The sequence below is a fragment of the Ranitomeya imitator genome, chromosome 1, assembly GCF_032444005.1.
Source record: "Ranitomeya imitator isolate aRanImi1 chromosome 1, aRanImi1.pri, whole genome shotgun sequence".
Classification (NCBI taxonomy): domain Eukaryota; kingdom Metazoa; phylum Chordata; class Amphibia; order Anura; family Dendrobatidae; genus Ranitomeya; species Ranitomeya imitator.
In genome coordinates, this window is record NC_091282.1 from 726,483,801 (window position 1) to 726,605,696 (window position 121,896).

At 44.5% G+C, this 121,896-nt stretch overlaps 2 protein-coding genes and 1 long non-coding RNA gene across 3 annotated transcripts; 2 read left to right on the plus strand and 1 right to left on the minus strand.

Moving 5' to 3' along the window:
* The first annotated feature begins 58,426 nt into the window (after positions 1 to 58,426).
* Positions 58,427 to 82,071, plus strand: LOC138644375 (galectin-3-like). Its single transcript, XM_069732685.1, has 7 exons — positions 58,427 to 58,591; positions 73,015 to 73,067; positions 76,674 to 76,694; positions 78,683 to 78,838; positions 79,000 to 79,082; positions 80,114 to 80,279; positions 81,769 to 82,071. The coding sequence occupies exons 3-7, from the start codon at positions 76,677 to 76,679 to the stop codon at positions 81,922 to 81,924; spliced, it is 579 nt and encodes a 192-aa protein (XP_069588786.1). The 5' UTR covers positions 58,427 to 58,591; positions 73,015 to 73,067; positions 76,674 to 76,676; the 3' UTR covers positions 81,925 to 82,071.
* Positions 82,072 to 83,253: 1,182 nt separating this feature from the next.
* Positions 83,254 to 91,653, minus strand: LOC138644383 (uncharacterized). The gene is made up of 3 exons (XR_011314610.1): positions 91,613 to 91,653; positions 85,478 to 85,533; positions 83,254 to 83,930 (listed from the first exon to the last, which is right to left on the minus strand). It is a non-coding gene; the product is annotated as an uncharacterized lncRNA (long non-coding RNA).
* Positions 91,654 to 100,731: 9,078 nt separating this feature from the next.
* Positions 100,732 to 110,349, plus strand: LOC138643061 (acyl-coenzyme A thioesterase 6-like; the record flags this gene model as incomplete). Its single annotated transcript, XM_069731822.1, has 2 exons — positions 100,732 to 100,995; positions 109,639 to 110,349. Coding segments are annotated over 2 exons (975 nt in total), but the record flags the coding sequence as incomplete, so codon positions are not given.
* Positions 110,350 to 121,896: the final 11,547 nt, after the last annotated feature.

Sequence of the window (121,896 nt, forward strand, 5' to 3'; positions counted from 1 at the left end):
AAGAGAAGATAGTATTCTGCTACAGATGGATCTGGATAAGTTGGAAACTTGGGCTGAAAGGTGGCAGATGAGGTTTAACAATGATAAATGTAAGGTTATACACATGGGAAGAAGGAATCAATGTCACCATTACACACTGAATGGGAAACCACTGGGTAAATCTGACAGGGAGAAGGACTTGGGGATCCTAGTTAATGATAAACTTACCTGGAGCAGCCAGTGCCAGGCAGCAGCTGCCAAGGCAAACAGGATCATGGGGTGCATTAAAAGAGGTCTGGATACACATGATGAGAGCATTATACTGCCTCTGTACAAATCCCTAGTTAGACCGCACATGGAGTACTGTGTCCAGTTTTGGGCACCGGTGCTCAGGAAGGATATAATGGAACTAGAGAGAGTACAAAGGAGGGCAACAAAATTAATAAAGGGGATGGGAGAACTACAATACCCAGATAGATTAGCGAAATTAGGATTATTTAGTCTAGAAAAAAGACGACTGAGGGGCGATCTAATAACCATGTATAAGTATATAAGGGGACAATACAAATATCTCGCTGAGGATCTGTTTATACCAAGGAAGGTGACGGGCACAAGGGGGCATTCTTTGCGTCTGGAGGAGAGAAGGTTTTTCCACCAACATAGAAGAGGATTCTTTACTGTTAGGGCAGTGAGAATCTGGAATTGCTTGCCTGAGGAGGTGGTGATGGCGAACTCAGTCGAGGGGTTCAAGAGAGGCCTGGATGTCTTCCTGGAGCAGAACAATATTGTATCATACAATTATTAGGTTCTGTAGAAGGACGTAGATCTGGGTATTTATTATGATGGAATATAGGCTGAACTGGATGGACAAATGTCTTTTTTCGGCCTTACTAACTATGTTACTATGTTACCAGGAATCAAATTGATAGCACAATCACAATCCCTATGCGGAGGTACGGCATCGGACTTGGGCTCATCAAATACATCCCGGTAATCAGACAAGAACTCTGGAACCTCAGAAGGGGTGGATGACGAAATTGACAGAAATGGAACATCACCATGTACCCCCTGACAACCCCAGCTGGACACCGACATGGATTTCCAATCTAATACTGGATTATGGGCTTGTAGCTATGGCAACCCCAACACGACCACATCATGCAGATTATGCAACACCAGAAAGCGAATAACCTCCTGATGTGCAGGAGCCATGCACATGGTCAGCTGGGTCCAGTATTGAGGCTTATTCTTGGCCAAAGGCGTGGCATCAATTCCTCTCAATGGAATAGGACACTGCAAGGGCTCTAAGAGAAACCCACAACGCTTAGCATACTCCAAGTCCATCAAATTCAGGGCAGCGCCTGAATCCACAAATGCCATGACAGAATACGATGACAAAGAGCAGATCAAGGTAACGGACAGAAGAAATTTTGACTGTACTGTACCAATGGTGGCAGACCTAGCGAACCGCTTAGTGCGCTTAGGACAATCAGAGATAGCATGAGTGGAATCACCACAGTAGAAACACAGTCCATTCAGACGTCTGTGTTCTTGCCGTTTAACTCTGGTCAAAGTCCTATCGCACTGCATAGGCTCAGGTTTAAGCTCAGGTAATACCGCCAAATGGTGCACAGATTTACGCTCACGCAAGCGTCGACCGATCTGAATGGCCAAAGACATAGACTCATTCAAACCAGCAGGCATAGGAAATCCCACCATGACATCCTTAAGGGCTTCAGAGAGACCCTTTCTAAACATAGCTGCCAGCGCAGATTCATTCCATTGAGTGAGCACGGACCACTTTCTAAATTTCTGACAATATACCTCTATCTCATCCTGACCCTGACAAAGAGCCAGCAAATTCTTCTCTGCCTGATCCACTGAATTAGGTTCATCGTACAGCAATCTGAGCGCCAGGAAAAACGCATCGATATTACTCAATGCAGGATCTCCTGGCGCAAGAGAAAATGCCCAGTCCTGAGGGTCGCCGCGCAAAAAAGAAATAACAATCAAAACCTGTTGAACTGGATCACCAGAGGAGCGAGGTTTCAAGGCCAGAAATAATTTACAATTATTTTTGAAACTCAGAAACTTAGTTCTATCTCCAAAAAACAAATCAGGAATAGGAATTCTTGGTTCCAACATAGCTTTCTGATCAATCGTGTCTTGAATCTTTTGTACTCTTGCCAAGAGCTGATCCACAAATGAAGACAGACTTCTAATGTCCATCGCTACACCTGTGTACTGAACCACCCAAATGTCTAGGGGAAAAAAAAAGGCAAAACACAGTGCAAAGAAAAAAAAATGTTCTCAGAACTTCTTTTTTCCCTCTATTGAGAATCATTAGTACTTTTGGCTTCCTGTACTGTTATGAAAGGCAATTCAGTACTACAATGGACATAGCGGTCAGAGCACATACAGTGATCTGACAATAACCCAAAATCATAGAACGAGCTCTGAGACGTGGGAACTCTGCAGACCGCAATCCCTAATCCTCTCCAAACAACACTAGAGGCAGCCGTGGATTGCGCCTAACTCTGCCTATGCAACTCGGCACAGCCTGAGAAACTAACTAGCCTGAAGATAGAAAATAAGCCTACCTTGCCTCAGAGAAATACCCCAAAGGAAAAGGCAGCCCCCCACATATAATGACTGTGAGTTAAGATGAAAAGACAAACGTAGAGATGAAATAGATTCAGCAAAGTGAGGCCCGACTTTCTTAACAGATCGAGGATAGAAAAGGTAACTTTGCGGTCTACACAAAACCCTAAAGAACACCACGCAAAGGGGGCAAAAAGACCCTCCGTACCGAACTAACGGCACGGAGGTACACCCTTTGCGTCCCAGAGCTTCCAGCAACAAATTAGACAAGCTGGACAGAAAAAATAGCAAACAAATAGCAAAGAAGAACTTAGCTATGCAGAGCAGCAGGCCACAGGAATGATCCAGGGAAAAGCAAGTCCAACACTGGAACATTGACAGGAAGCCAGGATCAAAGCATTAGGTGGAGTTAAGTAGAGAAGCACCTAATGACCTCACCAGATCACCTGAGGGAGGAAACTCAGAAGCCGCAGTACCACTTCCCTCCACCAACAGAAGCTCACAGAGAGAATCAGCCGAAGTACCACTTGTGACCACAGGAGGGAGCTCTGCCACAGAATTCACAACAGTCAAGCTGCTCCCACAACAGCTCAATGGGGTTGAGATCTGGTGACTGCGCTGGCCACTCCATTACAGATAGAATACCAGCAGCCTGCTTCTTCCCTAAATAGTTCTTGCACAATTTGGAGGTGTGCTTTGGGTCATTGTCCTGTTGCAGGATGAAATTGGCTCCAATCAAGCGCTGTCCACAGGGTATAGCATGGCGTTACAAAATGGAGTGATAGCCTTCCTTATTCAAAATCCTTTACCTTGTACAAATCTCCCACTTTACCAGCACCAAAGCAACCCCAGACCATCACATTACCTCCACCATGCTTGACAGATGGCATCATGGACTCTTCCAGCATCTTTTCAGTTGTTCTGCGTCTCACAAATGTTCTTCTGTGTGATCCAAACACCTCAAACTTGGATTCGTCTGTCCATAACACTTTTTTCCAATCTTCCTCTGTCCAATGTCTGTGTTCTTTTGCCCATATTAATCTTTTCCTTTTATTAGCCAGTCTCAGATATGGCTTTTTTTTTGCCACTCTGCCCTGAAGGCCAGCATCTCAGAGTCGCCTCTTCACTGTAAACGTTGACACTGGCGTTTTGCATGTACTATTTAATGAAGCTGCCAGTTGAGGACTTGTGAGGCATCGATTTCTCAAACTACAGACTCTAATGTACTTGTCTTGTTGCTCAGTTGTGCAGCGCGGCCTCCCACTTCTCTTTCTACACTGGTTAGAGCCTGTTTGTGCTCTCCTCTGAAGGGAGTAGTACCCACCGTTGTAGGAAATCTTCAGTTTCTTGCCAATTTCTCGCATGGAATAGCCTTCATTTCTAAGAACAAGAATAGTCTGTCGAGTTTTACATGAAAGTTCTTTTTTTCTGGTCATTTTGAGAGTTTATTAATGGAACCAACAAATGTAATGCTCCAGATTCTCAGCTACCTCAAAGGAATGTCAGGTTTATAGGTTCTCTAATCAGCCAAACTGTTTTCAGCTGTGCTAACATACTTCCACAAGACTTTTCAAGGATATTCTAACCATCCATTAGCCTTCTTACACAGTTAGCAAACACAAAGTACCATAAGAACACTGGAGTGATGGTTGTTGGAAATGGGCCTCTATACTCCTATGAAGATATTGCATTACAAACCAGACGTCTGCAGCTAGAATTGTCATTTACCACATTAGCAATGTATAGAGTGTATTTCTGAATCATTTAATATTAGCTTCACTGGAACAAACTGTGCTTTTCTTTCAAAAGTAAGTAAAATTCTAAGTGACCCTAAACTTTTGAACGGTAATGTATAAGGCTGCTTTCACACATCAGGTTTTTCGCCGGATGCCGGTTCCGGCATCGCGCCGCATCACCGGATCTGTTTTTTTTTTTAGGAAACCGGATGGCAACCGGATGAGATGGATCCGTTTTTCAGCCGGATCAGGTGTCCAGATCCGGCGAAAAGCCAGATCCGTCTCATCCGGTTGCCATCCGGTTCGTCCGGTTTTCTTTAGGTTTTTTTACGGATCTGGCTTTTAAAAACGCCCCCTGAAAGGCTAAAACGGTGATTGGCCGGCTGAAAACTATACAGTGTTCCTAACATCTGTGACGGGTTGGAGAGGAGCAAGATACAGAGCAAGATGGACGGCATTATTGCAAAGATTCTGCAGAACAACGTGGATTTCATCGCAGAGGCGAATCGATTGAAAGCAATTGTTATTAAGAAGGAGCGAGAGAGACAGCATGTCTTGCGTCTGCGACAACGCCGTTTGTGGATCCACCCCATCACGGCACAGAAAATGACCCGAGGAGTCTTTTCCACTTTGTATATGGAGCTACGAGGTGACCCTGACAAGTTTTTCAGCTATGTGCGGATGAAAGCGGAGAACTTTGATATATTGGTGGAGCGGGTTGAACATCTGATAAGAAGGAGTGATACCTATTGCCGATTCTCCATTACCCCGGCTAAGCGTCTGATGGTCACTCTTCGGTAAGCATTCTTTTTGAATAAACTCTTGTAGGGCACTTTCGTTGATATTTTGAATTCGCAGTAATTTCAGCCTTGCTTTTGTCCACAGATTCCTAGCAACTGGTGAATCCCTGTCTTCACTACATTTTCAGTTCAGACTGGGCATTTCAACCATATCAGGAATAGTGAGGCACACTTGCCGTGCACTGTGGGACTCTCTGCATGAAGAATACATTCCACATCCCACAATGCAGGTTGGAAGTAACTGACAGATTCCTGGAAGTGTGCCAGTTTCCCAATTGCTTGGGTGCGGTGGACGGGAAACACATCCGTATTGTGAAACCGGCTGGTTCTGGATCTCAGTATTTCAACTACAAGAAGTAATTTTCCATAGTGCTGATGGCCATTGCTGATGCGGATTACAAATTTGTAGCGGTGTACATTGGGGGGTATGGCCGTTGTAATGATTCGCAAGTTTTCAAACTGTCTTCTATGGGGCGGCATTTATATGGACAAAACTTTCAATTTCCCCTCCCCCTAAGACCACTGCCTCAAACCTCTGAGCCACCAATGCCATTTGTATGTGTTGGGGATGAAGCTTTTCAGCTTTCCGAGCATCTTTTGAAACCCTACTCCAGTCGTGGTTTAACCAATACTAAAAGAATTTTCAACTACAGACTCACACGTGCACGGAGAATGGTGGAGTGTGCGTTTGGGATCCTAACCGCCAAATGGAGAGTTCTCCTGACATCCATTAACTTGAAGACAGACACTGTGGATGAGGTAGTGAAAGTGTGTGTTGTCCTACACAATTATGTTATGTCCAAGGAACAGCTTTCCATTGAGGACCACTCTTCCGAAACCACCTTGACGGATTATAGCAACCAGACCTACAGAAGTTCTGCCACAGTTTCCAGAATACGGAATCACTTTGCAGAATATTTTATTTCACCCCAAGGAAGAATACACTGGCAGGATGAGAGAGTTTAAACACTTTGTATGTACCTAGTAATAACTGTAACCTTTACCCATGTTGTGTACCTGTTGTTTTTACCTTTTACCCATGTTGTGTACCAGTTTGTTTTTTACCTTTTACCCATATTGTGTACCTGTTTGGTTTTTATCTTTTACCCATGTTGTGTACCAGTTTGGTTTTTACCTTTTACCCATATTGTGTACCTGTTTGGTTTTTACCTTTTACCCATATTGTGTACCTGTTTGGTTTTTACCTTTTACCCATGTTGTGTACCTGTTTGGGTTCACCTTTTAGTCATGTTGTGGACCTGTTTGGTTTTAACTTTTAACCAAGATGTGCATCTGTTTGGGTTGTACCCAAAGTACTTTAGCTGTTACCAATAAACCTTGTTTAACAAAAATGTTATTCGTCCCTAATGAATAAATACAAGAGAGTTTTCAACCAAAAAGTTTTATTAACATTTTTAAACAACCAAAAAAACATACAGGTAAGTAACTAAAGGTTTTCATACGTCGGGGTGGAGATACTGTCGGAGGGACTGTCGGATAGGGACACTTCGACAGTGGGTGTGTGGAGAGAGGAATGTGGTGGTGGTGAGGAATGTTCTATAGGTAGGGGTGAAGGAGTGGAGAAAGTTATTGAGCGGGTGGACAAGAAAGTGGGATTGGAGTTAGGAATTTGGTAGGATGGAGGGGTGTAGGTAATGTTTTGGGAGGATTGGGAGGCAGAAGGGGTGATGTGTGGAGAAGATGTTTGGGAAGAGGGTGATAGAGGCTGCTGGAAGTGGGCAGGGAGAGGAGGCGAGGATGAAGTAGATGGGAAGTTGTATGGGTCGGGATCATCATATGGGTGGGAAGAGGCACGGGCGGGAGGCTGGTAGTGTGGCTGGTGGGAAGGGTCACGTGCGGGAGGCTGGTAGTGTGGATGGTGGGAAGGGGCACGGGCTGGTAGTGTGGCTGGTGGGAAGGGGCACGGGAATGCTGAAAGTGTTGTGGCTGTTGGGACGGGGCACGATGTGGATGATGGTGAGGTGGGCGGGATGGGGCACGGTCAGTTTGGCGGTACGGGTCAGGAGGATGGTACTGGCTGTAGTGATGGACAGTGGAGGAAGGGGGGGCAGTTGGAGGATGGTTGGAAAGACTATCTGCTCTAGAGGCAATGAGCGCTAGAGTAGACTGGCAGGATTCCATTACTTGCATCTGCTGAGAAGTAGATAGCGTCTCCATTTGCTCAAGCACTGACTGAAAAAAAGTGTTGTTCTGTGACTGTCTTGCCTCTGAACACATCGTTACCAGAAGTGTATGCATCTCGAGCATACTTTTATTTATGAAATTGAAACCTGCAGCCATTTGCTCGGACAAAACTTTCAGACAGTTCTGGAACGATGCGTTCAGGTGCAAGAACTCGGGAGCATAACTATGTACCTGACCCCTCTGCCGAAACCGCCCCGATGCTACAGGTGTACTAGAGGTGGCTGCAGCAGAGGGGTGGGGTACAGGAAACGCTATGTCCTCACCAGCAGCTACATGCAATGGAACCGGCCAGGATGCTCCAGCGCTCGTGGATGGGAAAGGGGGATCAGTAGAGTGGGAAGGTGCAGAGTGGGAAGGTGCAGAGTGGGAAGGTGCAGAGTGGGAAGGTGCAGAGGTTTCCTCACTGTCAAAGTGTCCCTCGGTGGCGGCCTCCTGAGGGATCACCCCAGAAGGGTTCAACTGTGCTGTAGACTCCCGAGTGCTCCTGACGGTACTGTGGAAAAAAAGAGAAAAACAAACAATTAATATACTGTCATTGCATGTCCCTGGCTGAAAGAGCAAAAGAGGTTTAGACATGTAAAACATTAGTGCATGTGGTGGGTAATATTTACCTTCGGGTGACCATCGTTGACCTGAGTAACGACAGGGCCCTTGCATATTTGTACATGCTCCTGCGTCCTCCTGATTCACTCGGGGCCCGCATCTCTTTGTTGAACTCCTTCTTAAAGCGATCCCTGATCGACCGCCACCTTTTCACAATCCGCTCACCTGTTAAAAAAGGAGAAAGACAACTTGGTTAGAAACAGCATTTTAGAATGCATCACCAAAACTGAACTGAGGATACTTACGTTCTTGAATCTGGGCCTGAACATCAAGGTCCTCCCACCTCGGTATCAGTTCGCGGCAGATTTGCTCCCAGAGTCGACGGGTCACTGAGAGATCAGCATGGCGGCGGTCACCCATATTCCACAACGGCTTCCTGTCTCTGACAAGATCGATGAGGAGGTCAATATCAAGGCCGACCTCCTCACCGTCCGAATCTGGAGCACGCTGTGAAACCTGTTTGAAAAGGGGAAAAAAAAATTAACACCAAATTTGAAACATTGCTAACCTCCCCTCAAAAAATAAAAAGAAAACCTACACGACAACGGCCACCACGAGATTCACGCCGATGACCCTGGGAGCCACTAGAAGGACCTCTTGCTTGGGCACCAGATTCCGAACTCTAGAAGAAAAATTAAAAAAATTATGTGCTTGTTGGTAGCCATTCTATGTGTTGTGTGCCATGTGATATATATAAGTTTTGTATGTGTTGTGTGAGGTTTGAAAGTATCAGTTTCTATGTGTTGTGTTGTGTTGTAAGTATCTCGTGTTATGTTTTGTGTGTAGTGTAGGGTGTGTTTCCGCAATACATGACAGACACATACCAATTGTGAGCCCTCTCCGTGTGTTTCTCCACCCCTTCCCTCTTTTTCGGGGAGCACCTCTTCTACTGGGGAATCAGCTTAATCAGCTTCCTACGGTGAAAGATAAAAAAATAGATTATAGATACACTCACACACTCACACACACTGGACAACAATGGAGCAAGAGAACTTATGTTCATATTTACCTCTGTGCGTTGACGAGGAGGAGGAGGGGGGCTCCCCGAAGACATGGCTGCAGGCCTCAGGCTCTGTGGCAGGCTCTCGGCTCTGTGGCAGGCTCTCGGCTCTGTGGCAGGCTCTCGGCTCTGTGGCAGGATTCAGGCTCTGTGGCAGGCTCTCGGCTCTGTGGCAGGCTCTCGGCTCTGTGGCAGGCTCTCAGGCTCTGTGGCAGGATTCAAGCTCTGGCAGGCTCTCGGCTCTGTGGCAGGCTCTCGGCTCTGTGGCAGGCTCTCGGCTCTGTGGCAGGATTCAGGCTCTCTGGCAGGCTCTCAGGCTCTGTGGCAGGATTCAGGCTCGGTGGCAGGCTCTCGGCTTTGTGGCAGGCTCTCGGCTCTCTGGCAGGCTCTCGGCTCTCGGGCAGGCTCTCGGCTCTCTGGCAGGCTCTTGGCTCTCTGGCAGGCTCTCGGCTCTCTGGCAGGATTCAGGCTCTCTGGCAGGCTCTCGGCTCTCGGCTCTCTGGCAGGCTCTCGGCTCTCGGGCAGGCTCTCGGCTCTCTGGCAGGCTCTCGGCTCTGTGGCAGGATTCAGGCTCTCTGGCAGGCTCTGTGGCAGGCTCTCGGCTCTCTGTCAGGCTCTCGGCTCTCTGGCAGGCTCTCGGCTCTGTGGCAGGCTCTCGGCTCTGTGGCAGGATTCAGGCTCTATGGCACGCTCTCGGCTCTGTGGCAGGCTCTCGGCTCTGTGGCAGGCTCTCAGGCTCTGTGGCAGGATTCAGGCTCTGTGGCAGGCTCTCGGCTCTGTGGCAGGCTCTCGGCTCTGTGGCAGGCTCTCAGGCTCTGTGGCAGGATTCAGGCTCTGTGGCAGGCTCTCGGCTCTGTGGCAGGCTCTCGGCTCTGGGGCAGGATTCAGGCTCTCTGGCAGGCTCTCAGGCTCTGTGGCAGGATTCAGGCTCGGTGGCAGGCTCTCGGCTCTGTGGCAGGCTCTCGGCTCTCTGGCAGGCTCTTGGCTCTCTGGCAGGCTCTCGGCTCTGTGGCAGGCTCTCAGCTCTGTGGCAGGAATCAGGCTCTGTGGCAGGCTCTCGGCTCTCTGGCAGGCTCTCAGCTCTGTGGCAGGCTCTCGGCTCTCTGGCAGGCTCTCGGCTCTGTGGCAGGCTCTCGGCTCTGTGACAGGATTCAGGCTCTGTGGCACACTCTCGGCTCTGTGGCAGGCTCTCGGCTCTGTGGCAGGATTCAGGCTCTGTGGCAGGCTCTCGGCTCTCTGGCAGGCTCTTGGCTCTGTGGCAGGCTCTCGGCTCTCTGGCAGGCTCTCGGCTCTGTGGCAGGCTCTCGGCTCTGAGGCAAGCTCTCAGCTCTGTGGCAGGATTCAGGCTCTCTGGCAGGCTCTCGGCTCTCTGCTAGGCTCTCGGCTCTGTGGCAGGATTCAGGCTCTCTGGCAGGATTCAGGCTCTCTGGCAGGCTCTCGGCTCTGTAGCAGGATTCAGGCTCTCTGGCAGGCTCTCTGGCAGGTTTCTGGCCCCTTCCGTCTTGGCAGGGTGTGGCAGGGTGTTGGCTCTTCTGCTTTTTGGCTGGAAATGGATGAAGGCCTCATGGCCCTACTTTATATATAGTCCAGGGGGCTGCCCATAGGTTTTTGAGCATGCTCAGTGTAAAAAGCCGGATACGGCCGCCGTATCCGACTTTTTCCGGATCCGGTGCTTTCCGGCGTCCATAGACATGCATTGTTGCGAAAAGCCGGAAAGGCCGGATCCGGCGTTTCCAGCTTTTTCGCCGGAGACAAAAAACGTTACAGTAGATGTTTTTTCCAGACGCCGGAATCGAGTCGACGCTGGATCTGGCTTCACACCGGAAGGAACGCTGGGCCATCCGGCGCCAATAATATTCAACGGGGGAAAAGCCAGATCCGGTTTCTCCAGTTTTCAATTCCGTTTTTGGCAGAAGAGCGGGAATTCGCCTGAAACAAAAAACCTGATGTGTGAAAGCAGCCTAACTTGTTCAAATGTAAAATATAACAAACATATATATTACAAATCTGGGAAATATCAAAACATATAAGAGGACTTGAAGGGTGAAAGGTGAAGGGTATAGCAAATTATTTTGTATAATATCTAAAATCAATGGATGGAAACATAATTCAGGAAAGCATGTAACATCCAGGTGGATATACTGTAATGAAATTGTCGGGGTCGTCACGACAATATCCTTCCTTCACCAGTCATTCCAAATTAGATTGAGCATTGGTACCGGATAAGAATGAGTCAGACAAAGTGCTGGTTCAATCTCAGTGCATGCTCGTGCTTCCACACGTAGTGGCAACGTCACAGCAACTAACTTTATTTCCTGATACACAACATTATATGGTCCATTGGGGGAAGGTGTGCAATGGGCGGGGTTAGGCGGGGTTAAGCAATATGTGTCTAGTATTCAGTCTTTCTGGTTGGTTCTGACATCATCTGGTGGATCCTCCTCTCTTCACGTCACTCAGGTTTCCATTTCAGCAAAAGTGATACTTAGCTTCTCAAAAACGAAACTAGCTTCTCAACAGAAACAAAACTAGAGCAAAGGTGAATACTGGCAGCCATCTTAAATACAGTTACATTTGCATCAGCAAGCAAAAGGGAAAACGTATTGTTTCACAGCATAAGAATATAAAGTACAAAAAGTTTATGAAAATATATCTTTTCACCTTGACAATCCCCCCTAAACACTAAGTTTTCCCTAAAAAGAAAAATCCTTCGAGACTGTCCATGTGATGGGGAAAGGGGAGGTGGATTTCTTCATCCAGACACCTCAGAAGCTCTCCCCTTGCGAGAGGCCTCCAGGCAGCTGAACCTTTCACTAGCTTCACATGGAGTTCTCCCGCTGTCCATAGACTAAATCTCTTAGCTTCATCTGAGAGTAGGGGGTGTTGTCTAACTTCTTGAGGGGGACGTACTTAGGGATCTCCCCTGGATCAGTGCCATCATACTCTAGTGGGTCCAATAACCTGACACATACCACCCTGTGCTGCTGTTAAGTAGTCCAGTACTACAGTGTTTTGATTAGTGACTATGATAAGTTCGTTTTGGACAGCGACAGTAGTATTAAGTATATCCGATATATCCCAAATTTGATCATCTGGATAATCTGTGGCCCTAACCAATTTATCCCACATTTGTGTAACTGACAATTTTATTGGCTATACCCATCTGTACTACTAATCTTTCATGATATTGTACAAACTTATTATTCAAGGATATTGGAGAATTTAGGCTGTCCCATGCGGTTACCAATATTATTAAATGGAAATACGAAAAACTAAAACATTGTGTCCCCTTATTTGCTACTAGTCTGTTTGACCAGCTTGCAGTGCGATGCGTGGATCCACGTCGGCCTTCCTTCCAGCTTTACTGACATAGGAGTAATGAGGACTTGGTAGGGACGGTCATACAAGGGTTCTAGTCCGTGTTTTCTGACATGCCTTTTCACGACCATAAAACCACCAGACTTCAAATTGTGACAAGTATCGGTTTCTGCTGAATCTGGAAGGAAAGAAGAAACTAAAACATGGGTGTTAGCAACATTTTTTACTAAGCTGAATAACATATTGAACAGCACGGTCAGTTTCTTCTGATAACTACTGAGACTGGAAATTTGCAACTGAGGGCCTAACACAAAACAATATTTCATATGGGGACAGGCCATATTTTGCAATAGGGGTAGTACGAATGTGTAAGAGCCCTGGCCATGGAGCCGTAGTCTCCTGCATCAGTTTGGTCAATTGTCCCTTCAGTGTGCCGTTCAGCCTCTTAACTTTCCCACTGGATTGTGGAGAGTATGGAGGGCTACAGTGGATCCAAGCATTGTCAGAACCTACTGATACACATGAGAAGAAAAGGCCGGGCCTTGGTCACTTTCAACAACTTCTGGAACCCCATATCTGCATATAACTTCCATCACCAGTTTCTTTGCTGTGGTTTTTGCAGTCATGTTGGTAACAGGGAATGCTTCTGGCCAACTGGAGAACATGTCGACAACCACCAGACAATATTCATACCTTCCAGACTTAGGCAACATGATGTGGTCCACCTGGAGCCTTTGGAAAGCTGCGGTTCCTGCTTCTGCTCCTTGAAGCTGCGGTGGGGGCTAGAGAGTGAGTAAAAAGTCACTGCAGCTGCTGATTTAACCTCTAATTTCACTGCTGATACAGAATGGGTTAAATTCTTCTGGAAACTTTGTACTACTTTTTTTAATGCATCGTCAAGAATGGAAATCTCAATATCGGATCTGACTGCCATTATTGCCTCTTTCAATTCAGATTTAAGGCTCGGACATCAAAGCTGCCACAAAAAGGTGTGAATGGGCTTTATTATACAGTGAAAACCCCAGATCTTTAGCTACTACCATAGGACGCCCATAGAACTTCTCGGCAGTCCAGGATATATTGGTGCCTTGGGGTTAAGGGGCACAGAGCTTACAGTCGGGAGAAGAGACTTAATTTCTTGGGGAGGGACCATATTACCTAATAGGGAGCCCCCCTGTTTCAGATTATTATTTTTAATTATTTGTCTTTCTAACACATTACCCTCAATCACTTTCTCAGTTCCTTCTTGCACCACAAATATCCAGTTTTTGTCATAGTAATAGACAACTTTCCTTTTTCAACGTAACAAAAACAAATCCGAATTCACGTCCTCTGTTAATCCTTAATTTGCTATATATATCAACCATTCAACTTGAAACAGATGAATCTTTTACCAATCTTTCAATTACACTGATAACCAAACTATCACTTACAAGTTTCCTTCTAAAACAAGGTGCCATTTTTTACTTTAAACTTACAATATTTTTTTTTCCTAATTCAATACAATATTGTACTATTGCTTCAAACAAAACACAGATCTCCCAGCACATACTACACAAGGATAGAAAATTCAGAGAGGACACAGCATTGTGCCCCCTCCATACCAGAGACATGGAACAGATAAGAACATCACAGCATTCCTCAACACAGAAAGAAGAAAAACAATAGCGCAGCTGTTTGACTCCCCCCTCCCATCGGGTGTCTTGGAAATCTACACACAGTAACGGAATACAGCAGTTCTCAGACTTAATTAATTTCTACAAAACCTTCACACAATTCATATGCCAGAACACCTTAGAAAAACCAATGATTGAGGCATTTTATAACCAAACACGGGCTCTGCATCCTCTGATCCTCCCTCTCCATCAACCTCTTTCCATCCCTCGTTCTTTAAGCCTCGCGCAACTCGCAGATGAGCTTGCGCTTGTTCTAACAATCCTTTATGTTACAACATGCCCCTTTTGTTCTCTATGAGATTGTGCCGTGTAGACAGCTGCAATCTCCCTGACGAGGGCAATCCTACATGCTTGTTCAACCTCTCAACATTCTTGACTGCCTTCTTGCCCTCCCGTGACTCTACTATTGTCTTAACTTCCACAGCATCCTCATCTAACTTGTGGGGCACGGACTTCTGCTTTAAGAGATGCAACATGACTCACAGAATACTACGCCCTTCTGCAGCAGGCCGCTGACAACGACAACAACACTGTGTCCTAAAACACGGAACCTCTCGTTCAACGTGAATAAAGAGCCTCGCGCTCGATATTTCTTGTCCCTAACCTGAACACCAGTGATTACAGTCTGTCCTGTCACAATATTCTAAACCGTTGGGAGGCAGTCTCCTAGTGAGAGCCCTCCACAGAAATGTAGGTGGTCCACTCTTGGGACATCTTAATTACCTATCTGGACAATATCACAGAGGCTGCGTCTCCTATCCCTTTCTCTAAGCCGCCCCCCAAACTACAACTTTCTCAATCTTTCACTCTATTTCGCTACCAGATAATAGTCACGGGTGGGGTGGTTGAATTGAGTACGATGACCGATGGAGGAGGTGTGGTGTACACAAAGACGCGCAGAATGCGACGTCTCTCAGTTGCTGGTTCGAAGCGTGGCACGGGATCGCGCTCGGTCTCACCACTCGACCGGTCACCCATCGGACCCAAGGAGACCACAGACAAACCAATAATGGCTGAAACACTAGCAAGTGTGACACATGCATAGTATGTGATCTCCACTTACCGTGTTTAGAGGGTGATCAGTCCTCGAGGTCAGCCACTACGGGTGTCGTCCACGGACGTCCAGGCATGGGTCCAGGGGGTCTCGGATCGCCGGTCACGCCCCACGTTGTTTGCGCCAAATTGTCGGGGTCGTCACGACAATATTCTTCCTTCACCAGTCATTCCAAATTAGATTATGAGCATTGGTACCGGATAAGAATGAGTCAAAGTGCTGGTTCAATCTCAGTGCATGCTCGTGCTTCCACACGTAGTGGCAACGTCACAGCAACTGACTTTATTTCCTGATACACAACATTATATGGTCCATTGGGGGAAGGTGTGCAATGGGCGGGGTTAAGCAATATGTGTCTAGTATTCAGTCTTTCTGGTTGGTTCTGACGTCATCTGGTGGATCCTCCTCTCTTCACGTCACTCAGGTTTCCATTTCAACAGAAGTGATACTTAGCTTCTCAAAAACGAAACTAGCTTCTCAACAGAAACAAAACTAGAGCAAAGGTGAATACTAGCAGCCATCTTAAATACAGTTACATTTGCATCAGCAAGCAAAAGGGAAAACTTATTGTTTCACAGCATAAGAATATAAAGTACAAAAAGTATATGAAAATATATCTTTTCACCTTGACAAATTCAATAAATTAATTCGCAAAAAGTTGCATATAAATAGATATTAGAAATGACAAGTGTGACGAAACGTGAAGGAGCCACACCTCGCCACCCCGCCTGACATCAATATTACATCAGCGGGATCATGTGGTAAGGTCTCCCCATTTGTACCAAAGTGACATTCCGCACCCCCTGGGGACACGTATGGTCAGCTTGTCACAGTTATACATAGACTCCCCCGTCCACATGGACCCAGAGATATATGGGGAGTGGTGAGAGAAGGTGGCACACGCAGTCACTGAAATGGGACCACACTCGTCCACATCCCTGACAGGCTGAGAGGCCCCTTTCCCTACCCTCAGTGTAACAGGACCTTATCAGCCCGGTAGCACTGTTACCAGTTCCTCGTGCAATATACGTCTGGTCCGTTAACAGGGTTATATCGGGTCAGTGACCCGCCCCAGTTGCATGTGAGATCATCACCATGGGATCAGACTGGGACTGTGGTACTCATAGAGACTAAACAAGATTTTGCTACCTAGTTGCTAGTGGCTGTGCTATGTATCTCACTTCCTGTGCATGTTAGAATGACTTGAGACTCTGACAAGCGCCTGTTTTGGTCTGGGGATCTCAGAAATGTATACGATGTTCAGCTAGGACGTATAGTATTTCCATAACTCCTTTATGAAATCCTAGCTGGCTGAACAAAAGACTCAGGCTGTATGGCTTGGATCTACCCCCTGTCTTCTTGTAGAAGGTTGCATACCAGCTAGCTAGTTGGGGGTGTGAATCCTTTGTCTGAGCTGGCCGGGTACCATGTTACCAAAGCATTTTATACCCAATAGTATACAGATGACTGGCATGGAATTAGGTCTTTAATATTATTCACAATAAGTATAAACATATAGTCCACAGCATGATCAAGGTATAATACCTAAATGTAACCCAAATCGGCACTTACAATATCCATGCCCAGCAGCGTGTTTCACATCAGACAGGGGTGCGGATATCATAAGAATGAAACATTATAACTGCGAAAATAAAAAAAAATTGCTATGGAAAGAACTATGAGATTTTTTTAAATACTAAACATAATACTCATATTCAGCATGCAGAGATCTTGAAATTGTGAGGAACATTTACTAACACAAGGTTCACTGCTTTCTATACATTAACTGTCCTTTAACAACAACACTGTAAAAACCACATTAATCCTGGAATCCCATTAATCCGGAATGTCATAAAAAGTCCCATCCCACATGTCTATGAGTAGAACATCTGACAGTCTGGAAATTCTAGTTATTGAAATTAACTATTTTTGCTTTACTCAACAGTACTTTGTTAGTTTTCCTGTTACTCCGGGGTCACACTAGACCGTAATACGGATGAGTGCAATGCGATAAAAAAAATCGCATTGCGCTCGTCCCAATGTTAATCTATGGGGCAGCTCCCATCATCTGATATTCCGTATTCCAGATCCGAGTGAAATCGCAGCATGCTGCGATTGTCAGCGTATCTCGGCCGAGAATCGCCAATGCAAGTCTATGGGTGCGAGAAAAAATTGGATTACACACGGACCATGCGTGTGCATTGCGAGAAATACGGAAGACTTCTCCAGGTGACAGGAAATTGAATCATCCATTATCAGGAAGCTTTGGCATGCTAATTTCTGGCCCACGCTGGATTGAAAAGCAGGAAGCACACCTCCACGGAGTGTACTGTGTAGCAGCATGGCCAGGCATATAAATGTTGAGATGCTGATTGCCCTGGTCCACGATAGACCAGAATTATGGGACCAATGCGACGCACATTATGCGGACTGTGCACGTAAAGACGCAGCATGGAGGGCAATCTGTCGCCACATGTTCCCCGATTTTGATGAGCGACCTCAAGAGGTTCAGCAAGAAATTTGTAAGTACCATCCTTTACCAAAAAATTGGGTTTTATATTGGGTTCCTGATAAAAATAAGCATGTACACATCATATGTGGTGTGTTTATGAGTGATGTAAATGTTCAAAGCTCTTTGTTGAGGATGCAAAAACATTAACAAGACACACAAATATGGTTGAAATGTAGTAGCTATAGTCCTTTAATATAGGACCAAGGGAGTTTTATGTCCCCCTAGGCTCCAGGGCCCGTGTGTGATTGCAAACCCTGTACCTGTTGGAGTTATGTGCTTGATATTAAAAAAAAATATTGTGTTTCTTTGCAGTGAATGATGTCACTAGACGCTGGCAGAGTTGCCGGGACCAATACCGGCGTGAACGTCAAGTTTCTGGGCGGAGTGGTGATGCAGCAACCAAATAAAGAAAATATCTTTATTTTGATCGGCTTAATTTTCTTGCACCGGTGATGGAGCTCAGACCGCAAGTGCATGCATGTCACAAAATATTTAACACATCTTATAACGTCAATATCTTTCAATTTTTTTTTTTAAAAACTCATTTTTGAAATCCAGAACAGAGTCAAATCTGACAGAAAGGGAGACTGCATCTGACTCTGAGTTGGTGATTGACCCCGTTGGTGAAGGTGCCGAAATGGCTGGACCATCTGGCCAACCAACAAGCAGCAACCAACCACCCCCATCACGACCAGCAGCAGCGTCTTCTGCCACACAGGAGGCCAATCCAAAGGTGGAGGAAGGAGCCCAGAGCAGCAGTCCAACCTTGGCTCTGGATACATCACCACAGCCTACTACAAGACTAAACCGTGGTTGGCGCAGAAGGGTGGCTTCTAACACTGGCACCAGGAGGCAAGTGGATACAGGGGTGTTGGACTATTTGGCCAGGGCTGCCCATGACGATGGGGAGGAAGCGTACTTCCGCAGTCTTGCCCGCTATTTACGCCCCATTCCACGCTTGCTCAGGCTGCGAACCAGAGGTTGTATCCAAATTGTGATAGATGCGGCAACACCCCCAAACAACCCGACTCATGTGTTTAACTACCTCGAACGGTGGCAAATGTCAGCTACAAACCTTCTGGCAGTGCAAGACCTTCCACAGGAACAAACCCAAACAGTCGCAGCACCACCCCGCCACGTATAGCTCCACAACAACAGCCTGGCCAAAGCACCCAACAACCCCAAAACAGGCCAATTTATGAATATCCAGCAACTGACCAATCTGACCACTTGAACAGACACATGTTTGGAGGCTGGTCCCAACATGTGTCTGCTCGACATGGCAGTATTGGGGGTATGACCAAATGGGACAATCCAGTACACAGGACTTGATGCCCTTCTACCCTCAACATCAAGTTTTACCTCAGACACAGGATAGAAACTAGCAACAACACCCTCCATATATATCTGCCATACCACAGGTTGACAGTCTGGTTGGTCAACCACCTAGGCCAAGTTCCGCACATGCTGGACACCCGCTATCACCATCACCACCCCAACCTACCAGAACCTGTAATTTCTCCAAACCAGTTTTTGGCCTGTCATTTAGGCTTTTTTATGTGCTAAGTTATTTGCGCCCTTGGCATGTTCTGCTTTCTGGTTTCCTCAGGTTAATATGCCTACAATTACATATGATGTGAATATGTTTTTGGCTACTATATGTATGCTTTGAGCAGTAAAAATGGTTTAAAAAATATGAGTGTTATGTATTGTTCTGACTACATACCTGATGTGACAACTTAACAAATTTAGAGAATTTTGAAGGAGAAACATACTACACAATTCAAACAGGAACATTATGCTATTTATTAACTTACAATATAACTAAACTTTAAAGCAAAACAGCATTGTCTTGCCAAACAGTCGATCCCTCTGGTGACACAAAATAATTTGTTAAGTAAATAGGGCAGCACACTGCAGCGCCAAAACATGCAAACTTGAAAACACGAAATTTGAACTGCATTACTGCACTAGAAATATGAAAAACGAGAGCTTTTAGCGCATAAAAATGGCCAATTTTATGTGTACCTCGTAGCCACTTTACGGCATCTCTCTTATACGAGGTCCTACGCTTGACCTACCTCGCTGAGAATAAACGTCTCCATCTGAATGGTTACATGTGAAACCTCTTCTTGGACTCAAATTCTCTCTCTCTGTGGAGGGGTATTGGACCTACTATAATTAAAACACCTGAAGCTAGGAGGCGGGGAGTGCACGATCAGAAGGCTAGAGAATACATTTCAAAAACCTGACCTGCACATCCAAACATAGACTAAGTGTGAACAGGTGCTGAACCCAGAGTCGCCAACTCGTATATAGTTAAGTAAATAGGGCAGCACACTGCAGCGCCAAAACATGCAAACTTGAAAACACGAAATTTGAACTGCATTACTGCACTAGAAATATGAAAAACGAGAGCTTTTAGCGCATAAAAATGGCCAATTTTATGTGTACCTCGTAGCCACTTTACGGCATCTCTCTTATACGAGGTCCTACGCTTGACCTACCTCGCTGAGAATAAACGTCTCCATCTGAATGGGTACATGTGAAACCTCTTCTTGGACTCAAATTCTCTCTCTCTGTGGAGAGAAAAAAAAATTGGCCATTTTTATGCGCTAAAAGCTCTCGTTTTTCATATTTCTAGTGCAGTAATGCAGTTCAAATTTCGTGTTTTCAAGTTTGCATGTTTTGGCGCTGCAGTGTGCTGCCCTATTTACTTAACTATATACGAGTTGGCGACTCTGGGTTCAGCACCTGTTCACACTTAGTCTATGTTTGGATGTGCAGGTCAGGTTTTTGAAAAACAAAATAATTTGTTAACACATCACGAACTTTTAGGCCTGAGGGCTGACGACGTGAAGGAAGAACAAATGTAGTAGACAAGACAGTATTTGCATAATCAATTTCATCAGCAGCAGATGATGGGCAATCATGATATCTTTTAAAGTTGTGAAGAACAACACATGCTTGGATCACACCATTGACATTGCCTTCACTCAGTTGTATTGCAGACTGAAGTACCCGCCATTTTGCAGTGAGAATGCCGAATGAACACTCTACCAGATGGCGGGCACGGGAAAGACGTAAATTAAAAATTCTACGCCGGTAGTCCAGCCCTCTCCGTGGATAGGGCCTCATGACGTTCCTTGATAATTGAAACGCCTCATCTGCTACCATCATGTAAGGCACCGCATCCAAATTAGCCCCGGTAGGTGACTTGGGGGTGGGAGATCCAAATCATTGTTGCGCAGCCGCCGACCATGAATGAAGAATTGAAGACTCTAGAGTCTCCAGTTCTCCCATAGGCCCCAATATCTACAATTATAAACCTGTAGTTGCTGTCGACTAGGGCCAACAGCACTACAGAGAAAAACTGTTTATAATTATAGAATTGGGTCCCTGATCCCGGCGGCTTACGCACACGGATGTGCTTTCTGTCCAGAGCCCCAATAAAGTGCGGAAACTGGCACGTGTCCTGAAATCCTTGTGCAATACGTAACCAGTCTGCCATTTTGGGCTCAGGCATCACCTCTTGATGGAGTCGTCTCCAGATTTCCATGCATGTATCCCGCACAATTCCAGAAATTGTTGATTTGCCCAGTAAAAACTCTAAATGCAGTGCCGCATATGATAGGCCAGTGGCAAGGAAGCTAAAAGAAAACAGAGTATTTTTAAAAAATACAAAATGAACACATTACAGTGTTATATGGACAAAAACTAAAATTAGATAACTAAGATGCCATGATTAATAAAACATTAAAGACATGCAATGGCTTTGATGTTCTATAAACTTAAATATTATAATTGAAGCCCAAATGATGTGGAAGTTACATAACTATTTAATTAGCTAATTTTAAAAAGGGGTAAGACCATTAAAGTCAAAACATTCTTTGTAAAAAGAGGATTTATACATACCGTAACGTAAGGATAATGCGCTCCTCTGCAGAAATAGATTTGCGCATCCTGGTGTCCTTCTTGGTGGTCGCAAAATCTCCAACAAAATATCAAACGTTTGTATCCTCATCCGACAACAGTTGAAGAACTTGTCTGGATTTGTCCTCAGAGCAGCATACAGACGGCTGAAATGGCCTTTATTGATGAGTTGCTTCATAAGTGGATGTACCCACATCCGTCTCCGCCTCCTCGGATCTACAATAACTGGTATGGCTGGCCAAAATGTTGGGAAAGTACCCAGTTGTAAAGCACACGCTCTGTGGTGTTAGAAGTCAGTAGATCAGACATGTTGCTCATCAAGCAGAAGTGCACCAACACAAGCAGGGACTCTACTGCATAGATTGGTGGCTGGCACCTGTTTTAGGGCCATTAAATAATGTTCTTGTTGATGATTTAAATTTTTTCAGGTGAAAAAAAACGTTATGTCCATTTTGCAAGCCTGCGTGAAAATCTCGCCATACGGATGTCACACGGATGTCAAACGGATCATTTGATGCAAGAAAAACGCATCCTTGCACTGCACACGGATCACTGTTTTGTTAACATTTGTGCGATTCTCGTCCGTGAAAAACGGACCTATTTTTTATAAGTTGTGTGTGTTCCCGGCTTTAGTGCTGGTTCTGCGCCCATTCGACCATTGAGAACCAGGTTTTTTTTTTCTAGCTACTAACAATGTATTATGTGAAGCCTGGTTTATCTAATGCCCTCTAAATAGATACCAGCACTGGTGTCGCACCTTTAGATTAGTCATCCATAGACATCTGCAAAATCTTACCTCTGGGCTACTGGGGTAAACAACCCCAAAGGTGTATTCATGCTAAGGGTTTTTTCAAGAGTCTTTGGAGCAGAAAATGAAAAAAGACATGAGTTTTGATTGGAGAGAGGGCAATGAGCACATACCATCTTTTAGATGATAACGAGCCATTGCGTTTTACCAGGTGAACCACTACAGGCAAACACCAGCACTCATTTTCATGAAGTGGCTTAGCCAGTGGTGTTGTTGTGCTTTTTCAGCTAGGTTATGGAGAAAACAGCGCCATGTGCACATCTCTTTGGAAAGTAAGGACACGTGCACATGTTCAGTATTTGGTGAGTTTTTTAACTCAGTATTTGTAAGCCAAAACCAGGAGTGGGACAATCAGAGGAAAAGTATAATAGAAACACGTCACCACTTCTGTATTTATCACCCACTCTTGGTTTTGTCTTATAATTACTGAGGTAAAATATGAACACACGCTAAGGATATGGGCACATGGCGTCTTTTAGACGTTGGCGTACACGCCGGCGTCTTTTTCTCTGTAGTTTCCTATGTGGTTTCCATTGATGATTTTTATTTGGACATATTGATGTAAAATAATGGCTGCTTCAACAAGAATGGCCGGGTCACTTTTTTTACCTTTCCAAGCCTGAAGCTGTTTAAAGACTTTCATAAAGACTGAATATATATGTGGCGCCCCTGGGGTCCAGTCACCACAGAGGTATAGAGAGTATAGAAGGCTAGCACTCGACAGTTACGGAAGTGACGGTGCAAGTGAACGGAACCAGTGGTCGTCTCAGTCATAAAAATATAAAATCACTGCACTCGTACTATGAAGATACTTGATACAGGTCAATAATTTTATTAAGTAAATGTTCAGGTGAAGCGATAGGCAAAAAACATTTCGGCCAACCCGTGGCCTTGATCACAATATCGCTGAAACAAATGAGACAAAACACAGTAAATAACTATGTACATGATATAAACAAACATAAAAAATATTTACATATATACAGTACAGAAAACATGTCAAGACCATTACTGAGATGAAAATCTGTTGTAAAGTTTGTCAAAATGTGTTAGTATCAGAGCATCCTATATCAGATAGTATCAGAGCATCCTATTTACTAGCAGCGGGGTTTATTGCTCCCCTATTCCCTGTGCTAATTTTACTATCTGGTGTCTCCTCAAAATGTTTCACCCCCCCACAACACACATTACTGGCCACGATAAGAGCGGCACGGACGTCAGACATTTATAGATAAAACCCTGCCTCCATATCTTGATGTGTGCTCCATCCAACCAATCATGCAGTCCTTATCTAAGAACCAATTGCGTGTGGCCACGTCAGGAACGTGTGCACTTGCGTCATCTGTGATGGAGCAGTCTCCATGGTAAAGAGATGCCAGAAAATCTATGTGGAACGCTATTGCCAGCACCCCTGCATGGTTCCACTTCCCTCTCCATGCAGGGATGCCGGCATACTCACCACCCCTGCTGCAAGGCAAGTTCCCTTGGCGTGCTCCCTGCTTCCTTCCTGTTCTGAATCCCAGAGGCATGCCTAGGTTGTGCGCGCTGTGAGGCAGGGAGGGGATCATATGCAAGAGTCGATATGTATCCCCTCAGGATGCGGACAGAGTCCTATTAGACCCACTGGAGTGCCTTGTGGTCACAGCAGGATGCCTTTGAGTCACAGGGCAAAATAAAAGTAAGCGTGGACCTGGGGGGGCGTGTCTAGCAGCCAGAGAAGAAGGACGCATGATAGAGAGCTCCTCCAGCAAAAAGGAGGAAAAAGGTCTTCCCCCAGACCCTAATCAAACATAGACCACCAAAGTTTTCCGGATAATACATCTGGACTAAGGGAGACCCTTAGCTGGTGACCCCCTTCCTCGAGGAGACGCCGCACCGGTCCCGCAGGCTCAGAGCGGCCTTACAGCTCAGCACACCGGGCACAGACCGATACAGCAGGCGGCGCAGGGCGAGGTGAGCGGCGATGGTAAGAAGCCCGCGGACCCCCGCCGAGCTGAGGAGGCAGTAAAGGAGAGACCCTCCCGCCCTTGGATTCCCCGCGGCGCCCGCCGAGAGAGCACCGCAGGCGTGCACAGCTGAACCCCTACGGGTGAATCCCCGAGGAGTGCGCGGACTGCGCTCCACCAGCTCCCTCAGGCTCTGCAGATGACACAGGGAGGCTCGGCAGACAGCGCATGGTGAGCACCCACGGGGAGAACGCCGCGGGCGTGCTCAGTCGGAACCCCTGAGGAGTGCGCGGACCGCGCTCCACTGATCCCCTCAGGCTCTGCAGACGGCGCAGGGAGGCTCGGCAGGCGGCGCGTGGTGAGCACCCACAGAGAGAACGCCGCGGGCATCCTGGAATCCCTGCTGGGGGAACCCTGAAGAGTGCGCATCACTAAAGAGGAAGGCAAGGAAGGTAGGACCGTTATAGGTGGGATAGGAGAACCCCCGGGGCACCCACCATTGTGCCGTGAGCGTGGACTGTTTTCCCGCCACTGAGAGGGTGGACGCCATTTTGGGGACGGGGCTCCTTATAGAGAAGCACCATTTCAGGGTGGGCGTACCCAAGATACCCGGCACCCCTGCATATTGCTTTGCCTGTCATCCTTGCTGCAGAAGCGGTGCAGCCACCCTACCATTGCCCTTTACTGGGCTGTCATTGTGCCTTATCTACATTATTATCAGAAAAAAGAACTTCAGCACACCAGGTAACAAGCCTACAACTTACAAGCCCAGACCTCTGGTGACACCTAGTGCTGGAACTGTTTATAACATCTAGAGGCTCCCTTTTCCTGGACCAGGACATTGTATATGCCCCACTAACTCCAAGATCATAATTAATGCACCTCGGAGGGGGCTTGCTGATGGGGGGCTCTGTCTGATGTGGTGACCGCTGCGCCCCCATGTTCCCCTGAACACTACCACGGGCAATTAATAGCAGCAGACATATATGGGTAAAACTAAGAAAACTCCTGGGCAACCCATAAGCTTACACAAGGAGTCTCCTATAGAGGACATGGAACGGTTCTTAAACCAGCCACTTCAAACAAGGAACACCAGATCAGCAATGTCGCAAACATCGCACAAAAATAGTTCCTCCTCAAAAGAGCCACAGATCTCACATATCTCCCCTAAAAAAACAACAGACAACAGTGGGGGAGATGGAGACATGCCGGAGGACATGAATATAGCTGAACTGAGTAAATACATTAATTAAAGCTCTTCCAACTAAAACAGACCTGGAAAGTTATGCGTGCAGGCTTGAGAACTCGTACAAAAAGGAGATACATAATTTACAGACAGAATTCACATCGCGTATAGAAGATGTGGAAAAGGCGCAAGAGGATATCTCACAGGAACTCCAGGCGCACAGAGAAATTTTAATGGTCCACACCATGAAACTGGAGGAAATGTCATCTGGCCTTGAGGACCTGGAGAATCGCAATAGGCGTAACAATATTCGTATTCGTGGCCTTCCAGAATCTGTCAGTCCTAGGGACCTAGACCGTACAGTTCAGAGAATATTTCTGGACATTCTCGGCGATCAGGAGGACAACACCATCGAGTTCGACAGGATTCATAGATCCCTTGGTCCTAAACCCACGTCTGAGGCGCGCCCTAGAGACGTCATCTGCAGGGTGCATCATTTCAGAATTAAGGAGGCCATCCTCTAGGAAAAAGGGATCCCTCCAGTTTGAAGGTCATCCAATCCTACTCCTGTCAGATCTATCCAGGCGCACTCTATTCTTACGCAAAGCTCTGAAACCCTTGCTGGAGGTTCTCAAGGAAAGAGATATCCCCTACAGGTGGGGGTTCCCATTCCAACTAACAGCATTCAAAGATGGCAAAAGCGCATACTTTCGCCGGATTGGGGACCTGGCTAACTTCCTGGGCACGTTTGAACTTCCACTAATAGATCTTCCGGATTGGCCTCTGGCTCCGACACTTCCAGATGCTCCTCCAAGGTGGCTCAAGGTTCCCCGTTCCAAGAATTGTCATACCAACGAAGGCTCCTCAGATCCTCCATGAAGTTTTTCTTTCTTCTCTTGTTTCATTTTCTTCTTAGTTTCAATTAGTTTCTATTCATTGCTGCAATATACTCAGATACTCTGCTGCAGTTGAGTGGTCTCAAGAACACTTATTGTTAATCGGCTGAGTCTCCTGGCGGGGCGGTCTGTCCCACCATGGGCTTGCCTTGAAAGTTTGATCCTATTCTTTGAGCACCCGGGCGCGTGGTGTCCTGCCTGTCATCGGTTAATTTGTCCTCCTTCCCTCTCCCCTAAATTCCCCCCTTTCTCCCCCCCCCCCTTTTTTTTTTTTTTTTTCCCTCCTGTCCTGTGTTCTCTGATGGCATGCGGGACGCCTCACTGGTGCAAGGGCTATTATTTTGTTTAACTAGACGTTACATGTTTGCAAGTTCTCGTTTATGGGACTTACCAAGTTCGGGGGGGCTGGGGGGATCAGTGTATCCCTTGGCTTCCCTTATCCACCTAACTACACAGATGTATAGTCTGACCTGGTGCGTCAATCCTAACGCACCTTCTTTTATGCTTTCCATGTTCTATTATTTCTTCTCTACCCCGCCTTTTTCCCTTCCCTCCTATTGTCTCTTCCCTACTACCCCTGGCTGTCGCGTGTTCTGGCGGATGGGGCGCATGGTACTGCGGAATGGCATAAAGGTATTTGATAATGGATGAAATTAAATTTTGCTCCTTCAACGTTAAGGGGCTAAATATACCAGAAAAAAGACGGCGGGTCCTGTTTGATGGCCACAAACAGAGGGTCTCTGTGCTACTGCTCCAAGAGACACATTTCAAAACTGGTGTGGTGCCACACTGTATCACGAAAAATTATCCTAAATGGTATCACTGCCCAAATCCATTTTCAAAGTCAAAAGGTGTCTCAATAGCCTTCCACAAATCCTAGACTCAAAAATTGACAAAAACGGCAGGTATATCTTCCTACTCATCACATGGGCAGCTCATAAACTTGTAATTGCTAACGTATATTTTCCAAACCAAGGGCAACAGAAGTTTGGAGCCGAATGCAAAAGACGTCTCGAGGAGTTTGCTGGTTCCTCTCCTGTGATACTTGGGGGCGACTTTCATATTCCTATGAACCCTGCGGTGGATGTCTCTTCGGGTAAGTCTTCATATCCTGCATCTTCTATTAAAAAAATAAGATCCCAGCTACGCAGCATGAGACTAGTAGATGTTTGGAGGGTTCTCAACCCAACAACTAAGGACTATAGCTTCTTCTCAAAAATACATAACACCTACAGTAGAATAGACTATTTTTTCGTTTCACATAAGTTGCTTGATATGCAGGTGAAGGCGGACGTGGGGTCGATACTATGGTCAGATCACGCTCCTATTTACCTAACAATCTCACTTCATTCTGCCTCGAGACCAGGCTTCTCCTGGCGCCTGAATGAAAACCTGTTACAGGATCCCATATGTAATTCCAAGATTGATCAAACAATCACAGATTTCCTGATTGACCACGAGGAAGACACCACGTCCCCCACTTTAAAATGGGAGGCTTTGAAAAGTGTAATAAGAGGCATCCTCATTTCTCATGGCGCTAGGCTAAAAAAAGAAAGAGCGGCGGAAATACTTAGCTTAACAGAACAAATCCACCAATTAGAAAACAAACATAAGCGAGACCTTGAGGCCAGCACATTTGCTAGGCTCTCCTCGGCCAGACAAAAACTGCTATCTATAATAGACCAAAAATCCAAATGCCTCAGAGAAAGACTCAAGAGTCGCTTCTACCAGCTCGGCAATAAAAGTGGTAGACTCTTGGCCAGAGCCCTTAATCAACGTAATCCCAATACCTACATTCCTTTTATTAAAAACAAAGAGGGGAAGAAAGTGTTTAAAGGGACACTGTCACCTGAATTTGGAGGGAATAATCTTCAGCCATGGAGGCGGGGTTTTTGATTCACCCTTTCCTTACCCACTGGCTGCATGCTGGCTACAATATTGGATTGAAGTTCATTCTCTGTCCTCCGTAGTACACGCCTGCACAAGGCAATCTTGCCTTGCGCAGGCGTGTACTATGGAGGACAGAGAATGAACTTCAATCCAATATTGCAGCCAGCATGCAGCCAGCGGGTAAGGAAAGGGTGAATCAAAAACCCCAAAACCCCGCCTCCATGGCTGAAGATTGTTCCCTCCAAATCCAGTTGACAGTGTCCCTTTAACACCAGAGATATTCTTTCCAACTTCAGCGAATACTACAAATCTCTATATAATATAGCGGGTCACTATAAAGAGGCCCCACTACACTCTCTCCGTAATAAAATCAAATCATATTTACAGGAACATAAATTACCCACTCTGCCTGAAGGTGACCTACTTGATCTCGAAAAGGAATTCTCAGTGGAGGAGGTTTCTGAAACCATCGGCGCCCTGAAACAGGGCAAGAGCCCGGGCCCTGATGGGTTCTCAGCAGGCTTCTACAAGTCATTCAACACACTGCTTAGCCCAATACTTTTGAAGGCTTGTAATTTTGTCTCTCTTGGGGGCTCGTTCCCTACACAGGCACTCATCGCTCACATAACAGTTCTCCCTAAGCCGGGCAAGGACCCTTCTACATGCGATAATTACCGCCCGATCTCTTTAATAAACCTAGATATTAAAATATATGCAAAAATGTTAGCCAATAGATTATGTCCCCTTTTACCAAAACTAATAAACCAGGACCAGGTGGGCTTCGTTCCAGGGTGAGAGGCGAGGGACAACACAATCCGAACTATCTCTCTAATTGACAGAGCGGGCAGAGAGGGGGACCCCCTGTGTATCATGTCAATTGATGCTGAAAAGGCCTTTGACCGGGTCCATTGGGAATTTATTTCTCAGACCCTAGAGGAAATTGGCCTAAAAGAAAACATGCTGCGAAGGATCTCTGCCCTGTATTCTTCTCCTAGTGCTCAGGTCAAGGTAAACGGCACCTTATCGGATATGTTCCCGATCAGAAATGGTACAAGGCAGGGGTGCCCACTCTCTCCCCTCTTATATATCCTAACAATGGAGCATTTAGCTGTGGCCTTGAGAAACAACCCATCAATTAAGGGTATAAAACTACGTTCTGAAGAACATAAGCTAGCACTTTTTGCAGATGACATCCTGCTATACATTACGTCCCCCTCTACGAACCTACCAAACATCATTTCGGAGCTACATAAATTCGGTCACCTAAGTAACTTCAAAATGAATTCCCATAAATCCGAAATCCTAAACATTTCACTCCAACTCCCTTTAGTAGATCAATTAAGGAAGACCTTCCCATTGAAATGGTGCTTTGATTCCCTTACTTATTTAGGTATTAAAATTACAAGCAAAACATCTAAACTGTTTGAAACCAACCTTGCGCCAATCCTGCAGAAAACAAACACAGACCTGGAGAAATGGCACAAGCTCCAATTGTCCTGGCTGGGTAAGATCAATGCAGTTAAGATGGAACTCCTGCCTCGCCTCTTATATTTTTTTCAAACAATCCCCCTATACCTACCAGCTTCCTTCTTTTCCCACCTCAAACAAATAATTACTCGTTTTATTTGGTCTCATAATCGGGCACGTATTTCATATACAACATTAAGTAGATCTAAACTGACAGGTGGACTGGGTCTCTCGGATCTCGCGATTTATAGTTATGCATCAATGGGAACCTGTATCCTAGACCTTTATCACAGTAAAAACAACAAAAAGTGGGTAAACCTAGAAAACGATCTTAACGGATGCGACTCCCAAGTTGTTCTTTGGACAGGAGGCAGGGGGCTAGGACCAGGCACTTACATACCCTTCCTCACGCGAAACATACTGCTTCTTATTAAAAACCGAAACAAAGACCTTCAGATCACAACTCTCCCGGGCCCCTTAATTCCAATTTATGACAATTCTGCTTTTCCAGCGGGGCTGAATAGAGAGACATTTCTAAATAAGAGAAAAGATTCCAAACCCATCATCCACGACTACTTAAAAGAAACTGGGATGAAGTCCCTTCGGGAATTATTCCCAGAGGAGGAATCTCACTCTATTGATTGGTTCTTCTATGAACAACTAAAAAGTTATATCCACTCAATCTCTAAACAAACCAATATCAGCAGGCCGCTAACTCCCTTTGAGATGCTTTGTATATCAGCAAATCCCCCGGATCATACTGTCTCGCTGCTATATAAAATCTTCCAAGAGGGGAGGGCTCCACTGCAGGGTTGGCCATTGTTTTTCTCGAAATGGGAGGGCGATCTGGGAAGGCCCTTGTCATCTGAAGACAGGGGAAAAATTCTTCTCTTCTCGTCCAGATCGTCATTATGCGCGGTATCACAGGAGAGGAGCTATAAGATTCTAGCAAGATGGTACAGATGCCCCTCCATGGTGCATGCGGTGTTCCCCATGACCCCTGCTGGAGATGTATAAAGGAGATAGGCTCTTACATGCATATCTGGTGGGACTGCCCCCCCATAAAGGATTTGTGGTTGGCTGTCTTTGAACTTCATAATAAGCTGTCTATCACACATATCCAGCCTTCACCAAGTATAGCATTGTTGTCTCTATGCGACTTGTCAATATCTAGGTTCAAGAGGGGAATCCTCAGACACTTTCTTACCGCAGTCAGAAATCTAATCCCTCGGTTTTGGAAACAAGAAAAATTTCCTTCCCGTACAGAATTTGTGGCAGAACTTAATAACATATATAGAATGGAGCAGTTGATAAACCAGTCACCAGGTAACGTAGAAAAAATCTACAACATATGGGCCCCGTGGATCGCTTTTAGGGAAACTCCTGAACTAGATCTCTGGGTTTCCAGAACCCGACACACTATGTAGCTTATTTTCGTGTACCTCCGGGCCGTTCCTTGGCGTGCGTCTTGTCCGCTGGGGTACGGGGGCAGCCACACTCCCTCCCTGAATTCCCCACACCCTCATCCATCCTTCTCTTCTTCTTCCTACCCTCTTTTCTATTCCCTTTCTTACCTTCTATGTTTGTCCTCCTCATATCCAGTTTGATTATTCATATTGTATTTTAAATATCCACAAAGGAATCTAACAATTGTTACCAACTATCCCGGCTGTTCTTTATTGTTATCAACTCATAATCTCGGGATAGCCAAGAGCATTATTAATCAGAAAGTTAAGTCATAAGACATAAATGCTGTGTCTATGCTCCTCTTGTTTGACTTAAAACTATTGCCTATCATTGCACAGATTTACCAGTTTGTACTGTTTACCTTTTTTCTTTATTGCTGTGACCAATAAAAATGATTTATACAAAAAAAGAAAAAAAAAAAAAAGTAAGCGGGGACCTGATCAAGTTATTTGGCCTGCGCATTGTTCAGGAAAAGCCTGTATGGGCTTTTATTTTTTAAACGGACTGCATGAAGGAAGTGGGGTCCGGTACGTTTCCTCCAGGCCAGGTCTTACAGGTGTCATATGGCCACAGATTCCAGTTTGAGTGAAAAACCCTGCAGGAAGGGTTTGGGTGTGTCAGTTTTGGTCTTGGAGGCAGAGCAGTAGGCTTCGCAGAGCTCAACGGTGACACCCCCAGCGTACAAGGCGGCGTGAGTCGCCCCTACCAGGGCCTGGGGTACTCTGCACTGAGTCCGGTCGGCTATTAAATGGGATGTCACAGTGGCTGCGACCCGGTCCGTGGCCCTGAGACTCAATTAATGGGATTTGGTGTGATGTAGTCTATTTGTGACACCACCTGTGTTTTTCGGTCAGTAGTGGGACCAACGCTGCATTGTAGGGGTCCCCTGAGGGATGTTGAGGCAGCATGGGTGTTACGCTTCCCACAGATGAAGCGGGGTCCCCAGGGGTCCTATTGTGTGTGGCCAAGACGATGGTATGTGCCGATGAATATATAGAAGAGACAAGTAGTAAAGTCTTTACGTGGTTTACTGTAGTTAGCAGGTCACAGTCCAGGGAACCAGGTCGGATGATGGTATGGCCCAGCCGGCTCAGAGGCAATGGAGGGTTTCCTTGTTCCAGTGAGGTCCGTGAGCCTTTCCAACTAGCGCTTGCTGTAAATGAGGTCCCTGCTGCCTGAAGCTTCCTGCAGAGTCCTCTATTCCTCCTGTCCTGAGACAGGTACCTGCATGACGGGCAGCTTGAGCCTTTTTACAGGGACTCTATCATGCCCCGGGCTCCTTAGGTGCTGCTGCGTCTCAGATGTGGTGTGGGCCAATCACATAAAGCTCTGAGTCCTCTGGTTCTGCCAAGTGTCGTACAGTTGCACTAAGGCCTCGGGCTCCCGGTACCTGGCTACTGCGCTCTGGTTCTGAGGGTGTCCCTCCGCTGCTCCCTTCTGAGCCCTGTTCCTCTCCTTTGCTACTTACCTTCCGGCTCCTCCACATTCAACCCCTCACGTCTTCCTCCTTCCTGAGGCTGCAGCTCCCTCGTGGCTGCCAGGCCTCTCACGTCTGCTCCAGACGTCCTTCCACTTCAGTGTCTCACTAACTACTCACTAAGGCTTCCGTCACACTAGCAGTATTTGGTCAGTATTTTACATCAGTATTTGTAAGCCAAAAGCAGGAGTGGAACAAATAGAGGAAAAGTATAATAGAAACATATGCACCACTTCTGCATTTATCACCCACTACTGGTTTTGGCTTACAAATACTGATGTAAAATACTGACCAAATACTGCTAGTGTGACAGCAGCCTAACTCCTCCTCCAGAACAGGACATATATCCATATTTGAGGGAAGCTCCCCTGAATCCGGATCCTGAGCTCCCCCTCCTGGCCTGGATTCAGAATGTGTTGCATGTGTGTGCTTTACCTGGTGAAGAGAACCCCATTGCCTCTGAGCATGACATTACCTTCCCCGAAGGAAAAGCAACATCACTGCAGCAACCGGTTACCTGGGGTGCTGCAGGTGCAGTCGCCACGGCAACAAGTCACGGACTGTGTGTTTCCCGGTTGCAATCCGGAGGATCTGATTTACTTCTTTTGTTTGTGAGTATGCTGTTTTATTAAAAGAGACTTTACTTTGAACTTTTCCTGGGTCACTTCCTCATCCCTGCACAGTGTGGATACCGCTGCACTACAGCGCATATAGAAAAATGCCCCAAGCCTATAGCTGGCAGGCAGTGTAAGAGTTCACCTGCAAGATGGCTCCAGCCAATAACTGGGAGGCACCTTGTTTAAAAGGCACCCTCCTCAAGAGGTAGGTGCCAAGCAACACATTAAATCATTAGGTATTATGTTAGCCTACAAATGAGTTGTGAGGTCCCCTGGTCCTTGTGTGACCAGTGTGCTGAACCCAATGTCCCAGTCCCTAACTCAAAATCCATGGTCCTTGTGTGGCTAGTCATGCTCCTGAACCTGAACCCCCTGTCTTTGTGTGGCCAGTGCCTGTGCGAGTATTCCATGTCTCCGGACTGCTACAGCTAGTCTCTGAACACTGAAGCTGCATCGACTAATAGAATTGCATTTTACAGGGAGAAATGTAAGATTCTATATCTGGATAAGAAAAACAAAAATTATATTTACAGAATGGAAGGAATAGAACTAAGGCCTCTTTCACACTTCCGTTTTTTACAATCAGTCACAATCCGTCAAAATGTTGAAAAGACGGATCCTGTGCAGATTGTAAAAAACAGGTGCATTGGTTCCGTTTCTTTACGGATCCGTCGAGGCAATGTGCACACGTTGTGTATGCGTCTTTACCGATTTTTTTCGCTGTGAAAACGCATACACAACACAACCCAGTTTAAAAATAATTTTAAAAAATAAAAAATCGTGATATTCTTACCTTCCGGCATCCTCGGATGCGAGACCGCTACGTCATCACAGGTCATTGTCTCGCAAGGCATTACTGGGAACGGGAGCTGCCCGCAGCATCGCGAGCATTGGGAAGGCTGCGGGGGATGCCGGAAGGTAAGAATATCCCGATATTGTATTATTTTTATTATTTTTAACATTATATCTTTTTACTATTGATGCTGCATAGGCAGCTTCAATAGTAAAAAGAGAGAGAGGGAGAGCGAGAGAGAATTTCCCTGACGTGAAATTCTTCCTCACATGCTCAGTTTCAAAAGACAGCATCCATCGCTGGATTCCTGCTTTTGACAGTCAGCAATGGATCCTGCGTCCATAGGCTTCCATTATAGCCAACAACGGACAGCGCAGGATCCGTCGCTGAGTGATTTTCCGACGTACAGAAAAAACGTTCCTCTGTGCGTTGTCTCCACCCGACGGACAGCAATTTTACGACGAATCCAGTGCACGACGGATGAGATGGAAGGCTGTTGTGAATTCCGTTCTTGGGCTCCCTCCGGTGGTTGTAAATGGCACTTTTGTGAATTCTGCCCTTGGGCTCCCTCTGGTGGTTTTGAGTGGAACTGCTGCTCCTTGGGTTTAGCTTTGCAGCTGCTTTCACTAATCGTCTCTCCTGGCTCTGCTATTTAACCTGGCTCTAGTCTTCAGCCTATGCCATTTGTCAATGTTCTCTGGCTGGATTCACATCTCTGCTTGGATTCTCCTGGTTTCCTGACCAGTTCTGCAAAGATAAGTTCTGGCTTTGCTCATTTCAGTCCACATGTTGTGGACTTATTGTTCTGTGCATTCTATTTTTGTCCAGCTTGTCATTATGGATTTTTTCTGTTAGCTGGAAGCTCTGGGAAGCAGATTTACACTCCACACCTTTAGTCAGGTGTGGAGATTTTGTAAACTCTGTGTGGATTGTTTTGTAGTTTTTATACTGACCGCACAGTATCCTTTCCTGTCCTATCTATCAAGCTAGACTGGCCTCCTATGCTAAATCTGATTTCATCTCTGCGTATGTTATTTTCCCCTCCTCTCACCATCAATATTTGTGGGGGGCTATCTTTCCTTTGGGGATTTTCTCTGAGGCAAGATAGGTTTCCTGTTTCCATCTTTAGGGGAAGTTAGATCTTAGGCTGTGCCGAGGGGTCTAGGGAGTGTCAGGTACCCCCCACGGCTATTTCTAGTTGCGCTGCTAGGTTCAGGGTCTGCGGTCAGTACATATACCACCTCCTTCAGAGCTTGTCTCATGTTGTTCCTAAACCACCAGATCATAACAGTACAAGTGGCCAAAAATGAATTAAATGTATCTCAAAACAAGGAAAAAAAAAAGTTCTGAACCATTTTTTTTTCTGTGCTCTGGTTTGTCTTTTTTTTTTTTCCTCTTGATATCTGGGTGGTTCAGGATATATGTTTTGGCATGGATGCTCAGGGTTTGTTTTCTCGTGTGGATCAACTTCCTGCAAGAGTACAGAATATCCAGGACTATGTTGTCCAGACTCCGGCTTTAGAGCCCAGAATTCCTACTCCGGATTTGTTCTTTGGGGACAGATCCAAGTTTTTGAACTTTAAAAATAACTGCAAATTGTTTTTTTCTTTGAAACCCCGTTCTTCAGGTGATCCCATTCAGCAGGTGAAAATCATCATATCCTTGCTGCGTGGTGATCCGCAAGACTGGGCTTTTTCTCTTGAAACAGGGGATCCAGCATTATTGAATGTAGATGCATTGTTTTGAAGCGGTCGAATTATTGTATGACGAACCTAACTCTGTAGAGCATGCTGAGAAAACACTGTTGGCCCTGTGTCAAGGTCAGGAAGCGGCAGAGTTATACTGCCAGAAATTTAGAAAATGGTCTGTGCTCACTAAATGGAATGAAGAGGCTCTGGCTGCTATTTTCAGAAAAGGTCTTTCTGAAACCCTTAAAGATGTTATGGTGGGCTTTCCTACGCCTGCCGGTTTGAACGAATCTATGTCTCTAGCCATTCAGATTGATCGGCGTCTGCACGAGCGCAAAGCTGTGCACCATATGGCAGTATCTTCTGAGCATAGTCCTGAACCTATGCAATGTGATAGGATTTTGACTAGAATAGAACGGCAGGAATTCAGACGTCAGAATAGGCTGTGTTTTTACTGTGGTGATTCGGCTCATGTTATCTCTGATTGCCCTAAGCGTACTAAGAGAGTCGCTAGGTCTGTTACCATTAGTACTATACAGCCTAAATTTCTCTTATCTGTGACCCTGATTTGCTCATTGTCGTCCTTTTCTGTCATGGCATTTGTGGATTCAGGCGCTGCCCTGAACTTAATGGACTTAGAATTCGCCAGGCGCTGTGGTTTTTCCTTGCAGCCTTTGCAGAGCCCTATTCCTTTGAGGGGCATTGATGCTACACCCTTGGCCAAGGATAAACCTCAGTACTGGACACAGATGACTATGTACATGGCTCCTGCACATCAGGAAGATTGACGTTTTCTGGTGTTGCATAACCTGCATGATGTTGTTGTGCTGGGATTTCCATGGTTACAGGAACATAATCCGGTGCTGGATTGGAAAACTATGTCTGTGACCAGTTGGGGTTGTCAAGGGGTACATAGTGACGTTCCTTTGATGTCAATTTCCTCTTCCCCCTCTTCTGAGGTCCCTGAGTTTTTGTCGGATTTCCAGGATGTATTTGATGAGCCCAAGTCCAGTTCCCTTCCTCCACATAGGGACTGTGATTGTGCTATTAACTTGTTGGTTGTAAGTTCCCTAAGGGCCGACTTTTCAATCTGTCTGTGCCAGAGCATGCCGCCATGCGGAGCTATGTTAAGGAATCTTTGGAGAAAGGGCATATTCGGCCCTCTTCGTCACCATTGGGAGCGGGTTTCTTTTTTGTTGCTAAGAAGGATGGCTCCTTGAGACCCTGTATTGATTATCGTCTTCTTAATAAGATCACGGTCAAATTCCAATACCCCTTGCCTTTGCTTACTGATTTGTTTGCTCAGATTAAGGGGGCTAGTTGGTTTACTAAAATTGACCTCCGAGGGGCATATAATCTTGTTCGTATTAAACAGGGTGATGAATGGAAAACTGCATTTAATACGCCCGAAGGCCCGAAGGCCATTTTGAATACCTTGTGATGCCATTTGGGCTCTCTAATGCTCCATCTGTGTTCCAGTCTTTCATGCATGATATTTTCCGCAATTATCTTGATAAATTCATGGTCGTATATTTGGATGATATTTTGATTTTTTCCAATGATTGGGAGTCTCATGTGAAGCAGGTCAGGATTGTGTTCCAGATCCTTCGTGATAATGCTTTATTTGTGAAGGGGTCTAAGTGCCTATTCAGAGTTCAGAAGATCTCTTTTTTGGGCTTTGTTTTTTCTCCCTCGTCTATAGAAATGGATCCTGTTAAGGTCCAAGCTAATCATGACTGGATCCAACCCAGATCTGTGAAGGGTCTTCAAAAATTTTTGGGCTTTGCTAATTTCTATCGCCGTTTCATTGCCAACTTTTCCAGTGTGGTTAAGCCCCTTACTGATTTGACGAAGAAAGGTGCTGATGTGACGAATTGGTCCTCTGAGGCTGTTGAGGCCTTTCAGGAGCTTAAACGCCGATTTACTTCTGCCCCTGTGTTGCGTCAACCGGATGTTTCTCTTCCTTTTCAGGTTGAGGTCAACGCTTCTGAGATTGGGGCAGGGGCCGTCTTGTCTCAGAGGGAGTCTGATGGTTCTTTGATGAAACCGTGTGCTTTTTTTTCCAGAAAGTTTTCGCCTGCGGAACGCAATTATGATGTCGGCAATCGGGAGTTGTTGGCTATGAAGTGGGCGTTTGAGGAGTGGCGACATTGGCTTGAGGGAGCTAAACACCGTGTTGTGGTCCTGACCGATCATAAGAATCTGATTTACCTCGAGTCGGCCAAGCGGCTGAATCCTAGACAGGCTCGATGGTCCCTGTTTTTCTCCCGTTTTGATTTTGTGGTCTCGTATCTTCCGGGATCTAAGAATGTTAAGGCTGATGCCCTCTCTAGGAGTTTTTCTCCTGATTCTCCTGGAGTCCTTGAGCCGGTTGGCATTCTTAAGGAGGGGGTGATTCTTTCTGCTATCTCCCCTGATTTGCGCCGGGTGCTTCAGGAATTTCAGGCTGATAGGCCTGACCGCTGTCCAGTGGGGAAGCTGTTTGTTCCTGATAGATGGACAAGTAAGGTAATTTCTGAGGTTCATTGTTCAGTGTTAGCTGGTCATCCTGGGATTTTTGGTACCAGAGATTTGGTTGCTAGGTCCTTTTGGTGGCCTTCCTTGTCTCGCGATGTGCGTGCTTTTGTGCAGTCCTGTGGGACTTGCGCCCGGGCCAAGCCTTGCTGTTCCCGCGCTAGTGGGTTGCTTTTGCCTTTGCCGGTCCCTGAGAGGCCCTGGACGCATATTTCCATGGATTTTATTTCGGATCTTCCTGTTTCCCAGAAGATGTCTGTTATCTGGGTTGTTTGTGACCGGTTCTCTAAAATGGTCCATTTGGTACCTTTGCCTAAGTTGCCTTCCTCCTCAGATCTGGTTCCATTGTTTTTTCAGCATGTGGTTCGTTTGCATGGCATTCCGGAGAATATTGTGTCTGACAGAGGTTCTCAGTTTGTCTCTAGATTTTGGCGGGCCTTTTGTGCTAGGATGGGCATTGATTTGTCTTTTTCTTCGGCGTTTCATCCTCAGACTAATGGCCAAACTGAGCGAACTAATCAGACCTTGGAGACCTATTTGAGATGCTTTGTGTCTGCTGATCAGGATGATTGGGTGTCTTTCTTGCCGTTGGCCGAGTTTGCCTTTAATAATCGGGCTAGTTCGGCTACTTTGGTTTCACCTTTCTTTTGTAATTTTGGTTTTCATCCTCGTTTTTCTTCTGGGCAGGTTGAGCCTTCTGATTGTCCTGGTGTTGATTCTGTGGTGGACAGGCTGCAGCAGATTTGGACTCATGTGGTGGACAATTTGACGTTGTCTCAGGAAAGGGCTCAACGTTTTGCTAACCGCCGTCGGCGTGTTGGTCTCCGCCTTCGTGTGGGGGATTTGGTTTGGTTGTCTTCTCGTCATGTTCCTATGAAGGTTTCTTCTCCTAAGTTTAAGGGTATGTGCACACGTCCGGATTTTTCGCGTTTTTTTTGCGGAATTTCGCTATAAAAACGCTATAAATCCGCATAAAAAACGCTCAAATTATGCATCCTATCATTTAGAATGCATTCCGCATTTTTTGTGCAGATGTATGCGTTTTTTTCCGCAAAAAAAACGCAATCCGCAAAAAGAATGGCCATGCTCATTCTTTTTGCGGATTTTTTGCGGATTCCATGCATTCAGGAAAAAAAAAAAAACGCAAAAAATCCGCGCAAAAAACGTGCAAAAACCGCGAGAAATCCGCGCGCAAAAAAAAAGCGATTTTCTGGCAGAATTCTCCGGATTTTGTCAGGAAAAAAACCTGACGTGTGCACATACCTTAAGCCTCGGTTTATTGGTCCTTATAAAATTTCTGAAATTATTAATCCGGTCTCTTTTCGTTTGGCTCTTCCAGCCTCTTTTGCCATTCATAATGTTTTCCATAGATCTTTGTTGCGGAGATATGTGGTGCCCGTTGTTCCCTCGGTTGACCCTCCTGCCCCGGTGTTGGTTGAGGGAGAGTTGGAATATGAGGTTGAGAAGATTTTGGATTCTCGTTTTTCGAGGCGGAGGCTCCAGTATCTTGTCAAGTGGAAGGGTTATGGCCAGGAGGATAATTCTTGGGTTGTTGCCTCCGATGTCCATGCTACCGATTTGGTTCGTGCTTTTCACTTGGCTCGTCCTGATCGGCCTGGGGGCTCTGGTGAGGGTTTGGTGACCCCTCCTCAAGGGGGGGTACTGTTGTGAATTCCGTTCTTGGGCTCCCTCCGGTGGTTGTAAATGGCACTTTTGTGAATTCTGCCCTTGGGCTCCCTCTGGTGGTTTTGAGTGGAACTGCTGCTCCTTGGGTTTAGCTTTGCAGCTGCTTTCACTAATCGTCTCTCCTGGCTCTGCTATTTAACCTGGCTCTAGTCTTCAGCCTATGCCACTTGTCAATGTTCTCTGGCTGGATTCACATCTCTGCTTGGATTCTCCTGGTTTCCTGACCAGTTCTGCAAAGATAAGTTCTGGCTTTGCTCATTTCAGTCCACATGTTGTGGACTTATTGTTCTGTGCATTCTATTTTTGTCCAGCTTGTCATTATGGATTTTTTCTGTTAGCTGGAAGCTCTGGGAAGCAGATTTACCCTCCACACCTTTAGTCAGGTGTGGAGATTTTGTAAACTCTGTGTGGATTGTTTTGTAGTTTTTATACTGACCGCACAGTATCCTTTCCTGTCCTATCTATCAAGCTAGACTGGCCTCCTATGCTAAATCTGATTTAATCTCTGCATATGTTATTTTCCCCTCCTCTCACCGTCAATATTTGTGGGGGGCTATCTTTCCTTTGGGGATTTTCTCTGAGGCAAGATAGGTTTCCTGTTTCCATCTTTAGGGGAAGTTAGATCTTAGGCTGTGCGAGGGGTCTAGGGAGCGTCAGGTACCCCCCACGGCTATTTCTAGTGGCGCTGCTAGGTTCAGGGTCTGTGGTCAGTACATATACCACCTCCTTCAGAGCTTGTCTCATGTTGTTCCTAAACCACCAGATCATAACAGAAGGCCATCCGTCACAATCCGTCGCTAATACAAATCTATGAGAAAAAAACGGATCCAGCAGAAACATTTGCTGGATCCGTTTTTTTCACAAAGCGACGCACTGTGATGGAAAAAGAAAGACGGAAGTGTGAAAGAGGCCTAAGCAACAGCATGTGTGAAAGAGACTCTGGTGTACTAATAGATCACAGACTGCACAAGAGTCAACAGTGTAATGCAGCAGCAAAAAAGGCAAACACAGTTCTAGGATGTATTAACCCCTTAAGCCCCGAGGGTGGTTTGCACGTTAATGACCGGGCCAATTTTTACAATTCTGACCACTGTCCCTTTATGAGGTTATAACTCTGGAACGCTTCAACGGATCTTGGCGATTCTGACATTGTTTTCTCATGACATATTGTACTTCATTTTAGTAGTAACATTTATTCGATATAACTTGCGTTTATTTGTGAAAAAAACGGAAATTTGGCGAAAATTTTGAAAATTTCGCAATTTTCCAACTTTAAATTTTTATGCCCTTAAATCACAGAGATATGTCACACAAAATACTTAATAAGTAACATTTCCCACATGTCTCCTTTACATCAGCACAATTTTGGAACCAAAATTTTTTTTTGTTAGGGAGTTATAAGGGTTCAAAGTTGACCAGCAATTTCTCATTTTTACAACACCATTTTTTTTTAGGGACCACATCTCATTTGATGTCATTTTGAGGGGTCTATATGATAGAAAATACCCAAGTGTGACACCATTCTAAAAACTGCACCCCTCAAGGTGCTCAAAACCACATTCAAGAAGTTTATTAACCCTTCAGGGGTTTCACAGGAATTTTTGGAATGTTTAAATAAAAATGAATATTTAACTTTTTTTCACACAAAATTTATTTCAGCTCCAATTTGTTTTATTTTACCAAGGGTAACAGGATAAAATGGATGCCAAACATTGTTGTACAATCTGTACTGAGTACGCTGATACCCCATATGTGGGGGTAAACCACTGTTTGGGCGCATGGCAGAGCTCGGAAGGGAAGGAGCGCCATTTGACTTTTAAATGCAAAATTGACAGGAATTGAGATGGGACACCATGTTGCGTTTGGAGAGCCACTGATGTGCCTAAACATTGAAACCCCCCACAAGTGACACCATTTTGGAAAGTAGACACCCTAAGGAACTTATCTAGATGTGTGGTGACCACTTTGACCCACCAATTGCTTCACAGAAGTTTATAATGCAGAGCCGTAAAAATAAAAAATCATATTTTTTCACAAAAATGATCTTTTCGCCCCCAATTTTTTATTTTCCCAAGAGTAAGAGAAGAAATTGAACCTCAAAAATTGTTGGCCAATTTGTCCTGAGTACGCTGATACCCCGTATATGGGTGTAAACCATTGTTTGGGCGTATGGCAGAGCTCGGAAGGGAAGGAGCGCCATTTTACTTTTCAATGCAAAATTGACTGGAATTGAGATGGGATGCCATGTTGCGTTTGGAGAGCCCCTGATGTGCCTAAACATTGAAATCCCCACAAGTGACACCATTTTGGAAAGTAGACCCCTTAAGGAACTTATCTAGAGGTGTGGTGAGCACTTTGACCCAACAAGTGCTTCACAGAAGTTTATAATGCAGAGCCGTAAAAATAAAAAATCATATTTTTTCACAAAAATAATCTTTTCGCCACCAATTTTTTATTTTCCCAAGGGTAAGAGAAGAAATTAGACCACAAAAGTTGTTGTGCAATTTGTCCTGAGTGCGACGATACCCCATATGTGGGGGTAAACCACTGTTTGGGCGCATGGCAGAGCTCGGAAGGAAAGGAGCGCCATTTGACTTTTCAATGCAAAATTGACTGGAATTGAGATGGGACGCCATGTTCCGTTTGGAGAGCCCCTGATGTGCCTAAACATTGGAACCCCTCACAAGTGACACCATTTTGAAAAGTAGACCCCTTAAGGAACTTATCTAGATGTGTGGTGAGCACTTTGACCCAACAAGTGCTTCACAGAAGTTTATAATGCAGAGCCGTAAAAATAAAAAATCTTATTTTTTCACAAAAATGATCTTTTCGCCCCCAATTTTTTATTTTCCCAAGGGTAAGAGAAGAAATTAGACCACAAAAGTTGTTGTGCAATTTGTCCTGAGTGCGACGATACCCCATATGTGGGGGTAAACCACTTTTTGGGTGCATAGCAGAGCTCGGAAGGGAAGGAGCGCCATTTGACTTTTCAATGCAAAATTGACTGGAATTAAGATGGGACGCCATGTTGGTTTGGAGAGCCCCTGATGTGCCTAAACATTAAAAACCCCCACAAGTGACACCATTTTGGAAACTAGACCCTCTAAGGAACTTATCTAGATGTGTTTTGAGAGCTTTGAACCCCCAAGTGTTTCACTACAGTTTATAACGCAGAGCCGTTAAAATAAATTTATTTTTTTTTCGCAAAAATTTTTTATCCCCCAGTTTTGTATTTTCACAAGGGTAACATAATAAATTGGACCCCAAAAGTTGTTGTCCAATTTGTCCTGAGTACGCTGATACCCCATATGTGGGGGGGAACCACTGTTTGGGCGCATGGCAGAGCTCGGAAGGGAAGGAGCGCCATTTGGAATGCAGACTTAGATGGATTGGTCTGCAGGAGTCACGTTGCATTTGCAGAGCCCCTGATGTACCCAAACAGTACAAACCCCCCACAAGTGACCCCATATTAGAAACTAGACCTCCCATGGAACTTATCTAGATGTGTTGTGAGAACTTTGAACCCCTAAGTGTTTCACTACAGTTTATAACGCAGACCCGTGAAAATAAAAATTCTTTTTTTTTTCACAAAAATGATTTTTTAGCCCCCAGCTTTGTATTTTTACAAGGGTAACAGAATAAATTGGACCCCAAAAGTTGTTGTTCAATTTGTCCTGAGTACGCTGATACCCCATATGTGGGGGGGAACCACTGTTTGGGCTCATGGCAGAGCTCGGAAGGGAAGGAGCGCCATTTGGAATGCAGACTTAGATGGATTGGTCTGCAGGCGTCACGTTGCATTTGCAGAGCCCCTGATGTACCCAAACAGTAGAAACCACCCACAAGTGACCCCATATTGGAAACTAGACCTCCCATGGAACTTATCTAGATGTGTTGTGAAAACTTTGAACCCCCAAGTGTTTCACTACAGTTTACAACGCAGAGCCGTGAAAATAAAAATCCTTTTTTTTCCCACAAAAATGATTTTTAGCCCCCCAAATTTTTATTTTCCCAAGGATAACAAGAGAACTTGGACCCAAAAAGTTGTTGTCCAATTTGTCTCGAGTACGCTGATACCCCATATGTTGGGGTAAACCCCTGTTTGGGCGCACGGGAGAGCTCGGAAGTGAAGGAGCACTGTTTTACTTTTTCAATGCAGAATTGGCTGGAATTGAGATCGGACGCCATGTCGCGTTTGGAGAGCCCCTGATGTGTCTAAACAGTGGAAACCCCCCAATTATAAATGAAACCCTAATCCAAACGCACCACTAACCCTAATCCCAACTGTAACCCTAACCACACACCTAACCCAGACACACCCCTAATTCTAATCCCAACCCTAATCCCAACCGTAAATGTAATCCAAACCCTAACCCTAGCCCCAACCCTAGCCCTAACCCTAACCCTAACCCTAACCGGAAAATGGAAATAAATACATTTTTTTTAATTTTATTATTTTTCCCTAAGGCTAGGTTCACATTGCGTTAGGGAAATCCGTTTAGCACTAGCGGATTGCGCTAACACAATGTCTTTTTAGGTGTCGTGTTTAGTGGTCGCGTTAACGTCCCCGCTCTGGAAGATCGGGGATCGGACCTCGGGCGCGCCGCGGACGCTGCAAGCAGCGTCTGAGGCGCGCCACAAAAGAATGGCACCTTGCTAGCGCGAGCCGAAAATGGCACGCTCTAGCGATGCGCTACACCTGAAAATCACATTGCTGTCAATGGTTGTGCTAACGGACCCGTTGCACGGCGTTAATTGTGACATTTTCGCCGTGCAACGCTGTCCGTTAGCGTTAACCCATTAACGCAATGTGAACCTAGCCTAACTAAGGGGGTGATGAAGGGGGGTTTGATTTACTTTTATAGCGAGTTTTTTAGCGGATTTTTATGATTGGCAGCCGTCACACACTAAAAGACGCTTTTTATAGCAAAAAAGTTTTTGCGTCTCCACATTTTGAGACCTATAATTTTTCCATATTTTGGTCCACAGAGTCATGTGAGGTCTTGTTTTTTGCGGGACGAGTTGACGTTTTTATCGGTTACATTTTCGGACACGTGACAGTTTTTGATCGCTTTTTATTCCGATTTTTTTGTGAGGCAGAATGACCAAAAACCAGCTATTCATGAATTTCTTTTGGGGGAGGCGTTTATACCGTTCCGCGTTTGGTAAAATTGATGAAGCAGTTTTATTCTTCGGGTCAGTACGATTACAGCGACACCTCATTTATATCATTTTTTTTATGTTTTGGCGCTTTTATACGATAAAAGCTATTTTATAGAAAAAATAATTATTTTGGCATCGCTTTATTCAGAGGACTATAACTTTTTTATTTTTTTGGTTATGATGCTATATGGCGGCTCGTTTTTTGCAGGACAAGATGACGTTTTCAGAAGTAACATGGTTATTTATATCCGTCTTTTTGATCGCGTGTTATTCCACTCTTTGTTCAGCGTTATGATAATAAAGCGTTGTTTTTTGGCTCTTTTTTTTTTTTTTTTTCTTACGGTGTTCACTGAAGGGGTTAACTAGTGGGCCAGTTTTATAGGTCGGGTCGTTACGGACGCGGCGATACTAAATATGTGTACTTTTATTGTTTTTTTGTTTTTTTTTTATGTAAAGAAATGTATTTATGGGAATAATATTTTTTTTTTTCTGCTTTATTTAGGAATTTTTTTTTTATTTTTTTTTTTACAAGTGTGGAAATTTTTTTTTTTACTTTTTCACTTTGTCCCAGGGGGGACATCACAGATCACCGATCTGACAGTGTGCACAGCACTCTATCAGATCGGTGATCTGACATACAGCCGGGCAGGATTAGAGCTGCAGCTGCAGCCTGATCCTGACCCGGAAGTGCTCCCTGCAGGACCCGGATGCAGCCCGGCGGCCATTTTGGATCCGGGGACTGCAGGGAGAAGACGCTCGGTACACGGTGAGCACATCACCGTGTACCGATCGTCTCAGGGAAGCCCGCAGGGAGCCCCCTCCCTGCGCGATGCTTCCCTGCACCGCCGGCACACCGCGATCATCTTTGATCGCGGTGTGCCGGGGGTTAATGTGCCGGGAGCGGTCCGTGACCGCTCCTGGCACATAGTGCCGGATGTCAGCTGCGATAGGCAGCTGACACCCGGCCGCGATCGGCCGCGCTCCCCCCGTGAGCGCGGCCGATCGCATATGACGTACTATCCCGTCCATGGGAATTAAGTCCCAGGTCACCTGGACGGGATAGTACGTCATATGGGATTAAGGGGTTAAGAGAAGCATAGACAACATATTGATACTAATCATTCAGTGATGGTAACAATGTGATGATGGAGGAAATGTGCCAACTTGGCACCATCATAAAATACCAAAAAGTCCTCTTTTTTCATACTATTTTGCATTCTCTGCAGTATGTGGCTTTTTGCTGTTACTATACAGATTAGTTTATCATTATACCTGCAAGCAACATCGGTCCCTTTCTATGATATTATTAGAAGTCGTATCTAGATCAACTGCAAACTATCACTTGCATTGCTATGCATGAGGGCACATTGCCATAGGTAGTAATGGCCACATCTTCGTGGTGCTATCTCTTAAGCAATGTGTCAGTAAATATGTTACCAGGTACAGGAACCCTAATTGTCCATCACTGGTTTAGGTGGGGCTGTATGTTGACTTTGGCCAGGTCACATGTCCAAAGCTTGCTGTATGCCGCAAAACTCTCCAAATCCTCATAAACTCAGTGTGAACATGACTTTTGGATATGGGATGGACCCCACTCCTTCTTAAAACCACCATAACTACTGTAAACCTAGGTACTAAAATAAACACACAACACATTATTTTGGTTGTCAAAATGGCCACAGCTTTTATTCAAATCACAGGATTAAATAATCACAGTAGGAGTCAGGTGGAGTGCTAGTACATTGGGATTCACAAGTCCTGCGATATCCCCAGCTGTCTGACATACAGCACCAGGACAGAAAGCCATAAAGGGGCGGCACGCACTGGCTTGCCATTCAAGCAGAGCCAGTAAACTTTCAGGGCACCAATGACCCTATTATCCTCACTCCTGTGCTTAACCACTGTGCCCGCCCCTGATTGATCTTACCATTACAACGTCCTTGAGGCTGGCCAGCAAAGCCAAGCCTGCTCACCACCATGAGGTTTTACATCCTCTATTAGTTAAAATGAGTCCACCTTAACTTGTCTGCAACTTCCACCTGACTCCTAAACCGCCACCAGCGACGCCATTTGACACCTTGAATGGACTCGACCCCCATCACCCATGCCTAATAAAGTCATCAACCAGATCTGCATGTTATGGAAAGACTGTGCATATAAGGAACAAAATTTCAGGAATACAACAGATTAATTTTAACAATGCAACACTACCAAATTATGATCGATAATATGGTAACTACAGCAAAATACCAGCCGCTAAACATCCTGCAATGTGGATCCTATAATGGGGAATGCAGAAACTAAACCATAACAAAGGGGTAGCCACAGTCTGACTACCTGTATAATGACATCTGTGGTGCCTCAAAAACTATTATGCCGCAAATATTGTAGCCAGCTCTAATAACTCACTAATTCACAGATTTTAGTTCAAGAAACCACCATTACATACAGTAGCTGGGCTGTGCAGTAACCAATTCTTAAACCCACTTACTATTTCTACCCAAAAAGTGATGAGTGTATATAAAGAGAAAGATACTATAAACAAGGAGTAATTAATAGCCATACACAATATAATATCGACATTATAACCGATCATTAAATAATTAAAATAATTTCTGTAATATTTGGACATAGTAAATGAAATAAGCCTATAGCAGAAAAGTCTACAACGGCATTATTAATAACCTTGCCACGCCATTGTTAATTGCTTTACAGGCAATTGATAACATACACCATTAACCCTCTCCAACTGGGACAAAGGCATTGGGAATAGGCACATCGCCCTTAATGCACTTGATTTATTCACCCTTAGCCGCTCCCACTGGCTCAAGGACATCGGGATGCACTTTATTACTTTTCCCTTAGTCACTCCCACTGACTCCAGGGCACCCATATTAGGTACATTGCTCTTCAGTTTAATGCCCCAGACTACTGCAATGTCCAGACAACAACCTTGAAAGAAACAGGAGTTGGTCAATATAAACAGTCAAAATCTGTGCCTCAGCATTCTCAAGTAACATGAAAAAAAAGAGAGCTTCCTTGAAGCTATAGATTGTATTGAAATGCATGCCTACCTTTTATTTTTATTTTTTTTTCCAGCTACAGGGACTTTACCCTAACAGGGTCTTGTAAGATATAAACGCTTCTGCAGACCAGGGGGCCATACCATGATGGTTACTCCTCCACACCAGGGGGCCATACCAAAGATGGTTACCCCCTCCATACCAGGGGGTCATACTATGATGTACACCCCTCCATCCAGGGGGCCATACCCGAGATGTTTACTCCACCACACAAGGGGGATACTATGATGAATACCCCCCTTAAACAGAGGGTCCATACCTGAGATGGTTACCCCTACTGACCAAATTATAATTAGCTTCAAGTACCCACTAAAAAAGAAACAAATAAGTGCTTTTTTTAAAAAAATACACACCTTTATTAAAACAAACATACAATAACCCAACAAAGCATAAATAACCTTAGCTCGCTGGGAGGGGTCCTTGAAGCTCATAAGATCTGGCGATTACCAAACATAAAGTGAACATAAAATGTACCAATTACTCCCAGCCGTTACCCCACTGGCTCGGGAGCACCATAACCACAGGGTTCCAATGTTCACTTGAACTTCCTGAGGATCCGACAAACCCTTGCCGAAACTCCCCTCCACATTTCACCAGATCCAGAACCATATTTAATACCAAAAGGAAGAATCCATATCCCAATGGATCCCCCAGACCAATTTGTAACCAACTTCAAGGACCCCCCCAACTGCCCGGCTCCAGGTAATCCACCCAGTCTGTGCTATCTACCATCTTAGGTAATATAAAATTAAGCACTCGGTAGGTATACACCATTCCTGCAAATATATGAAGGGGACAATATAATTAAAAGAACATACAATAAAGCATCAAAGCATAAAGAACATTAACATGCTGGGAGGAGTCCTTGAAGCTCATAAGATCTGATGATTACCAAACAAAAAGTGAACATAAAATGTACCAACAATTACTCCCAGCCGTTACCCCACTGGCTCGTGAGCACCACAACCACAGGGTTCCAATGTTCACTTGAACTTCCTGAGGATTCAACAAACCCTTGCTGAAAATCCCCTCTACCATTCACCAAATCAAGAACCAAATTAAATACCAAAAAGAGGAATCCATATCCCAATGGATCCCTCAGACCAATTTATAACCAACATCAAGGACCCCCCAACTGCACAAGATGTGGGATAAGTGAAGATGAAAACACCATGTAAGTTTACAACCAAGGTATATTACAGGTTGATACTGGAAAATGTCCCATCATAAGGTCAGATACATTCGATGATGGGCAATGCTGTGTTATATGCTGTAACAATAAAGAAGCTGCCTGCTCCTCTACAGCAGTTACAGACAGGCTTTCTAATCACCAGCTGCACATACATCGTAAGAAAATATAATATGTAGGTCTAATATAAGCTGCCTGCAGCCATAAGTGTATGTGCAGAAAACTGCAAGGTCTATGTCCCCAGTCAGTCACGCTACCTACATACAATAAACGAGAGACAGGGCTGAAAACTGGGCCATGATGTGTTCTCCAGAGCAAGGTGCAGCATCACACTTGGAGTGCCCACTCACTGCCCGCCATGTGCTGAGCTATTAGTGACCACTCACTGCCCGCCATGCGCTGAGCTATTAGTGTCCACTCACTGCCCGCCATGACTGCGTTAGTAGTGCCCACTCACTGCCTGCCATATGCTGCGTTATAAGTGCCCACTCACCACCCAGCCATGTGCTAAATTACTCCCCGAATAATTATTCACACCTGACAAAATATATATATTAAGGCTCCAGGTAATCCACTCAGGCTCGTGCTATCCACCATCTTAGGTAATATAAATAAGCGCTCAGTGGGTATAACCCGATCCTGCAAACATATGAAGGGGACAATATACAGAAAAAGGGGTGGATATATCAGGCAGGACAGCATGCAACATAATAGGAAGGCTGCGTGCCTTATCTACAGAAATAAAGCACGGATTTGGAAGTCATGCATAGATTATATGTGCAGCAAGGAAAATAACCTGGAGACCCAGGATCTAACATGTACTCAAAGTCTGTATACATGATAAGCATGTTGCGCAGAGATGGAGCCTTTACTCATATATCACATATATATAGTGAGAGTAACCTAGTTATGCTGGATCTGTACACCCAACATCATCAGACTGTACTTTAGCAGAGATGAGGTCACATACAGGTCACTAGACTCCATAAATGGGAAAGGGGGAATCAGCACACAGCAGCATGCAATGCACAGACATGAAGTACAGCCTCTTACCATCATATATATATATATATGGTATATATATACCATCCCGTTACTGCTACCTCTCACCACTGACTAGTCCCTGTAACTGCCCAGCTCCACGCTACTATAGGAAAAAAAAAATGGAGACACAAAGGGCAAAATAGGGTCTTATCCTGTAGATAACCAAGAGAGCTTTCTTAGAATTGCTCACCTGATTTTGTTGAATGAAAAGCATGTAGTGATTTTGGCTGCTGCAGATCCACAAGCCGCTCAACGGCCGTATGACAATATAAACTGTACAGGAGGTGTGGGTTAAATCTGCGCTGCCTTCATGATGAAGTTCCAAGGATAATAAATTTAAAAGGTGGTTTATTCAACGCATTTCAAGGTCAGTGCGACCTCTTCTTCAGGAAATTCCACATACAACATCAGCTCCACGCTAGCAATAGCAGACACTGTATGTGTCAATGCTCTGACCCATCACACAGATACCCAAAACCCATGAAGACTCTGCATAATACAGCAGAAATGTGATACAACAGCCATGTCTGTAAGGAGGTCACACAGGAGCTGTCTCTGCTTTGTGTGAGGCAACTTGTAACAGACCCATGAGGGAACATGGCAGCTACATGAATCTCTGAGGTAATATTGCTCCCAAATAAGATGTAAGTGCTGAGACTACACTAATACATGATGAATGTGGAGTAGTATATCAGCCATGTCTGCAGGGAGGTACACATGAGGGAACATGGCAGTTACATGAATTTCTGAGGTAAATTTGATCCCATATATGATGTAGGAGCTGATACTACACTAATACATGATGAATGTGGAGTAGTATATCAGCCATGTCTGCAGGGAGGTACACATGAGGGAACATGGCAGCTACATGAATTTCTGAGGTAAAATTGATCCCATATATGATGTAGGAGCTGATACTACACTAATATATGATGTGTGAGGTGAGTGTACTCCTATCAGCTATAATGTGAAGTGATAACCCCAGTATTATACTCCCTGAAACTGCAGACATGTTTCCTCCTGTCCATCCTGTGAGAGAAAGAGGGAGAGCCAGAGTTGCCTCCCCTATATAAGCCTCACCCTCCTCACAGTAATACACCAGGCACAAACATCTAAACTTCCTCTTAAAGCAACAACTCTCTTGTTTAAAATCTACACCGCAATACAAACAAAAGCTGCAGGAGTTCTCAGTCCACCCATCCCCAAATCATGTCCACCTCCATCTAGTCTCCAGTGGTTTCTTAAGTAGTGTTGGACATGCATGGCCACGCTGCCGGGAGGAGGGCGAGTTCTTCAAATAAAACATTAAAGGATAACTAACAACAGCCGTCCTACATGTTCTGTAATCTGAGATGCAAAGATAGTTCCATTTTTTTTTAAATGCAGTTTTTTATACTCAAAATTCTGAAATACAAGAAACATCCCTTTAAATCAGAAGAGTAAACCTAAGGCCACGTTCACACTATCAGTATTTGGTCAGTATTTTACATCAGTATTTGTAATCCAAAGGCCGGCGTCACACACAGCGTAAAACAATACGGTCCGTATATTACGGCCGTAATACGCTGAAAAGTCCCGAAAATAGTGGTCCGTAGCTCCTCCATAGGCAGGGTGTGCCAGCGTTTTTTGCGCATGGCATCCTCCGTATGTAATCCGTATGGCATCCGTACTGCGTGGTTTTCTCGCAGGCTTGCGAAACCAACATACCGCTATAGAAGTGATCCATGTGTCCCAAAAATTAAAATATATATATATATACTGTCTATATATATATATATATATATATATGTCAGTAGACACATATATGTATATATATTAATATTTTTTCCAGCGCTATACAGCTTGAAAGCCGGTAATTCAATTACCGGCTTTTTCTTTCTCCTTCCTAAACCCGACATGATTTGAGACATGGTTTACATACAGTAAACCATGTCTTCTCTCCATTTTTTTGCAGATTCCACACTACTAATGTTAGTAGTGTGTATCTGCAAAATTTGGCCGTTCTATCTACTAAATTAAAGGGTTAAATGGAGGAAAAAATTGGCGTGGGCTCCCGCGCAATTTTCTCCACCAGAGTAGTAAAGCCAGTGACTGAGGGCAGATATTAATAGCCTGGAGAGGGTCCATGGTTATTGGCCCCCCCAGGCTAAAAAGGGTTAATGTCACCTTGCTATTGTAAGGTGACATTAAGCCAAATTAATAATGGAGAGGCATCAATTATGACACCTATCCATTATTAATCCAATACTAGTAAAGGGTTAAAAAAAACACACACATTATTAAAAATTATTTTAATGAAAAAATCACAAAGGTTGTTGTAATAATTTATTCTACGCTCAATCCTTCTGAAGATCCTTGCTCTGTAACAAAGTAAAAATAATAAACCAACAATATACATACCTTCCGAGGATCTGTAACGTCCAACGATGTAAATCCATCTGAAGGGGTTAAAATATTTTGCAGCCACGAGCTCTGCTAATGCATCGTTGTTCGTGGCTGCAAAACCCCGGAGAATGAAGGTAAAGTAGGTCAATGACCTATATTTACCTTCATTTGCGGTGAGGCGCCCTCTGCTGGTTGTCCCTAGATCGTGGGAACTTTCCTAGAAAGCTCCCAGGCTCGAGTTCATAAGAGGGCGCCCTCTGCTGGTTGTCCTCATTGGTTGTCCGCAAATGAAGGTAAATATAGGTCATTGACCTACTTTACCTTCATTCTCCAGGGTTTTGCAGCAAGGAGCAGCTGCATTAGCAGAGCTCGTGGCTGCAAAATATTTTAACCCCTTCAGATGGATTTACATCGTTGGACGTTACAGATTTTCGGATGGTATGTATATTGTTGGTTTATTATTTTTTTTTTGTTACAGATCGAGGGTCTTCAGTGAGTGGATTGAGCGTAGAATAAAATATTACAACAACCTTTGTGATTTTTTCATTAAAATAATTTTTATTAATGTGTGTGTGTTTTTTTTAACCCTTTACTAGTATTGGATTAATAATGGATAGGTGTCATAATTGACGCCTCTCCATTATTAATCTGGCTTAATGTCACCTTACAATAGCAAGGTGACATTAACCCTTCATTACCCCATATCCCACCGCTACACGGGAATGGGAAGAGAGTGGCCAAGTGCCAGAATAGGCGCATCTTCCAGATGTGCCTTTTCTGGGGTGGCTGGAGGCAGGTGTTTTTAGCCGGGGGGGGGGGGGGCAATAACCGTGGACCCTCTCCAGGCTATTAATATCTTCCCTCAGTCACTGGCTTTACTACTCTGGCGGAGAAAATTGCACGGGAGCCCACGCCAATTTTTTCCGCCATTTAACCCTTTAATTTAATAGGTAGAACGGGCAAATTTTGCATATACACACTACTAACATTAGTAGTGTGGAATATGCAAAAAAAATGGGGATATGAGTTGGTTTACTGTATGTATACCATGTCTCATATCATGTCGGGTTTAGGAAGGAGATAGCAAAAGCCGGCAATTGAATTACCGGCTTTAAAGCTATCTCGCGCTGTATGAAATATTAATATATATACATATATGTGTCTACTGACATATATATATATATATATACATATATATATATATATATATATAACTATTCTATGTATACACATTTATTCTACCTATTCTACTGTAAGCTGTCAGTGTGATTTTACTGTACACCGCGCTGAATTGCCGGCTTTTCTCTCTAACAGCGCTGCGTATTTCTCACAAGTCACACTGCTGGTCCGTGTGTAATCCGTATTTTGGGGGCTTCCATAGACTTTCATTGGCATTTTTTTTGCGCAATACGGTGACAATCGCAGCATGCTGCGATTTTCTACGGCCGTAGAAAGCCGTATAATACTGATCAGGAAAATACGGCAGATAGGAGCAGGGGCATAGAGAAGCATTGGGACGTTTGTTTGGCGAGTTTTACGGACGTATTTTCTGCGCTCTTACATCCGTAAAACTCGCTAGTGTGACTCCAGCCTAAAGCTGAATGTGTGTGTGTATGTGTGTGTGTATGTCTGGGATTGCCATCTGCACCGTCGCAGCTACAGCCACAAAATTTTGCACAGTCACACGTCTGGACCCCGAGAGCATCATAGGCTATGTTGTGAGGCAAAATTTTAACCCCACGTGTTCCAATTCGCCAAACAATTTTGCCCCTATCTACATAATGGGGAAAAAGTGAAAGGAAAAGTGTTGGAGGCAAATTGACAGCTGTCAGATGTGAACAAGGGGGACTTAAAGAGTGAGAGTGATGGCGCCAAAGAGTATATACCGTACAGTTGCTAAGGTGGGACCCCGACATGGGATACTCACCACACACGGGGATATGAACACACACACAAAATGCGCCACACACTACCACGTGCTTGAACACATATTACCCTCAGCACACATTTCACCACACATACAACAACCTCGCCACATAAAAGTCGAAACACAAAAGTCGCCGCTCAAAACTCGCCATGCACAAAACTCGCCACGCGTGCAAAACTCACCTCATGGAAAACTCGTCACACGCAAAACTTGCACACGTGGAAAAATTGCCACATGCACAAAAGTTGCAACACATGCAAAAGTTACCTTACACAAAACTTGTGGATCGCCCCCACGTAAGGGCAATGGGGTACTCGGTATCGGGTCCTTCAGTTCCCTCAGTGAGGATGTCACGGTGGCCCGACCCGGACTGTGGCCCTATGAGGGGCGCCCAATAAAAAGGCAGAGTTCGTAGATAACGGTAGTGTTCGTGACGCCACCTGTGGTATTCGGTCTGGGTGACCGACGCTGCTCAGGGGTCCGCTGGGGTGATGGAATGGCAGCTAGATGGTATACCTTCCCACAGGTGAAGCATATCCTCAGGGCTTCCCAGATGTGTAGATGGTGCTGGTGGATGGTGCAAGGCACGGCGAATAACGAGGACACAATGGGTGCAATCTCTTTACCTTTACTGAAGGCTTCAGCATCTGCAGTCCAGGGTGCCGGATGACAGGGTAGGCAGAGTCCGGCCGGTCTGATGGCAATTCCAGAGTCCCCTTATTCAGGTGGAAATCAGAAGCCTTCCCCTTGCGCACAGTAACGTAGTAGGTCCCTACTTGCATTAGCTACCATAAGGTCCTCACTCTTGTTACTTCTCTCTCTCTGTCCCCCAGATGGATAGGACATAACCCGTATGACGGTGGTGGCCTGAGGCTATTTTATAGGGACCCTAGTGTCGCCCCTCCTCCGCGTTGCCACCTTGTCTGCTTAGGTTTTTAGGTCGGACAGCCAACTTGGAATCGACTGCCCTGCTGGTCTCTGAAGTAAAGCGTAGAGTCTATTACTCCCTCGGTGTTCCGGTCACCGGATCTGCGCTCAGATGGAGGCAGCCTGCTTCTAGCTGGTCTCCCGCTGTTGTTTTACTCCTGTTGCTATGACTTCTGTGCTCACTCTCTATGGCACACTTCCTTTCATGTCCTTCCTTAGGAGGCTGCCGCATGGGTTGCAGGCGCAGCTCCGTGTCCTTCTTTCCCTTTCCTGAGCTGAGCCCAGTCTGCTCCTCTCCTACTGACTATCTCCTTCTCCCTCCAGTCAGCTTCTCCCTGACTTCCTAACCAACCCCCAGTTTTACCCAACTGTGAGGAGTGGCCTAATAGATAGAACCTTTTGCTCCCCCTGGTGGCCGGCATGTGAAGTGTGTGTGTGGCTGTGATACCTGGCAGGGTGGACTCCTTTGGTGCCATCAGACGTAACATCACTCCCCCTGGTGAAAGAATTACATTACTACAACGACCAGGACTCTGGAGCGCTGCACTTGCACATACTCAAAGCGCACCACACATAAAACTCGCCACGCTCAAAACTCGCCATGCGCAAAACTTGCTGCACACAACTTGCTACACTGACCTGTCACATGCAACTCGACACACAAAAAGTTGCTACACGCATGTTGCCACACAAAACTTATCTCACAAAAGTCACTACATGCTTGTCGCCACACGCAACTCAACACACACAACTTGACACATGAAACTTGCCCTAAAATACACAAAAGTCTGGCATTATCCTTCAAAAATAAATATCTGATTAATAAGCAGACAAACTACAAGAGCAACAAATATACCATATAGGAAATCCGGCAGCTGTCAGTCACATGACCTGTCTATTATCTGTATGTGTGAGCTAATATATACTGCCGGGGGGGAGGGCTTCATGTTGGCTGGGGATTTATCAGGCTGCCAATTTAGCTTACAAATACTGAGGTAAAAATACTGACCAAATAACGTGTGAACGCGGTCTAATACAGGAGGAGATGACATACAGATATATAGTATATACAGGGGAGATGACACACATGTATATACTATATACAGGAGAGATGACACACAGGTATATACTATATACAGGAGGAGATGACACACAGGTATATACTATATACAGGAGGAGATGACACACACATATATACTTTATACAGGGGAGATGACACACAGGTATATACTATATACACGAGGAGATGACATACAGGTATATACTATATACAGGAGGAGATAACACAGGTATATACTATATACAGAGGAGATGACATACAGGTATATACTATATACAGGGGAGATGACACACAGGTATATACTATATACAGGGGAGATTACACACAGGTATATACTATATAAAGGAGGAGATGACACACAGATATATGCTATATACAGGAGGAGATGACACACAGGTATATACTATATACAGGAGGAGATGACACACAGGTATATACTATATACAGGAGGAGATGACACAAAGGTATATACTATATACAGGAGTAGATGACTTACAGGTATATACTGTATACAGGAGGAGATGACACACGTATATACTATATACAGGAGGAGATGACATACAGGTATATACTATATAAAAGAGGAGATGACACATAGGTATATAGAGGAGGAGATGACATACAGCAGGTATATACTATATACAGGGGAGATGACATACAGGTATATACTATATACAGGAGATGACATACAGGTATATACTATATATAGGAGGAGATGACACACAGGTATATACTATATACAGGAGGAGATGACACACAGGTATATACTATATACAGGAGGAGATGACATACAGGTACATACTATATACAATACAGGAGGAGATGACACACAGGTATATACTATATACAGGAGCAGATGACACACAGGCATATACTATATACAGGAGGAGATGACTTACAGGTATATACTGTATACAGGAGGAGATGACACACGTATATACTATATACAGGAGGAGATGACATACAGGTATATACTATATAAAAGAGGAGATGACACATAGGTATATAGAGGAGGAGATGACATACAGCAGGTACATACTATATACAGGGGAGATGACATACAGGTATATACTATATACAGGAGATGACATACAGGTATATACTATATATAGGAGGAGATGACATAAAGGTATATAGTATATACAGAAGAGATGAAAAACAGGTATATACTATATACAGGAGGAGATGACATACAGCAGGTATATACTATTTACAGGGGAGATGACATACAGGTATATACTATATACAGGAGATGACATACAGGTGTATACTATATATAAGGGAGATGACAAACATGTATATACTGAGGGGAAAATGAGAGGTGTGAGGTGAAATTGAAGGGTGTGAGGTGAAAATGAAAAGGTGTGAGTGCAAAATGAGAGGAGTGAGGGAAAATAGTGGAGTGATCGGAAAATGACAGATGTGAGGTCGAAATGACAAGTGTTAGGGGGGAATGAGAGGAGTGAGGGGAAAATAAGAGGAGTGAGGAGGAAAATGAGAGGTGTAAGGGAGAAAATGAGAGATGTGAGGGGGAAAATGAGAGAAGTGAGGTGCTATAACTAACCACAGATATTTACTATGCTCAGGCAACGCCGGGCTCTTCAGCTAGTAATAAACAGGATTGATCTGCAGTCAAAATTCTAAATATGATAGATATTTAAGTGAGTGGGTTTCTATGAAACACGCTAAATAAACATTATTCTTCCTTAAAATATGTCCCCTGCCACTAAAAGAATGTAAAAATGTCAGCTTGAGGCAGAGTCGGTGCCTGGTATTGATATTTTGGGTGTGTTATGTTCAGGTTTGGGTAGATGTTTCTGGATACGTGTGGTATTACTGGGCGTGCACACCGCCCCCTTCCACAATCAAAGCCCCCTTTATATTAGAGTGCTTGCTGCTGCAGAGTTGTGCTGACTTTTTTTTCCTGCCCTTCTGCTTGTGGTTCCTGCCTGCATCCATCAGTGAGTATACTTTGCTTGTTCCTTATTCCTACAACTGGTTTTACTTTTTGCTAAATGTTTTACTTTTTGATAGCCAAATTGATACTGACATATGTATAGGCTGGAAAAAGAATAAGGTATAGCGAGGGAGGGGCGGACGAGCCAAAGATGCCACTTGTCCAGTTGCCCTACAGGTAAAGGGGTCACTTCCACCTCCAAAACTGCAAGCGAAGATACCTAAGCGGGTGCGTTCTGATGACCTGTAAAGGACCCATATACTGTTCTTGCACAGGGGCCCTATTCTGTGTGTGTGAGCCCCGGGTATATCAGAGGAAGTCCCAGTAGTCTTCTGGTTTGTGGGGAGGGAGGCTTCACTTATGCTGACCCCCCCCCCCCTTCTCCATGGATCGCGTAATAACTGTGAGGCCGGCGTCACACTAGCGAGTTTTACGGACATATCAGCGCAGAAAATACGTCCAGAAAATACGCATTGCACATGGCCCAATGATTCTCTATGGGGCAGCTCCTATCTGCCGAATATTACACATCCGTAATATACGGTATGTTACGGGCGTAGAAAATCACAGCATGCTGCGTTTGTCAGCGTATTGCGCAAAAAATATGCCAGTGAAAGTATATGGGGGTGAGAAAATTACGGACTACACACGGACCATGCGTGTGACTTGCAAGAAATAGGCCAGCGTCACACTCAGCGTATAAAAATACGGTCCGTAATTTACGGCCGTAATACGCAGAAAAGTCCCCAAAATAGTGGTCCGTATCTCATCCGTAGGCAGGGTGTGTCAGCGTATTTTGTGCATGGCATCCTCCGTATGTAATCCGTATGGCATCCGTACTGCGAGATTTTCTCGCAGGCTTGCAAAACCGACATACGGACATACAATGGATCCCTGTTCTCAAAAAATCGTAAAAACATATATACTGTCTATATATATATATATAAATATATATGTCAGTGAGACACATATATATATATATATATATATATATTAATATTTCATACAGCGCTAGATAGCTTAAAAGCCGGTAATTCAATTGCCGGCTTTTGCTATCTCCTTCCCAAACCCGACATGATACGAGACATGGTTTACATACAGTAAACCATCTCATATCCCTTTTTTTGCATATTCCACACTACTAATGTTAGTAGTGTGTATCTGCAAAACTTGGGCGCTGTAGTTATTAATTTGAAGGGTTAAATGGCGGAAAAAAATGGCGTGGGCTCCCACTGGTAAAGCCAGTGCCTGAGGGCAGATATTAATAGCCTGGAGAGGGACCATGGTTATAGGACCCTGGCTAAAAACATCTGCCCCCAGCCACCCCAGAAAAGGCACATCTGGAAGACGCGCCTATTCTGGCACTTGGCCACTCTCTTCCCATTCCCGTGTAGAGGTGGGATATGGGGTAATAAAGGGTTAATGTCACCTTGCTATTGTAAGGTGACATTAAGCCAGATTAATAATGGAGAGGCGTCAATTATGACACCTATCCATTATTAATCCAATTGTCTGAAATGGTTAAAAAGCACACACACACACATTATTACAAAGTCTTTTAATGAAATAAAAACACAGGTTGTTGGAATAGTTTATTAGACTGGTAATCCACCTGAAGACCCTCGTTCTGTAAAAAAGGTAAAAAAAACAACAATAATATCCCATACCTTCCGATGATCAGTCTCATCCCACGCTGTAAATCCATCTGAAGGGGTTAACTAATTTTACAAGCAGGAGCTAATTCTCTGTGAATTTAGGCCTAAACTGTGGCGTGACAAGTAATTTGTCAGATCCATCGTAACCCCTGCGGCTACATAGGGACAGTCTCACACGGGTGTCACGCAGATATATGTCCATCATGTTATAGCTCGTCTTTCTCTGCGATGAAGACTTCGAATGACTCTCGGTTTCATGAATGGTTACGAAACAGACTGGGTGCGACATGTCTGCATTAGCATTTATTGTTTAAGTGCAAAACACTTGTAATGTTAGATTTAATATTTATTTGTGACCAAATTTAAAAAAAAAAGCAAAATATAGGTTAAAATTGTGCTGGTTAGGGCCTACAGCGTCTGTGCAGTCTTGTCTCCATGGTTACAGGCTACAAAGTCTATGTAGTTATGTGGTAATCCCTCCTGCTCATCAGTAAGGAATGGGGGGGGGGGGACATATAGAAATGAGTAACCTATATGACTGCAGGATCTGACTACAAAGGGGTTATTTGTAGTCTGTTACTACGGCGACACAGCCGATCTCTCTTGCTTAGGCCTCTACTGAGGGCAAAATCTCAATATAGATCTATTAGAAATTAATCTGCCGACGTCATCAGCATGGTGGTAGCAAATGTCCTATGTGCTTTATTTACCCCCAATAAGAAAGACATGGATGTTCAAATAAACATGGGGGTGATTAACCCCTTAGGCTACTTTCACACTAGCGTTTTTTTAAATCCGTCACAATGCGTCGTTTTGCAGGAAAAACGCATCCTGCAAAAGTGCTTGCAGGATGCGTTTTTTCCCCATACACTTCTATTGACGACGCATTTGCGACGGATTTGCACACTTCGCATCCGTCTTGCGACGGATGCGTCATGCTTTGGCGGACCGTCGGGAGAAAAAAACCCTACATGTAACGTTTTTTTCTCCCGACGGACCGCATTTTCCGACCGCGCATGCGCGGCCGGAACTCCGCCCCCACCTCCCCGCACCTTACAATGGGGCAGCGGATGCGCCGGAAAAATGCATCCGCTGCCTCCATTGTGCAATGCAGCAAACGCTAGCGTTGGAATCTCTCCTCGACGCATTGCGACGGGGAGATTCCGACGCTAGTGTGAAAGAAGCCTTAGTGACAGAGCTAATTTGGTACTTAATGACCGAGCCAATTTTTGCAATTCTGACCACTGTCACTTTATGAGGTTATAACTCTGGAACGCTTCAACGGATCCCGCTGATTCTGAGAATGTTTTTCCGTCACATATTGTACTTCATGTTAGTGGTAACATTTCTTCGATATTACTTGCGATTATTTATGAAAAAAACGGAAATATGGCAAAAAAAATTTAAATTTAGCAATTTTCAAACTTTGTATTTTTATGCCCTTAAATCAGAGAGATATGTCACGAAAAATAGTTAATAAATAACATTTTCCACATGTCTACTTTACATCAGCACAATTTTGGAAACAAAATTTTTTTTTGTTAGGGAGTTATAAGGGTTAAAAGTTGACCAGCAATTTCTCATTTTTACAACACCATTTTGTTTAGGGACCACATCACATTTGAAGTCATTTTAAGGGGTCTATATGATAGAAAATAACGAAGTGTGACACCATTCTAAAAACTGCACCCCTCGAGGTTCTCAAAACCACATTCAAGAAGTTTATTAACCCTTTACGTGCTTCACAGGAACTGAAACAATGTGGAAGGAAAAAATGAACATTTAACTTTTTTTTGCAAACATTATTATTCAGAACCTTTTTTTTTATTTTCACAAGTGTAAAAACAGAAATGTAACCATAAATTTTGTTATGCAATTTTTCCTGAATACGCCAATACCCCATATGTGGGGGTAAACCACTGTTTGGGCGCACCGCAGAACTTGGAAGTGAAGGAGCGCCATTTGACTTTTTCAATGCAGAATTGGCTGGAATTGAGATCGGACGCCATGTCACGTTTAGAGAGCCCCTGATGTGCGTAAACAGTGGAAACCCCCCACAAGTGACACCATTTTGTAAACTAGACCCCTTAAGGAACTTATCTAGATGTGTGGTGAGCACTTTGAACCCCCAAGAGCTTCACATAAGTTTATAACGTAGAGCCGTGAAAATAAAAAATCGCTTTTGTTTACACAAAAATGATCTTTTCGCCCACAAATTCTTATTTTCGCAAGGGTAACAGGAGAAATTAGACCACAAAAGTTGTTGTGCGATTTCTCCTGAATACGCCAATACCCCATATGTGCGGGTAAACCACTGTTTGGGTGCACGGCAGGGCTTGGAAGAGAAGGAGCGCCGTTTGACTTTTTCAATGTAGAATTGGCAGGAATTGAGATTGGACGCCATGTCGCGTTTGGAGAGCCCCTGATGTGCCTAAACAGTGGAAACCCCCACAAGTGACACCATTTTGGAAACTAGACCCCTTAAGGAACTTATCAAGATGTGTGGTGAGCACTTTGAACCCCCATGTGCTTCACAGAAGTTTATAACGTTGAGCCGTGAAAATAAAAAATCACATTTTTTCTACAAAAATGATCTTTTTGCCCCCAAATTTTATTTTCACAAGGGTAACAGGAGAAATTAGACCACAAAAGTTGTAGTGCAATTTCTCCTGAGTACGTTGATACCCAATATGTGGGGGTAAACCACTGTTTGGGCGCACCGCAGAGCTTGGAAGAGAAGGAGTGCCGTTTTACTTTTTCAATGTAGAATTGTCTGGAATTGAGATCGGACGCCATGTCGGGTTTGGAGAGCCCCTGATGTGCCTAAACAGTGGAAACCCCCCACAAGTGACCCCATTTTGGAAACTAAACCCCCCATGGAACTTATCTAGATGTGTGGTGAGAACTTTGAATGCCCAAGTGCTTCACAGAAGTTTAGATGCAGAGTCGTGAAAATAAAAAATATTTTTTTTTCCACAAAAAAGATTTTTCAGCCCCCATGTTTTTATTTTCACAAGAGTAACAAGAGAAATCGGACCCCAAAAGTTGTTGTCCAATTTGTCCTGAGTATGCTGGTACCCCAAATGTGGGGGTAAACCACTGTTTGGGCGCACGGCAGAGCTCGGAAGGGAAGGAGTGCCTGTTTTGCAATGCAGACTTTGATAGAATGGTCTGCGGGCGTTATGTTGCGTTTGCAGAGCCCCTGATGTACCTAAACAGTAGAAACCCTCCACAATGACCCCATTTTGGAAACTAGACCCCCCAAGGAACTTATCTAGATGTGTGGTGAGAACGTTGAATGCCCAACTGCTTCACAGAAGTTTAGAATGCAGAGTCGTGAAAATAAAAAATATTTTTTTTTCCACAAAAATGATATTGTAGCCCCCAAGTTTTTATTTTCACAAGGGTAACAGGAGAAATTGGACCACAATAGTTCTTGTCCAATTTATCCTGAGTACACTGATGTGCCATATGTGGGGGTAAACCACTGTTTGGCCGCACGGCAGAGCTCGGAAGGGAAGGAGCGCCTGTTTTGGAATGCAGATTTAGATAGAATGGTCTGCGGGCGTTATGTTGCGTTTGCAGAGCCCCTGATGTACCTAAACAGTAGTAACCCCCCACAAGTGACCCTGTTTTGGAAACTAGACCCCCCATGGAACTTATCTAGATGTGTGGTGAGAACTTTGAATGCCCAAGTGCTGCACAGAAGTTTAGAATGCAGAGTCGTGAAAATAAAAAATATTTTTTTTTCCACATAAAAGATTTTTTAGCCCCCAAGTTTTTATTTTCACAAGGGTAACAAGAGAAATCGGACCCCAAAAGTTGTTGTCCAATTTGTCCTGAGTATGCTGGTACCCCATATGTGGGGATAAACCACTGTTTGGGCGCACGGCAGAGCTCAGAAGGAAGGAGCACCATTTTGGAATGCAGACTTTGATAGAATGGTCTGCGGGCGTTATCTTGCGTTTGCAGAGCCCCTGATGTACCTAAACAGTAGAAACCCTCCACAATGACCCCATTTTGGAAACTAGACCCCCCAAGGAACTTATCTAGATGTGTGGTGAGAACTTTGAATGCCCAAGTGCTTCACAGAAGTTTAGAATGCAGAGTCGTGAAAATAAAAAATATTTTTTTTTCCACAAAAATGATATTGTAGCCCCCAAGTTTTTATTTTCACAAGGGTAACAGGAGAAATTGGACCACAGTAGTTGTTGTCCAATTTATCCTGAGTACACTGATGTGCCATATGTGGGGGTAAACCACTGTTTGGCCGCACGGCAGAGCTCGGAAGAGAAGGAGCGCCTGTTTTGGAATGCAGACTTAGATAGAATGGTCTGTGGGCGTTATGTTGCGTTTGCAGAGCCCCTGATGTACCTAAACAGTAGTAACCCCCCACAAGTGACCCCGTTTTGGAAACTAGACCCCCCAAGGAACTTATCTAGATGTGTGGTGAGAACTTTGAATGCCCAAGTGCTTCACAGAAGTTTATAATGCAGAGTCATGGAAATAAAAAATATTTTGTTTTCCACAAAAAAGATTTTTTAGCCCCCAAGTTTTTATTTTCACAAGGTTAACAGGAGAAATTGGACCCCAAAAGTTGTTGTCCAATTTATCCCAAGTACGCTGATGCCCCATATGTGGGGGTAACCCACTGTTTGGGCGCACAGCAGAGCTCAGAAGGGAGGGAGCACCATTTGACTTTTTGAGCGCAAAATTGTCTGTCGTGTTTGGAGACCCTCTGATGTACCTAAACAGTGGAAACCCCCCAATTCTAGCTCCAACCCTAACCCCAACACACCCCTAACCCTAATCCCAACCCGATCCATAATCCTAATCACTAACCCTATCGATAATCACAACCCTTACCCCAAAACAACCCTAATGTCAACCCTAACCATAACCCTAATCAAAACCCTAAATCCAACACACCCCTAATCCTAATCTCAACCCTAACCTCAAACCCAACCTTAATCCCAATACACCCCTAATCACAACCTTAACCTTAACCCTAATCCCAAACCTAACCCTAATCCCAAGCGTAACCCTAATGCCAACCCTAACCCTAATACCAACCCTAAGCCAAACCCTAACACTAATCCCAACTCTAACCCTAACTTTAGCCCCAAACCTAGCCCTAACTTTAGCCCCAACCCTAACCCTAGCCCTAAGGCTACTTTCACACTTTCGTCGTTTGGCATCCGTCGCAATCCGTCGTTTTGGACAAAAAACGGATCCTGCAAATGTGCCTGCAGGATGCGTTTTTTGCCCATAGACTTGTATTGCCGACGGATCGTGACGGATGGCCACACTTCGCGTCCGTCGTGCACTGGATCAGTTGTGTTTTGGCGGACCGTCGGCACAAAAAACGTTCAATGTAATGTTTTTTTGTACGTCGCGTCTGCCATTTCTGACCGCACATGCGTGGCTGTAACTCCGCCCCCTCCTCCCCAGGACATAGATTGCGTTGAAAAACTACATCCGCTGCCCACGTTGTGCACAATTTTCACAACGTGCGTCGGTATGTCGGGCCGACGCATTGCGACGGCCCCGTACCGACGTAAGTGTGAAAGAAGCCTAACCCTAAATTTAGCCCCAACCCTAACCCTAAATTTAGCCCCAACCCTAATCCTAAATTTAGCCCCAACCCTAACCCTAAATTTAGCCCCAACCCTAACCCTAAATTTAGCACCAACCCTAACCCTAAATTTAGCCCCAACCCTAACCCTAAAACCTAGCCCTAACCCTAACCCTAATCCTAGCCCTAACCCTAACCCTAACCCTAGCCCTAACCCTAACCTTAACCTTGGCCCTAACCCTAACCCTAATTTTAGTCCCAACTGCTTTTCTCCTGCCGGCCAGCAGATGGTGACAGATGGGCGCACTGCGCATGTGCCCGCCATTTTTTTTTTGCCAAGAAGATGCCGGCGGCCAGGAGGAGCAGCAAGAGGACCCAGGGACATCGGTAAGTATGATAGGGTCCCCGAATCCCCCTATTTCTCTGTCCTCTGATGTGCGATCACATCAGAGGACAGAGAATTACACTTTGCTTTTTTTTTTTTTGCGGCCGCCGGTAAACAGTTAATTACCGGCGATCGCAAAACAGGGGTTGGTAAAACCAACCCCGATCATGTTCTTTGGTGTCTCGGCTACCCCTGGTAGCCGAGACCCCAAAGATTCTCTCGGTGCCAGCCGGCGGGCGCACTGCGCATGCGCCCGCCATTTTGAAGATGGCGGCGCCCATCGGGAGCCACGAGGAGCACCGGGGGAGACAGGTAAGTATTGGGGGGCTACCTGGGACCCCATTTCTTTGTCCTCTGATGTGCGATCACATCGGAGGACAGAGAAATTAAAAATAAATCGCGGTTTGTTTGTTTTTTGCGATCGCCGGTAAACGGTTAATTACCGGCAATCGCAAATGCGGGGTCGGTAAAAAAACCCCGAATCATGTTCTCTGGGGTCTCGGCTACCCCTGGCAGCCGAGACCCCGGAGAAAATCCGACTCTGGGGGGCGCTATTTACTTTTTCCACAGCGCCGTTAATTATGTGCACACATAGAAAGGAGCTCTGTGGATTTTTCTGCAGCAGATTTTAGAAATCCGCAGGTAAAAGGCACTGCGTTTTACCTGCGGATTCCACCTGCGGTATTACACCTGCGGATTCCTATTGAGGAACAGGTGTAAACCGCTGCGGAATCCGCACAAAGAATTGACATGCTGTGGAATGTAAATCGCAGCATTTCTGTGCATTTTTTTCCGCAGCATGGGCACTGCGGATTGCGTTTTCCATAGGTTTACATGGTACTGTAAACGCATGGAAAGCTGCTGCGGACCAGCAGCAAAATCCACAACGTGTGCACATAGCCTAAAGGAGACACTGCTTATGGCTGTAACATGGCTGAAATCTGGCTACGTTCAGCTCCTCGCCTTCCCCTCAGGCTCAGTTCTCTTTATACCAGAATGACCCTTGATCTTCATCTTTAATCCTGGCGGTGCTTCTGTTAGCAGTGATTGTGTTGTGTGTGTGTGTGTGTGTGTGGTGTTTTTTTTTTTTTTTATTTTTCTCTGAAGATAAACTGTTTGTCACCCTAATGGTTAAAAAAAGGCAAAGCTCCCTGCCCTCGACAAATGTGTGAATAAGGACTTGGCCTATGAGAATGGATTCTAAGAGTGTGTGTTTGTGAAGGATAACCCAGGTTCTACTATTAAAAGCCCATAAATGATGAATTTAGGTGTTCCAGTGTTTAGCTCGTCAATGTACAATAAACGAGCGCAGATCTAGTAGACACAAATCAGTCAGTGCTTGTTTACTGGACATAATGATGGCTAATACAATCCTTCTGAGCAAATATACCCATTGCTCGGGTTTTCCTGAGCACCCTCGGGTGGTCTCCGAGTATTTATGACTGCCGGAGATTTAGTTTACCTTGCCCCAGCTGCATGATTTACAGCTACTAGCCAGCCTGAGTACATGTGGGGGTTGCCTGGTTGCTAGGGAATCCCCACATGTAATCAAGCTGTTTAGTAGCTGTAAATCATGCAGCTTGGGCAAGGTAAACTATGGTAAATCTCCGAGCAGTCACAAATACTCGGAGACAACCCGAGCAACGAGTATATTCACTCATCACTATTTGACAGTCATCAGATTCTTGTTCCTTGGGGTATCAGATAATTTATTCCAGAAAAATATAGATCTACTGATGTAGCTGTGAATTTTGGAGGGATTGACTGTGTTAAATATGCTTATTTGGCACATTTATTTAATCAAGACTATTCACCAGGTGCATTACTCTTAAAGAAAAAATGTCATGATATTCTCATAAAAAATATAGTGGTTTATTGAATTGTCCACAGGAAAACCAAATTGCAGCAAAACATAAAAATAGATAAAATAGTTACGAACAGATTATCCATGTGTAAATATCAGTGCTTGTTACTCATGTTTCCCAAAGTTCTGTATGGTAAAAGCCGTCTGTCTGTGTGAACTCTGAAGTCATCATGGCTACCAGCTGTTCCTTCCTTGTGTGACTTGTCTAATGTCCATGGAGAATGATGGTGAAGGCAGGAGGTGGCAGACCCCACGTGACAAAAAGCCCCCTTCCTTGCTAAGAGACGTCATTTATATGTCCCACAGACTACGTGTCCCCTTTATATGGTGTTGACTTATACTCTGAGCTACACATAGAAATAGCTGTTGTAATGTCTGCAAGAAGCAATGTGCTCAGTGCAGAATTGAGAATAATTCAATTAATAATTAATATTTAACAATTCCCCCTTTTGAGGGTGACAGACATTGATTGGAACCCTCAAATTAAACATATTAATAAAATCTTCTTTCTTCTTTTCTTCTTCTTTGGCAAAATAATTTAATGTTTATAATATCAATAATACTAATAGTATTGTTATACGTACTCAATAATATAATGGTATGTAAATTCATGTTATGGTAAGCCGTGACTAATATTCATATAAAATATATAACTATACTTCCCTATACATAATTGAAGCATCTCAGGTCTGATCATCATCTGATTTCATCTGGTCTTCATCTTGATGTCTTCTTCTTGGGTCTTTTAAAACAATCTTTATTATAATTCTTTTGAAATAGATGATGGCATGTAGATATTGTAGAGACTGTGTGTCATGTGTCAATCAAAGTCCATAAATTCAAATGTTGATAACAAAACAAAGTCCATAGATAAAATGTAGCTTTAATATCTGTGCAGTGTCATCTTTAAAGACCTGGACTTACATTGGTTCGCCTTGGATCTGGAATCCTTCCATATCATCCGCATTGGTCTTGGAACAGTTGTGACATCTTTGGTCAGCACAGCAAAGGTTAAATTGACTCTTCCTTGCTAAACATAGCACCATAACCAGTCCTTAGTGCACAGGACACATGTCAGGGTTGTAGCGTCCTAACAATTACTGATTGTTCACCAGCCTTCATGGAAGTCTTATAGGTGATAGGAAACCACTGGAACGTGATAAATACATAAACACAGTTCATCTTAGCATCATAGGATCATCATCCTCTCCAATTGTGATTGTCAGTTTAGATACTGTACTCATAGTTGTCAGTGATGGATGCTGTAGTTGTGAGTGGTGACTTGAATTGTATTTGACACAGTCTATTATTATTCAGAAATCATAGCATTGTTACCTTGTGGAACTTCTGGATAATGGCTTTTCTTCTTGCAACTTTTAAGAATGAATTGAATTTAGAAATATGAAAAGTCTTTATTAACGTAACTTCAGTATCTTGATTGAAGTCTTCATTCCCTGTTCTATACCAAATCTGGTAATTTTCCTCACTTATAATATCACAGTGTACCATAACCATCAATAATATCCATATAATTATTATCAGAATATTAATATGGAATTCATATTTGGAAAATAATAATAATATGATAATACATCATTAACCATATTCTTCATGTGATAGGACATTTTTATGTCATAGGTGTAATTTCTTTTTGAACCCATAGATGTCAGTGTGTCTTTTATGTAACAAGTGTTTCCATCTTTATTACTAAAACTTTATTAATAAACTATATTTATTAGACCAATAATATGTAAGAATGTATAGCCATGAACCAAAATAAGAATAAATTAATGAATGAGTGAAAGAATTGTTGTATTTAACTCAGAATTGAAACATTTTTCTTATAATGAAACCATTTGATCACTATATTTAATAAAGCAATATTTTTGTAGACATTACTTTATTAAATATTGATTTTTTTCTTCATGAGATAAAAAATAAAAATGAAAAATTAAGAATAAAAATGAAGTAAGAAAAAATTAAAAATGAAAAATAAAAATGAGAATAAAAATAATTTGTTGATGACAAATGCTTAGGTTATGTCTCAGTAACACATTCCCTTTAATATTTTCATCATTTAGATGTTGTCATAACCTTCGATTTCCAAAATATTGAAATTATGCAACTTTGCATATAATATCCTTCATTAGAGAAAAAATTACTTTTATGATACTTAATGTTATTATACCCAATAGTACCTTATTAATATTTCTTCTTTATTAAAATGTGTGAAGAAGAGGTATTGATGAAATGTGATGATGTAATCAAGATCAAAAACACATTTCCCCCTTACTATCAACAATTATTATTTTATGAAAAAATTAATTTGTAAAAACCAAAATTAAAAATAATTATTTTAATAACTGTCATATCAGCTTGTGCCATATATTTGTTTGAAGATGTGTACCCATCTATGTAACCATTAAAAAAAACACTGAATATCATAAAATTATAATTTGGAAAAATGTTCTAAATGTAGATTTTCTTGATAAACCATATTGATGGGTGATTGTACTTATTCACTATTAACTAAATCAAAAAATAATAATTACTAAAGAAATATAGAAATATATATTGAGTAGATAATATTTAAATGTATCTTAATATTCGAATAATTTAACTGAATCACATATTTCCCATAAACACAAGTTTTTTTTTCTTTTTTCCAACATACCATAAATCATGAGGCCTCTTTCATACTGTACATACACATCACATTATTTACTCTTACGTTAACTTCACTCTTAGCAGCTGCTCATACGGTCATCTGTCATCTGTCACTCAGACTGTGACACATATAGAAGTTGAAACTACATATTTCACATACAAAGAATAAGAATACATGTATATTAACCCAAAATATTGTATCCTAATTATCAATGCGCATTGTAAACTATTATTTCATATTTTAATATTTCTTTGAATATTCCCTAACTACACATTATCTACAGTAACGCTATGTTCTAACCTATAGACAGGACTCATCCATAAGAAACTTGAGCATTTGTTCTACAGCTATATCTGGTACAGGGCCTGCAACTGAATCCATTTGACTTGTAAAGGCTGAGGGGGGTTCTAAATTCTTCTTAAACTAAAACAAGGGTATATGGTATCCTTATTTTTAACTCACAGTTGTCACATGTCATGCACCATGCAGTGAAAAAAAAAATGTAGCTTGTTACAGGAAAAAATTACAGTACACAAATTTTAGATTGTTAGTTATGTATTATTTCTTTTAAATGTTAAAATATATATATATATATATTATATATATATATATATATATATATATATATATATATATATATATATATATATATACATATATATAATCATGCGGTTATTATAACTTCCTGTGTAAATAAAGACATAAATTCATGTAAGAGGTTTTTTGTTCAATCCCTGCTTTGAAATTAAAATTCTAAGGAAAAATAAAAGATAATGGTTCATTTCATATTTATTTAAAAACAAAATAATTTAAATATCTTATACATATGTATATATTTAATAAATGTATTTAATGTAATTCTAAGTATTATTACTGGGTAAATTGTAATTATTTCATTATACATATAAAAATACAGTTAATATAATCTCTACTTGTACAAATATGCTAAAGTATTTATCGTATACTATATTAATATATATAACTGCAGAATTATATTGTATACAATAATTACATCAATAAATAATACATTGTATAACTCATTTACACATCATATAATATAATTTCATTTTTAGGAAATTCCTAAACCAAAATGTATCTCTCTGTCGATAATTTGTTGAAAACCTCTATTCAAAATTGCCATTTTTAGATCTTTGAAGAGCTGTGATAATGGAGTGTTCAGCTCACCCCCCATGCTCACCTGTTTCTGTCTGTAAATTTCTGCCATCTTTACAGATAGATCAGAACCTTCAGCTTTTAACCCTTTCAGAGCAACTTCAGTGGAGGACTCCTGCATTTTTTTTATAGGGCCTATAACAAATATGTAATTTTCTTCGTACTTCATAGATGTGATTTTGGGTATAACTCAGATTTGGAAATTTTGATTTTGGCTTCTCATAAGATATAATTCTGCCTGTTTTAAAAAACTTAGTATGATTTGTTTTCCTTTCAAGATTCTGTTTTCTAGAAAAATCAAGGGATTGTGCACACTCAAATAATCTTTTTGTGATGCAATAACACGAGATACAGGATTTAGGAATCCAAATTTGTTTACAAAATTTATCATTGATTGTTTATTGAAATTTGTAATGACAGTTTTGTACAACCTTTCAAATATGGACATTGAATGTAAAAGTACATTCTTTCCGGCCAATCTTCAATTTTAGAAGAATATCAATATCTGGATAATTTTCTTTTAATCCACAGAATATCAACATTTTTAATCTTTCTACATCAGTCATTTCTTCATGGAACTCATCATTCTGCATTTTTAATCAGAACCTTCTGGAAAAAGTTACTGGAAGCCACATTTTAAACAACTGATTTTTCTCCTCTTTAGTCAAATCAAACTTATCAGTAAAACTCTCAAATATCTCTGAATTTCTGCACACATGGATTTTGTCATCATATGCAGGAATGATTTTGCATAATTTTAACAAGATTTTCCTAGATTTAGTTTGAAGTTGGGCTTCTGAGTTGTCTTCTTTTTTTTAATGGCCCTTCTACATCTGTTTCTTGTACATCATCTTTGTCAGATGTCATGTCTCCTACGTTTCCTCCGTACGTTTTTCATCACGAGACACAAGGTCACCTTGAGTGGCCATTACAGACATGTGTGTCACATCTTGTTCTCTCTTTACATTACAGTCAATCTTGGGATCATCATTAATTTCCTTAGAAATTCTTTCTACACAGTCTTTTTTGGACTTTTCTGTAACGTACTTGTGAAATACATCAATCATATGTAAAATATTTTTCAGTTGTACTTTTTCTTTTTCCTAGATACTAGCTTAGAATCTATCTTTAGATTTGCAATATTGCATTCTGCAAATAAGGTAAGCCAAAATATTTCTACGTTTTTAGACTTTTCGCCTAGACTTAAAAATTCCAGCGAACTTGACTTAGAATACGTATTAATTAAATCCATTTTTCTTACCTTGAAATATCACAGCTTGTAGTTCCTTTGTTAGACAACGCTGGGCTCTGGTCATCAGCACGTCTGTCTTCAGCACTTCTAATGCCAGTGCTTGTCAATCCATCTGACACCTATTAGTCTCTGTTACTCATAGGTTCTTGTGAGATCTTTGTGACTTGAAGTTTTGAAGTGGAATTCCTGAAAACTTGCACAACATCTAGCGAAGCTCTTCTCTCTTCCCCCGTGTGCAAGGTGAAGGAAATTCACACAAAAATAGCACAAAAAATCAAAACTGGCTGGCTTGGCCAATGTTAAATATGCTTATTTGGCACATTTATTTAATCAAGACTATTCACCAGGTGCATTACTCTTAAAGAAAAAATGTCATGATATTCTCATAAAAAATATAGTGGTTTATTGAATTGTCCACAGGAAAACCAAATTGCAGCAAAACATAAAAATAGATGAAATAGTTACGAACAGATTTCCATGTGTAAATATCAGCGCTTGTTACTCATCTTTCCCAAAGTTCTGAATGGTAAAAGCCGTCTGTCTGTGTGAACTCTGAAGTCATCATGGCTACCAGCTGTTCCTTCCTTGTGTGACTTGTCTCATGTCCATGGAGAATGATGGTGAAGGCAGGAGGTGACAGACTCCACATGACAAAAAGCCCCCTTCCTTGCTAAGAGACGTTATTTATATGTCCCACAGACCACGTGTTCCCTTTATATGGTGTTGACTTATTCTCTGAGCTGCACATAGAAATAGCTGTTGTAATGTCTGCAAGAAGCAATGTGCTCAGTACAGAATTGAGAATAATTCAATTAATAATTAATATTTAACAGCCTGAGATTTTATGTGTACAATAGCTTAGCCACCATTATCTCACAGCATGCAGAAGAGGTGTAGTTTGGGCATTCTTTTCTTTTCAATATAACCAATCCCTAGTTCTTGCATTAGTGTTGAAAAGACATTCACTTTTGGCTAGGCTGAGATTGTGTATGATGATGCTGGGGAGGTGTTGGGACCTTAGTATACATTTGTTCTAAATACTTTGACAAAGTAGAGCTCTTCAATACCTGGTGCCATGGACTATATTCTTAGCTCAATATCTAAGAAGTAGCATCTCATAAAGCAAATGCAGCAGTAAGTGTGGACCTAGTCGGAATCTTTTCAATATGGAAAGCCATTCTATTCTTTTAGGGTTTGTTGGCCCCATGGATGTGGCCACATTTCTGTCATTCTGCTTGTTTAACAGAGGATATACAATCGTCCTTTGTTTCTCCTTTCTAAAGATGAGTTTAAGATGTCTCTACCTAAAGTGATCTATGTGCATTTTATGCCATTGTAATGCCAGCACTCCAGCCAATGGCCAACATTGCCACCGGTAGTAAAGTGGCTCAATAATGCATGTCCCTATGATAACAACAAATTAATTATTTTGTAACTTTTTTTTACCCCTTCTTGCTGAGACAATTCTTGTACTTTTTTTTTTCCCTCCACTTCCATGTGATATAGAATTTTTTTTAAGTTGACAATGACATGGCTTTATTTGGCTACGTGCCCATGATCAGCAATGGCAGCATTGTGGACGCAGCGCATGTGTGCATTCTACATTATGAGCACAGTTGATGAGATTTTATAGAAGTTCCATGCCCACTGTTTTTTTTTTTGCATAAACTTAAACTTGTGTAATGGCAGGGCTGATGGGAGTTGCGGTGTGCGTGCACACAGCAATATCTTCATTCAAATGCCGCTGTCAGTGTTTACTGCTCAGAGCTACTGTTGTTACAGGCTTGTGCACTTTACACTTTATTTAGCACTTTGTTATTTTTTGGCACAGGTCTGTTATTATTTTCACACTATTTTTCAACATTTTTACACTTTCACTAGTGTATATTTGCATATTGGTTCACTATTTTTATCCATTGCTATTTGGGCTCTGAATGTACTTTTATATACTCGGATGTGCGTCCGTATATTTTACTATTTTTTTTACTACTTTTTATACTATTTATGTAATCTGGTACTGTACTTGTGCATTGTGTCCCATTTCCTGATTTTAATTCGACTATAGTAATAATCTACTATATAATTGTCTAAGGGTCACTTCCGATTGTCTGTCTTTCTGTCTGTCACGGATATTCATTGGTCGCGGCCTCTGTCTGTCATGGAAATCCAAGTCGCTGATTGGTTGCGGCAAAACAGCCACGACCAATCAGCGACGGGCACAGTCCGGCGGCAAAATGGCCGTTCCTTCCTCCCCGCAGTCAGTGCTCGCTCCATAATCCCCTCCAGTCAGCACTCACACAGGGTTAATGGCAGCGCTAATGGACCGCGGTGTACCGCACTCCGTTAACGCTGCTATTAACCCTGTGTGACCAACTTTTTACTATTGACTCTGCCTATGGAGCATCAATAGTGAAAAGATCTAATGTTAAAAATAATAAAAAAAATAAAAAAATCATTATATACTCACCGTCCGTTGGCCCCCTCGGATCCAGAACAGGCCTTTCCTGCTCCTCGCGACGCCCCGGTGACTGCTCCATGCATTGCGATCTCGCAAGATGATGACGTAGTGGTCTTGGGAGATGGCTACGTCATCATCTCGCGAGACCGCAATGCACTCTTGAGACCGGAGCGCGCGAGGAGCGTCGGTAACTGCTTCGCCTGGATCCGGGGGCCAACGGAAGGTGAGTATATAACTATTTTTTTATTTTAATTCTTTTTTTTTTAACAGGGATATGATGCCCACATTGCTATATACGTGGGCTGTGCAATATACTACGTGGGCTGTGCAATATACTACGTAGGCTGTGCAATATACTACGTGGGCTGTGCAATATACTACGTGGGCGGTGCTATATACTATGTGGCCGGCCATAAACTACGTGGCTGTGCTATATACTACGTGGCCGGCCACGAACAATCAGCGATAGGCGCAGTGTGGCCGCGAATTGGCGCGGGATTTGAACCAGGCTTCGCTAATTGGTCGCGGCCGACCGAATCCTGTGTATTCAATGTATTATTCTAAAATCTTCATAAATAAACTACATACATATTCTAGAATACCAGATTTGTTAGAATCGGGCTACCATCTAGTGAAAATATATTCTTTAGACTTTTTGGTCGTTTTTTGTTTTTTTCTTTTCATGGATTCAAAGTAAGTACACCATTGTCATCAGGTCTAAGCTCTATTTTAATTATGTATGTACTGTGAAATTTGGTGACCATCAACTTTAAAGGGATCTCTCTGCTCTTACATGTCTTGCTCGGTGAGTATCTGCATTCCCAATGAAATATCTATTCTTGAGCATTTTTTTCTTACATTGTGGGAATGTAACCTAACTCGTCCTGAAAATGTCTGAATAAATACACTATTTGGATGTTAGCATAGACCTAAATAAATGTTATAATGTTTTTTTCTTGTATATAGAGGGACTGAGCTGCACCGACCTCTCTACTGGTCACTGTTTGATGTTATAATGTTATTGAGACTTTTTTTTTTTCCTCCTTTTCATTTCAGAAAATGTCTGACTGCTTCTCGGTAAGTGGGAACAGTCTTCTTACTTGCTGATTTCTAACTGAGGTGGGGTTTGGATGGGTTTTAGGTTGTAATTACCGTTATTGTACAGATTTACGGACCTTTCCTTTTTTATATTAAGGTTGAAATGTCCCATTGAACTTGCATTTTTGCTATTGAAGCATTTCTACCAGACAGGAAAATAGTCAGTCAGTATTTTGCGCATACATCCCACCCCCTGTTCTGAAACAATGGGTAACCCCTAAGACATGGGGGTCAACAACCATAAAAAGTTGCCAGTCCCTAAAGATTTGATACTGAGCCTCCTAACACAATCTAAGGCCTGTCTCACACGTCCAGATAACTCCGGTACCGGAAAAATCGTTACCGGAGTTATCCGTGTCCGTGTGCTCACGTGGCACATCAGTGTGGCACACGTGTGGCAGCCGTGTGCCGCCCGTGTGCTGACTGGGTACCACATGGACCATACAGGAGACAGCGCTACAGTAAGCGCTGTCCCCTGCATGTGGTGCTGAAGCCGCCATTAATTCTTTCTCCCCAGCAGCGTTCGCTGGAGAGAAGGAATGAAAAATCATTATTTGTTTGTTTTTTTTTGTTAAAATAAAGTTCCCGGTAATCTCCCCCCTCCCACCCGCTGTGCGCCCGCCCGCTGGCATTAAAATACTCACCCAGCTCCCTCGAAGCTTCCTCTCAGCGCCGCAGCTTGTCCTGTATGAGCGGTCACGTGGTGCCGCACATTATAGTGATGAATATGCGGGTCCACCTCCCATAGGGGTGGAGCCGCATATTCATCACTGTAATGTGCGGCACCACGTGACCACTCATACAGGACAAGCTGCGACGCTGAGAGGAAGCTTCGAGGGAGCTGGGTGAGTATTTTAATGCCAGCGGGCGGGCGCACAGGGGGAGGGAGGCGTTAGCTGACCGGGAACTTTATTTTAAACACACACACAAAAAAAAACCTGATTTTTCATTCCTTCTCTCCAGCGAACGCTGCTGGGGAGAAGGAATGAATTCTGGATTCAGCACCACACGCTGGGGACAGCACTTAACTCTAGCGGTCTCCTGCACGGTCCGTGTTGTACCCAGTTGGCACACGGACGGCACACGGACAGCATCCGTATGCAGTACGTGTTTACACGGACCCATTGACTTTAATGGGTCCGTGTGATACGTGCGCTCCCACAAACACTGACATGTCTCTGTGTTTTCCAAACAGACACACGGTCCGTGAAAACACGCTGACATGTGCAGAGACACATTTATTTTAATGTGTCTACGTGAGTCAATGTCTCCGGTACGTGAGGAAACTGTCACCTCACGTACCGGAGACACTGACGTGTGAAACCGGCCTAATTAGCATTCCTAATTACTTTGTTACATTAGTCACTGTGATTTTTGGCGAAACAAAACCATTTTTATATGAGATTTACAGGCATGTAGCAATTAGGAAAACTGTCCCCAAAACCTACCAGAAGATTTAAGCTCTCGTGGCCAAAGTTAGGAGTGTACACTAACTTTTTTTTTTTAACCAGCTCGACGATGCTTTATCTGGTCCAGGCGCCCTGCAATCAAAAGGGCAGAACTTGAATAAGAAATCTGAAGAGAAGTACGGCAACACTCACCGGTCCAGTGTGGTGCAACAATCTTTATTCAAGCCTTTAAAACGCCATCACATAGACGGCCCGGGACCCGTTGAAGCGCTGACGTAGGCGCGAAACGGCTGTCGTCACATCCTACTCACCTCCTCCCTTGTTTCACAGTCCCGGGCCGTCTATGTGAAGGCGTTTTAAAGGCTTGAATAAAGATTGTTGCACCACACTGGACCAGTGAGTGTTGCCGTACTTCTCTTCAGATTTCTTGTTGGATCATACCTGCTTTCCGTACGAGCACCTCTGCTGGGATGTCAGGCTCACGCCTGGAGGCATTGTTGTCAGCACACTGATCTCACAGCAGCTGTGCGGTCAAACTTTCTTCTTTGTTTGTTTCAGAACTTGAATAATCCTTGGGGAAGTCAGAACCCTGGACAACCTTGTTTGCCTGGTCAGCAGTACCCAGGATATCCTGGATTTCCTGCAGCTGGACAACAGTATCCAACAGGGGCTACCATATGCCCGACAGCACCTATAGTAGCTCCTGGTCCAAAGGTAAGTCTGGAAGAATGGACACCTACAAGCATTTAACAAGAACGATTTATAGTTTCGCCACTCAACCTTCATCTGGCACAAGAGCTGGTGAAACGTTTGCAAAATGATTTGTTTTCACGTAAAAAGCATCACGTTTACATTTTTTTAAATTTTATTTATAGGCTGTACCATGTGCCTTACCCTTACCCTCAGGATGCACCCAAGGAATGATGTTGAATATTTGCGGCATACCAACTGGTAACAGGTAGATTGCAGATTACTTCAACACCCATCATATGTCAACTAATAGTCATAATGGCCTCAACTCCAAAGCCGTGCCAACCACCAGCAGTGTAATTCTTGAAGCTAGTGAGTCCCAATGCAAAAAATCCAACAGGGCCCCTAATCTTTAATAGAATTTGTACTTGCCCCACTCTCCCCATAAGCTTCAGGGCCTGGCCCGGATGTAACTGCATCCCCATGCGCCTATTTTGGTTATTAATTTCAAAGTTATAAACATTAGAATCATTCCATCGCATCCTTGGCAGCGCTCCTGGGAGCCAAATTTTTGTTTCCCTTATCTGAATCCCACTTTGGTTATCGTGAGCCACCTGGCCTCGCCATACAAAGTGTTGGCTATACCATCCCAGCTCCATATGCAGAATTCTCACCAATTTGTTGACATGACGCTTGAAGAAAGGTGTAAGGCACTTTGGAGGTATATAAAAGTATTTGTGCGCTGTGGCTTTTTTATAATATGAACCTCGGTGTATTTATAACCCCAGTAGTGTTGACTGCGTAGGTCCAGATCCCAAAAAACGCCATGGATTTCACAAACTAAGAGGCAGAGGTACTTTGTTATGCTGACATCCAAAGATAACTTGTGTATAACCTCTACACTTGCCATTGAGCCCCTCTGCTCACAATTGAGAAGCTGAGCACTTCTGCTTTGATTTTTGCCATCTCCAGACCAGGCCCGGAAGAACGCTCATTTATCAGCCCTGTAAGAATTCTGGCAATCGCCCGACAAACACCCAAAATGCTTGTTAATCAGATCACGAACGCTGGTATGAAAAATCATTGTAAGGCCAGGTTCACATGGAGGATGGATATACATTTTTCTGAGCAATTTGTTTTTTGTTTTTGTGGACAGTACTTGGATCGAAAATAGTGGTGTGAACCTCTTTAGCTGCAGCACATCGCCTCTTTCTAATGAGATGTTCTGTCGATAATATATTTTCAGCCTTGCTCGGCTTCACAGTGGGGAATATTCTGATGCTCCGTTTATTCTTTCAGGTTTTTTATTGACTTTGAAGAAGGAAATAATGTTGCTTTCCACTTCAATCCCCGATTTGATGAAAATCCTAAGGTAGTTGTGCGCAATTCAGTTATTCAAGGTACATGGGGACAAGAAGAACGTCAATGTCCAAAGTTTCCATTTCAGATGCAACAACCATTCAAGGTAAAAATGAAGAGGAATAATCTCCACTTTTATAACCTTTTAAACATGCAATGTATACTTTTTTAATAAAAAATGATATGAAAATTGTGCTGATTTAGCCCCATAGAGACTAAGGTTCCAGATCTCCTAGCCGTAGGAAATAGTAAAGTCTACACTTCCTGCAGCCACCACTAGGGGGAGCTTTCTGTATAATGTTTATTTAATAAAATGCTGTGCAGTAAGAGCTCCCCCTGGTGGAGGCAGCAGATTATATGATTATTTTTAAATCTGTAATTTGCTGTATTACCAAATTTCTTGTAAGTTGGTAGTGCAGGGGAAGATTAACTTCAATGTTATTAAACGTGTCTGAGCTCAATAGTAGGGTTATGAGCCTGTACGACACTTTCTGATGGTGCTTAGCAGTGTGCTTTAAAACAGCCTTTTGTAATATCAGTGGGTCGTGGGGTCCCAGGACTCTGCTATATGATGGGTATCAACGCGTTTCACCGATTGGATGCATCTGGTTATCCAAGCCTCCTGATGATCCAATCGGTGAAACGCGTTGAGGCATGAGGAACTTATCCTCAGAACATCACCAAACGATGAGTACCCTATTGGGCTTAACTGGCATCTTTTTAACAATATAAGATGAGTGCACAGTGTTCATCCAGACTGTGCTATTTTCTATTGATATAGAGGAAATCTGTCTTATGTCTATAACTGTGGTTGAAAAGTGGTTATATGCCCACTATATTATATACAGTCTATGTATAGGGCCACTGATAGGGTGAGCCGTCGAGGAGTGTGGGGCGCCGTTTCCGCTGTACAGTAGGGTGCCAACCTCCACAGTTAGGTAGGCTGCCAGAGCAGGGAACAGTTATAGAGAGGTACTCTATGCATGTTATGCACTTTTTTTGCACTTTAATATAGTTTGTTATGCACTCTACCTCACACTGTCTATATGATTGCTATGGATGACTAACGTTTAAAAGCAATCACTGTCCTTTTCATATCTTTCCTGTCGTGTTAGAGTGGAGCTCAACTGCATCACATTATTATCAGGGGCTGGACAGGAGTAAAAGGGACAGCCACCGTTGAGCGGGGGCGCCTATCTCGAAAAATTCTAGGGTGCCAACCTCCACTGCATAGGCAGGGAAATTCAGAACATTTACAGTGTGAGGGCTATGTTGTAGCTAAGCACGGTTGTCTGTATGGTGAGTGTGTTCAGTATTTTAAGTGATGAAATAAAAATGTAGTTTTATTCAGTATCGGTTAAGTACAAGGTTTTCCGGTTTGGTTTTTTTGATTTTGAACCTTGAATGTCCAATCAAAAATTTTCTGTCCTCACTGAGGTATCGCATTACAGCCACAGCCTATGAAGATGGTGAAATATAAAGCAGCCTTCCTTTTTTTCTAGTGTTTCTCACCCCATTGCAGGATTATAGCATCTGTATAACTTCTTCCATGTTGCTGATGGAGGAGCCTGATTTTATATATTTATTTTCTTCAGCTTCAAATTCTTTTTGAACCAGACGACTATAAAGTGATTGTGAACAATGAGACCATCTGCAAGTACTCACACAAGCTGAAAAACTTTGCCGGGATTAAGATTATACGCATTCATGGTGCCGTGACAATCAACAATGCTTCAGTTACTATGGTGTAATCTGTATCTCCATTTCCTTATTATCACATGTAGCCACATTGTTCATTGACCGGTACAAGCTGATCAGGTGCATATATAGCTCTGCTGCTATACAAGATTTATATCTGCGAAGCTGGAGACTTCAAATAAAATCTATACACCCCCATGTCTGAATGATTGCTCCTTGTCTATAGGTTCATGCATGTCTAGGTGGAAACATTGAGATTCTGGTTTGGCTATTATCCTAAGTCATGTGACAAGGCTAGTTAAAGGGCCAACCTTGACTTGCAGGATTGCTACCTTCCAATAGGTGGCACTAGAGTTCTAGATCTCTTCCTCTCTGAAGAGACAAGTTGCATAATTAGGTGGAAGCAGTAACAATATGCTGCCCCCTGCTGCCTAAATCTGGTATTTCTCCTCTAAGCCAGATCTGAAAACTTAAGTAGTGCAATATGAAATGCCAGTTGATTCACATTACCAAATTGTTTATTATTGTTCTGTATATCTCAAGTGATGCCACCTTTATGCTTATGTTGTCCTAGCTGTAGCCACCCTGATTTGCTATGGTTCAACATGGGATCTGAAACAAGCCTTAAAGGGCTTGTATTGATTTATTTTACTCCCTTGTATAGCACCATTAATTCCACAACACTTTACAGACATCATGACTGTCCTAACAATCTACATTCCCTATCAGTATGTCTATGGAGAGGGGGAAGAAACCTAGAAGAAAACGCACACATACCCAGGGAGAACATATAAACTCCTTGCAGATGTCCTCGGTTGCAAAGCTACAGTGCTAACCACTGAGCCACCCTTCTTCCTGTTACTCCTAGAAATTACATTTATTTTAGAATACTGTTATTGCTCTTAAATTATGTACCCCTTCGTAGTGGCCATTGTACACCAGCAGATACTTGGCAAGCGCTTGTAATCTGCAGGGTTAAACACGCCAGGAATCACTGAAAGTACAAGTAAAACACTTTTTAATGCATGTATTAAAACTGACTGCAGTGTAAACTAAGGATGTGCAGCTGATCTATAAGTAATGGTGGCAGTGCCCCAATCATCATTGTTCTTATGCCTGTGTAAAACTATTACTGACCTACTTTAGTAGTCAACTGTCATGAGTTGTTAGCCCGAAATCAGCCATAAAGCACGTGATTGATGGAAGCAAATGCCACAGCTGCAGATGATTGGCTGCAGCAGTTTTGTGAATGACGGACAGGACAGCGCTTCAGATCCCACTGGAGAATCACAGCAGCAGAGAATAAGCTCATTGCATCATCTTAGAATTCTTTCAAATTAAAGATTCTGGGACTTTAAAAAAAATGTATACAGAAAATGTAATTTTGGTTTAAGAAGCCTTTATCCCGGACCCCAGGTAAATGTGAGCTCAGGGTCCACACACTTTACTGCATTAGTATAAGTGATCTACTTCCGAGCTGCTAGGGAAATACATTAGATGGCCGGAGGCAAAGAATACAGAACTGTCTAAAATAACATTATATACAGAGGTGGGTGTATAATGGAGGCAATGCTTACAGTAAACTCCTGATATACATGTAACAGATCTCAAGAACACTATAAACACCAGCAAAACAGACTAGGTTTGTAAGGCGAGGCTCATGGCTTCCAGTCTGTACAGGTCCGATGTCATGTCGCTGCATTCCTCTTAGCAAAGCCGATCAGTTCTCCATAGGTGAAAAAGTCATTAAATCTGTTAGGCTACGTTCACATTTGCGTTGTTGTGCAACGCACAACGCACGCAAAAACGCAGCAAAACGCAGCGTTTTGTGACACATGCGTTCATTTTTATAGCGCAAAAAAAAATGCAAGCAGCGTCCTCTGCGCCCTGATGCTTGCGCCCAAAAAAACGCATGCGTCACAAAACGCATGTCCATGCGCCCCCCATGTTAAATATAGGGACGCATGACGCATGCGTCGCCGCGGTTGCGCCCGACGCACTGCAAATGTGAACGTAGCAATCGTCCGGCAACGTCGACCATCATAGGCGAATGCTGAACCTGCAAAGAAAAACTTCAGTTAGAACTAAGGGCTGATCAGGGCGGGTGAAATCTTGTAAAGGAGCATTATTCCTTATCCAGGTAGGTTATGTGTATAATATACAGATGCCCTTTACAGGGCCACTTTTCTAAAATGTAAACGACTGCCCGAAATACAAAAGGAAATGTGTCCTTAAAGGGCCACTGTCACCCCCCTCCAGCCGTTATAAACTAAAAGAGCCACCTTGTGCAGCAGTAATGCTGCATTCTAATAAGGTGTCTCTTTTAGTTATTGGTGCAAGTATTCCCAAAATAAAGCGTTTTGAATCTTAGCCAAATTACCCGTCTCTAGCCAGGGAGGCGGGTCCTCCCTGGCTAGAGTGAGTGAGGACCCGCCTCCCTGGCTAGGGACAGGTAATTTGGCTAAGATTCAAAACGCTTTATTTTGGGAATACTTGCACCAATAAGTAAAAGAGCCACCTTATTAGAATGCAGCATTACTGCTGCACAAGGTGGCTCTTTTAGTTTATAACGGCTGGAGGGGGTGACAGTGGCCCTTTAACTTTGCCTTCTAGAGATCATTTCATTTTCAACTTGCCCAATGGTTTACAATAAGTCATTTTGAGCAGGGTTGCCTAAACTTTCACATGCCCCCAATCTCTAAATGCAGGGATTTGGGGTAAGAAATAATTTTTGCAATTAGGTTTCATTTAAAATTGGTGCAGCACTTATGAAGCAAGAAATACAGTAGAACTTGGGGGGGGAAATTATAGATTAAAATGGGCATAATGTTTAATAAAATACAATTGCTAAAATAAATGCATTTTGGAAGAGTGAAATAAAGAGCAAGGCTATAACTTAAAAGGGTAATCCAACACTAGACATGGCTTATCTGTAATGCCCAAATCTGTATTTTAAGGCCGGGGTCACACTTGCGAGTGCAATGTGATAAACTCACACGAGTCTCTCACATCAATACCCGGCATAGAAATACATGCAGCCACACTCTAGTCCCGAGTGCTGGTGGCAGCGCCCGGTATTGATGCAAGAGACTCGTCCGAGTTTCTCACATTGCAGTCACAAGTGTGACCCCGGCCTTAGTGTGTAGATACATCACAGTTAGGCTGCCGTCACACTAGCAGTATTTGGTCAGTATTTTACATCAGTATTTGTAAGACAAAACCAGGAGTGGGTGATAAATGCAGAAGTGGTGCATATGTTTCTATTATACTTTTCCTCTAATGGCTCCACTCCTGGTTTTGGCTTACAAATACTGATGTAAAATACTGACCAAATACTGCTAGTGTGACGGCAGCCTTACAGAGATGGGTCCGATACAGAGCAAAAGCAACTTCTAAAACATTTACGAACCAGACCCTGATCCCATTTTATGCCAGGAGGGAGGAAAACAAAAACCGTACACACTAAGCGATAGAAAAGTTTAATGTAGAACAGAATAAAAATATTTGGAAAAGCGAAGACAGAACTGAGGCTTTGTGTATATACAAGATCTGGATCGTTCCTCGGATGGCAATGATCTACTGGGAGGAATGAAGTCATTTCTCTACCATGATCGGCGTGCAGCTTCCAAGAAAGTGGAGTGGATCGTTGGTGGTCTTCACATCTGATAAGAGAAAAAGTTCACAATCAGGTTTAGCAGCTGCTTTATTTCCAGGTGTTATGCACAATCTCCTAGGAATGATTACAAGTGTTGCTGTGCATGGCTCGGCCCCCTCAGCTTGCAGTATAGGCACAGCCCCACCAGTGTGCACAGCGCTGTGCCTGGATAATCAATGGGGCCATGGCACCTTTGTGGTGCCGTTTGGGGAGAACAAAAGCTGAAGACCACCCCTGTATACATTGAAGGTGTTATCCCATTTAGTACATTAATAGCATTGTTCTGTCCTCACTAGATGAGACAGGCTCATACGTAGCTATACAGTCAGCTAAACCGCTATACCGGGGTCCAATAAGGAGACTGTGGTTGAGTCTGTGCTTTATTAACCCCTTCCCGACCTTTGACGCCACGTAGGCGTCATGAAAGTCGGTGCCATTCCGACCCATGACGCCTATGCGGCGTCATGGAAAGATCGCGTCCCTGCAGATCGGGTGAAAGGGTTAACTCCCATTTCACCCGATCTGCAGGGACAGGGGGAGTGGTAGTTTAGCCCAGGGGGGGTGGCTTCACCCCCTCGTGGCTACGATCGCTCTGATTGGCTGTTGAAAGTGAAACTGCCAATCAGAGCGATTTGTAATATTTCACCCATTATAACGGGTGAAATATTACAATCCAGCCATGGCCGATGCTGAAATATCATCGGCCATGGCTGGAAATACTAGTGTGCCCCCACCCCACCCCTCCGATCGCCCCCCCACCCCCCCGATCTGGCCGGTACACTGCTCCGGCTCCCCTCCGCCCTGTGCTCCGCTCCCCCCCGTGCTCGTGTCCGCTCCCCCCGTGCTCCAATCACCCCCCCGTGCTCCAATCACCCCCCCTGCACTCCGATCCACCCCCCCCCCGTGCTCCGTTCCACCCCCCGTGCTCCATTCCAGCCCCCCCGTGCTCCGTTCCACGCCCCCCGCGCTCCGTTCCACCCCTCCCGCGCTCCGATTCCCCCCCCCCGTGCTCCGATCCCCCCCCCCGTGGTCCCCCCCCGTGGTCCCCCCCCACCCTATCATACTTACCGATCCAGCCGTGGTCCCGTCCATCTTCTCCCGGGCGCCGCCATCTTCCAAAATGGCGGGCGCATGCGCAGTGCGCCCGCCGAATCTGCCGGCCGGCAGATTCGTTCCAAAGTGCATTTTGATCACTGAGATATAATCTATCTCAGTGATCAAAATAAAAAAAATAATAAATGACCCCCCCCCTTTGTCACCCCCATAGGTAGGGACAATAAAAAAATAAAGAAATTTTTTTTTTCCACTAATGTTAGAATAGGGTTAGGGGTAGGGGTAGGGTTAGGGTTAGGGTTAGGGCTAGGGGTAGGGTTAGGGTTAGGGGTAGGGTTAGGGGTAGGGTTAGGGTTAGGGGTAGGGTTAGGGGTAGGGTTAGGGTTAGGGGTAGGGCTAGGGTTAGGGTTAGGAATGTGCACACGTATTCTGGTCCTCTGCGGATTTTTCCGCTGCGGATTTGATAAATCCGCAGTGCTAAACCGCTGCGGATTTATGGCGGATTTACCGCGTTTTTTTCTGCGCATTTCACTGCGGTTTTACAATTGCGATTTTCTATTGGAGCAGTTGTAAAACCGCTGCGGAATCCGCACAAAGAAGTGACATGCTGTGGAATGTAAACCGCTGCGTTTCCATGCAGTTTTTCCGCAGCATGTGTACAGCGATTTTTGTTTCCCATAGGTTTACATTGAACTGTACACTCATGGGAAACTGCTGCGGATCCGCAGCGTGTGCACATACCTTTAGAATTAGGCTATGTGCACACGGTGCGGATTTGGCTGCGGATCCGCAGCAGTGTTCCATCAGGTTTACAGTACCATGTAAACATATGGAAAACCAAATCCGCTGTGCCCATGGTGCGGAAAATACCGCGCGGGAACGCTGCGTTGTATTTTCCGCAGCATGTCAATTCTTTGTGCGGATTCCGCAGCGTTTTACACCTGTTCCTCAATAGGAATCCGCAGGTGAAATCCGCACAAAAAACACTGGAAATCCGCGGAAAATCCGCAGGTAAAACACAGTGCCTTTTACCCGCAGATTTTTCAAAAATGGTGCGGAAATATCTCACACGAATCCGCAACGTGGGCACATGGCCTTAGGGTTAGGGTTGGAATTAGGGTTGTGGTTAGGGTTAGGGGTGTGTTGGGGTTAGGGTTGTGATTAGGATTATGGCTACAGTTGGGATTAGGGTTAGGGGTGTGTTGGGGTTAGTGTTGGAGTTAGAATTGAGGGGTTACCACTGTTTAGGCACATCAGGGGTCTCCAAACGCAACATGGCGCCACCATTGATTCCAGCCAATCTCGTATTCAAAAAGTCAAATGGTGCTCCCTCACTTCCGAGCCCTGACGTGTGCCCAAACAGTGGTTTACCCCCACATATGGGGTACCAGCATACTCAGGACAAACTGCGCAACAATTACTGGGGTCCAATTTCTCCTGTTACCCTTGTGAATCTAAAAAAATGCTTGCTAAAACATAATTTTTGAGGAAAGAAAAATGATTTTTTATTTTCACGGCTCTGCGTTGTAAACGTCTGTGAAGCACTTGGGGGTTCAAAGTGCTCACCACATATCTAGATAAGTTCCTTGGGGGGTCTAGTTTCTAAAATGGGGTCACTTGTGGGGGGTCTCTACTGTTTAGGCACACCAGGGGCTCTGCAAACGCAACGTGACACCCGCAGACCATTCCATCAAAGTCTGCATTTCAAAAGTCACTACTTCCCTTCTGAGCCCCGACGTGTGCCCAAACAGTGGTTTACCCCCACATATGGGGTATCAGCGTACTCAGGAGAAACTGGACAACAACTTTTGGGGTCCAATTTCTCCTGTAACCCTTGGGAAAATAAAAAATTCTGGGCTAAATAATTATTTTTGAGGAAAGAAAACGTATTTATTATTTTCACGGCTCTGCATTATAAACTTCTATGAAGCACTTGGGGGTTCAAAGTGCTCACCACACATCTAGATAAGTTCCTTTCAGGGTCTAGTTTCCAAAATGGGGTCACTTGTGGGGGGTTTCTACTGTTTAGGCACATCAGGGGCTCTGCAAACGCAACGTGACGCCCGCAGAGCATTCCATCAAAGTCTGCATTTCAAAACGTCACTACTTCAATTCCAAGCCCCGGCATGTGCCCAAACAGTAGTTTACCCCCACATATGGGGTATCACCGTACTCAGGAGAAACTGGACAACAACTTTTGGGGTCAAATTTCTCCTGTTACCCTTGGGAAAATTAAAAAATTCTGGGCTAAATAATTATTTTTGAGGAAAGAAAACGTATTTATTATTTTCACGGCTCTGCATTATAAACTTCTATGAAGCACTTGGGGGTTCAAAGTGCTCACCACACATCTAGATAAGTTCCTTTGGGGGTCTAGTTTCCAAAATGGGGTCACTTGTGGGGGGTTTCTACTGTTAAGCCACATCAGGGGCTCTGCAAACGCAACGTGACGCCCACAGAGCATTCCATCAAAGTCTGCATTTCAAAACGTCACTACTTCACTTCTGAGCCCCGGCATGTGCCCAAACAGTGATTTACCCCCACATATGGGGTATCAGCGTACTCAGGAGAAACTGGACAACAACTTTTGGGGTCAAATTTCTCCTGTTACCCTTGGGAAAATAAAAAATTGCAGGCTAAAAGATCATTTTTGAGAAAATAATTTTTTTTTTTATTTTCATGGCTCTGCGTTATAAACTTCTGTGAAGCACTTGGGGGTTCAAAGTCCTCACCACACATCTAGATTAGTTCCTTTGGGGGTCTAGTTTCCAAAATGGTGTCATTTCTGGGGGATCTCCAATGTTTAAGCACACAGGGGCTCTCCAAACGTGACATGGTGTCCGCTAATGATTGGAGCTAATTTTCCATTTAAAAAGCCAAATGGCGTGCCATCCCTTCCGAGCCCTGCCGTGCGCCCAAACAGTGGTTTACCCCCACATATGGGGTATCAGCGTACTCAGGACAAACTGGACAACAATATTTGGGGTCCAATTTCTCCCATTATCCTTGGCAAAATAGGAAATTCCAGGCTAAAAAATCATTTTTGAGGAAAGAAAAATTATTTTTTATTTTCATGGCTCTGCGTTATAAACTTCTGTGAAGCACCTGGGGGTTTAAAGTGCTCAATATGCATCTAGATAAGTTCCTTGGGGGGTCTAGTTTCCAAAATGGGGTCACTTGTGGGGGAGCTCCAATGTTTAGGCACACAGGGGGCTCTCCAAACGCGACATGGTGTCCGCTAACAATTGGAGCTAATTTTCCATTCAAAAAGTCAAATGGCGCGCCTTCCCTTCCGAGCCCTGCCGTGTGCCCAAACAGTGGTTTACCCCCACATATGAGGTATCGGCGTACTCGGGAGAAATTGCCCAACAAATTTTATGATCCATTTTATCCTACTGCCCATGTGAAAATGAAAAAATTGAGGCGAAAATAATTTTTTTGTGAAAAAAAAGTACTTTTTCATTTTTACAGATCAATTTGTGAAGCACCTGAGGGTTTAAAGTGCTCACTAGGCATCTAAATAAGTTCCTTGGGGGGTCTAGTTTCCAAAATGGGGTCACTTGTGGGGGAGCGCCAATGTTTAGGCACACAGGAGCTATCCAAACGCGACATGGTGTCCGCTAACGATGGAAATAATTTTTCATTCAAAAAGTCAAATGGCGCTCCTTCCCTTCTGAGCCTTACCATGTGCCCAAACAGTGGTTTACCCCCACATGTGAGGTATTGGTGTACTCAGGAGAAATTGCCCAACACATTTTAGGATCCATTTTATCCTGTTGCCCATGTGAAAATGAAAAAATTGAGGCTAAAAGAATTTTTTTGTGAAAAAAAAGTACTTTTTCATTTTTACGGATCAATTTGTGAAGCACCTGGGGGTTCAAAGTGCTCACTATGCATCTAGATAAGTTCCTTGGGGCGTCTAGTTTCCAAAATGGGGTCATTTGTGGGGGAGCTCCAATTTTTAGGCACACGGGGGCTCTCCAAACGTGACATGGTGTCCGCTAAAGAGTGGAGCCAATTTTTGATTCAAAAAGTCAAATGGCGCTCCTTCCCTTCCAAGCCCTGCCGTGCGCCCAAACAGTGGTTTACCCCCACATATGAGGTATCAGCGTACTCAGGACAAATTGGACAACAACTTTCGTGGTTCAGTTTCTCCTTTTACCATTGGGAAAATAAAAAAATTGTTGCTAAAAGATAATTTTTGTGACTAAAAAGTTAAATGTTCATTTTTTCCTTCCATGTTGCTTCTGCTGCTGTGAAGCACCTGAAGGGTTAATAAACTTCTTGAATGTGGTTTTGAGTACCTTGAGGGGTGCAGTTTTTAGAATGGTGTCACTTTTGGGTATTTTCAGCCATATAGACCCCTCAAACTGACTTCAAATGTGAGGTGGTCCCTAAAAAAAATGGTTTTGTAAATTTCGTTGTAAAAATGACAAATCGCTGGTCAAATTTTAACCCTTATAACTTCCTAACAAAAAAAAATTTTGTTTCCAAAATTGTGCTGATGTAAAGTAAACATGTGGGAAATGTTATTTATTAACTATTTTGTGTCACATATCTCTCTGGTTTAACAGAATAAAAATTCAAAATGTGAAAATTGCGAAATTTTCAAAATTTTCACCAAATTTCCGTGTTTATCACAAATAAATGCAGAATTTATTGACCTAAATTTACCACTAACATGAAGCCCAATATGTCACGAAAAAACAATCTCAGAACCGCTAGGATCCGTTGAAGCGTTCCTGAGTTATTACCTCATAAAGGGACACTGGTCAGAATTGCAAAAAACGGCAAGGTCTTTAAGGTCAAAATAGGCTGGGTCATGAAGGGGTTAAACGTAGTGGTATATTGATGCGGTGAAACTGTGAACAATGATATACATAGAATCAGTGCATGGTATAGAACAGATACATACTACACATGATGTACATTATGCATAACATTTAGAAGGCTAGTAACTGAACTAGAAGTACAACTGGTTAAGCTAGGCTAATATAGAGCAGGGATTATCTAGAGAAAACATAAAGACATACCGGCAATGCAATCGCAAGGAGGATGAAGTACAAGCTTCTTTCCTTGAAAGCAGACTGAAGGAAGTGAAAGGGAAATGGAGGCTGAGCTACCATAATGCATTGCAAAGGGGGATGATAATGAGAAATGGAAAATGCCAAAAACAGAAAATGGAACTGCCAACATAACTCTGACCGCTAGAGGGAGCCAAAGCATCACAGATAAATAAAGGCATGAATATATCAATACTGAGAAACCTGCAATTATGCAAACAAATAATCGGGGTAACAAATTAGATGGCGGAGACAGAACAAGCATCTACTATATAATTGTCTAAGGGTCACTTCCATCTGTCTGTCTGTCCTTCTTTCTGTCATGGATATTCAGTCGCTGATTGGTCTCGCCAGCTGCCTGTCATGGCTGCCGCGACCAATCAGCGACGGCCACAGTCTGATTAGTCCCTCCTTCCTCCCCTGCAGTCAGTGCCTGCTCCATACTCCCCACACTCACCGCTCACACAGGGTTAATGCCAGCGGTAACGGACCGCGTTATGCCGCACGTAACTCACTCTGTTACCGCCGCTATTAACCCTGTGTGTCCCCAACTTTTTACTATTGATGCTGTAAATGGCTGATGACTAGTGATGAGCCAATGTTCTCGGATAAGGTGTTATCTGAGCATGCTCCTGTTCTATCAGAGTACCTTCAGCGTGTTTGAATAATATGTCCGAGTCCCCGCGGCTGCATGTCTCATGGCTGTTAGTGAGCCACAACACATGCAGGGATTGCCTAACAGTCGATAGATATGCAGCTGCGGGGTCTCGAACATAGTATTCGAGCACGCTGAAGATACTCTGATAGAACAGGAGCATGCTCAGATAACACCTTATCCGAGAACGTTTGCTCATCACTAGTCATCAGTCATTTACAGAATAGGCGATACCCTTCTGATGGGAGCATGCTCAGATTACACCTTATCCCAGCATTTTCGCTCATCTCTACTGATTAACATGTTTTCACCAGACAGCCCCTTTAATAAATCTGTGTACTCTGCTGCTATGAGCTGCCTCCAATTGTGACGGACCCCACTCTGTGGTGTCACTAATTTTGTCACGTATTCGCTCTCAGCACGTGACTTGGGGGGGTTGTGCCTGCAAGGGTAAATCTATCTCCCCTCTCAGTCCAGCATTCAACCTCTGTCCTATGCTGTAATGGGAGCATAAATCACACACCCACTCATACTCGCTGCCACCACTCACCGAATACACGGGCGATGAGCCCCGGAAATATTACTAATAATGTCTACCACTCATAAGGCTCACACACCTTAGGCTATGGATTCGTGAGAACATTCAAAGGTTCAACTTGTTAAAGTTTTATACTTTAATACAAAAAGGTTCAGTGCTAACGGTAAGAAAAAGATATAAAAATATGATAATAAAGAGACAAACAGCTATGCAAAACAGTATAAAAATAAACAGGAGAAACTTACAGAAATGTCTAACTTTGTAGTCTGCTTTCTGCTCCCTAAGGGGGGGTGAATATGAAGTTGGTGGAACACATCAGCTTCCCAGGGCTGCCCTCACATGTGAACACAATTCTATGTATACAGGCCTAATTTATAGATTTTGATTGGACTGTGGCCGCTCCCCCAATGAATATATTATTTGCTATGAGATTCCCTGTGTAAAGGTTCTCACAAATAGAAAGTGTCAGGCTGTAATTGACATCTCTCTTCAAAGAGCTAGGAGGTGTCTTTTTCTTGGTTCTCAGCACGACCTCCTGGTGAGGAGTAGTCTGCCTTCTTAAGATATTTATGCTGTGACCTTTGTGAGGCCTGCAGTTTCAGGACAGATGTTCAACTACTGCTAGTTACACATAAAACCCTAGACATATGTCACTACACACATATATATACATATTTCACCACACCTCCCTCCTTATGAACGTGCATGGGGGTTGACGTACAGGTCAGCTCCCGAGCACATATCTGGTTCTGCCCCACCTTGGCGAGATAGGCCATCAGCATTGCCGTGATCAATTCCTTTCTTATGCTGAATTGTGAAATCATATTGTTGTAATATCAGACTCCATCTAAGCAATTGCCCGTTGTCCCCAACTACTCTGTTGAGCCAACTCAATGGGTTATGATCTGTGATCACGATGAAGTTGCGCCCATAGAGGTATGGTTGCAGCTTCTGCAGTGCCCACACAATTGTCAAACATTCCTTTTCAATGGTGGCATAAGGCACTTACCCGGGCAGGGGTATCTGCCAATATCCCCTACTTAGGTCCATGATGGTGAGATACGATGCTTTAGCTAGCTGCTCTAACAGCTCATCTATCCTCGGCATGGGCTAGACCTCACATGTAGTCAGTAGTTTTAATTTCCTGTAGTCTACACAAAACCGGGTAGTACGGTCCTTTTTTGGGACAAGAACCACAGGTGAGGCACAGGCACGCTGGGATTTTTGTATTACCTTGAGGTTCAGCATTTCCTATACCTGTTCCCTCATGTGTGCCTTCACCTCTGCTGACACACGGTATGCAGACTGCGGTACTGGGGGATTAGTACCAGTGTCCACATGGTGAGCTGCTAAGTGTGTCCTCCCAGGCTCCCCTGTGAAGACTTCGGTGAACTCACTGAGCGCCTGCAGCGCCCCAGAGATCTGGTCGTTGCAGTAACGTCGCTCTGCCACTAAGGGGAGTGATGGTACGTCTGATGGCACTGAAGGAGTTCTCTGACCAGGTATCACCAGCACACATTACACTTCACTCCGGCCACTAGGGGGAGTAAAAGGCTTTATTTATTGGGCCACTCCCCACACTGGTAAAACTAGGGGTTGGATAGGAAGTGAGATCAGAAGCTGACTGGGTTGGATTCAGGCAGCATCCCTCTGCCGGGGGTGCTGCAGGGAGAAGATTCAGGGGGGTCCCTGTCAGGCGTGGGAACCTGGCAGGTACCTAGCGAACAGAACAGAACGTTACGGAACCGCGACTGCACTACCTTGCGGCGGTATCCTAAGAAAGAGACACGAAGCGAAGGATATTGTGGAACAGTGAGAAACGAGATCAGCACAAGGAGATCCAGTAGGAGTCGTGCCCCGAGAACGGCAACATCCTACTGAGGCGCGTAGCTGGTGGCCGGAACACCGAGGAAGTAACAGACTCTATGCCTTACTTCAAACTCCGCAGGACAGTTAATTATAGGTTGGCTGTGTACCTTAAATTTCCTACGAAGACATAGGGGGCAACGCGTGGAGAGGGGCGTCTCTACTGTCCCGGAAGAGCTCCGAGCCTTCCCGTCATACGGGTGCGTCCTAGCCGTGACATACCTGGGGGACGAGAAACTAGTAACATCTGGAACGAAATAGAAAGAAAGAGAAAGAACTAGAAAGAACGAACGAACTAGAACAGAAGTTGTGAGGACTATACCGAATGCTCAGCAGGGTAGCACTACAACACACAGGCGCTATTGGTAGGCAACGATTTCCACCTGTAAAGGGAACTCTGGATGTGCCATTGGACCGGCCGGTCTCCGACAGCCCTGTTAATCGTGCTCTGGATTGAGGATCCTGAAGTCTTCAGTAAAGAGGTAAAAACACTGCAACCCTGTGTCCTCGTTATTGCCTGCACCTCACACCATCACCATCCACATTACTGGGAAGCCCTGGGGACATACTTCACCTGTGGGAAGTTACACCATCTAGCTGCCATCACATCACCCCAGTGGACCCCAAGCAGCGTCGGTCACCCTGACCGAATACCACAGGTGGCGTCACGAAACCTTGACAGACTCCTATCACCTTTTATTGGACGCCCCTTAGCAGGGTCACGGACCGGGTCCAGCCACTGTGACATCCCCAGAACTGAGCCAGCAGAGGACCGGTACCGAGTAACCCGCGGCCCTGTGTCTGGGGGCGATCCACGCCCCCATCGGCTCAGGCCTCTGACTGTGGGATAGCTCAGGGTTAAACTCCATGTACCGAGTCTCGGCCCCCACATCTAGTAACAGATCAGCCTCCCCCTCTTCAGGCAGGCTACAGACAGGTAAGACACAGGTCTCCCTGTCATGATGAGCCTTCATAATATTCACATGAAACACTTTCTGTCGCTTTGCATGCTCATCTGGTGTCGCCACATAATTATCATCATTCAGCCGCTTATGTACAGTATATGGTCCCTCCCATGCAGCCTGTAATTTATTCTGTAACATAGGGACCAACACCCAAACCTTCTGCCCCTCCTCGTAGGCCCTCAGTCTGGCATTACAGTCGTACCAGACCTTCTGGTTGATTTGGGCCTGGGTCTCGTTCTCATGGGTCAGGTTGCTCAGTTTTTGCATTCTCTCTCTGAGCCGCAGTACATATTCAACCAGAGACTCCCATAGTTTTGGGGTCGTCCTCCCATCAGTCTTTAATCAAATCAAGTGGCCCCCTGACCCTCCCCCCATAAGCCAGTTCAAAGGAGAAGAATCCATTAGACACCTGGGGTACCTCTCTGTAGGCAAACAGATGGGGGAGGTACCGCTCCTGTCTCTCCCTTCAGTCTCCACCAGCATTTTGAGCATTTGCTTTAATGTTCCGTTAAAACGCTCACAGAGTCCATTGGTTTGGGGGTGATAGGCGCTGGCCACAACATGCTGCACTTGTATTTTCTCGCCGATGTTTTCCATCAGATCAGACATGAACTGATTGGTCAACATTTCCCTGGGGAAACCCACACGTGAGAACACAGTCGGTAAAACATCTGCTCGGATGGAGGACAGTGCCACAGCTTCCGGGTATCGTGTAGCATAGTCCACCACTGTGAGGATGTACTTTTTGCCAGAGCTGCTAGGGATTGCAAGTGGCCCCATGATATCCACAGCCACTCGCTGGAAAGGCTCATCGATCACAGGCAATTGTATCAATGGAGCTTTCTGTATACTCCCGGACTTTCCAGCTCTCTGACAAATTACACATGATCGGCAGTAATTGGCAATATCTGTCCTCATCTTGGGTCAATAGAAGTTGTCAGGCGAGCTTTAGTCTTTTGTATTCCAAGGTGTCCAGCCAGAGAAATTTAATGATCAATTCTCAATAATTATTCCCTAAATGGATAAGGAACGACCAGCCGCTTTTCATAGTCCCAAGATTCTGTAGTATTCGTGGGAAGAGTCTCTTTATACAGTCTGCCCTGGTCCCAGTATACTCTCTCTTTGACAGAAGCAGCAGGGGGTCGGTCTGCAAGACATCTGCGCTCCTCCAGACTGACATATGTCCGCAGGGCCTCCTGGAAGCTCTGACTGTCAGACTGCAGGCCCAGGCTAGTGTGACTGCCAGGCCCTGGTCTGAAGTTAAGTCTGCAGTGTCTGTTATCAGGGACCAGGCCCGGACTGGCCATCGGGCACTTCTGGCAAATGCCAGAAGGGCCGGTGCCAGGAGTGGGCCGCAGCCGCTATCAGCGGCGTCAGGGCCAACTCCTCACGCCAGCGCCGACTCACACCCCCCCCCCAATCGCCTGCCTCGCATTCAACTATACCGGCGTCTATGACGCCGGTACAGTTGAATGCAATGATGGAGGAGAGAGCGCCTGCTGTCGCTCCCTCTCCCATCATTCCCCGCTCTGCCTCGCGCTGACACTGCGGGTGCGCGATGATGTCATATCATCGCGCACCTGCTGTGTGGCTGGGCAGACTGCAGGTGCTGAGACCGGAGCCAGGAGCAGCACGGGGCACGAGGAGAGTGTTGTGTTTGTTTGTTTTTTTGTTTAATATCAGTGAGTGATAATTGGTTTGGGGGTTGGCTGCATTACATTCTATGGGGGCTGTGCTGTATTACATTCTATTGGTGTGGGGCTTTATTACATTCTATGGGGGCTGTGCTGTATTACATTCTTTGGGGGCTGGGCAGTATTACATTCTATGGGGGCTGGGCAGTATTACATTCTTTGGGGGCTGGGCTGTATTACATTCTTTGGGGGCTCGGCTGTATTACATTCTTTGGGGGCTGGGCAGTATTACATTCTTTGGGGGCTGGGCTGTATTACATTCTTTGGGGGCTCGGCTGTATTACATTCTTTGGGGGCTGGGCAGTATTACATTCTTTGGGGGCTGGGCTGTATTACATTCTTTGGGGGCTGGGCTGTATTACATTCTATGGGGGCTGAGCTGTATTACATTCTATGGGGGCTGAGCTGTATTGCATTCTATGGGGGCTGGGCTGTATTACATTCTATAGGGGGGCTGTATTACATTCTATGGGGGCTACATTATATTCTATGAGGGGTGATTGCATCATACTCTATGAGGGGTCTACATTCTATGGAGCTGCATTATACTATATGAGGAGGGCTGCATTGTATTCTATGGAGGGGCTACATTATATTCTATGGGGGGCTGCATTATGCTCTGAGGGGGTTACCATATATATGCAGGGGCTGCATTATACTATATGAGGGGGCTGCATTATATTCTCTGGGGGTTACATTATACTCGGGGCTACAATATATTCTGTGGGGTGGCTGCATTATACTCTGGAGTGGCATTATTATACTATATGTGGGCTGCATTATTCTGTATTGAGGACTATGGGGAATACATTATACTATATGAAGAACTATGGGGTGCATTATACTATGGGAAGTGAATTGTACTACATAGATGACAATGGCGGTGTATTATACTATATGGAGCACTATGAGGAGTGTATTATTCTATTTGGAGGACTGTGGCAGTACATTATACTATATGGAAGACTGAGGAGTGTATTATACTATATAGAGGACTGAGGAGTGTATTATACTATATGGAGGACTGAGCAGTGTATTTTAATATATGGAGGACTATGAGGAGTGTATTATACTATATGGACGACTGAGGAGTGTATTATACTATATGGACGACTGAAGAGTGTATTATACTATATGGAGGACTGAGGTGCACACTTATAATATATGGAGGACTATGGGGTGTTTTATACTAAACAAGCAAAATGCTGCCTATTCATCGAGTGATTGGATTGTTTATGTGAGAACAGAAATCCTTGTTCTCAGCAGCACATCGCCAGTGTAAACTGTAGTTGTGCTGCTGATAACATGATACTGTATGGGGACCGATTGATTTAATTGTGATTGTTCTGTCCCCATCATTCTTTCTCAGTTGGTGTAAAGAGGCCGGGAAACAAGCGAACGACTTCAGTATTGTCGATCACATTCATTTAGCGGCCTGAGATCAGCGCATGTAAATACAGCAGAAATGCTTCACAGGGAGATGAGGCAAGGATGATGACAGTTGTAGTTAGCACCCGACGCCTGGGAATAGCGCTAACTCTACTGCTTTTCCCAGCCGCCAAAGCATTTAATTCTGGTATGTGTAATGCTTTTTAGGGTTGATGTCAGCTGCATAATGTCAGCTGCCATCAATCCCTGGTGTAAGTAATGGAGAGGTGTCTATCAGACACCCCCACTACTAGCCCAGACCTGGCAAGACCCAGCGACTCTGAATAGCGGTGACGGTAGTAACAATACCGCTCTTCAGTCGCCGAGCTCAGCGCAAGACCCGGAATATCTGAAGAGCGGTGACGTTACTGATGTCACCGCTTTTCAGAGTCACCGGGTCTCGTGCTGCACAGCGGAACCAAAAGTGGCTGTAGGCAAAGTTTATGGAGCCTCAGAATGAGGTTCCATAGCCTTTGGTCGTCTCATCCCTTCATTATCTATGAGATTTAGTTATGTAGGTAAAGTAGCGGCTTTTCTTGGTACTGCAACTAAAAGCAATAAATAGGACTGAGCTGTAATGCTGGATACAGCTGTAATTATATGTTATATAGTCGTGTTACACTCCCTTCACTTATTGTAATCTACAAGTGTACAAAGATATTATACCGTCACCATGTGACAAGTGGGCCTGTGTAACTTCAAATGCCAGGGCTGAATTTTAGTCCCAGTCTGGCCCTGAGCGGTGGGATATGGGGTAATAAGGGGTTAATGTCACCTTGCTATTGTAAGGTGACATTAAGCCTGGTTAATAATGGAGAGATGTCAATAAGACACCTCTCCATTATTAATCCAAAATTAGTAAAGGGTTAAAAATACACACACACATTAAGAATAAAGTATTTACATTAAATAAATAAATACAAGGGGTTTTATTATCTTTATTGCACGCTCAATCCAAGTGATGACCCTCGTTCTCCTGTAAAAAAAGGAAAATAAAAAAGCAACAATATTCCATACCTGTCTGCTGTACAGTCATGTCCCATGATGTAAATCTATCTGAAGGGGTTAAATACAGTTACAACCAGGAGCGCTGCTAATGCAACTGCTCCTGGCTGTAAAAGACTGGGGAATGAATGAAATGAAGGTAACATAGCTTCAGGGACTTGCGGTGCCGTCATCGAAGCTGCGCGACCTAGTGGCATAAACTCATAATGAACTGTAGCATGAGAAAATATTCTGAAAAATTCCCACGTTACACTTCACTTTGCATATTTGATGTAGATGTTTCCACAATATAGCTGCAGCAAAATCCTTTCATTTTAATTTGATGCAGATTTTACCCTTCCAAGAGGGTGAAATCCATGCTGAATCCACACATAGTTTTGACATACTGCAGATTTAATAATCCATTCCACAGGTCAAAGTGCAGAAAATATCCATCTTGTGTAGGTGAAATTTAATTGTCTTAGCTGCCACTGTAATATACTGCAATATTTTTTTTTAATTTTCTTTATTTTTTGGGGGGTGAGGGGGTAAGGAAATTTGTATGCAAAATTGTCACCAAATACCTAACTTATGAATTTAGTATCAATATCACTGCTGCATAAATGCCGGAGAGGCAGCAGTGGAGTGACAGGGCCTAACTAACGCAGATTAAAAAAAAACTAGATCAAAACTGTGCCCTAAAAAAAACTTGGAAAAACCCTTTAAAGTTTCCTCCAGTTGTGGTCTCCTGCCAGATCTGATTTCATGCAGAGAGCAACTGTACAATGCCCGCAAATAATCATACTTTGGTCTTAGTAAGTGAAAGAACCAGTGCACCTTACTGTATGGGTGGTGTGTTTTTCATGGTAACTGTCCAGTGGTTAAAGATTAATAGAAAAAAAAACATTTAGTTAAAGGTCTTTGGTATGTCAGGTTGTTTTAATGAGTAAATAATTGCATTACCGGGCAAATGTTGGCATTTTTCTCCCAGGTTGGTCCATTGTTCATTGTCATTTCCAGGGGAAGGTCCCTTCCTTGGTGTGATTGATATGTTTGGAGAAGATGGTGGACTGGTTGAGTATCGTTCCAGTCTACTAGCTAGCCGTGGCTTCGCTTCTTTGGCTCTGCCATACTTTGCATTTGGAGACCTCCCACCTGCAATGTCTGAGTTCCATCTGGAGTATTTTGAGGAAGTGGCAAACTTTGTTATCCGACATCCAAAAGTAAGACGTTAAGAATTTATAGATTTTTAATGAGTTCTCCCTTTGAAAAAAAAGAAAAGATTATATTATATATATAATATTATATTAAAATCATGGCTGAAAGTGTTGGCACAGAAATTGAAGTATTTTTCCCGGAAAATTATAGCAATTTCACATGTTGCGCACATGTTTATTTCCTTTGTGTGTAAAAAAAAAGGCAAATTAGAAATAATTTCACACAAAACCCCCAAAATGGGCCAGACAATATAGTTGGCACCTTTACAAAATTATGAGTAAACAATAATATTTGTAAGTACTCGGGAGATTTAGTTTTTCTTGCCGCAGCTGAATGATTTACATCTGTTAGCCAGCTTGATTACATGTGGGGATTCCCTAGCAACCAAGCAACCCCCACATGTACTTTTGCTGGCTAGCAGATGTAAATCATTCAGCTGGTGCAATAAAAACTAAATTTCCAATCACTAAAAAATACTTGGAGGACACCCGAGCGTGCTCAGGAAATCTTGAGTAACGAGTATATTCGCTCATCATCACTAGTAAACAACTTTGTTTCAAACATGTAATGCTCATTCTTACACACCCGTGGCAAGTAACATATGTGGGCAATATGAAAATCACACCTGAAACCATCTTAAAAGGGGAGATGTTGACTCAATCTTTGTATTATGTGTCTGTGTGTGCCCAACTAAGCATGGAGACCAGAACGAGAAGAGAACTGTCTGAGGACTTGAGAACCAAAATTGTTAAACAATATCAACAATCTCAAGATTACTAGTCCAACTCCAGAGATCTTTATGTTTCTTTATCCACAGAGCGCAATATAATCAAGAAGTTAACAACCCATGGCACTGTAGCTAATCTGAGATGATGTGGACGGCAGAGAAAAATTGATGAAGGGTTACAATGCAGTATAGTCCAGATGGTGGATAAATAGCCCCAATCAAGTTCTAAAGAAATTCAAGCTGTCCTGCAGGCTCGGGGTGCATCAGTGTCAACGCAAACTATCCATCCATATGTGAATTAAATGGAATGCTATAGCCGGAGACCTAGGAGGACCCTACTGCTGACATGGGCATAAAAAGCTAGGCTGTAGTTTACCAAAATGTACGTGAGCCAAAATCCTTCTGCGAAAGCGTCTTGTGGACAGATGAGACCAAGATAGAGCTTTTTGGTAAAACACATCATTCTACAATTTTCCTTTCATTCTTTTTTTTGTGTTCCAATACACACAAAGGAAATCAACATGTGTATAACCAAACATGCATGACTGCAATATCTTTCTGGGAGAAATACTTAATTTTCTGGAACAATTTCAAGGATGCCAAAACTTTCAGTCATGACTGTATGTGTTTTTGGGTTGTTTACATCTCGAAAGCAAACTGACAAGTAGTAAAACTGGAGCGCCCCCAGACGCAGGGCCGCGGGTTACTCGGTACCGGTCCTCTGCTGGCTCAGTTCTGGGGACGTCACGGTGGCTGGACCCGGTCCGAGACCCTGCTAAGGGGCGTCCAACAAAAGGTGATATGAGTCTGTCAAGGTTTCGTGACGCCACTTGTGGTATTCGGTGAGGGTGACCGACGCTGCTTGGGGCCCACTGGGGTGATGTGATGGCAGCTAGATGGTAAACCTTCCCACAGGTGAAGTATGTCCCCAGGGCTTCCCAGTAAGGTGGCTGGTGATGGTGTGAGGTGCAGACAATAACGAGGACACAGGGTTGCAGTCTCTTTACCTCTTTACTGGTGACTTCAGGATCCTCAATCCAGAACACAGTTAACAGGGCTGTCTGAGACCGGCCGGTCCGAAGGCACATCCAGAGTTCCCTTTGTAGGTGGAAATCGTTGCCTACCACTAGCGCCTGTGTGTTGTAGTGCTTCCCTGCTGAGCATTCGGGAAAGTCCTCACAACTTCTATTCTCGTTCGTTCCAGTTCTTTCTAGTTCTGTTATGATCCGGTGACCTTGGAGCTGCATGAGAACTTTCACTGGAGAAGGTGGCCACTATACTGACCGCAATCCTGAACTTAACACCGCAACTAGAAGTAGCCGTGGAGTGTACCTAACACACCTAGACATCTTGTCAAAGCCGGAAGACTAAATACCCCTAAAGATGGAAATAGGAATACTGTCTTGCCTCAGAGAAAATCCCCAAAGGATAGACAGCCCCCCACATATATTGGCGGAGAGTCGGAGAGGAAAAAACATACACAGGCAGAAAAACAGGATTTAGCACAGGAGGCCACACTAGCTAGATAGGACAGGATAAGACAGAGTTCTGTGCGGTCAGTATTAAAACCCTTCAAAAACATCCACAGCAGAAAATACAAAAACTTCCTACATCTAACTAATAGATGTAGGAGCGTAAATCTGCAACTCCAGTGAATCCTACAATCAGAGCAGGAATAAAACTGAAACAAGCACACAGCAGTGTGCCACAGATACAAAAAACCAAATACTTATCTTTGCTGAATTTGGCAGCAAGCAGGAGAAGCCAGAAAGTGATCCATCACTTCACAAGGAACATTGACAACTGGCCAGGGCTAAAGGATCCTGCACACCTAAATATCCCAGTCAGAATTGTAATCATCAGACACACCTGGCCAGGACTGTGACTCAGAGACAACTGCATTCCCACCTACAACCACCGGAGGGAACCCAAGAGCAGAATTCACAACAGTACCCCCCCCTTGAGGAGGGGTCACCGAACCCTCAGCAGGGCCCCCAGTATGATCAGGAAGAGCCAGATGAAAGGCACGGACCAAATCAGCAGCATGGACATCAGAGGCAAAAACCCAAGAATTATCCTCCTGGCCATAACCCTTCCATTTGACCAGGTACTGAAGCTTCCGCCTCGAAAAACGGGAATCCAAAATCTTCTCAACAACATATTCCAACTCCCCATCAACCAACACAGGGGCCGGAGGAACAACAGAGGGAACAACGGGCTCCACATATTTCCGCAGCAAAGATCTATGGGAGACATTATGGATAGCAAAAGAGGCCGGAAGCGCCAGTCGAAAAGACACCGGATTAATAATCTCAGAAATCCTATAAGGACCGATAAACCAAGGCTTAAACTTAGGAGAAGAAACCATCATAGGAACATGACGGGAGGACAACCAGACCAGATCCCCAACCCGAAGCCGGGAACCAACACACCGACGACGATTAGCAAAACGTTGACCCTCCTCTTGAGACAATATCAACTTGTCCACCACATGAGCCCAAATCTGCTGCAACCTGTCCACCACAGAATCCACACTAGGACAGTCAGAAGGCTCAACCTGCCCAGAAGAAAAACGAGGATGAAAACCAAAATTACAAAAAAAAAGGCGAAACCAAAGTAGCAGAACTAGCCCGATTATCAAGGGCAAACGGCCAATGGCAAGAAGGCCACCCAATCATCCTGATCGGGAGACACAAAGCATCTCAAATAAGTCTCCAAGGTCTGATTAGTTCGCTCGGTCTGGCCATTTGTCTGAGGATGAAATGCAGAAGAAAAAGACAAATCAATGCCCAGCCTAGCACAGAAGGCCCGCCAAAACCTAGAAACAAACTGGGAACCTCTGTCGGACACAATATTCTCCGGAATACCATGCAGACGAACCACATGCTGAAAAAACAACGGAACCAAATCTGAAGAGGAAGGCAATTTAGGCAAGGGCACCAAATGAACCATCTTAGAGAACCGGTCACAAACAACCCAGATAACAGACATCTTCTGGGAGACCGGAAGATCAGAATTAAAATCCATCGAAATATGCGTCCAGGGCCTCTCAGGGATTGACAATGGCAAACGCAACCCACTAGCACAGGAACAACAAGGCTTAGCCCGCGCACAAGTCCCACAGGACTGCACAAAAGAACGCACATCACGTGACAATGAAGGCCACCAAAAGGACCTACCAACCAAATCTCTGGTACCAAAATGCCAGGATGATCAGCCAACACGGAACAGTGAACCTCAGAAATCACTCTACTAGTCCATCTGTCAGGAACAAACAATTTCCCCACAGGACAGCGGTCAGGTCTATCAGCCTGAAATTCCTGAAGAGCCCGTCGTAAATCAGGGGAAATGGCAGAAAGGACCACCCCTTCTTTCAGAATACCGACCGGTTCCAAGACCTCAGGAGAATCAGGCAAAAAACTCCTAGAGAGGGCATCAGCCTTAATATTCTTAGAACCTGGAAGGTACGAGACCACAAAATCAAAACGGGAAAAAAACAAGGACCATCGAGCCTGTCTAGGATTCAGCCGTCTAGCAGACTCGAGGTAAATCAAATTCTTATGATCGGTCAAGATCACAATACGGTGCTTAGCTCCCTCAAGCCAATGTCGCCACTCCTCAAATGCCCACTTCATAGCCAACAACTCCCGATTGCCGATATCATAATTGCGTTCAGCAGGCGAAAATTTACGGGAAAAGAAGGCACACGGTTTCATTAAGGAACCAACAGGATCTCTCTGAGACAAAACGGCCCCTGCCCCAATCTCAGAAGCGTCAACCTCAACCTGAAACGGAAGAGAAACATCCGGTTGGCGCAACACTGGAGCAGAAGTAAATCGACGTTTAAGCTCCTGAAAGGCAGAGACAGCCGCAGAGGACCAATTCGCCACATCAGCGCCTTTCTTCGTCAAATCGGTCAAGGGTTTAACCACGCTAGAAAAATTAGCAATGAAACGGCGATAAAAATTTGCAAAACCCCAAAATTTCTGAAGGCTCTTCACGGATGTGGGCTGAATCCAATCATTAATGGCCTGAACCTTAACCGGATCCATCTCTATAGACGAGGCAGAAAAAATGAAGCCCAAAAAAGAGACTTTCTGCACCCCAAAGAGACACTTAGACCCTTTCTCAAACAGGGCATTGTCACGAAGGATCTGAAATACCATTCTGACCTGTTGCACATGAGACTCCCAATCATCGGAAAAAATCAAAATATCGTCCAAATATACAATCAAGAATTTATCAAGATAAGTCCGGAAGATATCATGCATAAAGGACTGAAAAACAGATGGAGCATTAGAGAGTCCGAATGGCATCACAAGGTATTCAAAATGGCCTTCGGCCGTGTTAAACGCAGTTTTCCATTCATCACCCTGCTTAATACGAACAAGATTATATGCCCCTCGAAGGTCAATCTTCGTAAACCAACTAGCTCCCTTAATCCTAGCAAACAAATCGGAAAGCAAAGGTAAAGGGTATTGAAACTTGACCGTGATTTTATTCAAGAGGCGATAATCTATACAGGGTCTCAAGGAACCAACTTTTTTAGCAAAAAAAAGAACCCCGCTCCCAACGGTGAAGAAGATGGTCGAATATGCCCTTTCTCCAAAGACTCCATAATATAGCTCCGCATGGCTGTATGTTCAGGCACAGATAGGTTGAAAAGTCGACCCTTAGGAAACTTACAGCCTGGAATCAAGTCAATAGCACAATCGCAGTCCCTGTGTGGTGGAAGGAAACTGGACTTGGGCTCATCGAATACATCCTGAAAATCAGACAAAAACTCTGGAATCTCAGAAGGTGAAGAAGAGGAGATTGACATCAAAGGAACATCATTATGAACCCCCTGACAACCCCAACTAGTCACAGACATGAACTTCCAGTCCAACACAGGATTATGTACCTGCAACCACGGAAAACCCAGCACGACAACATCATGCAAGTTATGCAACACCAGAAATCAACAATCTTCGTGATGGGCTGGCGCCATGCGCATGGTTACCTGTGTCCAAAACTAGGGCTTATTTTTAGCCAAGGGTGTAGCATCAATGCCCCTTAAAGGAATAGGGTTCTGCAAAGGCTGCAAGGGAAAACCACAACGCTTGGCAAACTCAAAATCCATTAAATTCAAGGCGGCGCCTGAATCCACAAACACCATGACAGAAAATGATGACAATGAGCAGATCAAGGACACAGATAGCAAAAATTTAGGTTGTACAGTACTGATGGTAATTGAACTGGCGATCCTCTTTGTCCGCTTAGGGCAGAAAGAAATGACATGAGAAGCATCGCCACAATAATAACACAACCTATTTTGACGTCTGAAACCTTGTCGTTCCGTTCTAGGCAGAATTCTATCACATTGCATAGGCTCAGGAATTTGGTCTGAGGATAACGCCACAGCGTGCACAGTTCTGCGCTCCCGCAGGCGTCGGTCAATCGGAATGGCCAGAGACATAGATTCACTCAGACCGGAAGGCGTGGGAAACCCCACCATAACATCTTTAACGGATTCAGAAAGCCCCCTTCTGAAAATTGCCGCCAAAGCATCATTATTCCATTTAGTCAACACAGACCATTTTCTGAATTTCTGACAATACAATTCTGCCGCCTCTTGACCCTGAGACAGGGCCAACAAGGTCTTCTCAGCTTGATCCACAGAATTAGGTTCATCATACAATAATCCTAAAGCCTGAAAAAAGGAGTCAATATTAGGCAAAGCCGGATTCCCAGATTCCAGGGAAAACGCCCACTCCTGCGGGTCGCCACGCAGCAGTGAGATAATGATTTTTACCTGCTGAATGGAATCACCAGAGGATCGAGGTCTCAGGGCAAAAAACAGTTTACAGTTGTTTTTGAAACTCAAAAATTTAGACCTGTCACCAGAAAACAAATCAGGAGTAGGAATCTTTGGTACTAAAGCAGGAGTCTGAATAATATAATCAGAAATACCTTGCACCCTAGCAGCAATCTGGTCTACACGAGAAGCTAAATCCTGAACATTCATGCTTGCACCAGGCTCCTCAGCCACCCAGATATTAAGAGGGAGGAGAACACAAAACAGACTGGAGAAAAAAAAATGGCTTAAGAGCTTCCTACCCTTCTTCTGAGATGCATTTAACTCATTGTTGGCCAGTTGTACTGTTATGATCCGGTGACCTTGGAGCTGCATGAGAACTTTCACTGGAGAAGGTGGCCACTATACTGACCGCAATCCTGAACTTAACACCGCAACTAGAAGTAGCCGTGGAGTGTACCTAACACACCTAGACACCTCGTCACAGCCGGAGGACTAAATACCCCTAAAGATGGAAATAGGAATACTGTCTTGCCTCAGAGAAAATCCCCAAAGGATAGACAGCCCCCCACAAATATTGGCGGTGAGTCGGAGAGGAAAAAATATACACAGGCAGAAAAACAGGATTTAGCACAGGAGGCCACACTAGCTAGATAGGACAAGATAGGACAGAGTTCTGTGCGGTCAGTATTAAAACCCTTCAAAAACATCCACAGCAGAAAATACAAAAACTTCCTACATCTAACTAATAGATGTAGGAGCGTAGATCTGCAACTCCAGTGAATCCTACAATCAGAGCAGGAATAAAACTGAAACAAGCACACAGCAGTGTGCCACAGATACAAAAAACCAAACACTTATCTTTGCTGAATTTGGCAGCAAGCAGGAGAAGCCAGAAAGTGATCCATCACTTCACAAGGAACATTGACAACTGGCAAGGGCTAAAGGATCCTGCACACCTAAATATCCCAGTCAGAATTGTAATCATCAGATACACCTGGCCAGGACTGTGACTCAGAGACCACTGCATTCCCACCTACAACCACCGGAGGGAACCCAAGAGCAGAATTCACAACAAGTTCTTTCTATTCTCCGTCCCCCAGGTTTGTTATGCCTAGGACGCACCTGTTTGACGGGTAGGCTCGGAGCTCTTCCGGGACCCTAGAGACGCCCCTCTACACGGTTGTCCCCTATGTCTGCTTAGGTGATGTAAGGTAGACAGCCAACCTATAATTAACTGTCCTGCGGTATTTGAAGTAAGGCATAAAGTCAGTTACTTCCTCGGTGTTCCGGGCACCGGCTACGCGCCTCAGTAGGATGTTGCCGTTCTCTGGGCACGACTCCTACTGGCTCTCCTTTGTGCTTGATCTCGTTTCTCACTGTCCACAATATCCTTCGCTTCGTATCCTTTCTTAGGATACCGCCGCAAGGTAGTGCAGGCGCGGTTCTGTTACGTTCTGCCTTGTTGCTAGGTACCTACCAGGTTCCCACGCCTGACAGGGACCCCCCTGAATCTTCCCCGCAACACCCCCTGCAACGGGGTGTTGCCTGGACAAAACCCAGTCAGCTTCTGTCTAACTTCCTATCCAACCCCTAGTTTTACCAGTGGAGGAGTGGCCTAGTAAATAAAACCTTTTGCTCCCCCTAGTGGCCGGAGTGTGAAGTGTAATGTGTGCTTGTGATACCTGGTCAGATGAACTCCTTTACTGCCATCAGACGGAGCGCTGCAAAGCCATCATTGAATTCCATGGATCGATGCATCATAACAGTTCTGCTATTTCAGATTTCAGGAATGCTGGGTGGCAACCATAGTGCTGGTCACTCAGCTTTGCCAGGAAATGATATGACTTGGGCTAGTTGCGTATCTTGTTTCTAGCTATTGTCAGGCACATACACTCAGGAGATATGTGCCCGTTGGTGGCGACCGGATAGATGCTGGGGCATCTGTCCATCATGAACGCAGGGTGACATACTGTAGGGTAGGAGCACAGATGTGGTGTGCACCTACCTAATAGACTTTAGGTAGTAAAACATCACCATGTCTGCCTGTATTTCATATATCTGTAACGTTGTAGTGATAATACTTTTTACTGACATTGTTTTGTTTGTTTTTTTTTCTGCAAGGTTCGAGGGTCTGGAGTTGGTGTAACGGCATCTGGTAAAGGATCAGATCCGGCTCTATCGATGATCACCTTTTTACCCCAGGTGATTGCAGCAGTCAGTGTATCTGGGTGCTGTGCCAACACCGCTGCCCCACTTAGCTACAAAGACTTCACCATCCCAGCCTTGGCATACGACATGAGCCGCGACCAGATCTCTGAAACAGCAGTGTTTGATATCTCTGAAGCACTTGATGATCCACTGGATCCAGCTAACAGCCAGTGTCTGATCCCAGTAGAGAAAGCGCAAGGTTCATTCATGTTTGTTGGAGGAGAAGATGATCTGAATTGGAAGAGTTCTGTGTATGCGATGGCTACCATGTCTTGCTTGCAGCAAAGTGGGAAAAGTAACTATAATCTGCTCTCTTACCCCGGGGCCGGGCATCAGATTGACCCACCATCCAGTCCCTTCTGCCCAGTTGCTGTCAATAGAGTCTTGGGTGTTCCTATTTTAGGTGGAGGTGAACTAAAAGCTCATTGCCACGCGCAGGAAGACTCCTGGCAGAAAATACAAGACTTTTTTTTGGACGCACTTAAGATAAAAACTGAAAAAAAATGTCCGGCGCTAGTCTTACGTTACCTCTGTGAGGAAGCACAGAGCCATCATTTCAAGATTTGGAGTTTACTCCTATGCTCCGATCAAAAGAAGAATAATTTTGTGGGGTTGTTAATTTGATCCATTTTCAATAATAATTTTACCACTTGTCTCCTCATGCACATTTTTGGAAAATCAGGGGTGACAGTAGAAAGGAAAATGAATAAAATGGAGTGATCTTCATTACTTGTACTGTACAATAATGTGAATTATTTATAGTATTTATATAATCATCTTAATTTTTCTCATTCCCCACAACAGCACCATGGAGAGAGAAGATCCGTCCCAAGGATAGAAACCCTATAGCTGTAAAAGGCTGTGCCTTTCAGTGGTTTCCTGTTCTTGAGGTAGACCCTATGGCTCCCCGATGCTGCTGGGGGAGTGAAGATTACCTGGTTCCAGCACAGTGGTATCCTGGGTGGGTGCAGTGTGTTCACAGACATCTCCCCAGGAGCATGACCGGGACCGGCACGGTGGACTGACGTAAGTTCCGGGGGCCTGGCCTAGTATGGCGCAGTGCTTCCTCGGAACCCAGCTGCGGACATCACATTTGGTGTCACGGTGCATCGCTGGGAGCCGGCATAGCGATGCATTCCGGGGGCACGGTCTGGTATAGCATAATTAGTCCCTGGAAGAGAGCTGGTCGTCTTCTGGGGGCACGGCCTGAAATGGCATAGTGCATCACCAGCAACAGAATCACAGCAGGATCCAGGGACAGGATTCAATCCCTACACCTACACCTGGCTCGATCTGGGGGCAGACCCAGGAGGTTACAGGAATAAACACCTCCTCTCACCTCTGAACCATGCTGCGGGAGGTATTCTAGATGGAGGACGTCAACCAACCTGGAGAACCTACAGAGGCAGCCCCTCCAACCTCGGTAGTCCTGCATCAGGTGGGGTGAGTCAGGGTTGAATCCCTGGAGAAAAAAAACTGTATTTTTTCTTTTATCTGTATGTTTTATAGGTCAAACTTACTGTAGGAAATTGCAATCTCAAACCAAGCACAGGGAATGTGCTATATGTAGGAATAGATTAGGAGCCACCTACACGAAAAGGTTGTGTAAAGAGTGCATCAAGAAAAGCCTGACAGAAGAATCCACTTCCCTCATGGATAGTAAAAGAGACATGATTAGGGTAGAAATCAATAAATCTCTGAAATAGATTAAGTAATCACAAAATACGTGGCACTCAGAAGTTTTTTTGCAGAGAATAGTTGAACATTTTGTTTATTTGTGTATCCAGTTTAAAGATTTTTAAACGTTTTCGGTCTAATCACAAGACCTTCATCAGAATAATATTATCATATTATCACAACTGGAATAATGAGCACGGTATGTAAGCCTGCAGGCCTGCGTCTGAATATGTCCCGGGAGATTGCACCTCACAGGATCCTGGAAAATGCCTGGACATGGAAGCGCGGAGAAAAGGCGAGAAGTCGCAATGTGGGCTGGTGCTTGAGTTTCCAGGTCCGTGGTGTGGGGCTGCAGAGAGGCCGGTGGCTCTGGAGAATGCAAAATGGCCACGACTAATCAGCGACGGGCACAGTCCGGCGGCAAAATGGCCGCTCCTTACTCCCCGCAGTCAGTGCCCGCTCCATACTCCCCTTCAGTCAGCGCTCACACAGGGATAATGGCAGCGTTAACGGACCACGTTATGCCGCGGTGTAACGCACTCCATTAACGCTGCTATTAACCCTGTGTGACCAACTTTTTTACTATTGATGCTGCCTACGCAGCATCAATAGTAAAAAGATCTAATGTTAAAAATAATTTTAAAAAAATAAAAAATCATTATATCCTCACCTTCTGTCGGCCCCCCGGATCCAGCCCAGGCCTTTCCCGATCCTCGCGACGCTCGGGTCCATGCATTGCGGTCTCGCGAGATGATGACGTAGCGGATCTCGCGAGACCACAATGCACTCTTGGGAGCGCCGGGCACAGTCCGGCTGCGAAACGGCCGCTCCCTACTCCCCTGCACTCAATGCCCCCTCCATAATCCCCCCCCAGTCAGCGACCACCACCCACATAGCGTTGTAGCAGTCCGTTAAACCGAGTGCGTTACACCGCGGCATAACGCGGTGTAACGCAATCTGTTAACGCTGCTATTAACCTTATGTGAGGAACTTTTTACTATTGATGCTGCCTATGCAGCATCAACAGTAAAAAGATATAATGTTAAAAATAATTTAAAAAAAATAAAAAATCGTGATATTCTCACCTTTCGTCGCCTCCGCAGCAGCTTTTCCTGCAGCTCGCGATGCTCCGGTCCCACTGCTTCGCCGATTGGTCGTGGTCCAAAAGACCCTCCCTATGGAGTAGACGCCCTCCTCCACAAATGGTCAAAAGAGCTAGTTTATGCCTTTCCCCCAATTTCCTTAATTCCAATAGTTCTCAGGAAAATTTGGTTGAAGCGATATTAATAGCCCCCTTCTGGTGCAGAAGAACCTGGTTCACCTGACTACATCGTCTGGCAGAAAGGAGCACCATGGGCACTACCGGAAATCCCAAATCTCCTATCCCAGGGGGCCATATTACATTTAAAAGTCAGGGACTTCCATTTGACGGCATGACGCTTGAGCGGAAGCTTCTAGCAACTAGAAGATCCTCAGAGGGGGTTAATCTCCATCCTAATAAAGTCTAGGAAAAAAATTACATCAGACATCTACTCTAGATTATGGGGAATATTCCTAACCTTTTCAGGGGTAGATCCGTTAAAAATCAGCCAGGTCCCTTAGATTCCTGTTCTAGAATTTTTACAGAACGGGTAGGAGACAGAGTTGAAAAAAAGATCCCTTAAAGTCCACACTGCAGCTTTTGGGGCACTCTTCGACGAAAAAATTGACAATAACCCTCTGATAATAAAATTTTTCAAGGCAGTCAGTCGCTCTGGGATATTCCCACAGCCCCGAGCTGCCGCTTGAACTAAACCTAGTTTTAAAAGCTTTAGTCAAATCTCCATTTGAGCCCCTAACAGATTGCTCGATTAAGATTTTGACCCCGAAAACAGTCCTTCTGTTGGCCTTTACATCAGCTAGAAGAGTAGGCGAGTTGCAGGCACTATCGGTCAGCCAACCCTTTACTTGGGTCTTACCAGATAGTATTACTGGAGCGCCCCCAGACACAGGGCCACGGGTTACTTGGTACCGGTCCCTTCTGTCTCAGTTCTGGGGTTGTCACGGTGGCTGGACCCGGTCGTGACCCTGCTAAGGGGCGTCCAATAAAGCTGGAGATAGAGTCTGTCAGGGGCTCGTGACGCCACCTGTGGTGTTCGGTCAGGGTGACCGACGCTGCTGTGGGGTCCACTGGGGTGATGGAATGGCAGCTGGATGGTATACCTTCCCACAGGTGAAGAATGTCCCCAGCGCTTCCCAGTAAGGTAGATGGTAATGGTGTGAGGTGCAGGCAATAACGAGAACACAGGGTTCAGTTTCTTTACCTTTTACTGAAGGTTTCAGGATCCTCAATCCAGGGCACTTTCAACAGGGCTGTCTGAGACCGGCCGGTCTGAAGGCACATCCAGAGTTCCCTTTGCAGGTGGAAATCAGTGTCTACCCACTAGCGCCTGTGTGTTGTAGTGCTTCCCTGCTGAGCATTCAGGATAGTCCTCACAACTTCTGTTCTCGTTCGTTCTAGATCTTTCTCTTCTCCGTCCCCCAGGTATGTTATGGCTAGGACGCACCTTTAGGACAGGTAGGCCTGGAGGTATTCTGGAACCCTAGTGTCGCCCCTCTCCCACGATTGCCTCCTATGTCCTTCTTAGGTGTTGTATGGTAGACAGCCAACCTGTAATTAACTGTCCTGCCGCTGTTTGAAGTAATGCGTGGAGACTGTTACTTCTTCGGTGCTCCGGCCACCAGCTATGTGCCTCAGTAAGATGTTGCCGTTCTCGGGGCACGACTCCTACTGGATCTCCTTTGTGCTGATCTCGTTTCTCACTGTTCCACAATATCCTTCCTTTCTTGTCTCTTTCTTAGGATACCGCCGCAAGGTAGTGCAGGCGCGGTTCCGTAACAATCTGTCCTTTTCGCTAGGTACCTGCCAGATTTCCCAGTTCTGACAGGTCCTCCCTGGAGCTCTCCCAGGCTTCGTTCTGCCTAACTTCCTGTCCGACCCCTAGTTTTACCAATGTGAGAAGTGGCCCAATAAATAAGTCTTTTGCTCCCCCTAGTGGCCGGAGTGTGAAGTGTAGTGTGTGCTTGGTGATACCTGGTCAGTAGAACTCCTTTAGTGCCATCAGACGTACCATCACTCCCCTTAGTGGCAGAGTGACGTTACTGCAACGACCAGATCTCTGGGGCGCTGCATTACACTTAGCCTTGATCCAGCCTTTCTCCCAAAGGTGGTAACAACCTTTCACAAATCCCAGGAGATAGTTTTGCCATCCTTCTATGATAACCCTTAGAAGAGAGTTTCACACCCTGGATGTTAGGAGATGCCTGTTACAAGACTTAGAGTTAACCAGGGAATTCAGGAATTTTACCTCCCTGTTTGTTCTCTTCAGGGTCTCAGGAGAGGCCAGGCGGCATCCAAAGGATCCATAGCCAGATGGGTCAGGACAGGGATTGCCTTGGCCTATGCTTCGGAAGCACACTCCATAAAGGCCATAAAAGCACACTCCATAAGGCCTTTCTCTACATCCTCGGCAGAGAGGGTTAACGCTTGTCTGGAACAAATCTGTAGAGTAGCCACATGGTCTTCATCCTCCACTTTTTTCAAGCACTACAGGATGACTTTAGTTGCTTGGGGATTTTACTTTTGGGAGGAAAGTCTTACAAGTGCTGGTCCCTCCCTAGGGGATTCCTCTGAAATCTCTCTCCGATTTTGCTGTTGTGAGGAATGGGAAAAATGATGATTACTTTCCGCTAATCTGATTTTCCAGAACCCACGTCAGCACCCTTCCTTATTTCCCTTTTCTCACTTCTCCTTGGTGGATGGTCATGGTTGACTCACGGGGTGTTGCAGAAAAAAACAACAACTTTATTTTCAAATTTAGTCATGTGCCGGGTATGACATAATACCACTGGAATATCATGTGTATTTATATATATACTAGATCGTGGCCCGATTCTAATGCATCGGGTATTCTAGAATATGCATGTCCCCGTAGTATATGGACAATGATGATTCCAGAATTCGCGGCAGACTGTGCCCGTCGCTGATTGGTCGAGGCAACCTTTATGACATCATCGTCGCCATGGCAACCATTATGACATCTATGTCGATACTGTGCCCGTCGCTGAATCAGAAACGTGAGATGTCTACGTCCTTTATGACATCATCGTCGCTGTGTCCGTTGCTGATTGGTCGAGGCCTGGCGGCCTCGACCAATCAGAGACGCGGGATTTCCAGGACAGACAGACAGACAGACAGACGGAAAAACCCTTAGGCAATTATATATATACTAGACTGTGGCCCGATTCTAACGCATCGGGTATTCTAGAATATGCATGTGTCTGTAGTATATGGGCAATGATGATTCCAGAATTCGCGGCAGACTGTGCCTGTCGCTGATTGGTCGAGGCAACCTTTATGACATCATCGTCGCCATGGCAACCATTATGACATCTACGTCGATACTGTGCCCGTCGCTGAATCAGAAACGTGAGATGTCTACGTCCTTTATGACATCATCGTCGCTGTGGCCGTCGCTGATTGCCTGATTGTGAGGAATGGGAAAAATGATGATTACTTTCCGCTAATCTGATTTTCCAGAACCCACGTCAGCACCCTTCCTTATTTCCCTTTTCTCACTTCTCCTTGGTGGATGGTCATGGTTGACTCACGGGGTGTTGCAGAAAAAAACAACAACTTTATTTTCAAATTTAGTCATGTGCCGGGTATGACATAATACCACTGGAACATCATGTGTATTTATATATATACTAGATCGTGGCCCGATTCTAATGCATCGGGCATTCTAGAATATGCATGTCCCCGTAGTATATGGACAATGATGATTCCAGAATTCGCGGCAGACTGTGCCCGTCGCTGATTGGTCGAGGCAACCTTTATGACATCATCGTCGCCATGGCAACCATTATGACATCTACGTCGATACTGTGCCCGTCGCTGAATCAGAAACGTGAGATGTCTACGTCCTTTATGACATCATCGTCGCTGTGTCCGTTGCTGATTGGTCGAGGCCTGGCGGCCTCGACCAATCAGAGACGCGGGATTTCTACGTCGATGCTGTGCCGGTCTCTGATTGGTCGAGGCCTGGCGGCCTCGACCAATCAGAGACGTGGGATTTCCAGGACAGACAGACAGACAGACGGAAAAACCCTTAGGCAATTATATATATACTAGACTGTGGCCCGATTCTAACGCATCGGGTATTCTAGAATATGCATGTGTCCGTAGTATATGGGCAATGATGATTCCAGAATTCGCGGCAGACTGTGCCTGTCGCTGATTGGTCGAGGCAACCTTTATGACATCATCGTCGCCATGGCAACCATTATGACATCTACGTCGATACTGTGCCCGTCGCTGAATCAGAAACGTGAGATGTCTACGTCCTTTATGACATCATCGTCGCTGTGGCCGTCGCTGATTGGTCGAGGCCTGGCGGCCTCGACCAATCAGAGACGCGGGATTTCTACGTCGATGCTGTGCCGGTCTCTGATTGGTCGAGGCCTGGCAGCCTCGACCAATCAGAGAGCCGGGATTTCCAGGACAGACAGACAGACAGACAGACAGACGGAAAAACCCTTAGACAATTATATATATATATATATATATATATATATAGATATATATATATCTATATATATATATATCTCTATATATATACACACACTGCTCAAAAAAATAAAGGGAACACATAAACAACAACTTAAACTTAATCTTCGGCAGACCCATCCGTGCAAAAATATGAACAAGTTCCCTGGCTATACTTTTAGCTGAGGCGTTTCTGAGGGGCATGGCTTCGGGATACCGGGTCGCATAGTCCATGACCACTAAGATGTATTGGTGGCCTCCGGCAGATTTAACTAGAGGCCCCACTAGAGCCATGGCAATCCATTCAAATGGGACCTCTATCACCGGCAACAGAACTAGGGGACTTCGGAAATTAGTAGAGGGAGCGGTTATCTGGCAGGTAGGGCAGGATCTACAACAGTTTAAGATCTTTCTGTAACAACCCTGCCAATAAAACCTCTGCATTATTTGCTCTTGTGTTTTCTCAAACTCCAGATGTCCCCCCAAAACATAAATGGGCCATGTCTAACACCCTCCGCCGGTAGGGACCTGGAAACAAAAGCTGCTCCACTATTTTCCCTCCCCTGAGAGTGTGGTTACCCGATATTGGATCTCACCATTCACGGCAAAATGGGGAAACCTGGTGTCAGCCCCCGGCTCTTGAGCAACCCAATCAATTACAGATATATTTTCAAATGCATTTTTCAAGGTAACATCCCTCATCTGCGCAGAACCAAAATTTTCCCCCAAACCCCCCAGATCAGGAACCTCAGTCTCACTGACCTCTGCTTCATCCTCGTCCCCTGCCATGACACATAAGGGGAACTCCTCAACCTCAGGCTGTGATGGGGATTGAGTGGGGTTGGGCTGGCATCTGAGTCATTTATCATCGCAGTCTTCCCCCACAAGTCCCAAAACAGGCTGAAGTCCCGGCTGATTATCACATGGTGTAGAAAGTTTTTCACAACTCTGACCTCATGGGATTCAGTGCCACAGTTAGTTTATATACAGACTCTGACAATGGGGTAGTACTTTGGCATCGCCGTGGATACAGCGAACGCCCATGTGCTTCCCTGGAATCAGCTGGTGGGGAACTGTAGACCTTATCAGGGTCACCAAGCTCCCCAAGTCAATAGTCCTGATACCAGCGCCCCATTTACAGTCACAGGACATGACTGAGGCCTATCCCCTGGCTGATGGTCCACATTGCAAGCGAGGTAAGCGAAGTATGAGCAGCGTCGGCCTAGACTGCAGTCCATCTGCTCAGAAGACAAAGGGCAGCTATGTGTCCAGAACTGTGGCGCCGCCAACAGATCAAGTCCTTACCAGCATTCTTTTGCATCCCTTCAGCAGGACTTTGGAACCTCGGACTGTAAGGAGGTGAAGCACAAGAAGAGTTCGGGGGCGGTTACCTTCTCGGCTCTGTGCCCTGGAACCATTGAGCTGTGCTACCGGTTCCCCAGGGGGCAGACTTAGAGACTGAGATAGGAAGGAAGCCGGGCAGAGAGCGGGAAAGGCACGTGCGCAAGGAACAGAGCAGCGTGAGCAGCGGTCAGAGCAGGGTGCAGCTGCGCTCCGGGAGAGTGAGAGAGCTCCGAGAGAGCTCCCGGTCAGAGATTGCCCAGAAAGACTGCATCTTGTGAGTACATGAAAGCGGACACTGCTGTGACTGGAGAGCGGCGCTTTGAGACCCGTGTAGACATTGGCTCGTGTAGAGACTGCGACCCCCTGGTACCTGCGGTATCAGTACAGAGACTGTGACCCCTGGCACCCACGGTATCAGTGCAGAGCCCCTGATTCCTGGTGAGAGACTTAACAGTGCAGAGCACCTGATTCCTGGTGAGAGACTTAATAATAGACTGACCATCGTTTTCCCGGGATAGGCTGTGTTGTAAAAGCTAAAGACTCAGAGCCTATGCATATCACATTAACTCCCGAAACCCCAGGCAGCGGGCTCCTAGAGACTACTCAGCCCACGGACAACAGAGGGACGACAAGTGCCGCTGTTTCTCGGCGCCTACGTTGGAGAAGACGACCCTTCAATCAAGTCCTCATCAGACTGATAAGTGTTCTTTTCTCAAGAAATCCTGCTTAATTCTGTAACAATGTTTGACTCCCATATTTTTGCACTGTTTTATTGCTAGTTATATTCCATTGCTTCCTCCCTGCAAGGAGAACCTGATTCCTGTTATTAAACCCCTCAGTTGTTGGTCTGTATGTTCCGTGGTGACATACCCAGTACCTGCATACAATTACTGGACCTCCCCCAGTGGCGGCTCTACCTCTCTTTTGGGACTTGGGTACCCCAGTATGGGGAGGCACCACACCCCGGCTTCTTTAGAGACCTCTTGACCACCTGGTATCTTTCTACTAGGCTGACCACGTCATGTGCACTCCGAGGATCCCCATGGGCCACCCATGTCTGTACCGACCTAGGAAAGGAATGGATGAACCTGTCCATTACAACCCGCTCCACCATCTGGGTTGGTGTGGAAGACTTAGGCTGTGACCATTTCTGCACCAGATGGAGTAAGTCGAACATCTGGGAGTGAGGTGGCTTATCACTGCAATACGCCCAATGATGAACCCTTTGGGCCTGGACAGACATCGTCAATACGCCCAATGATGAACCCTTCGGGCCTGGACAGACATCGTCACCCCTGAGCGAGCGAGTATCTCAGTTTTTAGTTTCACATATTCCCGTGCATCCTGCAAGGCCAGGTCATAAAAAACCTTCTGGGGCTCACCGGTTAGATAGGGGGCCAGCACCTCCGCCCACTGTTCTGGTAGTTCTCTCTCGCTCTGCCACACGCTCAAAAAACAGAAATGCCTCTACATCATCACCCCGAGGTCATTTTCTGAATCACTTGACTTACCGCCTTTCGGACATGCGTGTCGACGTCACCTGAACTTCTGGGCTGGGTTTCTGGCCTTCCCCGAACCGCCTCGGCAAGCAACTCGATCTGCTGCTGCTGTCTAAATTGGTCCTGATGCTGCTGCAGTTGCTGGATAAGCAACTTAGTTATCTGGTGGGCTAGCTGTTGTTGCTGCACATTCACCAGATGCTTGATAAGGTCCTCCATTTTACCTGACACCGTCTGCGGGCTTGTGGCCTCCTTTACTCAGGACATGTGATTTTGACCACAACCGCTTCTGGTGTTCCTGGAACGATGCCTGCATTCAAAACACCACTTGTGGCAGTTCACTGACGTTGTGACACAGGCAGGTAGAAAAAATGGGAACACCCTCTCTTTAAGTCCTTGCTGGTTTATTGTCAGGCAGTGTGCTGGAGAAAAAATGCAATGGTTTCATATCACTAACGCTGTTAAGCGCAGTGACACATCTCCCTTCTGCCAGTGACTGTCACAAGGTGTAGTGACGATTTTGACTCCATGGGTGTTTTCCAGAAACAAGCAGCAGTGAATGTTGCTGAGTGAAAATTGCAAACTGCCGTTGTAGTGACCAGTACGTTATGCCCAGCCTGTGCTTCTGGAGACAAGCAACCGAAAGTTAGGCGGATGGGCTCGCATCACTACAGAAATGCTAAACATGTGGGCACTAAATGTGGTTTATGCACACTGCGGCTCAGGAAGGAGGGGGGCATTTGAATTTGGGAGTGTAGAATTTGATTAATTTCTTTTGGGGTGAGGAGCCATAGCACTTTTCCAGAGCCTTTGTACTGCCAGTAACGTAGAAGCGCCCTATATTTCTGTTAACAGATGACTAGACCTGAATGGGGACTTGATTTTTTTGTGGATTGCGTTGAAGCATTTATTGGGAACATTTTACATGACGTTTTGGATCACATTTATCCGGCACTCTACGCTGAGCTCTTACATTGGGGATTCCATGTAAATCTCTGAGTGACGTGATTCAAATGAAACCCCCGAGGGATCCCTTCACTATAATGAGGCAGCAGAGTTACTCTGGACTCCGTCTGGCCTCTCTTCAGCGGTGTCCTTCTTTTCAGATGTGTACAAAACTGGCGGACCACGCTTTTACGTATGAATAAAAAGACACAGCTGGATCACAGGTCAGACAGTGTCCACAGTACCTTCAACTGCCTCATTATAGGGAATCTTCTGCCAGAGTTTCTGTCTGAATCACATATTTCAGAAATTTACACGGAAGCCCTGATGTAAGTGCTCAGCGCAGAGCGCAGGATAAATATATGCCGAGCCTTATTGCGATCTTTGTGAGGCAAAGTTAACAAATCCACAGCATGTGATGATTTGGTTTTATTTATTTTTTATGCCGTTCCTCGTGCGGTATAAGTGATTAGGTGACTTTATTCTTCGGGTCGGTGCGATTACAGCGATACAAGATTTATGTTGGGTTTTTATGTTTAATTAGTAGGTAAACTTTGGCACACTCAGATAGATGCGGTGAATGTGATTTTAATGTATAGTGAAATACATACAGTAGTCACAGCAACAAACATTTCGGTCTTTGGAAGACCTTCATCAGTGTGCTATTGACAATGAAAGATGGGTATGGATCTTATAGCCCATAAAGGAGTATGCTGAGATCAGTAACAGGTAAACCAGCGTTACTGGTAAAAAGGCCTGACCGTGTTACATAGGCAGATCGCTTGTTAGACTCTAACAAGCCCCTGTAGCCGGCAGACCCAGAAGTCATCATTTGACCTCCAGCTGCCAGGACAATGCGGGATCCCCCGTGATGTGATCAGATCTCATCACGGGGGCCGTCGAATAGGTGAGTATAGCAGTGGTCTTTCGTTGCTATGTTCTAAGTCATGTCCCAACCGTCCCAATGATGTCAGCTGTCAGAGGTACCGTACAGGAATCACAGTGTTTGCAGGACCCTGGGGGTCCTGAGTTCTGCAAGACCATCGACCGCTCATAAACATCGGCGCTGCCCAAAGCCCAGCTAGCGCCAACGTTTATGTACAGTGAGCGGGCGGGAAG

Excerpts from the sequence above, each read along its gene's own strand:
- LOC138644375 (XM_069732685.1), top strand. Across the intron at positions 78,839-78,999 it reads TAGTAGCTCCTGGTCCAAAG|GCTGTACCATGTGCCTTACC; the intron begins GTAAGTCTGGAA and ends TTTTATTTATAG. Across the intron at positions 80,280-81,768 it reads AGATGCAACAACCATTCAAG|CTTCAAATTCTTTTTGAACC; the intron begins GTAAAAATGAAG and ends TATTTTCTTCAG.